The sequence below is a fragment of the Cenococcum geophilum genome (assembly GCF_001692895.1).
Source record: "Cenococcum geophilum 1.58 unplaced genomic scaffold K441scaffold_1, whole genome shotgun sequence".
NCBI classification, from domain to species: domain Eukaryota; kingdom Fungi; phylum Ascomycota; class Dothideomycetes; order Gloniales; family Gloniaceae; genus Cenococcum; species Cenococcum geophilum.
This window is the reverse complement of record NW_027137559.1, coordinates 1772310-1916488: the sequence shown is the minus strand read 5'-3', so window position 1 is coordinate 1916488 and position 144179 is coordinate 1772310. Positions and strand designations below refer to the sequence as shown.

The window sequence follows — 144179 nt, the reverse complement described above, 5'->3', positions numbered from 1 at the left end:
TGGTTATAGCTTTACCCTTATAAGTAGTGCTTACTAGACATAAGGCTAAAACTAGGTAAAGATTAGGGACGGTAACCAGAAGATTAATATAGTAAACGGCTGCTAGTATTAGCCGTTTGTAAATTGTTTTAGGACGTAGGTAAGGGGACGAGATAGTATTTTAAGATATGGTCCTTACTTCCGCACTTAAAGCAGAGGCCTAGCTTAATGCGTCTTTCTTATTTAGGGGACCCTAGTAGGGCGTATTTTAGGGTTTTAGTGTTAATATCTATAACGTTGGGGTGCTTAGGCTAAGATAATAATTTAATAGACGTTTATAGGGTTGCCGTATTATATTAGGAGGCGGGCTTTAGTATTAGGCGTAGTATATTATTATACCATTTATTAATAACGTTTACGCAGGTATTAAGGGCTCCTAGTAGGTCTATACCTATTAAGGAGATTTTTAGTTTAGGGCTTAGGGATTTAATAAGGCTATTAACTAGTGCAGAGTTGTTCTAGCCAGTCTCCTTTGCATAATAATTAAATTCGGAGAAATATACTAGGAAACTTTTTGTTCCTTAAGCTATATAGTTTATCTTTCTTTAAGTGGTGGCCTGGCGGTTTGGGTTACCGTATATAGCTTTAAGAAGTATAACTAGGCTTTATACTAAGTTTGGTTAAAGGGGTTTAATAAGGTTAGCTGCCTCTCCTTCTAGTTAATTCAGGGCGTAACACAGTCGGTTAGCTTTAGTTAGGTAATAGTTAGCGTTACTAGTTAGCTTATTCTTAAGCTGGCTTAGAAATAATTAGAGCTCTTAACGTTTACTAGTAAACACTAAAGGGTTAGGTAGCCGTTTAGATCATTACGGTATAATAGTTAGTTTAGGGTAGACAGCTGCTATAAGTTCGGGGCTTGCGTTCCGCGTGTTTATCTCTAAAGATAGTGTCCGGTCTTAAGGCCCTAATATAGGCATCTTAAGTATACGGATTTCTTCTTAGAGGTCCATAAATAATCGCTAATGTTATACTTCTTATTTAGTTTATTATTAATTTAAAGTGGCTTAGTTTTATATAAGGGCGTTTATAAAAGACTTCTATATCTCTACTAGTTATTCTTAGAGTGCGGATATAATACTAGCGGCCGTTACGGGGGCTTTAGGGTTGTTCTGTATTTTGGAGGTAGTATATAAGGTTAACGTAACGTAGTGTTACGGAGTAAGTATAAACGGCGATAATATATAGCAAGGTAGATATTATTAAGCTATATATATAAACTGTATAAGAAGTTAAGACGTTATATAAGGAGAGAAGGCAGGAAAACGGGAAGAAAGGGTATATATTGTTAGCTTAGTTGCTTAATCAACACGTACACGGAGTAGAATAGGATTTAGGTAGTAGTCCTGGCAGAACTTAGTAGGATTTAGTGGAACTTGGCGGAATATAGTAGAATATAGCAGATTGCTGTCAGATTGCCGCAAATTGTCGTCTCGTGGTCAGTCTTTAGTTGCTAAGTTGGTGGAAATAGGTGGATGTGTATAAGGTGTTACGGGGGTGTCCCGTGACACTAACTATTTAATTATATAATTCTCTTGTTATTCCCTTCTCTTCTTTACGTAATGTCTTGTTCTTAGCGAGAGCTATATACTCTTAGATTTAGATAGAATTTATATTATTCCTTCAAATCTTCCCTAAAGTCTCTTCGCGCCCTTATAAGAAGAAAAAACTACTAAAAAAAGGACTTGTTAGGCTTTTACTAGCAGAAAAGCCCTAAAGGCAATCCTCCTCCTCTTTAGAGAAAATCTAACTAAAAGAGATATAGAAAAGTACCTACACCCCCTATTTTATTAGGCATTTACTTTCTATAGAAGAAAACCCTAGGAAAAGTCTATGTTTAATAGTTTTAGTATTCCTACCCCTGCCTCGCTTATAAGCTAGGACCACCCTTAAAAGAATTTTCTCTTCGGATAAAAGGGGTAAAAAGGCAAATAAATCCACCTCTAACTTAGTAAGTAGTAGGAATTGGGTCTTAAGAGTTAGAAAATCAATTGTTTTTAACAGTAAGATGGGTATGCGTAAGTTTGGAAGTGCGGCGCTACCTTTTAGTAAGGTTGTATGTGTGGTAAAAGGTTTACATATATATATAAAGGCTTTATATAGAGCTTTATATAGAGCTTTGTCTAAAGCCTTATATAGAGCTTTATATAGAGCTTTATCTAAAGCCTTATATAGAGCCTTATCTAGAGCTTTATATAGAGCTTTATATAGAGCTTTATATAGAGCTCCGTATAGAGCCTTGTATAAAGCTCTGTATAAAGCCTTATACAAAGCTCCGTATAGAGCCTCGTGTAAAGCTTTATATAGAGCTTTATACAAAGCTTTATGTAGAGCCTTATATAGAGCATTTATATATAGAGCTTTGTATAGAGCCTTATATAAAGCCTTGTGCAAAGCTTTATATAAAGCCTTATATAGAGCCTTTATACGCAAAGCTTTATACAGAGCTTTTATAGTATTTTTATTGCGGCCGAAAATTAGGGTTTAGTAATTTGCGGCGATTTGCACAAGTAGCCTATATATTTATAGTAATTTGTTATAAATAGCCGCAAGTTACTAAAATAATAACTTAAGCGAGTTAAGCAGACCCTAAATTTCGGCTATAACAACGTGCTAAAAAAATCCTAATATAGCTCCTATATTAATTAGAACTTAAGTATTAGCCTATTAATTATTCTGCTAAAGGCGGCAATTAATAGTTATACTATGGTCCTAAAAGTTAGAGTTTATAATATCTAAAGCATTTAATAAGATCCTAAGGCAGAGCTATTTTAGAGAGCGACTTAACTCTAGGTCCTTTCTTTTAGAGGTAACTAGGGCGGGCTTTTTATAGCATATTAGTTATAGCTTTGTCCTTATTAGTAGTGGTTACTAAATAGTAAGTTAGAGCTAGATAATAATTAGGGTTAGTAGATAGGGCTTATTTAAGGCGACTAGTTACTTATATTAATTATCCGTTTATATATTTAGAATAGTGGTATACTACTTATACCAGTTATTTATATATATATTTAGGGTAGTGAGATAGAGTAGTAGCTTAAGATATAAGCGTCGCTTCCGCACTTACAATAGAGGCTATAGTTAACGCGTTATTTATATTTAGTAAATCCTTTTAAGGTGTAAGAGAGAGTCCTAGTATTAATATCTATAGCGTCTAGGTCCTTATGGGTTTTAGGCGGTTAAGGGGTAGAGTATTAAGGTGTATATTTTAGGGCGAGGCGTAGTATATCGTTATATAAGCCATTAATAATATTAGCGTAAGTAGTAATAGTATTTAGCAGTTTAACTCCTATAAGAGATACTTTTAATTTAGGGTTTAAGGATTCTACTAGGCGGTTAATTAAAGCAGATTTATTCTATTTAGTCTCTTTAGCGTAGTAGTAGAACTTAGTAAAGTATAATGAGAAGTTTTTAAAGCCTTATATTATCCTATTTAGTTTCCTTTATATAGTAGCAATTTAGTTAGAGTTGCTATAAGAGGCTTTAAGTATAGCAACTAGCTCTTTTATAGTGTTCGGCTAAAACGGGTATATAGTTTCTGCGGCGTCTTTTATTAGGCGGCTTATAGTGTAATATAGCTAACCGTCGGGAGTAGGGTAGCGATTAATATTACTATTTAGCTTGTTTTTAAGTTAGTTAAGAAAGGAGCGTAGTTTACTCCTTTTGGCTAAATAAGCGGGAGGATTAGAAAGATATTTAGTTAGCTTCTTTATAAAGGAACTAATTAGCGAATTTGGGGTTAAGGAGCCAGTTTTAGACACGCTCTTTCTACCTAATATTTATAGGTTAATACCGGTAGGGATAAGTAGGGGTGGTAGTATAGCAGATGGTAGGTTTCGGCAGATCTCTTTAATTTCTTTTTTTAGAGATTTAATTAACTTATAATATTAGGCTTCTTAACGGGCAAGTGTTTTTATAAAGGCCTATTATAGGCTCTTTATTTATTTAGTAAATATAGTTTATAGGTCTTTTATAGATATAGGGGCTTTTAGGTTATTCTATATGCTAGGCGCGGCGGTATAGGGTATAAGTTTAACGTAATATAGTGTTATGGAGTAAGTATAAGCGGCAATAATATATAGTAAAGTAGATATTATTAAGCTATGTATATAAACTATATAATAAAGTTAAGACGTTATATAAGGAAAGAAGGTAGAAAAACGGGAAGAAAGGGTATATATTATTAGCTTGGTTACTTAGTTAATATATATACGAAGTAGAATAGGATTTAGGAAGTAGTCCTAGCAGAACTTAGTAGAATTTAGTAGAACTTAGCGGAATATAGCAGAATGTAATAGATTACCGTTAGATTGCCGTCTTTAGTTACTAAGTTAGTAGAAACAGGTGGACGTATATAAGGTATTACGGGAGTGTCCCGTAACATCTAGTATATTATCTATAGCCTTATTAAATTTGTCCTTATAAGGGTTATATAGTAAACCGCTAATATAAGACGTCCGTATATTAAAATTAGTAATGCTACCTTATAAGAGCCGCTCTAATCCAAGTTAAAGAATAGTAGATGCCTTAAACCTAACATCTTATATACACTAACGCATAATAGAAGTATATCCGCAATTAAAACAATATATTACTATTACTCTTAGCATTTATTAAGCAACTTATATACTAACTATTATATATATTAGGTATAACGTTAGGACAATAAACTATATAAATATATTTAGTAGCTTCTTCTAATACTATTATATTCTTATTAGTATTACCAAAGCTATATATAAGGGGATTAAATAGCAACCCGGCTGTAGTTAATAGAAAGGCGTTAAATATATTTATACTATCCTTTGCGAGTTTCTTATATCCACGCTATAGAAGCGAAGGAGCCTTAAAATCCACTAAGTGCCACGTATATTATATAATTAAATCGTTCCTAATCTAATTTGCAAGATAGCGGATATCTAGCGCTAGAGACTTAGTCGTATATTCGCTATTTATACGTTCGCTAAATATACGCTTAAAAATATCGCAGAGCGCGCTAGAGTAACTTATTATAAGAATACTCTATTTAAATAGCTCGTCTATACTAAACGTTAAATTTCTATACGTCTAAAGCAACTCTTTAAGTTAAAGATTTAGCAGTTTGTTAAGGCGATCCGTTTTAAAGAAGCTATCTAGCCGCCCTTAGAGGTTAACTAAACTATTAGTAAGCATAGCCCGTTAAAGCACTAGATTATAAGCGCTTATTCTAACTAGCTACTATAGGATTAGTATATTATATGTATAGTTCTTTAATAAGCTTCTAGTAGTGTATAAGCACAGGTAGAGGATTATATACTTTAGTAGTCCAATATCCATATACTGAAAAGCGTATTTTAGAAGCTTATAAGTATTAATAACCTATAGAAACCGGATATAATTTTAAAAAAACTCCCTATTATAGTTATTAGCGGCGGGGCTTAATATACCTATAGAGGATAACGTTGCCGCTAGCTAATATACGTTAGTAGGTAGCTCTAAATAATTAAACGTGCGCTAATTTGTATTACGGTATATATCTCTTAAAAAAGCCGCTGTATAGATATCCTTAATATACTTTAGAAATTGCTATAAAGATAGGTTTTATATATATTACTCAGCCTTACTATCTACCTTAATATTATACTTATTGTAGATATAGAGTAGGAATAATATAATAATATAAGTATTAAAGCTTTAGAGAATTAGCTCTTCTATATAATAAAATAGAGTCTTTTTCCTAGAAATATTGCGCTATCCTAAATAGTTAATATAGGCGTAAAGCGCTAAAAACTGCTGCGCGGCTTCCTTACCCCTATATAATGTACGTATAACTATATATAGGAAGTTTAATCGTATATACTATAGCCCTAGAATAGGCAACACCTACTTTTAGCTATTATATGCACCTTCTACCTTAACTCGCTCCTCTTTATATAATTAGATAAGCTTTATAGTTTTCTAATCTTTATATACTAAGAATAGCCAGTCGTTAAAAACAGTTTTATAATTATACTGTGGTTAGTCTAGAAATATATTCTTTATTATACGATAGTTACTATTAATAGAAGCTTCACTATTAAGAATAGGCCCTATAGTTATATACTCTATCCTTCTATAAGGTAGAATATTAACTACTAATATATACGGATATTTAATATCTGCGTTAGAGTTAAATATACTATTAACCGCAGTAAAATATATATATTAAATGGCGTCCGTAATAAAACTTATAAATATCTGCTTATAAAGGTTATTAAACTTATTTCTAGCTATATTAATAACCTTATTTAGCTTAAGTTAGCAAGTATTGTTTAATATTAACTGCTTAAGGTCCCTTTTAGACATATATACTTTACGGAAGATTTTTCTAGTAGTATATAAATTAATCCCACTAGTCCTACCAATAATCTAATATTAAGTCTTTTAGTAATAATTAAAGTTATTATAAATAGATAAAGACTTAATTAGTTTCTTAAAGGTTATTAGCGCTAGAAGTTATATAACTATTAATTAGACTAAGGCTATGTAAGAAAAATAGTATATAGCGCTTTATACTAAGTACCAAAAGATATAAACTAAGTAAACGGGTAAACCCGTTTATAGAGTTTTAGGTAAACCCTAATAGGAATATAGAGGTAACTATAACTATATATCCGCCGTATAGATCCTAACTATATTCCTCTTTATTTAGTATAGATATCCTCCTAATAAGCTAGAATAGTAGTAGACTATACTACTAAACAAACTTAGCTGCATTCTTAAGGTTAATATCCTTAAACTCTATATCTAGAGTCTATATGTTAAAGGGACTATATTATAACTATAGTCGGCAAAGCTCTTTTTAGATATAGTAGATAGTATAGGTTACTAGTGTCGTATAAGTATTAGGCGTATTAATAAGTTCTTCTTATATTTTCTTATCCTTTAATAAAGTAATAAGTAGATCCCTTACTTTTTTCTTCTTTTTATTACCTTTATGCCTATTCTCGCTTTTTAAGCACTTAAAAACTAGTCTTTAAAAAGACTAACTCCGTTTTTATAGAAGGTCTTTAATAATATTAACTTTTTCTTTCTTTAATATCTTTATCTAACTAGTAGATAGGATATCTGCTACTTATAAAGAGGGCGGGCGGCGTAGGCATAAGCGTTTAGTATTAGTGGTTACTATATGGCCTAGTGGTATAGAGGTGGAATTATAGCCTTTACTATAATAACTTTCTCTTAACGTTGCGTGGATATAAGAAGCTAAGGATCTTATAACTTATAGAGTAGGATTTTCTCTATAATTTAGTATACTTTTAATATTAATAGGTATTATTGTCAGATAATCTATATTCTATGTGGCGTAGGATATATACAAGTCACGTGCAAGTGTACACCTCTCTATTGTAGCTTAGAGCCTAAGGGGCCTAAGGGTCAAGACAACCATCAAGGTCAAGACTAAGATTATTAATTAATTAACCCATTTTATTAATAAAGAGCTCTATATGCACTATCTGATAGTTATAAGCCTGGTCCGCCAACACAAGAAGCTTTTCAGCTATTACTTAATTATTTAAAGAAATTCTACCTCATCGTTAGACCCTAATACCTTATCGTTATAGGACGCAGACTCTGATAGAAATACTACCTTAATTGTCACAGGACGAGATTCCACGAGATTCCACGGGATTTTATAAGACTCCACCTCAATTAATAAGGATGATCTTGATAATAAGGACGATCCTAACAACAAAATACCATCTTAATTCCTCCTTTGCCTATTAGTCAAATGACTCCACCAACAAGTTTATTAACTACGATCATCCTCAATAAACCAGAAGACTGGGAGTAATGGCTATAGCAACTCCAAGCCCTCGTAGATTAGCGAATTTAAGCCCATATTAACCCAGATAATATAGTACCTCAACGAGGTCTACTACAAGAACCACCCCATCTAGAAGTTATAGATTTTAATAAGAACGCAACCTTATACTTAGAGCTGTTAACAAATTAGCAGAAAGCGTACAATAATAGCAGACGATACTACGACTAGGACATAAAGTATTTCCTAAGACAGGAAGATCGTCTTTAACAGATCTGCACCTAGATTACGTCTACAGTATCAATTTAAAAGAAGCTACTACTTAACCCTTCTCTTACAGTTAAGGAATAGCTATCTTAGTTAAAGAAGAATATAGAACCTACCTTATTATTTATTAGGAAAAATGTACAACACTAGTACACGGAAGCTCTTAAGGGGTTTAAACACTTATTAAAATTAAATCAGTGGCTAGATTAATGGGAACATGCAATATTACTAGGAGAGAAGTATAAAATACCCTAAATGTCTAATGAAATCTGGCTTTAAGAATTAGCAGAAGTTATTTAACCGTTTAGCGACGCCTACTATATAAAGTACACTACTAAGTTAAATAACCCTTAGAAGTTAAGGTCTTCCAAATACCGTAGAGTAATAAAGGAGCTGCAAGAAGGACTTAGAACACCCTTAAAGAAAGCTAATACTACTATAAGAGGGAGTACCTTTAATGCAGACTTCGCAGAGCAAGCCATTAAGGATTACTTTAATACTACTAAAGGTTTATAGAGAGGAAAAACCTTAGTATATAATAGACGCTTAAAGAGAGCTAGGATACTAGTGGGTAAAGAGACGTCCTATAAGAAGCTAATACCTAAGTGCTTAGCGTGCGGAATACGAGGACATTCTATTTAGAACTATTAGTATTTATTTAAAGATAAGAGACCTATAGGAGTTATAATTAGAGATACTCGCATTAATAGGGTATTAAAGAATGTAGAAAAGAATAAGGATCTTACTAACTAAGTTATAAAGATTAGACTTAAAGAATAAGAAGATAAGGCTTAATAATAATAGGACGAGAGTTAGGAAGTTAAGATTAAGGGAAAAGCTAATGCGATATTTCTAGAATCGTTTTATACCGGTTAACTCCATCTACTAAAGCTATTAACTATTCTTAACTTAGGAACCACTCTCTATATCTTTAATAACTTACCTTATTTCTATAACTTTAGGAAAGCTCTAAGACACAAATATATTATCGCCGGCAGCTTAGAAGTGCCTATACTAGGCTATAGCGACGTTATTATCTAAGTTATAAAACCAGACAAGAGTAAGGGAACCCTATAACTTAAGGACGTTGCCTTTTATACGGACTTTAATACAAATCTAGTGTTGTTTTATCTACTTTAAAAATAAAGGTATTACTAGGACAATAAAGGAGATAACAACCTTCTAGTTCAGAAGGATAATACAATCCTATATTAAATAGAAGAATATTACGGATAACAGACTATTAAGTACGTCCGACTAAGAAGTCTATTAGTATTTAATATAAGCTAACTGCTACGCCGCTAACGAAAGCGCAGAGTATTATTAAGAGATATTTATCTAGATGCAAAAGGTAATATATAACTATAGTATCTGCGTCTAGGTTATCTAGGACCTATAAGCCTTTATTATTTAGGTATTAACACCCTAGGAGTTAAGCTTTAAGGCGCTATAACGATAGAATGTTAATACTATAGTCTCGCTAAAATTAAGCGTTAGGTCTCATAAAGGTTTTTAAAATAAAAAATTAATAAACCCTATCTTAACCTCTATATTAACTAAACTAACCTTAAAAAAGCGCATACTAGATTTATATAAGTTATACTTATCTATAATACCTACTTAGGAAGATCCTTCTCGTATTTTATAACGACATATAGTAAGGAGAAGGAGACACTATAAGTGCTTAAAGATTTTATCTAGTGGATTTGTCTAAGGTATAACCTTAAAGTTAATACTATTAGATTAGATAATAAGCTAGGGAGAAAAAGAACCTTTAAATAGCTACGGACTTAAGGGATTATATTTAAGCCTTTGGCGCTATATACTTAAGCTTAGAACAGTATCGCTAAACGCTTAGGGGGTGTAATTATTAAGAGAGTACAAGTAATAAAAATTACTGCTAATTTACTATATAATCTATGGAACGAGATAGTTAACTATATAGTCTACCTTCGAGATTAAACGCCACAGGAAAGCAATAGATAGAAATTGCTATATAAGAGGTTCTATACCTTCCTAGCTAATAGGAGATTAAGAAAACCATAACTAGCGCACCTAAAAGCCTACGGCTATAGGGCGTACGCGATAACGTTAGACGCCTAGCTAAAGAAGAAAAGGCTAAGCAAACTAGATCTGTAAGCCCATATTAGCTACCTTATTAGCTATAACTTTACTAATATCTATAGGATCTAGATCCCATATAAAGGTATTATTATCTTTACTAGGGACGTTATTTTCAATAAAAAGACATTCTTTAACGGCAAGTAAATAGACATCTTAGAGGATCTATACGCTGAATTAGATATGCTAATTAAGAAGATTTAACTACCTAATATTAAGACTAAGAATAAGGTCCTTCTAGAAGATAATAAAGAAGTATTTAAACCGTTAATTTAAGAGGAAGACGACGACGCCAATAATAAGCCAGTGCGAACCTTTAATAAGTTAGCTAATCTTAAGCTTATAAGAGCCCTTAAAGACGCGTATTATACGCCACCTCTAATAGAAGAAGACAAAGAATCTTTATATACCTTTTACGTCAAGTATCCTATAAAGTCAGATATATAAGATTAGGACATTATCTAACGAATAGGAGACGGGTTTAATACTTAGGGGGTGTTTAACGACTTAGTTAAAGATTTATTTAAGGAAGCCAGTAATAATAGGTTTAAAGACTTTGTTACTAAAAGGATTACTTTAGCCTATTATAGCGCCTTCTTAGCAGGAAGGAAGTTTAACCTTAATAGTTAACTTAATAACAGCAAGCTAAAGTCAGGTAGAATATATAATATTAGACTATAGAGAAAGAACCTACCTCCTCTACCTAAGTTAATCTAGGACCTTAATACACATCCTCTTTAAGATTACTTCTAAGAGGCTTAACGAGCCTACCTCCAATCTTATTATTAAATGAGGTTATTTTAAGAAATAGATAGGAAGTATGTAAAGGGACAGTAGGTCCTTAGCTTAATGTGGGTGTTTGTCTATAAGATAAATAAGTATAAATTCCTCCAGAAATATAAGGCACGCTTAGTAGTATATAGAAATTAATAGGCCCCAGGAGACCTACCTATAAGAGCTACTATATTAGTAAGTACAACCTTTCAGACCCTAATGGTAATTACTGTAAGATTTGACCTAGAGACGATATAAATAGATATAGTTAACGCGTTTGTCTATTATAATCTTAATAAGGTTATCTATATAAAGCTACTGCTAGGGTTTAGTAAAGGAAAGATAGACAAAGTACTACGTTTAAGAAAAGCCTTTTATAGACTATAACGATCCCCTCTATTACAGCAAAAGAATCTTACAAGCTCGTTAAATAAATTAGGTTTTAAAGAGGTTCCTTAAGAGCCGTACGTTATGCTAAAAGGTAAAATAGTCGTCTTCTTCTATGTTAATGATATTGTCTTCTACTACCAAAAGATAGATAAGAAGAAAGCTTAAGAAGTAATTAAGGAGCTAAGTAAGGAATACTAAATAAGTACCCTTAGCGAGTTAAAATAGTTCCTAGGAATCTATATACTATATAATTATAGCTAAAGGCTCCTATAGCTATCCTAGGAACCCTATATTAAGAAGATAGCTAACTAGTATAAGATAGATCTTAAAGGGTGTCTTTTAGATACTCCTATAGCAGAATTAAAACTCCTCCCTACTAATTACTAATTAATCTATTTAATGCGTCCGTCCCCTAATATAGACCTATTAGTCTATTTTATATCCCTACTAGCTTCTATAATACTATATTAGAGAAAACTAGGTTTAGTCCTCTATATAGCCACTATAACGCGTCTAGATATTGCTTTTGCAGTATTACGGCTAGTAAGGTTTAATTAGAACCTAAGCTAAGAGTACTATTAAGCGGTAAATAGAGTAATCTAGTACCTATATAGCATAAGGAGCAGAGTAATCTACTATAGAGGAAATAAGGAAGGAATAAACGGTAGAAGGAAAGATAAAGGAATACGCGATAAAGGACGAGATAATAGAAGAGACGGTAGAAGTAAAGCGCAATTATTTATCTATACTAGCAACGCATTATTTACGGACAACTCTATTAATAGAAAGAGCTTATAAGGATATATTATAAAGCTATTCGGGGGACCGATCGCCTAGAGAGTAAATAAGCAGGATATAGTAACGACGTTAAGCACAGAAGCTAAGCTATTAGCCCTATTACAGATAGCAAAGGAAGCTATCTTTATTAGTAGGCTACTTAAAGTAATAACGTTAAGGCTAAACGAGCCCTTAATTATTAATTGCAATAATACCTAGACACTCTAATTAATTATAGAAGACACGGTAAAGCTGATCACAAAGCTCTAATACGTCAATATCTATTAACACTAGTTACGTTAAGAATACGCAATAAGACGAGTACTATTTTAATAAAAAGCGACGAAGGAGATAATCGCTAATAGACTTACGAAGGCCCTGCCTAAGTAGAGGTTTAAGAGCTTTATTAATATAATTGGAATGGTGGATATTAAGGAACGGCTAGTTAAGGAGAAGTAACTAGAGGACTTAAGGGAGAATATTAGAGCGAGACGGAAGGATTCAGATAAGATTATAGTTTAATTAACGCATTGACGGACATGAAAAGGTGGTTAGCTTCGCCCTCGACTAGGTTAAAGCAAAAGGGGTATGTTAGATAATCTATATTCTATGTAGTGTAGGACGTGCATAAGTTACGTGTAAGTGTATACCTCTCTATTATAGCTTAGAGCCTAAGGGGCCCAAGGGTCAAGACAACTATTAAGGTTAAGACCAAGATCATCAATTAATTAACCTATTTCATTAATAAAGAGCTCTATATACACTATCTGACAATTATAGGAGGGTAGATTAATTTTGTTAAAGTTAATAAAGTCTTTTTATATAAATAGTGTTTAGGTTTTTTATAAAGCTTGCTAGAGTTTTCTAGACTAAGAAAACGATTGCCGTCCTAAATTAGCTTAGTAGATAGTGCGGATATTTTTATATCCGTAAAATCGATTTCTTAGTTTAAGCCTCTAAGGTAAAAAAAATCCGCACTAATAGAATTATATTTAAGCCTGCTAAGGTAACTATATAGGGGCAATTAGGGTGGATAAACTAGGAAAGAAAATTAAGGAAGGAATCCTATAACGCTAGCTACGCGTATCGCGTAGCGCATAGAATGGGCGTCCTGTAACAGTTAATATTCTCTTTTAATTAGGCATTATTTCTATAAATAGTAGGCTAATATAATTACTTAATAAATCCTATATATTTCTACGAGAATAGTAACTACGTCCTTATTTTCCGGTCCTCTATTAAAAGAGAGTTATCTAAATACTCCCTATCTATAGGAATTTCGCTACCGCTTTATATATTATATTTATTAAAGCTTTTACCTCTTACTAGCCTAAAAGGTACTCTCTAGCTACTACTAGCTATTACTTTCTTAATTTAGCCATTAGTATATAAATAATATCTATTAAGGTTCGTTTTTAAAGGGTATCTATAGCCGTTATAGCTGCGCCTTAACTACCTAGTTATTTAGACTAGGTAGTAGACATCCTAATTACTAGGACAGCTTAATCGCCATAATTAATTAATTATACCATTTATTTAAATACTATACAACTACCATAATAAGCGATTATCTATTAATTAAAAACCAGGTCGCTTGCTTTACTTAAGCAATTTATAATAATAAATATTCCTTAATTGCAGAAGTAACGCGTAAGAATCCTAACCTATACGGTTATATTAAGTAACGCGTTACTAGATAAAAGTTTTAATTAAATCGACCTATAACGAATAGGCTACTTAATAATGCAGAAGAAGGAGGTATTGTCATCGGCAAAATATGGTACCCTTTCAATGGCCTCAATGGTTGGTGGTTAACGCAATTGGCGCGCAGTTGAGGTCATTTGGCAACTCGACCGACAAGCCTATGTCGTGTTTTTTTAACACGTAGCCTACGCGCAGCCTGTGTGTAACCTGCGCGTAACCTACCAGCAATCTACGCATTTAGCAACTATAATTATATTTACCTCTTTTATACTAATAGCATATTTTAAATAAATAAAAGCTACTTTAAAGCTATTTATAAGGCTAGTAAAATAAATATTATTATTTTAGATAATTTAATATAATATAGCGATGGTTCTCTTCTACCTATCTACCTATTAACTTACCTACCTGCCTGCATCGCCTACCTGTCTGCATCGCATCTGCTTACCTGTCTGTATCTACCTACCTGTCTGCATCTACTTGCCTATCTATATCTGCTTACCTATCTATATCTACCTACCTATCTGCATCTACTTGCCTATCTGCATCTGCTTACCTATCTGTATCTGCCTACCTATCTGCATCTACTTACCTGTCTGCATCTGCTTACCTGTCTATATCTGCCTACCTATCTGCATCTGCCTACCCGTCAGCATCTCCCTGTTTGTGCCTACCTGTCTATGCTACCTTGATTCGATCAATCGATCGAATCGTTTATAGTGTTCGCTGGCTAGTCGTTGTCGTCTGGCTCTGGCGACGGTCGTCTGGTTCTAGCGACGGTCGTCTGGCTCTGGCGACAGTCGTCTGGTTCTGGCGACGGTCGTCTGGTTCTAGCGATAGTCATCTAGTTCTGGCAACGGTCCTCTGCTGGCTGCCGTTCTAATGCCTCCCTAGGTAGGGAGGATGTAAGGAAGGAAGGAAGGGTAAAAAATAAGGCGGCTACATAGGCAGAGACACGTGTAGACGCTATTGGGAATATAGCGGGGACCCGATGCAGAGCTTCGTGTAGAGCCTCCGTACGCAGAGCTTCACGCAGAGCTTCGCGCAGAGCCTTGTGCAGAGCCTCTGTACGTAGAGCTTCGTATAGAGCTTCGTGTAGAGCTTCGTGTAGAGCCTCCGTACGCAGAGCTTCGCGCAGAGCCTCGTGCAGGGCCTCTGTACGTAGAGCTTCGTGTAGAGCTTCGTGTAGAGCTTCGTGTAGAGCTTCGTGTAGAGCTTCGTGTAGAGCCTTGTGCAGAGCCTCGTGCAAAGCCTCTAAGTAATAAGACTATGTAAGATTATATAAGATTACGTAATTGGTATATAACTTTACCTTAATTGCATGTTAAGGAATATATAGTTAGCTTTTAAAGTTGTTAAGTAGGTTAACTGCGTATTATTTAACTTTTAAATATATTAAGTTAGTTAATTACGTGTTAATTGCGTGTTAAGTTAGTTAAATTGTGTGTTAAGTTGGTTAATTGCATATTAAGTTAGTTAAATTGCGTATTAAGTTAGTTAATTGCATATTAAGTTAGTCCAATTGCGTGTTAAGTTAGTTAATTGCATGTTAAGTTGGTCTAATTACGTGTTAAGTTAGTTAATTATATGTTAAGTTGGTTAATTGCGTGTTAAGTTAGTTAAATTGCATATTAATTACGCGAAACGCGCCACATAAAGTCTACTTAAATCTTATCCTGCGAATATTTTCCTAATAGTGCTATAGATAACATGGCTAAATAATATTAGGCAACACCCTAGCATTTTTATACTTAAACAATTCGTTAATCGCATTCTTATTAACTGTTATTTAGATCATATAAAACTATTACCTACCTGCGGTACTAAATAAGCTATATACTTCTATAAGCGCTAAAAGGTTATACTTAAAACTAAGGTACCTAAAAAAGCAAAGAGACAGGCTGCTAAAGATCCTATTTTTATAAAAGAGTAATTTAATACGTTAGGGAGGAATATTAAAAAGTACGCGATATAGTATAAAGATATATATAATATAAACGAATTAGGTATACGTATAGGGCAAGGTAAGAAAAAAAAGGTACTTATTATCTATAATAACGCGGCATAATACAAGGCAGGTAAGGCGTTTAGCTATAAAACAATTACAATTATAGAGATAAATTGCGTGGACGGCCATGTTATCCCGCCTCTTATTATCTTTAAAAGTAAGACCTATTAGATATACTGGTACTCAAAAACAACAAGTTTTAATAGCTATACTATTGGTGTTACGGAGTAAGTATAAGTGACGATAATATATAGCAAAGTAGATATTATTAAGCTATATACATAAACTGTATAATAAAATTAAGACGTTGCGTAAGAAAAGAAGGTAGGAAAATGGGAAGAAAGAGTATATATTATGGACTTAGTTACTTAGTTAATATATATACGGAGCAGAATAAAGTTTAGGTAGTAGTTCTGGCAGAACTTAGTAGAACTTAGTGGAATATAGCAGAATATAGTAGATTGCCGTTAGATTACCGCAGATTGCTATTAAATTGCTGTCTTATAGTTAGTCTCTAGTTACTAAGTTACTAAGTTAGTAGAAATAAGTAGATATATATAAGGTGTTATAAGGGTATTCTATAACAGTACCCCCCCTTTAAACTTAGGCTTCTGCGAGGTAGGGTTATAGTAGTTCTAAATAGAGTTTATAAAAGTCTTCTACGGTTTATATAAGTCCTATAAAGTTAATAGGTTCCTATAAGGGCATAGTAAAGCCTCTTTATTTTATAAGATATATATATTAGCGTTTCTGTTTATTATACTTAATATTATTAATTCTTTTAATAAAGTACTTATTCTTACTATCTACTTTAACTAGTAGGGGAGGGTCTTATATTTATTTAGGCAGGGCGTCTAATATAGGAGTAGTAGGGCGAAGGACTAATATATAGAATATAGGGTGGATTTTAACCGTATTAGGGAGCTTTAATTAATAGGCGTAAGAGGAAATAACCTTCTTAACCTTATAAGGGCCAGCGTTCTTTTAATTAAGTTTCTTAGTAGGTTATTTTATATTTAGATTTCTTATATCTAGCTAGATAAAGTTACTAATTTAATAAGCTAGTGCTAGGGTTTATTTCTTATTCGCTGCGGCTTTATAGATAAATTAGGCCTATATTATTTCGTTAGTAAGAAACTATTATAGTTCCTCTATCTTTTTTATAAATTTATTTACTTTTATAATTTATAAGGCGTAATAAGCGGGGCGAGGAATATTACTAAAAGGTTTAAAACCCATTTATAGATATTAGCCATAGTTAGCCAGGAATAGAAAGACCTTTATAATTTCTAAGACGGAATTATTTATAGTAAACTTAATAAATATAAGCTAGTTAATCTAGTTATCTTATAAATATAACGTGTATATCCGGATGTATTATTCTATTATAGCGTTTATATATTTAGTTTAACCGTCTATTTCTAGGTAATATATAATAGATAGCAGTGCTTTAATATAGAGTTAGGTAGTTAGTTCTTTTTAAAATATAGAGATAAACTAGCTGCCTCTATTAGAGATAATTATTTTAGGGAGTTTATAAAATTTCTATACGTAATCTAGAAATAGTTAAGTAATAGTAGGCGTTAATATATCGGGGCAGGCGATTAAGTACCTTATCTTAGATAGTTGGTTTATAACTACTATAATATTTATACAGCCTTTGCTTATAGGGAGATTAATAATAAAGTTAATTAAGATATCATTTTATCTTTGGTCTGGAATAGGTAGTGGCTTTAGGAGGCCGTTATACATCCTATATAAAGCTTTAGCTTATTAGCAGATATAGCAGCTAGAGACGTACCTTCGTATTATATTATATATATTTAGCTAGTAATACTCCCGTTAAAGTACCTTTAGGGTTTTTACTTAGCCCGGGTAGCTGGTAATAGATAGGTTATATACGTGTTTAAGGAGCTTAAGCTAAAGTTTGTCGTAGTTAAGAATAACTAGGCAATTCCGATAATATAAGCGGTTTCTATAAGCTTTATATTTACTTAGAGAAATCCTTTTAAAGCGTCTCTTAGATAAACTTATTATTTAAATATTCGTTAATTATAATCTATTTAATTAATTAATTGGTTATTTTAAGGACGTGTACTATAAGGTCTTTAGTAGGGGGATTAAATAGTTTAGGATAAAGCAGGGTTTAATTTTAGTAAGAGCGCGCTTTTTTTAGTACTAGCGTATCTTGCAAGCGTCGGGTTAAGGTATTAGGCTTCTAACCTTAAACGCCTAAATAGTATATAATTAAGAATTAGAAATAGGATAAGTATTCTAACTAATAGGCCTAGCGGTAGCTTAGCTGTTCTACAGTTATAAAGTACTATAGATTCTTATAGTTGCTAAGGACCTTAATTAGAAATCCGGCGCGTTTTAGTTCGGGTTACTATTATTTAAAATATCTAATAATAGCCAGTAATTCTTTATTATAGATCTTATAGTTATATTTAGCTAGGCTTAGTCGTTTTAAAAAGTATGCTATAGGGTGCAATACTCTATCCTTATTATATTAAGACAGGATACCTTTAGTAATATAGTTAGATAAATTAGCTTTTATAACACTTATTTGGTTTAGGTTAAAGTATTAAAGTATAAGCGCGGTAGTAAATATAACCTTTAGATAAATAAAGACCTTTTTATATTCCTTATTAAAGATAAAGGCTTTATTTTTTTAGGTTAAAGCTATAAGGGGTAAAACTAGGGCGGAGAAGTTATTAATAAACTATTAGTAGAAATTAGCAAATCCTATAAAGGCTCTTACGTCCTTAACATTCTTAGGTTCTTACCAGTTTATAATTACTTTAACTTTCTTTAAGTCTATTTATATACCGTTTATAAAAATAAAAAGCCTAAGGTATGGGACTTCTATTTTATAGAATTTGTATTTATCTCTATCTAATTATAGACTAGCTCCTTATAGGGCTTATAGGATAAAATTAACGTGTTTTTAATATTTGGTTAGGTTATTACTATTTATTAAGATGTTGTTAATATAAGTAGTATAGAAGATATCTAGGTAAAGACGTAGGGTATTATTTATATAATATTAAACCGAGCTCGGAGCGTTTGTGAGGCTGAAGGGTATTATTAAGTATTTAAATAATCTATACCGAGTATGAAATATAATAAGCTATTTATCTCCTTTTATAATATAGAGATAATATTAAGCTTTGTATAGTAGCAAGCCTTATTTAATTAGTTTAGCGTCTCTTATATTAATGGGATTGGATATTAGTTTTTAACGGTAACGGCGTTAAGAGCTTAGTAGTCTATATAGAAGCGTAGGTCGCCGCCAGGTTTCTTAATAAAGATTACTAGTATGGCTATAGGTAACAAGCTTGCTCTAATAAATCCTTTACTTAGGTTCTCGTCTAAATACTTTTATAGCACTTAGAGTTTATTTTAAGACATTTTATATAAGGGTCTAAATCTAGGCTGCTTTCCTTTTTTAAGTATAATCTTATAGTTATACGGTTAGTATTCCGGTAGCTTATTAGCTTCCTTTTATAAAAATATATCTAGGCGGTAATAATACTCTACTAGTACCTTTATAGCAGGGTTAGTATACTTCTTTAGTACTAAGGCCTTCTTAATATTAGCTATTATAATAGTAAAGATTATATATTCGGTTTTCTTAGTAAGTTACGCTAGTGGGGTAGCTTTAATTATACGGATATCTAGGGTGTTAAACTTACTTAGGTCGTCTATAGTTTCTTATATAGATTCTTGTTCGGCTTTAGGTTTAGTATTAAATATAAAGTTGGCGTTAAATTTAGGTTCGGGTTCTTTAAGTATACTCTTTATAGTAGAGTGCCAGTCCTTCTAGTATTTTCGTATAATAAGCTTAAGCTTTTACTTAGCGCGAAGTAGTATAGTGCTTAGGGTCTATTTATAGAGTTTAGTGGAATTTTTAGATCCTTAGTAAATATTGGTAGAATTCTTATATTAGTGGAGTTTGGTGGGTTCCTTAGGCGTAGGGTAGATATTAGTGGAAATCTTAGGCTGGTAGATTTTAGTAGATTTCTTAGATTTTAGTTTAGGGTTAAGGTAGTGCGTTATAAAGTATTCTTACTTATAACGTGGGGCAGTAAATAGAAGCTTAAGGTTATTATAATTAATAACTACCTTATATAGCTTTATCCAGGGCTATTTAAGGATTACTAGATAACCTAATATAGTAATAAAAAGCTTAATCAGTTCTTTATAGTTTAGGTATTAGAGTCTTGGGGCTACCATATAGGTAATACGGCCTAAGACGGTGCGTTTACTATTAAATCTAAATATATTAATATGCTGGTTAAGGAGGATTAGGGTAAAACTATTATCTTATATAAAGATCTTGTTAATAAATCCTATACCGCTAGCTTCTATATTAATTAAAACTTAAGTATTAGCCTATTAACTATTCTGCTAAAAATAATAGTTAACGGTTATACTATAATCCTAAGAGTTAGAGTTTGTAATATTTAAAGTATTTAATAAAATCCTAAAGCAGAGCCGTTCTAGAGAGCGATTTAGCTCTAGGACTTTCCTTTTAGAGGTAATTAGGGCGGAGTTTTTATAGAGTATTGGTTATAGCTTTATCCTTATAAGTAGTGTTTATTAAAAGATAAGTTAGAGCCGGATAACGATTAGGGTTAGTAGATAGGGCTTAATTAAGGTAATTAGTTATTTATACTAGTTGTTTATTTATATATTTAGGATAATAGGATACTGCCTATACTAGTTATTTATATATATATTTAGGGTAACGGAATAGAGTAGTAACTTAAGATATAAGCGTCGCTTTTATATTTAAAATAAAGACCATGTTTAATACGTTATTTATATTTAGCAGATCCTTTTAGTGCGTAAAAGAGGGTTTTAGCGTTAATATCTATAGCGTTTAGGTCTTTGCGATTTCTAGGCGGCTAAGGGATAGAGTATTAAGGTATATATTTTAGAGTAAGGCGTAGTATATAATTATATAAGCCATTAATAACACTAGCGCAGGTAGTAACAGTTTCTAGCAGTATAACTTCTATAAGAAATACTTTTAATTTAGGGTTTAAAGATTCTATTAGGCGGTTAATTAAGGTAAATTCGTTCTATCTAGTTTCTTTAGCATAGTGGTAGAACTTAGTAAAGTATAACAGGAAGCTCTTAGAGCCTTATACTATCCTATTTAGTTTCCTTTATATAGTAGAAGTTTATTTAGCATTAGCAAATTATGCGGTGCCAAGACCCTAAAGCTCCTAGAGCCCTCCTAGAGCCTCCTAACAGTCCTGACAAAAACCTGCCAGGAACCTACCAGGGCCCTATTAGGGCCTAAACGGAACTTCCGTATAACACTTACACTCAGAGTTCCTATTAGGGGCCTAATCGGACGGTTAGTGCTGTCGGGTCCCCGCTAGGGCCCAATAGGACTGACAGGAGGCCACACACTTTTCCTAATGTAGGGTCGCTATAAGAGGCTTTTAGTATAGTAACTAGCTCTTTTACGGTGTTTAGTTAAAACGGGTATATAGTTTCTATAGCGTCTCTAGTTAAGCGGCTTATAGCGTAACGCAACTGGCTATTAGGAGTGGGGTAGCAATTAATATTACTATTTAGCTTATTCTTAAGTTAGTTAAAAAAGGAGCCTAGTTTATTTCTTTTATCTAAATAGGCGGGAGAATTAGGGAGACGTTTAGTTAACTTCTTTATAAGAATACTAGTCGGCGAATTTAGGGTTAAGAAGCTAGTTTTAAACACGTTTTTTCCACCTAGTGTTTATAGGTTAATACCGATAGGGGTAAGTAGGGGTAATAGTATAGCAGATGGTGGGTTTTAGCGGATCTCTTTAATTTCTTTTTTTAGAGATTTAATTAACTTATAATATCGGGCTTTTTAACGGGTAAAAGTATCCGCAAAAGCCTATGGCAGAGCCTCTATTTATTCAGTAAATATAGTATATAGGTCTTTTATAGATATAGGGGCTTTCGGGTTATTCTATATACTAATTAAGGCGGTATAAGGTATAGGTTTAATGTAATAAAGTATTATAGAGTAAGTATAAGCGACAATAATATATAGCAAAGTAGATATTATTAAGCTATATATATAAACTATATAATAAGATTAAGATATTATATAAGGAAAGAAGGTAGGAAAATAGGAAGAAAGGGTATATATTATGGACTTAGTTGCTTAGTTAATATATATATAAAGCAGAATAGAGTTTAAGTGGTAGTCCTGGCAGAACTTAGTATGATTAGTAGAACTTAGTAGAACTTAGTAGAATATAGTAGAATGCGGTAGATTGCCGTTAGATTGCTGCAGATTACTATTAAATTACCGTCTTGTAGTCAGTCTCTAGTTGTTAAGTTGGTAGAAATAGGTGGATATATATAAGGTATTACGGGAGTATCCTATAACAATTGGTATTAGTAATACGGCGTATATAAATAATAAGATTGCGCTTAAATAGATTAAATACTTTAATCTTTATATGTAAAACCGGACTAAGGGTATATATAGACTGCTTATTTTTAATGGCCTTAGCTCTTATAAAACGCTAAAATTTATATAATACTATATTAATTATAAGATCTTACTAGTCTACTTTCCCTTATATCTAATGTATAAAATATAGCCGCTTAATATAGTTATATTTTAGCCCTTTAAGTACTAATATAGTAAGGCTGTAAACTAGGCTTACTATACTAGCGAATTTAAAATTAATATGATGGATTTTTTTTACCTTATTTTTAACGTATAGAAACATATATTTAAAAAGGGAATAATTAAAGCAGTATTTATAGAGACTGGCCTTTACCTATTTAACCTAAAGAAGGTATTTAATAAGCTGCCTCTACTATATAAGGCTACATTAGAGAAGGACCTAATATTAACTATTAATATTGCTACACTAAGGACGATTAGGTAGGTAGGTAACCTAGCTTAGTATATTAGGTAAAACTAGTAGGAGTAGGAAAATAAGGACCTAAATAAGGCTATATAGAAATATATATACGGCGTAAAGATTTAGCTTTAGGCATTTAAATCTCTTAAATAGCAGCTAAAAAAGACTAAGGCTAAAAATAAGCAACGCTAAAAGTAGAAAGCTAATACTAGAAAGGCTATATACAAGTTTAGGGTAATTATAGTAGCTAAAGGCCGCTTACTAGCTAAAAAGAGGAAGATAGATAATAAAAAGAGGCTCGTAAATAAATATAAAAAGAAGGTTAAAATATTAACGCTAGAGCTTAAGACTCCTAATAACTTTAAGGATAAATATAATAAATGGGATAAGGCGCGTAAGCAGTAAAAAAACTTGTAATTATTAATATAGTGGTGCTATATAATTAATTCTTTTAAACACTGGCGATTAAGCCGTCTTAGTAATTAGGATGTCTACTACCTAGTCTAAACAACTGGGTGGTTAAGGCACAGCTATAACAGCCATAGATAGCTATCTAAATTAGATATAACGCTTCCCCTTCTCGCTTAGGTAAATATTTCTAGTACTTAGGATATTCCCCTATATATTACTTAACTATTTTATAGAGTTTAGGCCACTAATTGTAAGGGATATTATTGCGGACACCTTAGGTTGCCCTTAGGATAACCCACGGATGCCCCTTAGATAGTCGCCGGTTATATACCAAAGGTATATACCCGTAGTATATAGTCTCTACAATCCTAAAGGCCTTGCCTCCTTAAGGATTTGTCTCTCTTACTAATTTATCCTATTCTACAATTATATCCTTACAGCCCCCTATCTATAAGATCCCCTTACATTTAAATCCTTCCTACTTCTTTTTAGAAGGGTAGTCGGCTTTAAGGACCAGATTATTTATTTATATCTTTTATTTATAACTACTATTGTGGTGGTGTAGGCTGGACGTCGCCTACTATCTTGGCATTTTCCTATATTTATAGAGCCTTCGTCTTCCTTTCTTCTTCCCTCTATTATATATATATTACGACCCTACCAGTTACCGGAAATACTCTCTTTTCTTTCTTTCTTACTAACTGTTCTACTAACTAATTACGACTAACTAACCGACCGACCGACCGACCGACTGACTGACTGACTGACTGACGGCACTGTAACTTTCCTATCTTAGAGAGGTCCTACCCTCCCACACTATTTTCCCTTAAAATCTCGCGATAACCTAAATAGAAACTCCATGGATACCTTATAAAAAGCCGTCGCGTAAAGGTAAGAAGGTCCCTCTAATAGTAAAAGATTACAATAATATAACCCTCTAGGTAAGACGGCCGAACGAGCCCTAATACCTAAATGCTCTAGAAGCTTAAAGACTTTTATATACCTACGGTCACTAGTAACGCTAAAGAAAATATAGATACCCTTTATAACGGTTATAATACTACTAGAAAGTAGGTAGAACCCCTCTAGCCCTACCTAAGCTAATTAGAAGATTAAGCGCTAGAGGTAACTCTAAGATCTTCCCTTAAGCTAGAAATGCTAGAGGAATACACTAATATATTTAACTAGGGAACTAACTAGAACCCTCCCAAAAGACCACCGGCCTATAATTAGCATAGTAGTAGTATATAGACTGCTTATAAGCTAAGTAGGCCTACCTCTTTAAGTAATCTAAACTAACTACTAACTTAAGACTTAAGCCTTATAGGGAAATTTATACTAGCTACTAGTACTAATACTACCTCTATAGCCGGAGCTTCCCTAAGGCTAAGGTTAGAAAGTTAAAAGCCCTAAACCAATATTCTCTAAAATAGATATTAGGAAGCTACTGTAAGGCTCTTAAAAGCTATTTAGGAAGGAGCCACTAATAAATATATTAGAAACCTCTAGGGGTAGGTCTAGATCTAGTAGAGCTTAATCTAAGCTGGATAAAATCTTTTATAACTTAGCTAAGGCTAAGGGCTTTTTAGGAGCTACCTAGTACCTACCTAAGAAGGTATGAAAGACTTAGAGAGTTATCTACACTATAAATGGAAAAAGGATATAAACTAACTAGCTAAGGCCTCTAATAGTCTAGAACTCCGCCATAGACCTAACGCCTAGTAGTTAGACGATTAGGTTCGTAAGGTAGATAACTTCTTTAAGATACTAAGAATATAAGATAATACTAAAGAGCGTATACGCTAGATTATTAGCAAGATTAAACCCCAATTACTAAACTAGATTATACTTAATTAGCTTAATAAAGAGCAAATTACTATATAGCTATAGCTGTAAACCTTCCTAAAGAAATAGACTTAAGATCTATATATTATATAATATAATAATATAGAGCTATTCTAAAATAGAATATAGCTTAACCGCTATAACTTCCGCTAGTTTATAAACTTTATAAAAACTTATACTTAATAGATAGATCTAGAACCCTTTAAAAATTAAAACGGTAGCATTTATAAAAAGAAAAAAATTGGGTTTATCTAGGCTAGAATTAAGCTAGTAATTTATAATAAAATAAAGTACGTGGGAGCCCTCTTGCGGATTACTATATATACGGATTTTAAATAAGTAGTTCTAAACGCTAAAGATATAGTAAAGAACTAGACCTCTTTTAGTAGAAAGCTAAAGGGTTACTAGAAGTATAGGCACTCTAGTAGAAATATAGGGCAGTCCTAACCTTTAAAAAAGCCGTTTTTAAAGAAAACTTTAAAAGGGTTAAAGTTAGAATCTTTAAATAATGGGAAAAACTCCTAGGGCTAACCTAATACCTATCTGGCACCTTTATGGGAATACTTTAAGAAGTTAAGAGAAAACTCTAGAGGTAGATTTTATTAGAAAAATAAGTAGAGTAATAACCGTACTGATAATCTAAAAAAAAAAGCCTTAGTTATAGACCTTTTCTAGCTGCAACTAGGGTAAGATATAGAAGAAAAGACTTTTTATATTACTATTAAGCTAGAAATAATACTTCCTATAGGTAAAGTACGTTAGTTCTAAGCACTATATAATAGCGGCGCCGAAATTAATCTTATACGATATAATTTAGTAAAAGAGTATAAACTTATCCTATTATAAGCTTCTTAGATAAGTATTAAATTAAACTATATAGTGCTTATAAGCTTATAGTGTTAGTAGCTAATATATATAACCGCACTAAGGTAGTTAGCCCGCAACCCTTCTAGGCGGCTAACTTTATAGGTTATAACCTTATCTTTAAATACCCTTAGCTTATAGAAGTAGATCTTAAGATACGCTTTAAGATAGGAGCCTTTAAATAGTAAAATAATAAAGATTTAGAAGGGTGTATATTACTAATAAGCCTAAAGGATATCCTAGAGAATATAGCCCTAGGCAAAATAGTGTACGCTTTATATCTAAAGAAGTATTAGATCTAACCCCTATTTAATAGCAAAATAAGTATAGAGCCTAGTATAGGTAATAACCCCTTTATAACGGAGACCTTATAGGGAACTACTAAATAGATTACAGAGATATTATAGGGAGGCGGCGATCTTAAAGATCTTATAAAATACTTTAACCGCTATAGGTTACTCTGGCTTAAGTAATACGTAGAGAGTATACTTTAATACCTTAAACGTTACGTTAAAGAATTCTCTACCCTCTACTAGCTACTATATGCAACGGTTTAATATACGGTGGCAACTATATATAAGCAACTACTATCGTGCACGACGCTGCCCATAAGTATTTTAAGGGAGCTTTGGAACCTACCTAATAATAATATAAAGAATAAACGCGACCCTAATTTATTAAATATTCTAGTAGGCCTAAGGGACTTACTAAGGGTATTTTGGGGTAGGAGAGCTAAAGTCCTACTATAGAACTCGGAGTATAATTATATAATTAATTTAGAAAAAGGTAAACAACCGCCAAACGCGCATCCAATCTCGCCTGACTGCCACCAACCGTACATAGTAATTGTAGCGAACGGCTGTGGCTACACGCAAGGACCTTTTTGGTTGCCATGGAGAATCGCCTTGGTTGGCCAGGAGAACCAAATTGAAGACGTACGCTTCTTCCTCTCCCCCTTAACTACCCCTCCCGTTGTGGCCGCCAAAACGTGAGTACAACGCTGTCTCTGCAGAGAGGTCGATGGAATTTGGCAATATCGTACGGGTGGAAACCTCACGATATTTGACAAAGATCACGACACTGCGGAGAAAGGCCGATCGCTGTCCGCAGGTTCTTGTAGCCAAGCATACAGCCTCGCTACAATTACTATGTACAGTTGTGGCGATTTCGCGGGCCCGCGTACCGTAGCGAAATATTTTTTTTTCAAGGGGGGGGTGAAGCTGGTCGTGCACATCACTGTAGCTCTAACGACGGTCGTCTAGCTCTGGCGACGGTCATCTAGCTCCGGCTCCGGCCGTCTAGCTCTGGCTCCGGCCGTCTGGCTTTAGCAACGGTCGTCTAGCTCTAATGATGGTCGTCTGGTAATGGCGACGGTTATCTACTAGCTGTTGTTCTGGAGTCTCCTTAGGTAGGGATAATATAAGGAAGAAAGGGTAAAAAATGAGGTGGCTACCTAGGTATATATAGGGGGTATACTTAGCAGAGGCATATGTAGAGGCTATCGGGAATATAGCGGGGACCTAATAGTAATGTGTCGCGCGCATACATAAAGGCTTTGTGTAGAGCTTTGTATAGAGCCTCTATATATAGAGCTTCGCGCAGAGCCTTATGTAGAGCTTCGCGTAGAGCCTTGTGCAAAGCCTCTATACGTAGAGCTTCGTATAGAGCTTCGTAGAGCTTTATGCAGAGCTTTGTGTAGAACTTTATATAGAGCTTTGTGTAGAGCTTCGTGTAGAGCTTTGTGCAGAGCTTCATATAGAGCCTCGTGCAGAGCCTCTGTACGCAAAGCTTTGTGTAGAGCCTTATGTAGAGCCTCGTGCAAAGCTTTATATAGAGCTTCGTGTAGAGCTTCGTGTAGAGCTTTGTGTAGAGCTTTATGTAGAGCTTCGTGCAGAGCTTCGTGTAGAGCCTTATGTAGAGCCTTTATACGTAGAGCTTCATGTAGAGCATAGCTTTATATAGAGCTTTTGTGGTATTTTTATTGCAGCCGAAAATTAGAGTTTAGCAATCTGCGGCGATTTGCACGAGTAGCCTATATGTTTGTAGTAAATCGCTGCAAATCGCCGCAAATTGCCAAAATTGCGACAACGTGGCCTAAAAAAAATTTCCTAATATACCTAACAATTACTAGTTAAGCCCATATAACGTCTTAGCCACCCAGACGAGACAGCCACCCACCCGAGACAATGCACGGGCCTCCTACCAAAATCAAAATCAAAACATCAAAATACTCCTCTACTACCCCTTAATTGCTGTCGCTTAATCAAGAAGATCGAATGCAAATTGTCCTTTAATTATTGGAAGCCAATCCTAATTAATCTGGCCGTTTGCTTGCCCGAATATACGGTCTATTGCCTTCTTTTATTCACTATTATTGCAACAGCCGCCAATTGAGCAAGGAGTATCACTAAAAGCTCTAAAAGCTCTTAGTTATTAAGGAGGACTCCCTAGTTAAATAGATTAATATAATGGGAGCCTAGGGTTAGCTACCTTAAATTTAATACCTTAAATCTATAGCCAAAAGTATCCTTACTATAAAGAAGCGTCCTTTAGAGCTTAAAGTTTAATTCGCCTAAGGCCTTAATTAAAAGCGAAAGGATACTAAAGATCCAGAGATTATTAAAGAGTGGTTTAATCTCTACGAAGCTACTATTACTAAGTATATAATTCCTCTAGGCGATTAATATAATATGGATAAGAAAGGAATTATAATAGGATTAGGCGATAAGGTTAAGGTGCTTATTCCTTAATTAGAGGCTTAAGCCTTTATTATAGAGCTAGGTAATTATAATTAGGTGTCTATTATTAAGTATATATTAGGAAGTTAATATTAATTACCTCCCTACCTTATCTTTTAGGGGAAGTAAATATAACGATCTTAGATATTACCTAAACTTAACCGCAAGACAGTAATTTAAGTAAGCGATTTAGGGTGGACAAATTCGGATATTATAGTTAATTGGTTAAAATACTTTAACTAATATATAAAGCTACGCCTTTAAGGAATCTATTACTTATTAATTCTTAACGGATATAAGAGCCACGTATTAATGCCATTTGTTAAGTATTGCGAGGCTTATAAGATTATCCCTCTTTATCTACTACCTTATTTAACACACCTACTTTAACCCCTAGATATTAGTATATTTAGCCCCTTATTAAAGCCTATTAAAAGCACCTCAATAACTTCGCCTTCTATAGAGCTGTTAATATTACTAAGCCTAAGTTTCTTAAGTATTACTAAGCTGCGCGATATAAAGCTATATTATTAACTAATATAGTAAGTATATAGCGGGCAACTAGCCTTCTACCATTTAATCCTTCAGTTATTTTAGAAAAGATTCGGCTAACAACTCCTTCCTATATAAGCTTTATAGATAAAAATAGCCATAAATTTAATATACCCGTGTCTCCTTCCGTAGAGGAGAGACTTACTAAGGTATTTAGGCAGCTTTTGTAAGGTGCATTACCCCTACGTTTTTAAGTTATGTATAATATTTGGCAGTTTATATTAAGTATAGTAGCTAATAATACAATTCTTAAGCAAACAAATTAGGAGCTTCTTAAAAGATAGAAGAAGGAGCGGTATAATAAAACAAAAGCTGCCTATAGGAAGGCACGAGTTTTATTAGTAGTAGAGGTATAAAAAAAGAATAATGAAAAGCTTTAAAAGGAGCAGGAAGAAAAGAAGGTAAAGGAAAGAAAGCTGCGTTATAGGGGGTTATTACCTTTATAAAGAAGGTTTGGAAGGAACTACCAATGGAGTATAGTGTATTTGTATAATAGGGTAGATTTAGGTTGATTTTGAGGTTGATTTTAGGGTTGATTTTGATTTTAGTAGGAGGTCCGTACATTATCTCGGGTGGGTGGCTGTCTCGTCTAGGTGGCTAAGACGTTAATTAGTTATAGGATCCTACTAGGAAGTTTAAGGATATCTACTAAAGAGTATAAGGATACCTTTAGGAATAGGAGGAGTAATAAAAGTATACAAAGTAGAGCCTATAGGATGCCTAAGAGTAATAGAGACTTTAATATAACCGTAAGTACTAGAATAAGTAAGAGTAGGTAATAAGGTTCTATTACGTTTAACAAATATTAAGACCCGTTAATTATTAAAAAAAAGCTTAATATAAGATACCTAGGTCCATTCTAAATTAAGGAACGAATTAGTAAATTAGCCTACTATCTCTAGCTACCCCCATTTATAGCCTATATATATTTAGTGTTTTATATAAACCTACTAAAGCTATAGCATAGACTACTACTAAAAAAGAACTTCCGTTTAGGCCCAATTAAACACCTTATATAACGGAACCTTGTAGCAAGAACTACGATGGGCTCGTTATTGGGCTAGGTGTGTAGGAAATGCAAGTATAAAAGTCAACAACGTAATAACAACTGGTGGAGTGGTTGCCCAATAGATTAACTCCAATTATATTCTAAAAATCACTATAAGGAAGGAACTATCTAGGTAGGGACTAAGGGTCCTTAAATATACAACCGTACTCCTATGAAATCCTTTTTATATATAATGTACGTCTTATACATAAGGAACGTGAGTTCCTCTCGTTTCTTTTGTTTAATATGTAGCATATTATGTGACCTTAGTTACCATTCCTTATTACATAGTTCTATCGGCTCTATCCTAGACCGTACCTAAATTAACTAACTAGCTTCTTCCGTCTCTTCTCCAAGTAGTCGTAATATTATACTTAAAGCGTCCGTAACACCATCTCCCTCCTCTTTATCTTTGTCCTTAAAGATTTAAAATATCTCTAAGTCGTTTACTAGAGGTATAATATCTATCTAATTAATTTGGTTAATATTATTGCTTATTATACCTAAAGCAATTTCTTCTTTACACGCCCAACGTTGTGCTCGCACTGTTGCTACAATATTGTCTCTTAGTGAGATTATACTATCTCCGTATTCTCGCTGTTTGAAAAAGGGGTTAGTTTATATTACGTTGGCGAATCCATCTTTACGACAACCGTCCTTTTACTTAAAGTGTACTAAAGCGAATGTTCGTTTATCCTATAACGTTCGCTCTACTTTAGATGCTAAATATACGCGACCTATTACTCTTAATAGTCGTCTAGTTCCCTAATTAATTTATCTTAGGGTCTTGTGTTTAATCTGCTGCTACGTAACTAGATAGTGAACTGTCGCAAGCCCTTACTAAGTTAGAACGTTCCCGTGACGCGGAATAAAAGGCCCTAGATACTTAAATTACGGCGTTTGCTCGTCTACTTCGTCTTAAGAAGGTTCGTAAGAAGGTTCGTTTTAAGAAGTAAAAACTTATAGAATAAGGTTTATAGGAACTAGGTGATAAAAGAACGGATTCTCTTCTAACAGAGAAGGAAATAGATCTAAGTAGTTTGGCAACTGCTCTTCTTAAGTCCCCCTTAGGTAACTCGTTCTTTGGCGATTTTTCTTTATTAATACTACCTAACCTAATCTTTTCTGATACTCCTATACCTTTCCTATAGCGTTCTTTAGATTTTCTAGTGGCTCCTAGGTAGTCTTAGTATAGCCTATCTACTTAACCTTGTACCATGTTTCGTTATTAGTGTCCTTATAATTAACGATCTTTAAAACTTACTATTTGTCTTCTTCCTATCCTCTATACGTGTCTACTTTATAAACCAGTAGCTTAATATTCCCATATACTGGCTCTAGTATTATAATGTGCTATATAGGGTAGATCTTTATTTTAGCTAGTAGGTCTAACTTAAATATAACCAATAAAATCCTTTATGTAATTTTAAAAGGTCCTAGTCTAACGTGGTCCAATTTCTTACTTAGTTGTTAACTCTTAAAATTTTTGTGTAGTAGCCATACTTTATCTCCCTCCTTAAGATCTGGTCCCTTAGATCTCTTAGTATTATAGTACCTTTTTATTCTCTTTTGTACTTTCTTTATTAATTCTATAAGGTCTGCATAAAGATTTATTAACGTCTTTATTCTTTCTTTAGCTATACTACTCATTTTCTTTACTTGCCGTAGTAATAACGATATTCTTAGCTTATATCCATAATTTGCCTTAAATGGTAATATGCCTATCCCTTCTTAAGGTGTTGCATTGTATGCAAACTATATAACTAGTAATAGTAATACCCAATTATTCTGTGCATAATTAATATAATACCTTAGATACTATTCTAGTGTCTAATTTAATCTTTCTATTTAACCGTCTGTTTGTAGATAATATATAGTAGAAGTTGCTGCTTAAACTCCTTACTCCGCTAAGAACACTTCCCAAAATACTACTATAAATCTTAGATCTCTATCTAATATAATCTTACTTAGTGCTCCATATCTTGCGAATACTTCTTTAATATAGATTCTAGCGACATCTTCCGCTAAGATTTCTTCTATATATGCTATAAAGTATTCCTACTTTATAAGCTTATCTACTATTACTAAGATCGCGTTATAATCTTGTCCGGTAATAGAATCCTTTAATTTTAGCAACTTAATAATAAAGTCCCATAATATAACCTCCCATGGTTTCTCTGGTATTTTAATAGGTTGTAGCCCTCCATATAGCCTATGCCTTGTTAATTTATTCCTTTAGCAATCTAGATATTCCTTTATAATTTTTCTAGCTATCCTTTAGATTCCGTTAATAATATATTCCTCCTAGAGTCTTAATACTAAGCTTATAGCTCCNNTATATCCTTAAGTTAGTCCCTTATAGAAGTCTTCTATAAACTATTCTGCTATACTTCTTAGGATATACTTTACTTCTTAATTTTCGTATATATCCGTCTATAGGTCTTCTAGCTATGCTTTTAGAATTCTTTATACCTAAAAGCTTTCCGGTGTCTCGTAGACTTTCTCTAGTTTATTATCTTCTTAAGTTACTATAATTTTCGGATAATTGTACCTAATTAATCCGTCTATATCTTTTCGTAATAAAGCCCCTAATGGCTTTTCCTTATTTTATAGTTTAGCTTTACGGCTTAGAGTATCTACCCGCGTATTATCTATACCTTTGGTATACTAAATCTTAAAATAGTATTCTATAAGCATCTCTACCCATCTAACCTATCTTTAGTTAAGTTCCTTTGTTATTAGGAATCCTATTAGGTTTTTATAATCCGTCTTAACTATAAATAGTTTTTCTATACCTTATAAGAATACTCTCTATTCCTTTAATGCTGTAACTATACCTAATAACTCCTTATTATAGATATTATAGTTTAACTTTAGTGGTGTTATCTTTCAACTATAGTATGCCACTAGGTGCCATCTATCTTAATGTCTTTATATAAAGTACGCCCCTAGTATATAGTCTAATGCATCTATCTCTATAACCGTCTCTAGTCCTAGTTAATAGATCTTAAGAACTAGCTCCTAGGTAAATAACTCTTTAACTTTCTTAAAGAGTTCTTTTTGCTCCTTTCCCTATGCCCATAGTTCTTCTTTCTTTATTAACCGCGTAAATGGCTTAATATTCTTTAACCACTGCGCTATAAACCTTCTACAGTAATTATAAAACCCTAGAAATAATCTTAACTATATAACGTTCTTTAGTTCCTACTAATTTACTATAGCCTCGATCTTCTTTAGATCTATACTAAGTTAGCCTAGTTTAATAATAAATTTAATAAAATTGGTCTTCCTAATAAAGAACTCGTATTTTTTAATTGCTACTAGCATCTGTTCTTCTTATAGTCTCTTTAAAACCCATTTAACGTATTCCTTGTATTCTTTCTCTATTATTAAGTAGATAATAATGTCGTTAAAATATACCATAATAAATTCATCTAAGTATTCTCCTAACACATTATTAATACGCTTTTGGAACGTTGCTAGTGCATTTATAAGCCCAAATTATATAACTAATAGTTTATATAGTCCTTCCTTTAACCTAAAGGCTGCCTTTTATTTGTTGCCTTCCTTAATCCTAATCTAATAGTACGCCTATCTTAGATCTATCTTTATAAAGATTTACGCATTGCCTATCCTATCTTAGATTTCGCTAATTAAGGGTAAAGGATACCTATCCTTTCTAGTAATGCTGTTTAACTGCCTATAGTTAATACATAGCCTTAGTTTACCATTTTTTTTTAGTATAAATAGTACTGGATAACCTACTGATAACTGCGATGGTCTAATATATCCCTTTTATAGATTTTCCTAAATAAACTCTTTTAACGCTCTACCTTCTTCTTCGGTAAGCTTATAGATTGGAAAGAACTTTAGACTTATTTTTAGTTCCAACTCTATCTTATAGTCCTATGCTGCATACTTTAACAGCTTTTTACTTTCTAGTAACTATAGTTTTTTACTATACTTATAGTATCTCTTTAGTATATAACTTAGTCCTTTTTCTGTTTCTTTATAGGTTGCTCCTACTTAGTACTATACTAACTTGGCTTATTATCGTATCTTATAGCGTTAAGTATCTCTAATATTAACCTAACCTGTAATCTAATTAATCCTTAGATTATATTCCTATAACTAAGGCATACCTAATACTGCCTCGTCCTGTCCTAACGGTAGGATATTAAAAGATATCTCGATTTGTCTCCCTTTAATAGTTATCTAAATAGGTCCTATTTTAAGATTAATAATCCTTCCTCTATAGGTTATTAGATCTCCTAAAATTATAACTAATAGGTAAAGTTGCTTCTTTTATCTATAAGGTAGTCCCATTCTCTTAACTGCTACTAGTAAGATATAGTTTCGCGTTACTCTACTATCTATTAGCGCTTTAAACTGCTAATCTTACCATTTAATTCATAAATTCAGGTGTTGTCCTTAAATTCCTTTAAGGGTCTAAGGCTCTACTACTAGCTCCCTCTAGTCCTATAGGCCTCTACTTTTTCTAACTATTAGCTGCTTAATCCTAGTGCACTTAGCTCACTTTTTGGCTAATGCCTAGTTTGCTTTTTATCTTCAATATACTATAGATACGTGTTTTCTAGGCATTCCCACCACTGTCGTCCGTCTAAGCATTCTTCTATAAGGAATCTTCCTAGTTAAAGTACTAAACTTCCTTTCTTTTGGACCTCTGCTGGATGCCATCTATATATATATTTGGTATTCCTATACTACTACTTATCTGTTATCTAGTACATCCTTATAGGGTATTTCCGATTCTTTTCCTTTAGATTCTTATATATGTTATATATATCGTCTATATACGTAATCCATGATAACGTATAATATGCTAGGTGCTTTAGGTTAACTCTTGGCTTATCTTTATCCCTAAATTTAAACCTTTATTATGCTAATCTAAACATTACAACTTTATTCGCAGGTACTAAGATACGTTTCTCGCTTCTCCAGTCCTCTAAATATTCCTCTAGATCCTTTAACATCATAATTAAGGCTCCTTTAATATGCGTTATGGCCTTTTCTATAATTAGGTAGTCCTAGATAACTTTTTCATCCAACTATATATAGAAATCTTCCCACTTATCATTATGCCTCTACCTATACTACTTTTAGTATAGCTACTAGAGTATATACGGCTTATCCGTAAGGAAGTATCTTCTTATTACTACATTATAACAACCCTTTATGTGTTATTCCTTAAACCTAGTTAGAATCCCTAAATCCTCTTTATTTTCTAGTTTAGTAAGCTACTTAGCTCTTAGTATACCTACTCTCAGCCTATTAGTAATTCTTTGTACTAGTGCTTTGTCCTTTATACGTCCTAATATACTAGATCTCTTATTTAGTTTCTGTTCTTACTATATAATAATTCTTTGCCTAAACTCTTTTATAGTTTCTTTTAGTTTGCGCCTTGCGCTCTAATCCTTAAAGTTATCTTACTTCTTAATCCTAGTATCGAACTTTTAATCTTTAGGCTAAACACTACATTCCCCTAGTAAGTCTTCTGGGTCTATATATCTATCTCCTAGTCTAACTACTATTTATATTGCAGATTCTCTAATCTATAAAGAAGCTCCTTGCTTCTTACCTATAGGTGTCCTTATTTATACTCTAAAATCTTAGTTCTTTAGATTCTTTAATCCTAAGCTTGCTTCTAACTTAAGCTTAGCTCCCGCCTTAGTCTAACTAGGCGTCNNTAGTNTTCTTATCTTNTCTTAANAGTCTTAAATCTNACTTATCTCGTCTTNAGAATCTTATNCTNNNNGNAANNNNTATCCCAAGCTTATTTATATATTTCTAAACTAAGCTACTACCCTACTCTATTAGTTTTCGTCCGTTATAGGTCCTTAGGTATACCTTATCTCGTCTTAAGAATCTTAGTTATCTCTTATCTCGTCTTAAGAATCTTAAGCCTTTAGCTTTTTACCTTTATTAAGTGCCGAAGTGGTTCGCTGTCCTACTTCTTTTACGTTTCATAAAGCGATAGACATCGTGTCTAGTAGGGTTTCAATCCCTACTAATGTTTCTTACTCTATAGTAGAATTATCCTCTACCTCTAGTATAACATCTTTAAGGTCTGCTCGCTCCTAGTAAGCGGCCCTTATTACCTTATCGTTATGGAATATTTCGCCTACGTCAAATTTATCGTCCTTAATGTCCAATCTGCGAACTGGTTTATTAGTTCCTCTGCATTCTATAAGTGCTAGCTCCTATAGCTAATAGCTTACGCCATACTTAGCGTCCTTATAAATTTAGTATACGTTATTATAATAAAACGCAAAACTTCTAATTAAGCACTTTTTTATTCCTTGCAGCATATTATCGTCCCTTTATATATATATATCGTCTGCTAATCTTGTGCCTTTTACTATATAGTAACTCTACCCACTTTTATAGTCTCTAATATAATAACCCTATTTTCCGCAATTTATATAAGCTCCTTCTTTAAACCATTTCTCTTGCTATAGAGTCCGCCTAAATATCTTCTGCTATTAAGATCCCTAATTTAGCCTCTACTCCTTAGACCTTTAATTACTTAATCCTTGTCCTTTGGGTTTCCATAGTTTACTCCCTCTCTTATAGGCTTCTTTGGTACCACTTAGGTCTATTAGCTTAGCGCCATACCATAGTTTCTAACTTAGCTTTTATCGTTATATACTCTACGCCTTATATAACTATAGAACTCTGTTCTAGCCTCTCTTAGCCTATTCCCTTTAGTAGATCCAATTATTAATCTTAATTACCTAATCTATTAGTTCCCTTAGGGTGTCCATATCTTCTATTAGGATAATCGCGTCCTAGACTTTAGCCTTAAGTCCCTATTTATACTGTGCCATAAGCGCCCTATTATTCTACTTTACTTATATTACTAGTGTCTAGAACTATATTATATACTTAATTGCTAAAGTTTATTATATAAGGTTCTAGAGTTTTCTTTCCGCTATAGTTTTCTCTTCCAGGTCTCCAAATATCTGCGTAAGTTATTCTGCGAATCCTTCCTAACTTAAGAATATAAATCGCACGTCTTAGTTAGTGGTCGTCATTTCATTTGCCTGTATCTCTATAAGGTAAGGTTTAAACTACTTAAGTGCTTTTCCTAATAAGAATAGTCCTATATAGGCTATCCGATCTACAGGTATAGGTAACTTTACTCCCTCCTATAAGACCTTAAAATATATCTGCGTAAGGAATCCTTTAAGCTTTAACCTCTCTCCTATAAATCTCTCAATTAATAGTAGCTTAATCTTTACTACTTCTATCCCGTTAAGTCTTTCTTTTAACACTATATTATTAGCTATTAGCTAGTTAACTATTTCCTATAGTTGTCCGACCGTTACAGGTTGCTATAAGTTAGTATCCGCTATACTAGTATTACCTCCTGTCCTTAAAGTAGTTGCTGCCATTAATGGCGTTGTAGTGGCTGCTTTTAATAGCATATTGTTCGACTTCTTATATTGATACCATAACTAGGTAGTAATTGTATAACGGAACCTTATAGCAAGAACTACAATAGGCTTGTTATTGGGCTAGGTGTGTAGGAAATGCAAGTATAAAAGTTAACAATGTAATAATAACTAGTGGAGTGGTTGCCCAATAGATTAACTCCAATTATATTCTAAGAATTACTATAAGGAAGGAACTATCTAGGTAGGGACTAAGGGTCCTTAAATATACAACCGTACTCCTATAAAATCCTTTTTGTACGTAATATACGTCTTATACATAAGGAACGTAAGTTCCTCTTATTCCTTTCGTTTAATACGTAGCACATTATGTGACCTTGGTTACCATTCCTCGTCACATAGTTCTATCGGCTCTATTTTAGACCGTGCCTAAATTAACCAACTAGCTTCTTCCGTCTCTTCTCCAAGTAGTCGTAACATCGTACTTAAAGCGTCCGTAACACCCTAAGGTAGTAGGTAAGCGGTATAAGGTTAAAGCTATACTATACTATAAGTCTATTAAGAACAAGCTTTAATTTAAAGTTAAATAGCTAGGCTAGCCCGCTAAGGACTCTATATAGGAACTAGAGGATTACCTTAATTATTATAAAGATATTCTAAAAGAATATTAGGACTAAGGTCTATAATCTATAAATTATAAAAAGCGCTCTAATACTATAGTGTTATCGCGACCTATAAAGAAAGCTAGCGAAAAGAGTAAATAGGTTAAATTAGATATGGAATAAATAGGTTCCGGAAACTATAGGGATAGGGCTACAGCCTAAGGTAGGATTGGTCCTTAGCCTTTTTACATATATAGTATAGAGTTAATAGGGCATTTTACTAGAATTGCATTCCTATTTATTTATGTATATTAGGAACATTATTTCTAGGGCTCCCAGGCCCTTCCTAAAAGCCTTTTAAGGCCTTTCTAAGCACCTAATTAAGGTCCTTAATTACTACTATATATAAGAATAAATCCTAAATACCTAATCTAAAAAGCCTCTATACCTTACCCTTAGGAGTAGAATTAGTATCTATTAGGCTACTAAGTAATAGCTAACAAGAATAGAATTTAGACCCCTTAGTAGGCGTATAAGTAGGCATAAAAATAGGGGTAGGACGATAAGGCGTAGTTAGAGCAGAGATTCTTAAACGCTTAACACTAATATTAGGTCTAAACTAATACTAATAAAGCTCTTACGGCGTAAGCTTATAGTTAATAAAGATACGCTTAAACCTAGAATAAATAGATATATTAGCTGGCTAGTATAGTCCAGAACTACTAAGACCTTACTATAGTAACTATTAGTTACCTATCCGCTAGGTACCTAAAGGGTAACCTACTTAATAACGTATTATATTATACTCTTTTAAAACTTAATGCGTATATATAAACTCCTTTCTATAGTAGATAGCAACCTTTTTCTTATTACCCCTATTTCTTACCCTATCCTTAATATACTAACCTTACTCTTGCATTAGGCGTTACTAGTATTATAGCACTAACAGAAAGCGGCAGAACTTTAGCAGAACTTTGCGGTTATGTAACTAGAGGACTATATAAAAGAACCCTACTTCGACCGGCGCTGCTCTTCTTCTCCTTTCCTTTCTCTAGCTTTAGATTCTCGTTTATAGGCAATCCAATTATATAGGCTTACGCGTCCCTCTTGCCGTGCTCGTGCCTTAATTAACTAAGTCGCTAACATTATCTAAAGCTCAACTACCCTTTCTTCCTAAAAAGGAACTTAAATATATCTACGGACCACAAACTAAAATAAAACATAGAATTAGACCTTGTCACGGGACACCCCCGTGACACCTTACACACGTCTACCTGTTTCTACCGACTTAGCAATTAAAGACTAACCGCGAAATGGCAATCTAACGGCAATCTAATGGCAATCTAACGGCAATCTACGGCATTCTGCTATATTTTGCTAAGTTCTACTAAATTCTGCTAAGTTCTGCTAGGACNACGACCTGAACCCTATTCTGCCTATATACGTATTAACTAAGCAACTAAGTTAATAATATATGCCCTTTCTTCCCGTTTTTTTACCTTCTTTCCTTACGCAATGTTTTGACTTTATTACGCAGTTTATGTATATAGCTTAATAATACCTACTTCGCTATATATTATCACCGCTTGTGCTCACTCCGTAATACTACGTTGCGTTAAAAACTTATACTACCCTCCGAAAATGCAGAATAACCCTAAAGCCCCCGTAACGGCCGACGCTATTATAGCTGTACTTTAAGAACAATTAGTAGGTATATAGAAGTCCTTTACGGACGCCCTTGTATAGCACTAAGCCACTTTAACTTGATAGCAAGCCGAATAAGAAGCACGATAATAATAATTAATTAAAGCACTTTAAGAAGAAGTCTGCATCCTTAAGATGCCTATATTAAGGCCCTAAGACTGAACGCTATCTTTAGAGATAAACACGCGGAATATAAGCCCCGAATTAGTAGTAGTTACTTACCCTATAGAACTGACTACTGCACTAAAATGATCCGAGAAACTACTAGACCCCCTAGTATTTACTAGTAAACGACGAGAGCTTTAGTTATTCTTAAGCCGGCTTAAGAATAAGCTAACTGGTAATGCTAACTGCTACCTAACTGAAGCCAACCGACTCTATTACGCCCTAAGTTAACTAGGAGGAGACGTAGCTGACCTTATTAAACCTCTTTAACCAAACTTAGTACAAAGCCTAGTTACACTTCTTGAAGCCATATATGGTGACCTAAACCGCTAAGCCACCGCTTAAAGAAAGATAAACTAAATAACTTAAGAAAAGAAAAGTTTCCTAGTATACTTCTCCGAATTTAACTGCTATATAAAGGAAATAGGCTGGAATAACTCCGCACTAATTAATAGCCTCGTTAAGTCCTTAAGCCCTAAACTAAAAACCTCTCTAATAGGCGTAGACCTCCTAGAAACTCTTAACGCCTGCGTAAATATTATTAATAAACGGTATAATAATATACTACGCCTTATACTAAAGCCCGTTTATTAGTATAATATAATAACCCCGCGAACGTCTACTAAGTTATTGTCTTAACCCAAGCACCCTAACGCTATAGATATTAACACTAGGACCCTAGAATACGCCCTATTAGGGTCCTCTAAATAAGAATAATGTATTAAGCTAGGCCTCTGCTTTAAATATAGAAGTGGCTCCCACCTCTTAAACTACTACTCTGTCCCTATACCCCGAAACGATTTACGAACGGCTAGCACTAGTAGCCGTTCACTATATTAATCTTCTAGTTACCGTCCCCGATCTTTATCTAGTTCTACCCCTACGTCTAGTAAGCACTATTTATAAGGATAAAGCTATAGCTAACGTCCTATAAGAACCCTACCCCAATTGCCTTTAAAAGGAAGGTCCTGGAGCTAAGTCGCTCTTTAGGACGGCTCTGCCACAGGATCTTATTAAATGTATTTAACGTTATAAACTCTGACTCTTAGGACCGTAGTATAACTATTAACTGTTATCTTTGGTAGAATAGTTAATAGGCTAATGTTTGAATCCTAATTAATATAGGAGCTAGCGGTATAGGATTTATTAATAAGATCTTTATATAAGATAATGGTTTTACCCTAACCCCCCTTAACCGGTATATTAACGTATTTGGATTTAATGGTAAACGCACCGTCTTAGGCCGTATTACCTATATAGTAACCCTAAGACTCTAATACCTAAACTACAAAGAACTGATTAAGCTTTTCGTTACCACCCTAAGTCACTTAGTGATTCTTAGATAACCCTAGATGAAGCTATATAAGGTAACTATTAATTAGGACAACCTTAAGCTTCTATTTACCGCCTCCCGTTATAAGCAGAAGTGCTTTATAACTTGCTGCTTAGACCCAGAACTGAAATCTAAAGAATCCACTAGATTCTACTAACGTAAGATTTCCACCGAATTCTACTAACATAAGAATTCCACTGACACCCACTAAGGATCCGAAAATTCTACTAAGCTCTATAAGTTATTACTAAGCACTATACCGCCCTAAACTAAATAGAAACTTAAGCTTAGCACATAAAACTACTAGAAGGACTAGTATCCTATAATAAAAAGAATACTTAAAGAACCCAAACCTAAATCTAATACTAACTCTGTACCTAATACTAAACTTAAACCTAAATAAGAAACTACAGACGAGCCAAACGAGCTCGGTACCCTAGATATTCGTATAATTAGAGCTACTCCATTAGCGTAACTTGCTAAGAAACCTAAATATACGATCTTTGCTGTTACTATAGCTAATATTAAGAAGGCCTTAGTACCGAAGAAGTATATTAACCCTGCTACAAAGGTACCAGTAGAGTACTATAACCGCCTAGAGGTATTCTTATAAAAGGAAGCCGATAAGCTACCGGAACACCAATTATATAACTATAAGATTATACTTAAAGAAGGAAAGTAGCCTAGATTTAGACCCTTATACGGGATATCCTAAAACAAACTCTAAGTACTATAAAAGTATTTAGATAAGAACCTAAGTAAAGGATTTATTAGAGCAAGCTTATTGCCTATAGCCGTACTAGTAATCTTTGTTAAGAAACCCGGCGGCGGTCTGCGCTTTTATATAGACTACTAAGCTCTTAACGCCGTTACTATTAAGAACCGATATCCGATCCTGTTAATATAGGAGATACTGAACCAACTAAGTAAGGCTTATTACTATATAAAGCTTGATATTATCTCTGTATTTAACTGTCTCTATATTATAAAAGGGGACAAATAGCTTACTATATTTCGTACCCAATATGGACTATTTAAGTACTTAGTAATACCCTTCGGCCTCATAAACACCCTAAGCTCGTTTCAATATTATATAAACAATACCCTACACCCCTACATCAGGATTTTTTTTTTTTTGGGCACGTTGTCGCAAGCGAAAATCGGGGTCTGCAAAACCTGCGTAAGTCGCGATTTTAGCGATTTGCGGCAACTTGCGGCGATTTGCTACAAATACATAGGCTACCCATGTAAATTGCCGCAAATTGCGACTTAAGTAGACCCTAATTTTCGGCTGCAATAAAAACGCAATAAAAATACTATAAAGCTCTACACGAAGCTCTGCGCGAAGCTCTGCACGAAGCTCTGCACGAGGCTCTACACGAAGCTCTACACGAAGCTTTGCACAAGGCTCTGCATGAGGCTCTACACGAAGCTCTGCACGAAGCTCTACACAAGGCTCTACACGAAGCTCTACGTACAGAGGCTCTGCACGAGGCTTTGCGCGAAGCTCTACATACGGAGGCTCTACACGAAGCTCTGCACGAAGCTCTACACGAAGCTCTACGTACAGAGGCTCTGCACGAGGCTTTGCGCGACATACGGAGGCTCTACACGAAGCTCTGCATCGGGTCCCCGCTATATTCCCCGATAGCCTCTACACGTGCCTCTGCCAAGTGTACCCCCTTATCTATATACCCTAGGTAGCCCACCTTATTTTTTACCCTTCCTTCCTTACATCCTCCCTACCCTAGGGAGGCACCAGAACGGCAGCCACAGTCTGAGGACCGGTCGCCAGAGCTAGACGACCACCGTTCGAATATACAGCCAGCAAACGGGCACGTAGAGAACGATTCGAATTAATATACGATTAATCAATCAATCAAAATCAGGCGGAGCCTTTGGATCGGGCCGACCTTTCCCCCCAAATTACAGACAGGTAGGCCATAAGACAGTAGCACAGATTAGGAGGCACAGACGGTAGGCACAGACGGTATGGTATAGACAGGTTAGGCCATAGACAGGTATGCATAGATAGGTAGGTACAGACAGGTAGGCACAGACAGTAGGCACAGACAGGTAGGCACAGATAGTTAGGCATAGACAGTAGGCATAGGGCAGGTAGGCATAGGCAGGGTACAGACAGACAGATAGACAGGTAGGCAGGCAGGCAGGCAGGCACTAGGCCTAGTTAGGAAATCGGTACACAGCCAGCAGATCGTTAGGAATACCGCCAATTAATAATTTGGAGCCTTTGTAAAGGGTATCCCCCTTATCTTAATTGCTTAATAAATAGCTCTACATTTTATATAGTTATATAGGAATATAAAATATACAAAATATAAAATGTATAAAATATGCAAAATGTGCAAAATATATAAAATATATAAAATATACAAAACGTGTAAAATACACAGGCTCTACGCGTTTGCTGCGAGTTGCTATAAAATGCGTAGGCTCTATGCAGTTTGCTGTAAGTTGCTGTAAAATACGTAGGCTCTATGCAGTTTGCCGCAAAATGCGCAAACCGTACAAGACCATATACGACTGCCGCGACCGTATAGTTTGCCGCAAATTGCCGCAAACTGCAATAACGAGCCCGAAAAAAAATTTCCTGATGTACCTAGACATCTTCTATACTACTTATATTAACGACATCCTAATATATAGTAATAACCTGACCAAATATTAGAAATACGTTAACCTTATCCTATAAGCCCTATACGGAGCTAGTCTATAATTAGATATAGATAAATACGAGTTCTATAAAACGGAAGTTCTATACCTTAGACTTCTTATTTTTATAAATGGTATATAAATAGACCTAAAGAAAGTTAAAGTAATTATAAACTGGCAAGAACCTAAGAACGTTAAGGACGTAAGAGCCTTTATAGGATTTGCTAATTTCTACCAACGGTTTATTAATAACTTTTCCGCCCTAGTTTCACCCCTTATAGCTCTAACCTAAAAGGATAAAGTCTTTATCTTTAATAAGGAATATAAGAAGGCCTTTACCTATTTAAAGGTTATATTTACTACTACGCCCGTGCTCTAATACTTTAACCTAAACTAAATAAGTGTTATAGAAGCCGACTTATCTAACTATGTCACCAGAGGCATCCTATCTTAGTATAACGAGGATGGAGTATTATACCCTATAGTATACTTCTTAAAATAACTAAGCCCAGCTAAATATAACTACGAGATCTACGATAAGGAATTATTGGCTATTATTAGGTGTTTTAAATAATAGCAACCCAAACTAGAAGGCGCTAGATTTCTAATTAAGGTCCTCAGCGACTATAAAAACCTATAGTACTTCACGACTACGAAACAGCTAAGTTATCGTTAGGCCCGCTAGTTAGAATATCTATCTCGTTTCCGATTCTTAATTATGTACCACTTAGGCATCCAAGGTTAGAAGCCTAATGCCCTAACCCAATACTTATAAGACGCGCCAGCCCTAGAAGAAGCGCGCTCTTACCGAAATCAGACCCTGCTTCACCCTAAACTATTTAACCCTCCCACTAAAGATCTTATGGTACACGTCCTTAAAATAACTAATTAATTAATTGAATAGATTATAGTTAACAAATACCTGAATAACGAGTTTATCTAAGAGACGCTTAAGCTAATATAAGATAGTATTAGACGCTCTAAAAAGATTTCTCTAAGTAAATACGAAGCCTGTGGAAATTGCTTATATTACTAGAACTGTCTAGTTATCCCTAATTACGATAAGCTTAAGCTTAAACTCCTTAAATATGTACACAATCTACCTATCGCCAGCCACCTAGGTTAAGGAAAGACCCTAAAACTACTCCAATGGAAGTATTATTAGCTGAATATATACAATATAATATAAAGGTATATCTTTAGCTGCTATACCTACCAATAAGCTAAAGCCTTGCATAAGACGTATAACGGTTTTTTAAAGCCGCTACCCGTTCTGGACCGAAGATAGAAGGATATCTTAATCGACTTTATTATTAACCTTCCTAAGAGTAGAGGCTGCACGAACATTATAGTAGTTATAGACCGACTATCTAAAATAAGACACTTAATCGCCTGCCTTAATATGTTAACGCCTACTATTACCTAACTATTCCTAGATTATATATAGAAACTCCACAGACTCCCTAAAATAATTATCTCCAATAGAGGTAGCCAGTTTATCTTAGCATTTTGGAAAGAACTAACTACTTAACTCTATATTAAAGTACTGTTATCTACTATATATTACCTAGAAATGGATAGCTAAACGGAACGCGTAAATACTATAATAGAATAGTATATTTGAATATACACGTTGTATTTATAGGATGACTGGATTAACTGGCTCGTATTTGCCGAGTTTACTATAAATAACTCCGTCTCAGAAACTACGAAAGTCTCCCTATTCCTAGCTAATTACGGCTAGCACCCACGAATGGGTTTTAAACCCTTTAGTAATGTTCCTTACCCCGCTTATTACGCCTTATAAGTTGCAGAAGCAAATAAATTCATAGAGAAGATAGAGGAACTACAACAGTTCCTTACCGATGAGATAATATAGGCTTAATCTGTCTATAAAGCCGCAGCGAATAAGAAACAAACCCTAGCACCAGCCTACTAAATTAATAATTTTGTCTGGCTAGATATAAGAAATCTAAACATAAAACGACCTACTAAGAAACTTAATTAGAAGAACGCTGGCCCTTATAAGGTTAAAAAGGTTATCTCTCCTTATGCCTACTGATTAAAGCTCCCTAATATAGTTAAAATCCACCCCATATTCTATACGTTAGTCCTCCGCCTTACTGCCCCTATATTAGACACCCTACCTAGACAGATACAAGACCCTCCCCTACTAGTTAAAGTGGATAGTAAGAACGAGTACTTTATTAAAAGAATTAATGATATTAAGTATAATAAATGGAAACGCTAATATATATATCTTATAAAATGGAGAGGCTTTACTGAGTCCTTATAGGAACCTATTAACTCTATAGGACTTACACAAGCCGTAGAAGACTTTTATAAACTTTACCTAGAACTACTACAGCCCCATCTTACAGAAGCTCGAGTTTAAAGGGGGGGTACTATTATAGGACACCCCTGTAATACCTTGCATACGTCTACCTGTTTCTATTAACTTAGCAATTAGAGACTAACCGCGAAATGGTAATCTAACGGCAATCTAATGGTAATCTAACGGCAATCTAATGGTAATCTAACGGCAATCTATGGCATTCTGCTATATTCTGCCAAGTTCTACTAAATTCTGTTAAGTTCTGCTAGGACTACGACCTGAACCCTATTCTGCCTATATATGTGTTAACTAAGCAACTAAGTTAACAATATATGCCCTTTCTTCCCGTCTTCCTACCTTCTTTCCTTACGCAACGTCTTAACTTTATTACGCAGTTTATATACATAGCTTAATAATACCTACTTCGCTATATATTATTACCGCTTATGCTTACTCTGTAATAGACCTAAAGAATATTACCAGAACTAGAAGAATAGAAAAGAATAACAAGATCTATAGAATATGTATAGACTAGAACCCCTGCAGAATCCTATTAAGGTTACCCTAATAACTATACCATAATGCTAAGAAATATAGCAGCTGGCAAAGCAGCTGTAGGACCCTTAAATACCTCTAATAGTAAAATAGCAACTAACTTAAACTCCTAGGTGGAGCTTATAGCAGCTAATGCTGAAATTAAATAACTTTAAGAGCTGCTTAAAGCTAGAAAACCCCCTACGCCTAATAAGGAATTATCGGACACCTAGAGACTTACTACGGTCTTTAAGGCTCTAGTTATAACGGAACCTTATAGCAAGAACTACGATAGGCTCGTTAATAGGCTAGGTGTGTAGGTGATATAAACTAAAGCTAACAACGTAATAATAACTAGTGGAGTGGTTGCCTAATAGACTAACTCTAATTATATTCTGAGAATTACTATAAGGAAAGAACTATCTAGAGTAGGGACTATAGTCCTTTAAATATATAACTATACTCCTAGAAAACCCTCCTTATATATAAGGTACGTATACTCTATCTACTTTATTGCGGATTATATAGATTATATAGATTATATAGATTACATTATATGGCTTAGTTACTATTCCTCGTTATATAGTTTTACCGGATCCATCCTAGACCGTACCTATATTAACTAACTAGCTTCTTTTAACTCTTCTTTAAGTAGTTGTAATATTATACTTAAAGCGTCCGTAACACTATCTCCCTCCTCTTTATCTTCGTCCTTAAAGATTCTAAATATCTCTAAGTTGTTTACTAGAGGTATAATACCTGTCTGATTGATTTAGTTAATATTATTACTTATTATACCTAAAGTAACTTCTCTTTCTTCTATAGCGCGTTGCGCTCGTACTGTCGCTATGGTGCTGTTGTTAGGTAAAATAATGCTATCTCCGTGTTCTCGTTGTGCGAAAGAGGGGTTAGTTTGTATTACGCTAGCGAGTCCTTTATCCCGGCAACCTTTCTCTTACTTAAAGTATACTAAAGCGAATATTTATTCGTCCTACGACGTTCGCTCTATTTCTAACGCTAAGTATACGCGTCCTATAACTCTTAATAGTCTACGAGTTTCCTAAGTAATTTTGTAACGGAACCTTGTAGCAAGAACTACGATGGGCTCGTTATTGGGCTAGGTGTGTAGGAAATGCAAGTACAAAAGTCAACAACGTAATAACAACTGGTGGAGTGGTTGCCCAATAGATTAACTCTAATTATATTCTAAGAATTACTATAAGGAAGGAACTATCTAGGTAGGGACTAAGGGTCCTTAAATACACAACCATACTCCTATAAAATCCTTCTTGTATATAATATACGTATGCTCTACCTGCTCTATTATAGATTATATAGATTATACAGATTATATAGATTATATTATATAACCTTGGTTACTATTCCTCGTTACATAGTTCTATCGGCTTTATTTTAGACTATGCCTAAATTAACTAACTAGCTTTTTCCATCTCTTCTCTAAGTAGTCGTAATATTATACTTAAAGCGTCCGTAATACTATCTCCCTCCTCTTTATCTTTGTCCTTAAAGATTTAAAATATCTTTAAGTCGTTTACTAGAGGTATAATATCCATCTAATTAATTTAGTTAATATTATTACTTATTATACCTAAAGCAATTTCTTCTTCCTTAACTGCTTGTTATGCTCGCACTATTACTGCAATATTATCTCTTAGTAAGATTATACCGTCTCTATGTTCTTACTATTTAAAAGAGGGGTTAGTTTATATTACGTTAGCGAACCCATCTTCGCAATAACCGTCCTCTTGCTTAGAGTGCACTAAAGCGAATATTCATTTATCTTGTGACATTTACTCTACTTCTAATGCTAAATATACGCGACCTATTACTCTTAATAATCGTCTAGTTCCCTAATTAATTTGTTTTAGGGTTTTATATTTAATCTACTGCTATACGGCTAGATAATAAACTGTTTATTACTTTTACTAAATTACGCCGATCTTAGGACGCTAAATAGGAGGCTGCTAATACTTAACAACGGGCTCTTAAGTCTCGTTTAGTAGCGTCTACTTAGCTAATCCGTCTTAAGAAGGTACGTAAGAAGGTTTATTTTAAGGAGTGGAAACTTATAGAATAAGGTCTATAGGAACTAGGTAATAAAAGAACGGATTCTCTTCTAATAGAGAAGAAAATAGATCTAAGTAGTTTAGCAACTGCTCTTCTTAGGTCCCCCTTAGGTAACTCATTCTTTAGCAATCCTTCTTTATTAATACTATCTAACCTAATCTCTTCTAATACTCCTATACCTTTCCTATAGCATTTTTTAGATTCTCTAGTAGCTCCTAGGTAGTCTTAGTGTAGCCTATCTACTTAACCTTATACTATATTTCGTCGTCAGTGTCCTTATAATTAACGACCTCCAAAACTTACTATTTATCTTCTTCCTATCCTTTATACGTGTCTGCTTTATAAACTAGTGGCTTAACATTCCTATATACTAACTCTAGCATTGCGATATGCTGTATAGGGTAGATCTTTATTTTAGCTAGTAGGTTTAACTTAAATATAACCGGTAAAATCCTCTATATAATTTTAAAAGGTCCTAGTCTAACATAGTCTAACTTCTTACTTAGTCGTTAACTCTTAAAATTTTTATATAATAGCTATACTTTATCTCCCTCCTTAAGATCTGGTCCCTTAGATCTCTTAGCATTATAGTACTTTTTTATTCTTTCTTATACTTTCTTTACTAATTCTATAAGGTCTACATAAAGATTTATTAAATCCTTTATTCTCTCTTTGGCTCTACTACTTATTTTCTTTACTTATTATAGTAATAATAATGTTCTTAGCTTATATCCGTAATTTATCTTAAATGGTAATATACCTATTCCTTCTTAAGGTATTACATTGTATATAAATTGTATAACTAGTAATAGTAATACCTAATTATTCTGTGCATAATTGATATAATGCCTTAAGTACTGCTCTATCGTCTAATTTAATCTTTCCGTTTAGCTATCTGTCTATAAATAATATATAGTAGAAGTTACTACTTAAACTCCTTACTCTACTAAAAACACTTCCTAGAATACTACTATAAATCTTAAATCTCTATCCAATATAATCTTGCTTAGTGCTCCGTATCTTATAAACACTTCTTTTACATAAATTCTAGCAACATCTTCTGCTAAGATTTCTTCTATATATACTATAAAGTATCCCTACTTTATAAGCTTATCTANTATTACTANNATNNCNTTATAATCTTNTCNNNTAATAGGNTNTNTTAANTTNNGNAACTTAATAATAAAGTCCTATAATATAACCTCCTATAGTCTCTCTAGTATTTTAATAGGTTATAGCCCTCTATATAGCTTATACCTTATTAGTTTGTTCCTTTAGCAATCTAAACATTCCTTTATAACTTTTCTAGCTATCCTCTAGATTCTATTAATAATATACTCCTCCTAGAGTCTTAATACTAAGCTCATAGCTCTATTATGTCCTTAAGTTAGTCCCTTGTAGAAGTCTTCTATAAACTATTCTGCTATACTTCTTAGGATATACTTTACTTCCCAATTTTTGTATATATCCGCCTGTAAATCTTCTAGCTATACTTCTAGAATTCTTTACGCCTAAAAGCTTTTTAGTATCTTATAGACTTTCTTTAGTTTATTATTTTCCCAAGTTACTATAATTTTTAGATAATTGTATCTAATTAATCCGTCTATATCTTTTCGCAATAAAGCCCCTAATGGCTTTTCCTTATTTTATAGTTTAGCTTTACAGCTTAGAGTATCTACCCGCGTATTGTCTGTACCTTTAGTATATTAAATCTTAAAATAGTATTCCGCAAGTATCTCTGCCTATCTAACCTATCTTTAGTTAAGTTTCTTTATTATTAGAAATCCTGTTAGGTTTTTATAATCTATCTTAACTATAAATAGTTTCTTTATACCTTATAAGAATGCTTTCTATTTTTTTAATACTGTAACTATACCTAATAACTCCTTGTTATAAATGTTATAGTTTAACTCTAGTAGTGTTATCTTCTAACTATAGTATACCACTAGGTGCTATCTATCTTAATGCCTTTATATAAAGCACGCCCCTAGTATATAGTCTAATACGTTTATCTTTATAACCGTCTCTAGTCCTAGTTAATAGATCTTAAGAACTAGCTCCTAGGTAAATAACTCTTTAACTTTCTTAAAAAGTTTTTTTTACTCCTCTCCCTATGCCTATGGTTCTTCTTTCTTTGTTAACTACGTAAATGGCTTAATATTCTTTAACCACTGCGCTATAAACCTTCTATAGTAATTGCAAAACCTTAGGAATAATCTTAACTATATAACGTTCTTTAGTTCCTACCAATTTACTATAGCCTTAATCTTTTTTAGATCTATGCTAAGTTAGCCTAGTTTAATAATAAATCTAACAAAATTGGTCTTCCTAGTAAAGAACTCGTATTTCTTAATTACTACTAGCATCTATTCCTCTTATAGTCTTTTTAAGACCTATTTAACGTATTCTCCATGTTCTTTCTCTATTATTAAGTAGATAATAATATTATTAAGATATACCATAATAAATTCATCTAAGTGTTCTCCTAATATATTGTTAATACGCTTCTAAAATATTACTAGTGCGTTTATAAGCCTAAATTGCATAACTAATAGTTTATATAGTCCTTCCTTTAACCTAAAGGCTGCCTTCCACTTATCGCCTTCCTTGATCCTAATCTAGTAGTACGCCTATCTTAGATCTATCTTTATAAAGATTTACGTATTGCCTATCCTATTTTAGATTTCACTAATTAAGGGTAAAGGATACCTATCCTTTTTAGTAATGCTGTTTAACTGCCTATAGTTAATACACAGCCTTAGTTTGCTATTTTTCTTTAGTATAAATAGTACTGGATAACCTGTTAATAACTATAATAGTTTAATATATCCCTTTTATAAATTCTCCTAGATAAACTCTTTTAACGCTCTACCTTCTTCTTTAGTAAGCTTATAAATTGGAAAGAACTTTAGACTTATTCCTAGTTCTAACTCTATCTTATAGTCCTATGCTATATATTCTAACAGCTTTTTACTTTCTAGTAACTATAGTTTTCTGCCGTACTTATAGTACTTCTTTAGTATATAACTTAGTCCTTTTTCTATTTCTTTATAGGTTGCTCTTACTTAGTATTATACTAACTTGGCTTATTTTTATATCTTGCGGTATTAAGTATTTCTTATATTGACTTGACCTGTAATCTAATTAATCCTTAGATTATATTTCTATAACTAAGGTATACCTAGTACTGCCTTATCCTGTCCTAATAGTAGGATATTAAAAGACATCTTAATTTATCTTCCTTTAATAGTTATTTAAATAGGTCCTATTTTAAGATTAATAATCCCTCCTCTATAGGTTATTAGATCTCCTAAAATNNTAANTAATANGTAANNTTNCTCCTTTTATNTATNNNGTANTNCNATTCTNTTAACTNNTNCTAGTAANATATAGTTTCGCGTTACTCTACTATCTATTAGCGCTTTAAACTGCTAATCTTACCACTTAATTTATAAATTTAGGTGTCGTCCTTAAATTCCTTTAAGGGTCTAAGGCTTTATTACTAGCTCCCCCTAGTCCCGTAGGCCTCTACTTTTCCTAACTATTAGCTACTTAATCCTAGTGCACTTGGCTTACTCTTTAGCCAATACCTAGTTCGCTTTTTATCTTTAATATACTATAAACACGTGTTTTCTAGGCATTCCTACTACTGTCGTCCATCTAAGCATTCTTCTATAAGGAATCTTCCTAGTTAAAGTACTAAACTTCCTTCCTCTTGGTCCTCTGCTGGATGCCATCTATATATATACTTAGCATTTCTATACTATTATTTATCTATTATCTAGTATATCCTTATAGGGTATTTCCAATTCTTTTCCTTTGGATTCTTATATATTTTGTATATATTGTCCACGTATGCAATCTATAATAGCGTATAGTATACTAGGTGCTTTAGGTCAACTCTTAGCTTATCTTTATCCCTAAGTTTAAACCTCTATCGTGCTAATCTAAATATTATAACTTTATTTGCAGGTACTAAGATACGTCTTTTACTTCTCTAGTCCTCTAAACATTCCTCTAGATCCTTTAATATTATAATTAAGGCTCCTTTAATATATGTTATAGCTTTTTCTATAATTAGGTGGTCCTGGATAACTTTCTTGTCTAGCTATATATAGAAATCTTCCCACTTATTATTGTGCCTTTATCTATACCACTTTCGGTACAGCCGCTAGAGCGCGCATAGTCCGTCCGCAAGGAAGTACCCTCTCACTGCTACACTATAACAGCCCTTTATATATCGTTCTTTAAACCTAGTTAGAATCCCTAGATCCTCTTTATTTTCCAGTTTAGTAAGCTACTTAGCTCTTAGTATGCCTGTTCTCGGCCTATTAGTAATTCTTTATACTAGTACTCTGTCCTTTATACGTCCTANTATNCTANATCTCTTATCTAGTTTCTNTTNTTNCTATNCGATAATTCTTTGNCTNAACTCTTCTATAGTTTCTTTTAGTTTACGCCTTGCGCTTTAATCCTTAAAGTCGTCTTACTTCTTAATTCTAGTATTAAACTTTCGATCTTTAGGCTGAATACTATATTCCCCTAGTAAGTCTTCCGGGTCTATATATCTGTCTCTTAGTCTAACTGCTGTTTATATTGCAGATTCTCTAATCTATAAAGAAGCTCCTTACCTCTTACCTATAGGTGTCCTCATTCGTACTCTAAAATCTTGGTCCCTTAGATTCTTTAATCCTAAGCTTGCTTCTAACTTAAGCTTAGCTCCCGCCTTAGTCTAACTAGGCGTCCGTAGTGTTCTTATCTTGTCTTAAAAGTCTTAAATCTTACTTATCTCGTCTTAAGAATCTTATACTGTGGGAAACTCTTATCCCAAGCTTATTTATATATTTCTAAACTAAGCTACTACCCTGTTCCATCGGTTTTCGTCTATTATAGGTCCTTAGGTATGCCTTATTTCGTCTTAAGAATCTTAAGTCTTTGGCCTTTTACCTTTATTAAGTGCCAAAGTAGTTCGCTATCCTACTTCTCTTGCGTCTTACAAAGCAATAGACATTATGTCTAGTAGGGTCTCGATCCCTACTAATGTTCCCTATTCTATAGTGGAATTATCCTCTACCTCTAGTATAACATCTTTAAGGTCTACTTGCTTCTAGTAAGCGGCCCTTATTACCTTATTATTATAAAATATTTCGCCTACGTTAAATTCATTATCTTTAATATCCGATCTGCGAACTGGTTCGTTAGTTCCTTTATATCCTATAAGTGCTAGCTCCTATAGCTAATAGCTTACGCCATACTTAGCGTCCTTATAAATTTGGTATATATTATTATAACAAAACGCAAAACTTCTAATTGAATATTCTTTTGTTCCTCGCAGTATATTATTATCCCTTTATACATATATATCGTCTACTAGTCTCATACCTTTTACTATATAGTAACTCTGCCCACTTCTATAGTCTTTAACGTAATAACCCTATTTTCCGCAATTTATATAAGCTCCCTCTTTAAACTATTTTTCTTACTATAGAGTCCGCCTGAATATCTTCTACTATTAAGATCCCTAATTCGGCCTCTACTTTTTAGACCTTTAATTACTTAATCCTTATCCTCTAGGTTTTTATAGTTTGCTCCATTTCTTATAGGCTTCTTTAGTACTACTTAGGTCTATTAGCTCTGCGCTATACTATATTTTCTAACTTAGCTTTAGTTGTTGCGTACTCTACGCCTTATATAACTATAGAACTCTATCCTAGCCCCTCTTAGCCTGTTCCCTTTAAAAGATCCTATTATTAATCTTAATCGCTTAATCTATTAATTCCCTTAGGGTATCCATATCTTCTATTAGGATAATTACGTCCTAGACTTTAGCCTTAAGTCCTTGTTTATACTATGCCATAAGCGCCCTATTATTTCACTCTACTTATATTGCTAGTGTCTAGAACTATATTATATACTTAATTACTAAAGTTCGTTATATAAGGTTCTGGAGTTTTCTTTCTACTATAGTTGTTTCTTCCGGATCTCTAAACATCTGCGTAAGTCGTTCTACGAATCCTTCCTAACTTAAGAATATAAATCGCACGTCTTAGTTAGTAGTTGTTATTCTATTTGCCTATATCTCTATAAGGTAAGGTTTAAACCACTTAAGTGCTTTTCCTAATAAGAATAGTCCTATATAGGCTATCCGATCCACGGGTATAGGTAACTTTACTCCTTTTTATAAGACCTTAAAGTGTATCTATATAAGGAATCCTTTAAGCTTTAACCTTTTTCCTATAAATCTCTTAATTAATAGTAGCTTAATCTTTACTGCTCCTATCCTATTAAGTCTTTCTTCTAATACCGTATAGTTATTTATTAGCTAGTTAACTATTACCTATAGTTATCTAACCGTTACAGGTTGCTGTAAGTCAGTATCTATTATACTGGTATCACCTCCTGTCCCTAAAGTAGTTACTGCCGTTAATGGTATTATAATGGCTGCTTTTGGTGGCATATTATTCAACTTCTTATATTAATACTATAACTAGGTAGTAATTATATAACGGAACCTTGTAGCAAGAACTACAATGGGCTTATTATTAGGCTAGGTGTATAGGAAATGCAAGTATAAAAGTCAACAACGTAATAACAACTAGTGGAGTAGTTGCCCAACAGATTAACTCCAATTATATTCTAAGAATCACTATAAGAAAGAAACTATCTAGGTAGGGACTAAGGGTCCTTAAATACACAACCGTACTTCTATAAAATCCTTCTTATATATAATATACGTATGCTCTACCTACTTTATTACAGATTATACAGATTATATAGATTATATAGATCACATCATGTGACCTTGGTTACTATTTCTCGTTATATGGTTTTATCGGCTCTATCCTAGACCGTGCCTAAATTAACCAACTAGCTTCTTCCGTCTCTTCTTTAAGTAGTCGTAATATTGTACTTAAAGCGTCCGTAATAAATTTGTTATAGGGTTTTATATTTAATCTACTACTATAAAGCTTAATAGTGAGCTCTCGAGCGCTTTTAATAAATTGCGTTAATCGCGAGAGGCGGAACAAGAGGCTATAGCTGCTTAATAGCGTGCTCTTAAAACTCGTCTTTTAGCCTTTACTTGTCTTTTACGTCTTAAACGGGTTTATAAGAAGGTTTACTCTAAAGAGTAGAAGCTTATAGAATAAGGTTTATAGGAACTTAGTAATAAGAGAACTAACTCTCTTCCTATAAAGGAAATAATTCTAAGTAATTTAGTAGTCGCTCTTTTTAGGTCCCCCTTAGGTAACTTATTCTTTAGCGATCCTTCCTTATTAATATTACCTAACCTATTTTCTTTTAATACTTCTATATCTTTTCTATAGCGTTCTTTAAATTCTCTAGTAGTTCCTAGGTAGTTTTATTATAGCCTATCTACTTAACCTTATACTATATTTTATTATTAACGTCCTTATAACTAATAATCTTTAAAACTTACTATTTGTCTTCTTCTCGTCCTTTATACGTGTCTGCTTTATAGACTAATGGCTTAATATTCCTATATACTAGCTCTAGCATTGCGATGTGCTATATAGGGTAGATCTTTATTTTAGCTAGTAGGTTTAACTTAAATATAACCAGTAAAATCCTTTATGTAATTTTAAAAGGTCCTAGTCTAATATAGTCCAACTTCTTACTTAGTTGTTAACTCTTGAAATTTTTATATAGTAGCTATACTTTATCTCCTTCCTTAAGATCTGGTCCCTTAGATCTCTTAGCATTATAATATTTCTTTATTCTCTGCTATACTACTTTAGCTATTTCCGTAAGGTTCTTATAAAGATTTATTAATATCTCTATCTTTTACTTAGCTGTGCTACTTATCTTTTTTACTTAATGTGGCAATAATAATGTTCTTAGCTTATATCTATAATTCGCCTTAAATAGTAACGTACCCATTTCTTCCTGTAGTGTTATATTGTATATAAACTATATAGGCCGTTAAAAACGGACTCTGCACCTATACGTGGTGACGGCTACGAACCTAGGTCTTTAAAGTTTAGACTTAGAGCCAACGTAAAGACGTTATACAGCGTGCGATAAAACCTAGTAGTCGTGGTTATAAGCGTTATAGGCGGTGGTGAAAATTTTTCAGATGGTGAGATCTCGAAAACCACTACTATAGCCCTCTACAATTCAGCTACGCTATTCTCCTATTAAGGCACCTATATAATCCAACGTGGATATATGGCATTCGATAGCATCCCCTGACCCCCAATAGAAAGCATCAACGACCTCTTATATTGATAAATGAGCGATCGCGAATGAATAAGTAGACGAATGAGCAAATATACGGCCCCTCCTAACCCCTAGGGCGATCGCCCGCGGAGCATACGGTCACTTGCCGTTTTTTCTACTAAATACTACCTAGCAGCCTGGATTGCGACCCACGGTTTTCCCTGTCTTCTTTTAATAGAGTAGTAACCCTTAAAAAGGGCCTAGCTGGGGCCTAGGCATAAAAGATACCTAAATACAACACAATATCCCACTCGCTTATTAGTATTACGGTAGTTAGAACGGATAAATCCCCCTTACGCCTTTAATAGGCCCTAGGGGGGGGAAGGCATGGCGTATATAGTAATAGTTAGACAAGAAATAGCATATAGGGGATGGCTAAGATATAGGAAATAGCAGTACGGCAATTAATAGGCAAGGCCTAGCTGGGACGTAGTGAACCCTAGCTAGGGTAAGCTAGAGAAGGAAGCAGTGGTTCCTAAGGAGTTTGAACATCCAAGGAGGACAGGACGTAGCCGTAGACCTGCAGGGCCGCCGCTACGGACGGACATGGCAAATCGGGGTTTTTCATCCTACTAAGGTGGCTCATTGGGTTTTTCCTCCCCCCTAGCAGCAAGGGTTTTTTCCCGTTAATATTACTTTTCCCTTATATACGGAGTAGTCTGCGTGGGGCTAGATAGCATCCGTATTAGACGTTAATTAAAGAATTATTATTATATAAACTATATAACTAGTAATAACAATACCTAATTATTTTGTGTGTAATTAATATAGTGTTTTAGATACTGCTTTAGTATCTAGTTTAATCTTTCCGTTTAACTGTCTATCTGCGGATAATATATAGTAGAAGTTGCTGCTTAAACTCCTTGCTCCGCTAAGAATACCTTTTAGAATGCTGTTATAAATCTTAGATCTCTGTCTAATATAATCTTACTTAGTGCTCTATATCTTATAAATACTTCTTTTATATAGATTCTAGCGATATCTTTTACTAATATCTCTTCTATATACGCTATAAAGTATCCCCACTTTATAAGCTTATCTACTATTACTAAAATTGTATTATAATCTTATCCGGTAATAGGGTCTCTTAATTTTAGCAATTTAATAATAAAGTCCTATAATATAACCTCCTATAGTCTCTCTAGTATTTTAACAGGTTATAGCCCTCTATATGGCTTATACCTTATTAGTTTATTCCTTTAGCAATCTAGATATTCTCTTATAACCTTTTATACTAGGTTCTAGATTCCATTAATAATATACTCCTCCTAGAGTCTCGACACTAAGCCCGTAGCTCTATTATGCCCTTAAGTTAGTCCTTTATAGAATTCTTCTACGAATTACTTTGCTATGCTTTTTGGGATATACCTTACTTCTTAATTTTCGTATATATCCATCTATAGATCTTCTAGCTATACTTCTAGAATTCTTTATACCTAAAAGCTTTTTAATAATTTATAAACCCTCTCTAGTTCTTCCTAAGTTACTATAATTTTTAAATAATTATATCTAATTAATCTATCTATATCTTTTCGCAATAAAGCCCCTAATGGCTTCTCGTCGTTTTACAGTTCTGCTTTTTAACTTAGAGCATCTACTCTCGTGTTATCTATACCCTTAGTATGCTGAATCTTAAAATGGTACTCTATAAGCATCTCTGCCCATCTAACCTATCTTTAGTTAAGTTCCTTTATTATTAGGAATCCCGTTAGGTTCTTATAATCCGTTTTAACTATAAATAGTTTCTCTATGCCTTATAAGAATGCTCTCTATTCCTTTAGTGCTATAACTATACCTAATAACTCCTTATTGTAGATATTATAGTTTAACTCTAGTGGTATTATCTTTTAACTATAGTATGCTACTAGGTGCCATCTATCTGGATGCTTTTATATAAAGTATACCCCTAGTGCAAAGTCTAATATATCTGTTTCTATAACCGTTTCTAGACCTAGCTAATAGATCTTAAGAACTGGCTTCTAGGTAAATAACCTCTTAACTTCCTTAAATAGTTCCTATTACTTCTTTCCCCATACCTATAGTTCTTCTTTTTTCATTAACCGCGTAAATAGCTTAATATCTTTTAACTATTACGCTATAAACCTTCTATAGTAATTACAAAACCCTAAGAATAATCTTAACTGTATAACGTTCTCTAGTTCCTACCAATTTACTATAGCCTCGATCTTCTTTAGATCTATACTAAGTTAGCCTAGTTTAATAATAAATCCTACGAAATTAGTCTTCCTAGTAAAGAACTCGCATTTTTTAATTACTACTAGCATCTATTCCTCTTATAGTCTCTTTAAGACCTATTTAATGTATTCTCTATGTTCTTTTTTAGTTATTAAGTAGATAATAATATCGTTAAGATATACTATAACAAATTTATCTAAGTGTTCTCCTAATACATTATTAATACGCTTCTAGAACGTTGCTAGTGCGTTTATAAGCCCGAATTGTATAACTAATAGTTTATATAGTCCTTCCTTTAACCTAAAGGCTGCCTTCTATTCGTCGCCTTCCTTAATTCTAATCTAATAGTATGCCCATCTCAGATCTATCTTCGTAAAAATTTGTACGTTGCCTATCCTATCTTAGATCTCGCTAATTAAGGGTAAAGGATACCTATCCTTCCTAGTAATGCTGTTTAACTGTCTATAGTCGATACACAGCCTTAGTTTACTATTTTTCTTTAGTATAAATAGTACTAAATATTCTGCTAATAATTGCGATGGTCTAATATATCCCTTTTATAAGTTTTCTTGGATAAACTCTTTTAATGCTCTACCTTCTTTTTTAGTAAGCTTATAGATTGGAAAGAACCTTAGACTTATTCCTGGTTCTAATTCTATTTTATAGTCCCATGCTATATACTCTAATAGCTTTTCGCTTTCTAGCGACTACAGTTTCTTGCTATACTTGTGGTATCTTTTTAGTATATAGCTTAACCCTTTTTTGGTTTCCTTATATATCGCTCCAACTTAGTACTATACTAGCTTAGCTTATTATTGCGTCTTGCGGCGTTAAGTATCTCTAATATTGACCTGACCTATAATTTAATTAATTCTTAGATTGTATTTCTATAACTAAGGTATTTCTAATACTGCTTTATTATTTCCTAATGGTAATATATTAAAAGACATCTCGATTTATCTCCCTTTAATGGTTATCTAAATAGGTCCTATTTTAAGATTAATAATGCCTCCTCTATAGGCTATTAGATCTCCTAAAATTATTACTAATAGGTAAGGATATTCCTTTTTTCTGTGTAGTAACCCTATTCTTTTAACTGCTACTAGCGAGATATAGTTCCTTATTGCTCCACTATCTATTAATGCCTTGAACTGTTGATCTTGCTACTTAACTTATAAATTTAGGTATCGTCCTTAAATTCCTTTAAGGGTCTAAGGCTTTACCACTAGTTCCCTCTGGTCCTATAGGCCTCTACTTTTCCTAACTACTAGCTGCTTAATCCTGTTTATACTTAGTCCAACTTAAGCTAATACTTAGTTCACTTTTTATCTTTAATATACCATGAATAGGTATTCTTTGGATATTCCCACTACTATTGTCCATCTAGGCATTCTTCCGTAAGGAATCTTCCTGGCTAAAGTGTTAAGTCCCCTTATTCTTAAACTTCTACTAGGTACCAACTATGCATATACTTAGCATTTTAATATTTCGCCTTATTCGTCATCCAATACATTCTTATTAGATACTTTTAATTTTTAATTTTTAGTGCTCTATGCATATTGCACGTATTATCCACGCATGCTATCTATAATAGTATATAATGTGCTTAATGTCTTAGGTTAACTCTTAGCTCGTCTTTATCCTTAAGTTTAAACCTTTCTTATGTTAATCTAAGCGTTGCGACTTTATTCGTAGGTACTAAGATTTATCTTTCGCTTCTCTAGTCCTCTAATTACTCCTCTAAATCTTTTGACGTTATAATTAAAGCTTCTTTAATGTAAGTTATGGCCTTTTTTATAATTAGGTGGTCTTAGATAACTTTCTCATCTAACCATATATAGAAATCTTCCCACTTATCATTATATTGTTATCTATACTACCTTTAATACAATCCTTTAAGTATATACGGCTCGTCCGTAAGGAAGTATCTTCTTATTACTGCGTCGTAATAGCCCTTTATATATTGTTCTTCGAACCTAGTTAAAATCCCTAGATCCTCTTCTTATTCCAGTTTAGTAAGCCACTTAGCTCTTAGTGTGCCTACTTTCGGCCTATTAGTGACCTTTTGTACGGGTACTCTGTCCCTTATACGTCCTAGTATACTAGATCTCTTATTTAGTTTCTGTTCTTGCTATAAGGTAATTCTCGCTCTAAATTCCTTTATAGTTTTTTTTCTTTTACGTCTTGCGAGTGGATCCTTGAAGTTATTATACTTCTTAATCTTAGTATTAATTTTTTGATCTTTAGGCTGAATACTGTGTTCCCCTAGTAAGTCTTCTAGGTCTATATGTCTGTCTCTTAGTCTAACTACTATTTATATTGCAGATTCTCTAATCTATAAAGAAGCCTCTTGCCTTTTACCTATGGGTGTCCTTATTCGTACTCTAAATTCTTAGTCCCTTAGATTTTTTAATCCTAAGCTTGCTTCTAACTTAAGCTTAGCTCCCGCCTTAGTCTAACTAGGCGTCTATAGTATTCTTATCTTGTCTTAAGAGTTTTAAATCTTATTTATCTCGTCTTAAGAATCTGATACCGTTGGGAATTCTTGTCCTGAGCTTATTTATATATTTCTAAACTAAGCTGCTGCTCTACTTTATCGGTTTTCGTCTATTATAGGTCCTTAAGCTATCCTTATCCTGTCTGCGGAATCTTAGATCTCTTTTATCTTATCTTAAAAATCTTAAGCCTTTAGCCTTTTGCCTTTATTAAGGGGTAAGCTAGTACTAGTAGTTATCTACTTACTTAATCTTCTTTAGATATTACTCCTTTCTTCTTATAAAGCGATGGATGCCGTATCTAACAGTGTTATAATGCCTGTTACTAAACCTTACTCTATGGCGGTTTTAGTCTCTACTTTTATTATAACTTCTCTAAGGTTTATACGCTCCTAGTAAGCTGCCTTTATTGCCCCGTTATCTATAAATGTTTTACCTGTGTTAAACTCGTCGTCTTTAATATCTGGTCTACGCGATAGTTTATTAGTCCCTCTATACTTTATAGATTTTGGCTCCTATAGCTAATAGCTTGCGCTATACTTGGCGTCTTTATAAATTTGGTATATGTTGTTATAACAAAACGTGAAACTTCTAATTAAACACTCTTCCGTTCCTCGTAGTACACTATCGTCCCTCTATACGTATGTGTCTTCTACTAGTCGGGTTCCCTTTATTATATAGTAACTCTAACTATCTTTATAATCCCTCGCGAAATGACCCTATTTCCCGCAATTTATATAAGCTCTGTCTCTAAACTACTGACTTTGCTATAGAGTCCGCCTAAACGTCTTCTGCTGCTAAGATCCCTGGTTTAGCCTCTGCTTCTTAGTCCTGTAATTACTAGATCCTTAACCTCTGGGTTTCTATAGTTTCTTACTCTATCTTTTATAGGCTTCTTTAGTACCGCTTAGGTCTATTAGCTCTGCGCCATACTATAGTTTTTAACTTAGCTTTAGTTGTTGCGTACTCTACGTCTTATATAACTGTAGAACTCTGTTCTAATCTCTCTTAGCCTATTTTCTTTAGTAGATCCTATTGTTAATCTTAATTGCTTAATCTATTAGTTCCCTTAGGGTGTCCGCATCTTCTATTAGAATAATTACGTCCTAGACTTTAGCCTTAAGTCCCTGTTTATACTATGCCATAAGCGCCCTATTATTCCACTTAACTTATATTACTAGCGTTTGGAACTGCGTTATATACTTAATTGCTAAGGTTTATTGCGTAATGTTTTAAAGCTTTCTTTCCGCCATAGTCGTTAACTCCAGGTCTCTAAACATCTGTGTTAGTCGCTCTATAAACCCCTCCTAACTTAAGAATATATATCGCACGTCCTAATTAGTCGTCATTCTATTGGCCTATATCTCCGTAAGGTAAGATTTAAACTATTTAAGTGCCCTTCCTAATAGAAATAGCCCTGTATATACTATTCGATCTACAGATGTCGCCAGCTTTACTCCTTCTTGTGTAACCTTAAAATGCATTTATATAAGGAATCCTTTAAGCTTTAATCTCTCTCCTAAGAATCTCTTAATTAATAGTAACTTAACCTTTGCTACGCCTATTCCGTTAATCCTTTATTTAAGTATTATATTGTTTTCTATTAACTGGTTAACTATCTCTTATAGTTGTCTAACCGTCATAGGTTGCTATAAGTCAGTATCTGCCATACTGGTGTCACCTACTGACCTTAAAGTAGTTGCCGCCGTTAATAGCGTCGTGGTGGCTGCTTTTAGTGGCATATTGTTCGGCTTTCTGTGTTTAATACTGTAACTAGGTAGTAATTGTATAACGGAACCTTGTAGTAAGAACTACAATGGGCTCGTTAATAGGCTAGGTGTGTAGGTGATATAAACTAAAGCTAATAACGTAATAATAACTGGTGGAGTGGTTGCCCAATAGATTAACTCTAATTGTATTCTAAGAATTACTATAAGGAAAGAACTATCTAGAGTAGGGACTGTAGTCCTTTAAATACACAACCGTACTCCTAGGAAACCCTCCTTGTACGTGAGGTACGTGTGCTTTATCTACTCTGTCGCGGATTACATAGATTATATAGATTATACAGATCACATTACGTGGCTCGGTTACCATTCCTCGTCATATAGTTCTACTGGATCCATTCTAGACCGTACCTGTATTAACCAACTAGCTTCTTCCAACTCTTCTCCAAGTAGTCATAACATTGTATTTAAAGCGTCCGTAACACTAGCCTAACGTATAGTATTAACATTGTTACGGTTTATAAAGGTTATAAACCCCCTATTGCTTACAGACGGAACCAACCCTATATTTAATAATTAGAAGCTTTAATTATAGGACAAGCTTGAAGTTAATACGGACTACTTCCCTACTACTTAGGCTAAAATGGCCTACGTCTTTAGCTGTACCGGTAGGGATATATAGACACACCTATGTCCGCGGTACGTATAGGACTTAGTAAAGCTCTTCCTCTCTAAAGAAGAGATAATTATCTACCTATCTTCTATTTATAAGGACCCCTTTAAAGTATAGAATACCCAACTTAATTATAAAAGCCTAAATATAAAAATGATAAAAACCTTCTTAGCCTTTTAGACCCGCTTTCTGCACCTAGCCAGCCAGGTTTAAATTCCCTAGGAAGATCTAATACTAGACCTATTTAATAAGCTTACCCTAGACCTACAGCGAGCCATACTACTAGTTTTTACTACTATATAGACGCTAAAGGAACTTACAGATTAGTGCTTAGCTATTAACCAAGGCCTCCACCAAATTAAGGTATACGCCAAATAGTATAAAGCTAGAAACCCTTTAAATTAGACTATAAGTAATACAAAAACGGCCCGTAATGTCCTGGCATAATCGGCAACCCCTATAGCACTACCTATATAGCCCACCGCCAATCTAGCAGCTAGCCATACGGCCAGCCCTGCCATAGGTCCGGCGAATGCTCGGCCTATATATAGCAACCCCTATATACAAGCCCTTAGTAATTAAGGAGCTTACTTTTCTTATGGATAGAAAGGTTACTATATAAAGAATTACCCGATAAACGCGAAAGCGGATAAGGTTCTATTAATTTAGAAGGACAGCGCGGAGTTAAAAAAAGAGGAACCCTAAAGGAAGACTCCTCTCTAGGGTTAAAAGGGATTAATATATTAGATACTAATCTAGGTCGGCTAGTTAATAGAAGAAGCTATATTATCCCTTATACTTTATTCCGCAATAAATACTAAGTTTTAACCTCTGCTTTAGCTGACTCTAAAGTAAATACCTTTACTTTAATAGACACTTAGTATGCCGTAAAGCTGGCTGACTTTCTAAATACACCTATTAAAGAACTACCTAAACTAATTCCTATCCGCGGGTACAATAGGCGGATAGGACTACCTATTACGACTATCTTGCGGATTTACCTCCGTATTAATAGACGAAGGCAATATAACGCCCCCTTTCTTATTATAGACCTAGGTAGCCATAATATAATCTTAGGGTGAGAATAGCTAGCCTATTTAGGCTTACAGCTTAATATACAGAGTAAACGGCTTATCTAGCCCAAAACCCTACCCCTAACCCCTTCCTTTATAAAAGAAATTAGTATTATAATAGAAAACCTTATACGGCCCTAGATTAATACTATTTACTAGGCCAATGCTATGCGTAGGGACTAGGCCTTTAAGAAAGATATACAGCTTAATTCGCAACAGATCCGTATACTATATCGCCCCTAGACTACCTATATTACGCCACCCGCATTAAAAACCTAGGAAGTTAGTAGTAACCTAAAAAAAGCCCCCTATAGAGAGCTTAGGCCCTATATAGCTACAAAGAATAGTAAGGGATATTAGATATTATACTAAACTAATAGATTAGAGGGATAACCTATAGAAGATAAAACAGGAGCTAAAAAAGATTATAAACCCTAAACTACAAAATACGGTCCGGAAAACGGCTATAAGGAAACCAGCGGACCTCCTACTAGTTAATGTCTGCTATATTAGTGCCGTAGGATTCTACCAAAACTTAGTTCAGCCTAATACCGTTACCTTTATAATAAGCTTATACGAAATTAATTAAATAATTAAGAAAAAGGGAAGTAAGCTTAGCGGATAAGAAAGCGAGCTTATAGATAAGGAACTAGTAGAACAAAAGCTGCCCTATTAACACCAGAAATTTAAGGATATATTCTTTAAAGCAGCGTCTAATATACTTCCACCTTACTAACCATATAACTATAAGATTAAGATTAAGCAGGGTAAAGAAAACACCCTTAGCTTTAGCCCCCTCTATAAGCAGTCTATTACCAAATTATAGGCTATAAAGCAGTATCTTATTAATAACCTAAATAAGGGCTTTATTAAGCCTAGCTAAGCCCCTTTTACCTTACCTATTCTCTTTATTAAAAAGCTAAATAGAGGACTCTGCTTTTATATTAACTACTATAAGCTAAATAATATAACCCGCAAGGACCGCTATCCGCTACCCTTACTTAATAAAACTCTAGCCCAAATAAGTAGAGCTAAGGTCTTTATAAAGCTTAATATCCGCTAAGCCTTTTACCAAATTAGGATAGACCCTAGGTCTAAAAATCTTACTATATTTTAGATCTGTTATAGAATATATAAATATAAAGTGCTCCCTTTTAAACTAACTAACGGACTAGCTATATACTAGCGGTATATAAATAATGTACTCTTTAACTACCTTAACAATTTCTATACGGCCTATTTAGATAATATTATAATCTACTCTAAGAACGAGCTAGAATATAAGAAGCACGTCTATAAAGTTCTATAATAGCTCTGCGAGGCTAGCCTCCAGGTTAATATTAAGAAGTTAGAGTTTAGTATTAAGCGTATAAAGTACTTAGGTTTTATTATCAGTATAAATAAAATTAAAACTAACCTAAAGAAGACGGCCGTAATTAACTAATAGGCACCCCCATGGACCATAAAGGGGGTACAATTATTTTTAGGGTTTTATAACTTCTACTAACGCTTTATTAAGAACTACAGCAGGATCGCCNNGCCTNTTAACCGTCTTACTAGAAAAGACCAGCCCTTCTACTTTAACGCTATATATAGGCAGGCCTTTAATAAGCTTAAGAAACGGCTGGTATTAGCTCCTCTACTTGCCCATTTTAACCCGGAACGGCCCTTAATGCTAAAAACTAATGCCTTAGATAGCGCGATAGCTAGTATTTTTTCCTAGAAGCAACCGGATAAAGAGTAGCACCTTATTATATACTATTTAAAGACTATAATAGATGCCGAGCTAAATTACCATATCCATAATAAAGAAATGCTGGCTATTATCTCTAGCTTTTAGCACTAGCGTATATAGCTAGAGGGGACCCCTAAGCCAATTAAGGTAGTTTTAAATTATAAGGCCTTAGAATACTTTATAACAACTAAGGCCTTTACAGCCCGGCAGGTACGCTAGGCGGATACCCTATCTTAATTTAACTTCTTAATTATATATAGACCAGGCGCTATAAACCGTGCGGATGCTTTTACTAGGCGTAAACAAAACCTAGGTAACTAAATAGCAGCGAAGATCTTATTACGGACCTAAACACTACTACAACTAGAGCACCTTAACCCCTAGATATAGGCAGAACTAAGTATAGACTTCTTAGGCGCCGAGATATATCCTATTAACCCTTTAGGACTTAACTTTATTAACAAATTGCTGTAGATAAACCGTACAGCCCCATCTCTATAAGAGTACCGTAAAAAGATAAAGGATATTACTAGCCCATAGTCCCTCGAAAATAAACTACTTAAGCACCACGAACGGCTAGTGGTAGCAGAGGAACAGAACTTACGGACTTAGCTTATTACCGAGGCACATGCCCAGGTATCTACGGCCTACCCTAGAAAAAACAAGACCCGTAGAATTATTAGCGACCGCTATTACTAGCCCGGAATAATTATGGATATTAACTGCTTTATACGGAACTGTAATAACTATTATAGGTCTACAATTCCACAAGACAAGACCCTAGGACTATTAAAGCCACTCCTAATACCAGAACGCCCCTAGCAGTATATCTTTATAAATTTCTATAAGCTGCCCCTAGACCGCGACGGATACAATATAGTTATAATTCTAGTTAACCGCTTTAGTAAGCGCCCGTTTTTAATTCCCTATTACAAGAATATTGATGCTAAAGAGGCGGCCTAACTGTATATTTACTACGTCTATAGAATCTACAGACTACCAGATACTATTATATCCGATTATAGGCCGCAGTTTATATCGGCCTTCTGAAATAAGTTTACCCGGATCTTAGGTATTAGGCTAAAGCTTTCTACGGCATACTACCCCTAAACAGATAGTTAGACGGAGATTATAAATTAATACTTAGACCAGAGACTCCGGCCCTTTATTAACTACTTTTAAAACAACTAGGGCGAACTGTTACCCCTAATAGACTACACCCAGACGACCCTACCCTATGACTCTATGGGATTCGCACCTATTTAGTTAGAAATGGGTTATTTACCCCACATAAGCTTTAATTAGGAAAGACCAGAAGGACCCTAGACCGTACGTAAAAAACTATCTTATGAGGAAGCCCAGCAGTACGCCAAACGCTTAGAAGAAGCCTAGAAAGTAGCCTATACAAACCTAAAAAAGGCCCAAAAATCAATAAAACAATAGGCAAATAAGCACAGACGCGAGCCGGACTTTACCGTAGGCGATATAGTCTGGGTTATGACAAAGAACTGGAAGACAGAACGGCCTAGCCGTAAGCTGGACTATAAGATGGCAGGACTATATAAGATTCTTAACAAAGTAGGCAACTCGTACAAGGTTAAACTTCTGGATTTAATTAAGGTCTACCCTGTCTTTTTGCCAGATAAACTACGAAAGGCTATAAACAACCCATTACCCAGACAAAAGAACGAACCGCCCCTGCCGATTAAAGTTAATAGCGATAACGAATAGGAAATTAAAGAAATACTAGCCTGTAAACTAGTAAGGAAAACGCTAAAGTACTGTGTTAGTTGGAAAGGTTACGACCCAAATCCTACCTAGTACCCTGTATGGAACTTTATTAGCAGCCCCCATAAGCTTTAAGAATTCTATAACTGTTACCCTAATAAACTAGGACCCCCAAAGTACCTAGACGAGTGGATGGAGTGCTGGCATAGCGAAGATGATAAGCTACCGGAAGAATATAAGGATAAGAACGCCCTATAGGTGTAATACGGACACACAAAGCCTGAGGGCAGGCTTTACTGAGGGGGGGGGTAATGTTACGGCACTGGCAGAAAACGGCAGAACTTTAGCAGAACTTTGCGGTTACGTGACTAGAGGACCACATAAAAGAACCCTACTTCAACTGGCGCTGCTCTTCTTCTCCTTTCCTTTCTCTAGCTTTAGATTCTCGTTTATAGACAATCCAATCGTACAGGCTTACGCGTCCCTCTTGCCGTGCTCGTGCCTTGATTGACTAAGTCGCTAACAACTAGCTAGCTTACTAAGAATTATAAGCGATATAGATGGCTATAGTATAGTCTTAAATTTAACTAAGATATTTAGCATTGGCACTAGAATAAAATAAAGCCTAGGTGATGTAGTAGTTAAGGACATTAAAGGATCGTCGCTACTTAGGCCTAGGCTATTAAAGCTTAAAGTTAGCAATAGAAAAGCTTACCTTAACGTAACTACCGCTCTTAGTACGCATGCATTAATTATAAGGACTAAAGGTATTAGATTTAACGCAGTACGTCTTATTATAAGCCTTTAGAATCCTATTATTAGATTTCTAGTCTTTTAAAGATATATAGGCAAAATTATTTAGGTAGGACTAGTACTAGTTACGAGTTAGCAGAGGTTAGGGTTTTATATATAAAGGTAGGGCTAGGATACGCTGTGGAATCTACTTAAAAAAGCAGTTAGTAGGAGAATAAAAAGGCATATTAAATTAATAATAAAAAAGAAGAAAATCTTAATAATATATCAAAGATACGTCTAAAATTAGACGATAGTTAATAGTAGGAAGTAAGGTATTTAAGAAAAGGAGCAGCTTAATAAGTAAGGTGTCTTTATACTTTACCTTCTAATACCCTTTTAGTAAATAGCCGTAACCTTGCCGATATAACTCCGTTATAATAGCGTTATTTAAAAAAAAAAGGAAACACGAGTATATATTATCTAACTATTACTTCCTTATAAAAACTAAGTACGTGGCCGGAGGAAGGTAATTAAGACGTTAATTAAAGACGTATATAGGTTAAATTATACCTAAAACGATACTATAGTATTAAAGAACAACGTTATAAACGTTTTTAATAATCGTATAATAGCTACAGGTGCTATTATAAAGTGTCCCTCCTATTTACTAGGCAATAGAGCTACGCTAAATATACGGCATAGGACTATTAAATTTAAAAGTATATACACCAAATCTTAGGAGATAAGTCTCCTTAATTAACTAATTAATACCTTAACTGCATCTAATAGCCTAAGGGTAGATATAGGAATAATATATTAGTGACGTAGAGGATTATATAAAACGATTATAGATTATATTCTAGTTAAAGATGACGGCAAGCTAAGGCCCTATATATTAAATTCTATACTAAAAGGTTCTACGGAACTATACTAGAACACTAAATTACTTATAATACTTGTAATTAATTGCAAACCGGTATAAAGCCTTAGAAGTAGAGTTATATAAAAATCCCTACGTTAGCCTAGGCAGTTACTAGTATACTTTTAGTAAGCTTCTAATAGGTCTCCTAGTAATCCTTACGTCTTTTCTTTAGTTATATTTTTTCCTTATTAAGGTTTTTTAGGAGTTTAAAGTAGGGGTTAGATAGATAGATAATATATAGTAGTATACCAATATCTCTCTAAACCCCTTCTAGGACGAGCCCTTATAATCTCCCTACTATAAGGTAATAGCGATTAGGGGCTAACTGTAAGAAGGGGGGGGTAATATAAGGGATATTATTGCGGACACCTTAGGTTGCCCTTAGGATAACCCCCAGACGCCCCTTAAATAGTCGCCAGTTACGTACTAAAGGCACGTGCCCGTAGTATATAGTCTCCATAATCCCAAAGGCCTTACCTCCTTAAGGATTCGTCTCTCTTACCAATCTATCCTATTCCACAATCGTGTCCTTATAGCCCCCTATCTACAAGATCCCCTTATACTAATATTGTATTAATACCTTTATATACGTTCCTTTCTTTCTAAGGTATTCGTTTTTATTATATATCTATTATACTATTTCCTTTTAATATTTCTCACTATCTACTACTCTTTGTAATAGTATATTCTTACTTATTCTTTTAAATAGAAATCGGTCCTTAATCTTAAATTTAACTACCTTACGTATAAAGCTGTAAACTTTTTTATAGTTATTTCTTAAGGTCTTTAAAGCGTTAATAGCTACTATATAATCTTTTGGTATTCTTTAGAGTACGAATTATTAAGTAGGCCATCGCTTGGATCCTTATTTCGTAGTACTATTAAGTTTATCGCGTATATAATATACCTAAGCTCTAAATCTATAAAGTCTTCTAAACCCCCCCTTAAGTTTATCTTTTAACTTTTCTTGCAAAAGCTGCTAAAATAAGCCATCTACTACGCCATTCTTCCCTCTGGGTATATACTGTATATTAAAATCCTATAACTAAATCTAAGCTAACTAATAGGTTATTAATAAGCTAGGGAGATCGGTTGCTAATCTATTAAGCTAGGCTACTAGGGTATTAGCATCTATTTTAACTATAAATCGCGCTCTGTATAGCTAGACTTAAACCCTTTTTAAGCGTATAAAGTAGAGCTTTATACTTAAGCTTTCTAGAGTTATACTTCCGTTTTCCCTTTAACTATATTCCGCTCTTAAACCTATATAGGTAGCGTCTATCTTATTTATTAAGTTAGTTTAGCGTTACTCCCTATCTAATGCCACTTAAGTCTACTATTAATATGATTTCTCCTACCTTAAGCAAATAGTTAATTTGGATTAGTGCTAGCGCTATAGTACTTACTATCTTTAAAGTTATTATTACTTGTAATTACTTTAGTCTCTAGTGAAATTCTATACCTTCCTTAAGCGACTAAAATAGAAGCTCCGCTATAATAGAAAAGTTAATAACCTATATTTTATAGTACGTGTATACCTCTAAGAATGCTCTAACTAACTGGATGTCTTTATATTCTTTTTATAGAATAATCTTCGCGCCTAGTTTACTAAAGATTTAGTGTATTTATATTAGCAAATTTAATAACTAGGTCAGTAGTTATTAAAAGCCTTTTACCTATATATTAGGACTAAGACTACTAACTTCTATTACCTTAACTCTTACTTCTAGCATAGTATACTGTATTTAGTGTAAGGATCGCTAGGTAATAGGTTAAAGATATTAAAAGGGCCCCTAAGGCGCTAGTTGTAACGGCGCTATCGTACGTTACCTGCCAAATTCTGCCATATTCTGCCGACCTGCGATTGGCCCGCCTAAAGCTAGCGCCTTGGCGGCTCACCCTATATATTTGTTTACATCGGTCTTAGCGACCCCTTTTCCTCTCTTTAGCTTAGTATTTTCGTAATACAGCATTCTACAAGCTTTGGTTTAGAGGCATTTGTACAAGCCGTGACATTATACTAAGCTCTCCCTACCTTGCCTGGGAAGGCCTTAATAATATCCTACCCTAAAGAAACTTCGTCTATAATGACGTATTAACGCGCTATACTTAGACACTAAAATAACTCTATATTACCTAGGAAGGCCTAGATAATATCCTACCTTATAAGCTAGATAGGACTAGACCTATACCCCCGGAATTAAAACTAAAGCGTATAATATTAATAAACCTTAGGAAGCTAACGATGGCACCTAAAGCAAGCTTATCTAAGAGAGCTGCCTCTACCCGAGAGGAACCTAAGATCTAATTAGGATCAGAAATCGAAGATAATAATAATATCGTAGACATACGCGAGCAGATTCGCGCCCTTACAGCCAGCTAGGAAGCCGATCGTCTTAAAGCAAGAAATATATAAGAGACCCTACAAAAGATCCTAGAAAGCCTTACGGCCCTATAAAATAGCCTAGCTTCCCCTTCTTAAAGCCCTAGCCGACCTATTTACTCTACTAAATGCGATATACTAGGGAGTATAAATATAATAATAAAGTAATTAAAGTCCGTTAAGCTCCCTAACCCCCCACTACTATTTAATGGGATAGACCCTACCTTTAAGAATTAGAGGATTTAAGTATAAGGAAAGCTCCGCGTTAACTATAACCATTTCCTTTCTAAAGAAGCTAAAATACTCTACCTCTTTAGTTAAACTACTGGGGACGCCTAACGGCACCTTTAAGCCAAGTTTAAGGACAACTCCCCTATTTAATTTATATCTGTTAATAAAATAATATAGCACCTAGCGGCTATCTATATTAACCCAAATAAAGTACAGGATGCCTATTATAACTATAATTACCTAATAATAAAACTGAACTAACTCTTTGCTAAATTTTAGACTTAATTTTTATACCTTATAGGAGAAGGCTAAGTTCCCCTTAAGAACTACTAATTAGACCTATATAATAAGCTAACAATCCAGCTATAAGAAAAGATCGCTATAACCTTAAATAACCTACTAACCTACAAAAGACTCGCAGCTTATTGCCTATTATTAGACTTAAAACTAAAGCAGATTAACGCCTGCCCTAATCAGCAGAAGCAACTCTATAATAATTAAAACTCGCTAGCTATACCTATAAAAGCTAGAGTAGGAAGACAAGTTATAACTACTCTTATACTAAAGGCGGTTATAACTACGCACTGGCAAGCCTCGCCTAACTAGCTACGTACTACACCATTAACTAGTATTCGCTGTAATACTCTAATCAACCCTGCCTTAACTACGTACTTTAACTGCGATAAGTAAGGTTATTTTGCCTTATCCTGCCTAGAGCTAAAGGATATAGGCGATATTAAGGAGATGGAGGAAGAAGAAATGTCTAACGAGTTAGGAAAAGAAGAACCCTAGGGAAAGACTCCCCCCTAGGGTACCCTATCGATCTTAAAGAGATTAATCTTAGTTAGTTAATAGGTGGAAAGTATTTTATGGTTCTATATATAGTATCTTAAAATAGATATAGAGTTAATATAACCGCCCTTATTAACACTAGAGTAAATAGCTTCGCCTTTATAAATACTGCCTATATAAATAATGTTGCTAAATTTCTAAATATAGAAGCCATTTAACTAGAGAAGCCTATTTAGGTAAAGGGCTACAACAGCCAAGCCGGTTGGCCTATTACCCACGTCTTAAAGTTATATATCGCTCTTAACGGACGACGCTAATATAGTATCCCCTTTTATATCCTAGACCTAGGGTCCTATAATATAATCCTTAGACAAAAATAGATGTCCTATTTTAATATTTAGTTAAATGTATAAAAAAAATAGTTTGTCTGGCCGGAGGATAGACCAAGGTTGCCCTCCTTTGTTAGGGAGATCCGAACCAACCATAAGACACTAGCTGTAAGGGCTAACCCTACCTACTAATAGAATGTCCGGGCCCGTAACCTAGCCTTTACCTAAGAGGACACCCGCCACGAAGCTGGAAAGAACTCCGTACCGATAAAGATACTCTTCTAAAGCGCTATGTTTAAAGAGGACTTTACGTATAGAAGCGGGATAGATAATAACATAGATAATATCTAAATCGCATAGATCTAACCGTTATAAAAAAGAACGTATTAATAGGATATAAGGGACGACCTCTAAAAAATATAATAGGAGCTAAAAGGAGTAATAATAACGCCAGTACCCTAGAAGTCCCTAAAGTCATATACGCCCCTATTATTAGTTAACCCCCCTACCGTAGATATCGCCGTAATTAGCGCTATAGTATTTTACTTTAATATATACCGGAAGGATAATAAGGTCTTTATAATAAGCCTATATAAGATTAACCAAATTATTAATAATAAAGAGGAAAGGCTAAATAAGGAAACTAATAAGGAACTAGTTAAACGCCTCCTTTTTACCATTTATATAGGCTATAAAGATATATTCTTAAAGGCGGCTTTAAATAAGTTACCCCCCTACCAGACATATAATTATAAGATTTAATTAGAGGCCAATAACTTGCTAGGCTATAGCCCCCTCTACTATTAATTAATAGATAAGCTAAAAGCAATAAAGTAGTACTTAATTAACAACCTAGATAAAGGGTTTATTAAGCTAAGTTAAGCCCCTTTTGCTTTTCTTATCCTATTTATAAAAAAGCCTAATAAAGGCCTTCGTTTTTGTATTAACTATTAAAAGCTAAACACTATTACTTAAAAAAACCGGTATCTTATTCCTTTAATTAATGAGACCCTTATACGTCTAAGCTAGGTAAAGATTTTTACTAAACTTAATATCCGCTAAGCTTTCCACTAAATTAAAATAAACCCTGTATCTAAAGATTTAATAACGTTCTATACCCGCTATAGTTCCTATAAATATAAAGTTCTTCTTTTTAGACTAATAAACGGACCGGCTATATACCAAAGGTATATAAATGACGTTCTTTTTAATTACCTTAACGAATTCTATACAGCATACCTAGACGACATTCTTATATACTTAAACGACGAACTTAAGCATTAAGTTTATGTTAAGAAGGTCCTAGAGAGACTATAGAACGCGGGCTTATAAGTCAATATTAAGAAATGCGAGTTTGGGGTAAAACGTATAAAATACCTTAGGTTTATCGTAACTATAGAAGGAATTAAGGTTAACCCTAAGAAGGTAGAGGCAATCTATAACTAAAAGCCCCCTTATATAGTAAAAGGAATCTAGTCCTTCCTTAGTTTTTATAATTTCTACCACTAGTTTATCCGTAACTACGGAATTATAGTAAAACCTCTCGTATAACTAACTAAAAAGGATACGCCTTTTGTCTTTAATAATAGCTATATAGAGGCCTTTAAAGAGGTAAAGGATTAACTTATCTCTTCCCTAATCCTTTATTACTATAACCTAGACCTTAAATTAATACTAGAAACAGATACCTCTAATAGGGTTATAGCGGGAATCCTATTACAGTTATATCTAGACGGTAAATAGTACCCTATGGCTTTCTTCTTAAAAATAATGGACCCGGCTAAGTATAACTACGAAGTATACGATAAAAAAATACTAGCTATTATTTAATTACTCTTCTAATAGCGTATAGAGCTTAAAGGTATAAACTTTTAGATTAAGATATATATAGATTATAAAGCCTTAGAGTACTTTATAACTATAAAGCAGCTTATAAAGTAATAAGCCTAGTAGGCTAAAATACTCTCCTAATTCTTCTTTATAATTATATATTGTTCTAGCAAGTAAAACTCTAAGGCTAATACCCTAACCCGAAGAGAATAAGACGTAGGACCTTAGGATAAGCTAAAGACCTAATATTAGACGCGTGCCCTTCTCTATCTAAAACAGCTTAACCCGCAGATCCTTAAGGAGCTAGACTCCTAGTAAAACGAGCTAGCACTAATAAAGGAGTCCTTAAATAAGCTAATAGGGCTAATTAACCGCCTCCTAACTNTAAACCGNANNGNTAANNCCCTAAGGGCCCTTCGCGAATAAGCTGTAAAAGGAGACCCCAATTTTAAGATAGAGGAAGGATTGCTCCTATACTAGGAGCGGCTTATAGTCCCTAACGTTAATAATCTACAGACCGAACTAATCCGCGAAGCTTATTACTAAGTCTTTATAGCATACCCTAGTAAAAATAAGACCCGTAAAATTATTAACTATTACTACTACTGGCCAAGAATGGTTGTGGATATTAATTAATATATACGGAACTGCGAAGACTGCTAAAGAGCTATAATCCCACGGGATAAGACCCCAGGACTACTTAAGCCACTCCTAATACTAGAGCGCCCTTAGTAGTATATCTTTATAGACTTTTATAAACTATCTAAGGACCATAACGGATATAATATAGTTATAGTTATAGTTAACCGCTTTAGTAAACGCCTATTTTTAATTCCATATCATAAGAACATTAATACTAAAGAGGCAGCCCGGCTATATGTCTATTACGTCTACCAAATCTACGGACTACTAGATACTATTATGTCCGATTATAGGCTACAGTTTATATTAGCCTTCTGGAATAAGTTTACCTAAATCTTAGGCATTAAGCTAAAGCTTTTTATAGCTTATTACCCCTAGATAGACGGTTAAATAGAGATTATAAATTAGTACCTAGACCAGAGGCTTAAGCCTTTTATTAACTATTTCTAAGACAACTAGTCTAAACTACTACCCTTAATAGACTACGCGCAAGCAACCCTACCCTATAACTCTACAGGGTTTGCCCTAATTTAGCTAGAAATAGGATACTTACCCCGCATAAGCTTTAACTAAAAAAGGCTAGAAGAACCCTAAACTATATAAGAGAAGCTATTTTATACTAAGGCCCAATAGTACGCCAAACGATTGGAGGAGGCCTAGACGGTAGCCCGCAAGAACCTAGAAAAAGCTTAGAGGTTAATAGAATAGCAGGCGAATAAACACCGTTAAGAGCCCGATTTTGCCCCTGGCGATATAGTCTAGGTTATAATAAGGAATTAGAGGACCGAATGACTTAGCTGTAAGCTAGACTACTAGATGGCAGGACTATATAAGGTTCTTAAGAAGATAGGTAACTTGTATAAGATAAAGCTCCTAGACTTAATTAGGGTTTACCCTATTTTTTCGCTAGATAAGTTACAGAAAGCTATAAACGACCTATTACCTAGATAAAAGAACGAGCCTCCCCTACTAGTTTAAGTAAACGGTAATAACGAATAGGAGGTTAATAAAATACTAGCCTATAAGATAGTACGGGGAGCGCTAAAATACCGTGTTTAATAGAAGGGCTATAATTCTAACCTAACTTAGTACCCTATATGGAACTTTATAGGCTACCCCTAGAAGCTTAAAGAATTTTATAACTAATACCCTAATACGCCTGGACCCCCAAAGTACCTAGATAAATGGATGGAATGCTAGTATAGTAAAGATAATAAGTTACTGGAAGAATATAGGGATAAAAACGCCCTAAAGCCCTAATACAGCTGTCTGCCAAATTCTGCCATATTCTACCATTTTCTGCTAGTACCGTAAAATTTCAGATATTTAGGAACTTTAACCGCCGGTCGAAGTTGTTTAATTAGTTAGATCCGTGCTAAGACTTTTAGCGGCTACTTTTTCTGGCCTAGTGCTTCCACTTAGCCCACAATCGCCCTTTGTACTTAGTTAGGATGGACTTATATCCCCTTTATCTCCTTATCTTATATTTTTATAATCCTACATTTATAAGCCTAGTACTACCCTATTTTTTCTAACTAAGCCTAAGGGCAGGCTTTCTTTTAAAGAGGGGGGTGATGTAACGGCGCTATCGCACGTTACCTGCTAAATTTTGCTATATTCTACCAACCTGCGATTAGCCCGCCTAAAGCTAGCGCCTTGGCGGCTTACCCTATATATTTATTTACATCGGTCCTAGCGACCCCTTTTCCTTCTCTTTAGCTTAGTATCTTTGTAATACAGTATTCTATAAGCTTTGGTTCAGAGGCATTTGTACGAGCCGTAACACTAGTAGTAAGCGAGTTAATAGCGATTTTTTATACTAGGCATAGAAAATCCTAATTAGTTAGCTTATAAGTTAGGGTTTATAGAATATAGCAAAATATAATATAATATGGTAATATAGCAGGATATAGTAGAATGCAGTAATGTGGTAGAATATAATAGAATACGGCAATATAGTAAAATATAGCAAAATGCGGTAATATCTTATTAGGAATAAAAGCTTTACTTAAAGATATCTAGTCGCCTTAGGGTAAATCCTTAGTAGATTTAAGTGCTAGGTACTAGCAAAACCGCTAAAAAATAGCTCTAGAGTAACCTTATAGCCCTACGCCTCCTAATTATACTGTGAAAATTAAATACCCCCTTACGCAACTACGATAGATAGAAAGATATTATTATTTCTAATAATCCCTATTAAGAAGAACGCGCTTATTTTCCATTTAGTTTGTTAGCGGCACTAGGGCGGGCGTGTTGTTTAACGCTAATACTTCCTTATAGACTTGATCGTGTTACGGACCTTATATCGGCAGTAGCACGGCTACTTAGGGAGGATGTAAACGGACTAGTAGCGATAGCGGGGAGACGGTCGAACTATAGGACAAGAGATAAGCGAGTAATCCCTTTTTATAACACTAAGAAGGCGAAGTTTAAGCAACTTTATACTAGGAGGGAGAGGCTTACTAAGGTTATTAGTTATAGTAGCTATTATAGTAGCTTATAAGGCCAAATCGGCTAAGCCTAACTATAATTAAGCTATTTAAGCCTAGTGGTATTTATACTAGCGGCTTTATACTCTTTTTTATACTTCTAAATCTCCCTTTTATCTTAGGCTTATTCCCTTTACTCTCTAGCAATTTTATACTCTTCTGCGGTAATAGCGCGTATATTAGCTTTAGACGGCATTATAGGACTAACAGAGGAGGGTATAACGGTTATAGACGATAGTATAGTTAAGGTAGGTTGTCTAGATAGGTTTACTTATTAGGATTATACACGCGTACGGATATCCTAGTTAGTTATAAGCGGTAATAGCGTTATAAAATAATTCTTAAACAAATAAATAATAAATATTAATAAGTTTAATAATATTAAAAAGCGAATTAGCCACGTAGTAACTGCGTTCGATATTCGCGAATATTGTAGGAGGTCTTAGCATTATGCATTGCTAAGATGGACACTGCCAAGCAATAGTATCTACTTCTATTGATAATAATGTTCCGTAGTGATGAAAATATTGACAAGTATAAGTAGTAGCGCTCCCATAAGTTGCTTTACACCATTACGTAAAGTGCAGTAGAGCATTAGCATCTCTACCAAATATAGTGGGTAAAAGCTGATAGACACTGTCTCATTTCCTGTCATTGCTAAAGCTTGCTCGTAGTCTAAAATTTACTTAGCTCGGCATGGTCGAGCGGTAGGTATTGCCCGATTCGATTCGCAGTACGAATTTTCGTTGCAGCTATCTCGCCGACGGCCCACATCTGCTGCGGTGGTCTTGATGATCGTGCACACCGCCAGTTAGACATGCCAACCGCCTGTGCCCACGCGTTTTTTTGTGGATGTCTGTAAGAGCATTTTCTTCCAGATAGAATGCACCGAAAACAGCCTCTTGCATCGTCTCTCATGAATCGGTGCCGCAGTTCTTAGCATGTACAACGCCCCCATGGCTATAGTCCTATGAAAGTGGCGTTTGTAGATGTGAAGGTTTCTTAAGGGTGTGACCCCACTACTGTAATTTCTGCCCTTTTTCCCGACTTGTGCAATTTCCAGACCGCCTCTTCCGCGTGGGTGGTCCAATGTGTAAGGGCATTAGTGATATATTAAGGACCGAAAAGATCGCTGGACTCACGATAAGTACTAATAGTTCCATGTGAGCGTAAGCAGGATAATTTTAGGTGCAGACGTAAAAAACTTGGTAGACATTATCTGATGTAGCATTGTGTTTCTAACAGAGTAGAAATTCAGGGGGTATCTCGTAAAATACAGCGCGAGCATCAGTAAAGCTGCCTCACGCTGCAGCCTTTCCCTGACAAATGAACAATTTTAGCAATAACGAGAAAGGGAAGATGAATGCCGACCCATCTAGTAAATAAAGTGCGTTGAGATCACACCCAATATTATACTCCCTACTGCGCCGTAAATACGCAACCTCTCAGCCTGTAAGGGGCCCCTAAACGCCAATCTCAAACCTAGCCTAGGTACTTCTAGTGACAAATGAAATAATATGCCGCCAAACGACGGTGATTCAAAATGTTTCTCCGAGAATATCAGTCATGCGAGATGGTCGTGAGGGCGTCTCGCCCATCTCTGAGCCCGCTATTGATTGATCCTGATCATGCTCTTGCTGCTGAAGCTGCTGTGGCCCCTCCAGCTCAACCCCGCTATCCCTGTCTGTGCGCTCCGATCCGAGAGAAGCACGGTCTTCGTAGTCAATGGTCCGGTCTGGAAGCGTCCAAGCGCTTAGTAGCGTGCCTCCTTGCCTGTGCTCCGTTCCATGGTCGACGTGTAATTCCTCTTCGGACTCCAGAACACGCCCGCCGAGTTTGACATCGCTTACGCGGACCTGATACTCAAGAGCCTTCTTCCCCTCTTTAATAAGTTCCTCTGTCCAGCCGAGGCATCGTTTGAGACTTTGGTTCATTTTCTGACTGTCTACAAGTAGTTCACGATGCTTTGACAAATCCAGTTGGAGGCGCTTCTCATCCTTAATACGATAATTTGCATCCCTATCAGCGAGAGCACCAGGACTTAGAGTTTCTTCATCGATAGAGGATTCGCTGGTGTAGTCGTCTCGCTCATCTTCTCCGCCGGGATCCTCAGCTTCCTCGAGCATGTCTGATAAATCACCGAGTTCGCTGTCACTAATAGTAGAGAGATCTCCAACAGAGGAACGCAATGTGCTGGATGAGAATCGTCCCGCCCGACTTAACCTGCGAAATCGTCGAAGTTCGGCTTTCTGCTTGCGGACTTCCCGCTCCAGCTGTCGATTTATGGCGAGTAATGAGGAATTGCTGATTTCTAGATCTAGGACCTTCCGTTCTCTTCTGGCATTTGCGGCTAGCTCGTTCATCTTTTGAAGCGCACTCTGACCAGCTGACTTTGTAGGGCTCTGCGGCACAGATAATGGTAGGCCTAATAAATCTTCCTTTGGTGGTGTAGGAGCAGACGCAATGCTTTCCGGTATTGATCCATTGCTAATAACTCTATTCTCATTATGAAGCGGGCTCGGTGTTACCAAAGACAAGGTCTCAGCATGGCTATGAACCCCTTTTTTGGTAGAGGTAACTGAGTCAATAGAAGAGAGACTCGCACTTTTCACATGATTGATACGGGTGGAGGATGTTCCTGCGCTAGATCTTCGCCGTGATGATCGTTCGTGATCAGAGTCTCGAGAATGCGGTTGTGCTATGTTCGAATACGGATGCCCAGGTAGTGTAGATATAGCGGATGGCCTGTTGCGGGTGCTTGGACGGATGACCTGCGAAGCGCCTTTTCGATATGATAGATGTATATTATCTTTCGATGGCGACGGCGGGCGGAGCGCGGGTGGCTTTAGGGATAGATTTGAAAATGATGCTGGTTCAGGCGACGCCGTGACGAGCGGATGTGTGGGAAGTGGCGGTCGATTCTTTACTTCGGGGGTTGAATCAGCGTGGAAGAACTGGGTTTGTGGGCGAGTCCTCTCGATTGAGGAAAGCGGTGGCGAAGGTATTCCTGCTGAACGTGCCGGGCTTTCGTCTTCCTCTCCGTTAGCATAGAAGAATGCTGGTGTCTTTCTCTGAATTGGACTTGGGTCCTGAGATTTTGGATCAAGAGCGTGGAAGAACATTTGAGAGTTCTCCCTGGGTCCTCCGACATCTAATCCGGACATTCCATGGACATTCGGCATTGGCGACCTATTCACGGGCACATTTTGGAACACAGCGCCTCCATTGACTATATTCTTTGGCCTACCCGAAGAGGAAACACCATAAAATCCGTTTATACCCAGCCCGCTGAAGCTATTCCCCTCCTTTGTACTAGCCGTATCGATAGTGGACCCGGGCCGTGAGCCGGTCGGCGTACCACTAGGTGTTCCATTAGGAGTTGACTGAGCGCTGCCGGTGCCGACGCGGGACTTTCTTGATGACGAGCGGGGAGTAACATTACTGCTAAGAAAGGTTTTGACTGGCGTTGTTAAGTCCTCTCTTGTAACCGAGTCCCCTTTCGGAGTGTTCCCTGTATCGCTCCTCTCTGGCTGACGGGGTAGAGAAGTGTTTGTAGAGGTTGCTGACGCTGCCAGTCGGGGTGTAATGGGAGTTTTCGCAGTTCTGTTCGTAGCAAGAGTGGGCATCAAAGGCCGGCTACTATTGACATTGTACCTATCTGTAGGCATCTTAAATGTGGCCGGAGTGTATTTAGAGAGTCGTAGAATATTGGTTGGGGATCGAGATCATCTTCTTGGTCGGCAATGGGTGCAAATAGGCGTTGAGGGCGGGTGTTGACGTTATTAACAGTTCTTGAATCAAAACAGACTGAAACTCGTGATTCCGCCCCACTAGAACCGCTGCAGGTTCCCCAATGATAGTTGGTATGTGGACCGAGTGGTGATCACCATGGTCGAGGTGAATTGTATTCAAAGGACCCGCCGCGATGCTTTTCGCACTTCCGAAGTCCTTGTTCGTCTTGTTTTGTGGTGTGACGGTCAGGCGCATGCAAGCGCGAAGCCCTTGGCGTCTCGGCTGAGAAGAGGCCAGTTACAATACTCGCGAAGCGGTCAAGGATGCGCGTCAAATGACTGCATCATCGCGTTCGAGGAATGCTTGCTCCCCACCAACGCCAATTCTCCGTGCGATAGCAGCCTCATATATCAGTATGAGCACTGATGAGGCCCATGGACAAATTTCCAACGCGTTAGTAGAGCCGCCAGACTCTCTGAACGCACCACCACACCTTTCCGCTCCACGAGAGTTGCCTGCAGAGACCCCAGCGGAAGCAGGGGAGCATGACACGCTCAAATATCACCTTCTTGGACCTTCTTTGACCAAGGCCGGCCAAGATGCCGTGGATCAGCAGAAAGTAAACCCGCGTCCACCTTCATTTTCTCTCTCTGCGGATACTAACGTACCGTAGGTATCTGAAATAATCTACAATGCCTCTAAGGGCTCTAAGTTCTTCAACAACGAGGAGGTAAAAGACCGAAACCTGACCGAGAAGATCAATCGTATATTGGCTCTCAAACGCCAACTTGAACGAACCGATCTCACCTCCGATCTCCGCCGCGCCGAGGACTATATTTTAGAGTTAGAATTGACCAGGGATCTGACACAAACTATCGTGCATATCGATTGTGATGCCTTCTACGCCGCTGTCGAAGAGTTGGACAGACCAGAGTTACGAGATGTGCCTATGGCAGTCGGTAAAGGCGTCCTCACAACTTGCAACTACCATGCGCGCAAATTCGGATGTAGGAGCGGGATGGCAGGATTTGTGGCCATGAAACTATGTCCACAACTGATCTGTTTACCTCTAAATTTTGACAAGTACAATGCGAAAGCAAAAGAAGTACGAACCATACTCGCAACATATGACCCACGCTTTGAGAGTGCCAGCATAGACGAGGCATATCTCAACATTACCGAATACTGCAATGAACACCACATGGACCCGGAAGAGGTCGTCTCCCAATTACGCGCAGAAGTTCATGAGAAGACCAAGATTACAGTGTCTGCCGGCATAGCTGCGAACGCTAAGCTGGCGAAAATCGCATCGAATCGGAATAAGCCTAACGGACAATATCGAATCGCAAGTGACCGGAGTACAATCATGGAATTCACGCGTAACCTACCAACTAGAAAAGTTAATGGTGTTGGACGAGTCTTTGAACGCGAACTTGACGCTATCGGAATTAAGACTTGCGGAAACATCTATACGCACCGCGCCTACCTTTCAAAATTATTTGGAGAAAAGGCTTTCCAATTTCTTATGCAATGCTATCTCGGTCTAGGTCGTACAAAAATTCAGCCTGCAGAAGAGTACGAACGTAAGAGTGTTGGGACGGAGTCTACATTTCCGGAACTGAGTGGCAAGACTGAACTGCGCGAGAAGTTGCGGCACATTGCTGAAGAGTTAGAAAAGGACCTCGAACGCACGCAACATAAAGGACGCACTCTGGTCTTAAAAGTCAAGTTGCATACATTTGAGGTACTGACACGGCAGAGTTCGCCTCCCAAAGCCGTTCATCTTTCAGAAGACTTATATAGGTACGCCTTGCCAATGCTCACAAAGCTAGAGAAGGAGATTCCGAACATGAAGCTCCGTCTAATGGGTCTTCGCGTCACTCATATTGTGAGTATAAAGAAGGGCGGAATTGACTTCTTTGGTCTGAAGAGCCGCGCTGCTTCATCTCGAGGCGGAACTCCAGTGCCCAAATCCGAGAGCGGAGCAAATGCTGATGACGGAGAATGGGAGGTTTGGCCAGAGGCTGAGTTTGAGGAAGCTGCACGCCAAGAAAGAGAAGACGAAATGAACGAACTAGAAGCCCTTAGCCAAGAGCATCAGCAGCTGCAAGAGCAAGAAGAGAATGGAGCCTCCTTAGAGGCCCCTCTCGACCGGCAAGTTCGAAAGCCACCATCGCCGAAAATTGAGGAAAACCTGAACGAAAAAGAAGAATTATGGGACTGTCCTATCTGCTCATTGCCTCAACCCGCCGACAATAAAATCTTCAATTCTCACATCGATTTCTGCCTCTCTCGCCAGACCATTAAGGACGTAGTCAAGTCCACATCGTCTCCAACGCCGACCATGCGGTTAATTCCTCGACCGCAGTCGTCATCCAACTCCATGCCTGCGAAACGCAAGCGAGGCCGTCCTCGAAACGATGGCGTTGCCCTGGAGCCCCAAGCTGCGAAGCGCAAACCGTTTTTCTCATGATAAACAAGCCTGGGTATAGTCAGCGGCTTCGCCATAGCCTCCACTATTGGCGTATCAAATATATGCACGGTCTTGCGAAGGCTGTTTCTAGACCAAGGTCTCTGGAAACTGTAGCACGGGCTGACAGATACACATTTTACGTAATGTCTCTACCATCGTGAATGTAGGTATATTGGTGTATGAAGAGTAGATATTTCTCATCGCTGCACTCTTTTTCAGCATTAAGTGAGTTCGTTCGTTGGTCGAAATAGACTAGGACCGGAAGTGTGAAGCAGCACGTCAGCAATACCAAGACACATCTGATGGGACTTGGGAGCGTTAAGAAAATACCCCAAATAGATGCTCAAGTTAAGCCGCACCTTTCTGACCCCCCTGCATTCAAGTACCAATGCTCTACTTTATCCTCCTCTCTCTTGTTCTCGGCACTTATTTCGCGTACTATTATCTCTACCGTCACCGAGCTCAACAAACTTGTCGAGTCGCGTGCGACTGCGAAGCCATCAACCTCAAAAATAACGTCCAACCTACGCCTATTTCAGGAAAGATGCACCGTTGTCTAAGCCTGTGGTTTCTAAAGATGTGGGAGTGCAATCAAGGCCTAAGGATTGGTGGAGAAGTGAATTGATGAGGACGGAAGGTGAGGATTTAGTCTATTGCGGATTTGGTGCTGCTTTAGGGTAATTGAAAGAATATGGGGAAGGGTCCCTGGTGTTGATCGTGCAATTCAAAGATTCATTTCCGGCTTCAGTCCTTTCTGGAGTAAAACCATTAACAGCGAAAACAGATTTCGAGATGGCTGAATATGAGAAGTGTGTTGAAAGAGCCGCACTTCAATAATCCACATTACAATCCTGTGATATTCTACATGAATGCTACACGAGTAACGAGGTAAAAATGCCTTTAGATTTGGTTGATAGCGGAGGGGACTTTGGAATCATTAGATGCGCATTAGCTGCTCCCTACCAATGCCTCAAGAAGCGTGACTTATTAAGCTACTCCAGCCGCCAAATGGCACGCTTAACCAAGAGGCCCGCTTAGCTTCGCCTAACAAGGCTGACTCCAACCTCAACCTTTCACTCCCCGAAGCCCAGATTTGTGGTTTTCTCGCATAGGCAAAAGCCTTTCTCTATGAAACCCCCCAAGGAACTGAACAAACATCGACCTTGAAGTAGTCATTCTTTGATGGATGGATTGTCAGTTGTTGCCAACATCCTTACCGTTGCGAGCCAGCATGTCTGACACGCCTTCAAATCTACATATAGTGCTGGCAAAACTGTTCGAGACTCGACATGATTTGAGTTCGCGTCGGCGTCCGGGATCCCCACTTTTCGTTCGTGAAGAAGTAGTTCTGCGATCCCAACAGCCCCTGAGCGAGATACAACAAAAGCATCTAACCTATCCTTAGTCCAGCCTTCGACTTTATGTTCATCAAATGCGGTCAAGGCTCTTCCATCAGACTCATGGCATCCATATACAGCGAAAGCATCCTCCGCAGTCTTGAGATCCTTACCAGTCGTGATACGGTGGATGCGAGGATGCCAATTTTCACTCTCCTGTACAGGCGGTAGAGGATACGTTTCCACCACGACGTCATTCCATGGCTTCATGCTTGAAACCAGCACTGGCATCCCGTCGTGCTCTTCAATCCTTGAATCATCAACTGCTCGCCGCATTTTCAACATCTTACCACCAGTCAGAGCGCAAGCGACGACTCTAGCATATTGCTCGAGAGTGTAGGATCCTATAGGTACCAAAATATACAAACGCAGCACTGTATGCGAATTTCCCGTATTTTGCTTGTGTGGCTTTACGTGGATAGTGGCATGATTGCCCACTCGATAGTAAGAATGTATGCCCACTATTCCTTACGACGATATGTCTCGGATGTGGGAGCGGCTTGGCCACCCGCTGCTCTGCAAACGGATGCGGCTCCTCTTTCGCACTCCAAAATGGATGGTTCTCCGGCATGACAGGCGGTGCAAAAGCCAGCATACACCAGTAGGGTGAACCAGGTGAGTTGTAGTTCTCCGCAAGATACGTGTTTGGGTAGGAATATCCGATGCTGAGCATCCCGTTCGACTGGAAAATGTCATGTTGCGTAGTCGACCACCTTAGATTTCTCAACCAGATCCCTTTTACCACTCCCCAAGAGAGGTGTGGGTAATTCGACATCAGCGAACACTGCAGACCCCCAGAATGCCACCATAGCCCAGCGGTACGTCAGGCTTCGTCCAAAAGTGATAGCCATACCTTCCGGATCAAAGTAATGCACGAAGTCCGAAGCATACATGCGAGCGCGATTGTGGTACTCCTCGGCTTGAACTGGGTCGGTATCTGCAGCTAGGCGAGAGTAGAGAAGTTGCGGATACTGGATGGCGAAAGAACCAGAATAGTAGTCTATTTGGCAATATCCTTCAGGCCCGTCATTAGACCAGCCACCGCCACGGTAGAAAGTGTTGAGCTGCTTTTATGTCGACGTCCAGGCTGGCTTGGGAGAGTGCCGCACCGTTTTTTGCAAGGCCAAGGTTGGCGAAGACACGAAACCACAGCCTGTCGTAGTGATTTCATAGTTAGAAGTTGTACTGGATTAGGAGGGCGTGTGCTGCATACTAGTTCGTGTTAGGCATATCTTTATCATTCATGCTACCCAGCTAGGTCTCAACAATTTTCTTCTGCTTCTCTGTCAATGGTTCCCAGAAGTATTTGTCCGAGATGGCAAGCGTGTACCCGATGGGGCATGCTTCTACCATCCTCTGACCCATATCTTCCATCAGGCCCCAACACCCTGGACTCTCTGGGTCTGTCCCAGCTATCAGGCCATTCACAAACCTTTCAGTTCCTGCATACTTGCTTCCACCAGCGAGTAGTGGTGCAAGCCCTAACAATGGCCTTGCATAGCCTTCGACCTAGGCAGCTGTTTCATCGAAACGAGTTCCTGTGCTGCCAACTTTGACTAATCTGTGCAGAGGAGAGCTGCCTCTAGCAAGAGGATCTAGGAGGATGCCACAGCATTGGCCACATCTTGTCTGCTACGCAGTGGGTTTTTGGAGAAAGGGTGGAGGCGTTGGCCGCGGAAGCTGACATTGCTGAGATTCTGGTGCTCAGGCGTGCAAGTCCCAAGAAGCAATGTAAGTACGTGACTCGCGGATAAATAGCTACCCCTGTTCGAACATTTATCCTTTTGCCTAGGGGAGCTGACGCTCGCAGATTTCGGGCGAAAAAAAGAAGGGAAATTTTTTTTAGGTTCTGACGCCTGTTTTAGTACATCGGCTCCGGCAAGCCACATACAAGCCGCAATTGCAGTAATCGGTAGCAACCGTTTAAATCATGAGAGCTAGCTCTCCTCCACGTCTTACCCCAGATTTTCCTATGCTCCGTTTACTGAATCGGGATTGTTCCGCCCTTCATGGATGTTGCACAACTTGTGTTCTGTTAAGATGCTTACTACACAAGCCACATGCGACAAATGGAGACGTCAAACTGAGGTATATTTTCGAATATGAAGACCTTGCGGAGTGATATGATCTTCGATTGGCGGTTCTGATTTAGCCAGTTACCCCCCGGCACCTAAGATTATCCATATCCAGGATAGATCAACTCGACGCACCCTTGCCCTGACTCAAGCCTGAATGTCGTATTACAACACTGCAGAAAGATGCTAAGGCGCGATATCACCTTCCATTTGGCCCATCCCGGCAGCAATTAGCATTCTACCAGAGTTCGGTTTTCCCACAAATTGAGCCGGGCAGATCTGGACCCCTAAAAACGTGTCTAGCTGGGGGAATGGAAACACACCATCTTAAGTTGGGGCGAATTCAAGATTGGCCGGGCGTTGCGGGCAGGTGAGAATTTGTCTTGGTACCTTGCTTGTAATCCACCCAGGACAGAGGCATGCCCGGGGTTATGGTGGGCTACTTATCCCTTAACCGTTAGAATTGGTCGTACGGTTATCGATAAGGGCTAGCCAATTAGATCAATTAGATCAAGGCCCGGCGCGTTGTTTTGATTCTGATGTTCGTGCACGGACCTTCCTTAATGGTCCTGACGGGTTAAGGGATACATATCGAAGGACCAGCCCTGTACAAGACCTGGGACTCGTGGTCGTATAAGAGTCTTTTAACTTTATATGTACGGAGGTCCCTAACAAAAGTTCTTGCACCTTCCTAATTAGGAAGTTTGGCTCACCGCCCACCGACCGCCGACGGCAGAATAACTTCTGCAGCCTCATCACCTCCATCACGCCGATACTAATGCCCTAGGTCCCCTTAATACGTTCTAAAATTGCTTAATAACTCCTCTAGCTCGAATATTGCTTTACTAACTATGGGCTTTTATTAGCTCGCGACTAGGGCTTAGGCCCTAGCTATAAAGGCTATAAAAGCGACCCTTTAGCATATCGAACGCATTACCGAAATTAAGCGCTAAGTACTATAATATCTCTTTAAAAAGGCCCGCAGTTGTGGCTAGGACCCTTCCTCTTATCCTCTTATTCTTAACGGCTATATTATTGATGCTCCTTATACTGGATTAAAGGTTAAAATTACCCGCGAGTTCGAACAGCGAATTCTTAAGAAAGTCACCACCGATTAATTTGGTAGAGAGAAGTCCTACGCCTATATTACCGCTAAGTGCGGCTACTCTACTTAGACTGTTTAGTGGGTCCTTTAACGCCATAGATATTAAAAGACGAAGCCTATAAGAAAGCCTTGCCTCTTATAAAAGATAAAGAAAGCTCGCCTATAGTTCGCCTTGCGATATAAGCATTAGACAATTAATAATTAGAAGGCTGTTATCTAGAGCAATAAAACCGGCGTTGTTTTAGGCTATAGAAGAGGTAGATATATGTCAGACGCCAAGTGTGGCTTAGTTATGAGTCATACGGGGAGGGGGGTCCCCCCCCTACCTGTGACTCATACCTCATGTATATATAGTCTCTTTTTCTTCATAGATCAATCTTGACACGAGTCTTCCTGACCTGAACTTTCAGTTCGACAGTTATGAGCCCGGGGTTGTTTCCCACGCACTGATTACCTCTTTTGATCAGCTGTTCCCACGGCTCGTGTCCGGGTATACATAGTATACTCGTTATCAACAAGAAGGCACCTTGCTNCCTANAGCCGTCGTGGCGAGCGACGCGCACAACAAGACGCTGGCACCTTGCTGCCACAATACAAGAGGAGCCGTCGTGACGAGCGATGCGCCCTCACAAGAAGACGTTGGCACCTTGCTGCCACAATACTAAAGGAGCCATCGTGACGAGCGATGCGCCCTCACAAGAAGCTGGCACCCTGCTGCCATAAAAGACAACGACATCAACGCCGTCGTAATGAGCGACGCGTCACGATCAACGAGACGCTTGCACCGTACTGCTACGACAATCGATTCGTCCCTCAATCAATCCTCCATCCATAATGACAACCACAACCTAGATACACAACCATTCGATATAGTCGACCTACTCCACCACAGCGTAACGACCCCACGTGGCGTCCAAGTAGAGCCCAGCCAGAGCAAGACGCCAGAGCGGAAGCTAGCTTGGATATACTGATGGTGAGAGACGCGGGTTCTTGGAACGAGACGAGGGTAACACGGGGTTGGGTTATTGAGCTTTGGAACAAGACTTTGAAATTCTACGCCCAGACTGGTGATACAGCTTCAATCTCAGAGAGCTTAAAGCTGGGAGGGTGTGTCAGACGCCAAGTGTGGCTTAGTTATGAGTCATACGGGGAGGGGGGTCCCCCCCCTACCTGTGACTCATACCTCATGTATATATAGTCTCTTTTTCTTCATAGATCAATCTTGACACGAGTCTTCCTGACCTGAACTTTCAGTTCGACAATATAAGCTCTAGCGTTTGGCTAAAGAGAAGGTAAATAAGAAGGTAATTTAACCTCGATTTCCTAAAGCTACTAAGTTTATATTTTAGGGCGCGTTCTTATACAATCGGAAGGCTCCCTGCTATATATAGAGGCCTAAAACTATATAAGAGAAGAAGGCTTTAAAGATTAAGCTTTAAAAGATTAACGAAGCGATTAAGCCAGAGCTTTACGTGGCTTGGCAGCTTACTACTAGTATATAACAACTTAGGCTTCGCAATAAGCTAGGTAAAAAGCCTTAATTCTATATAATTAAGGAGAATAGCGCCTTCTAAAGAAACGGAAAGAAAGGGGGTATTAATTAGTATCGCTACCTTACTACTATCCTCCTTCCTATCCTTATTCCTTTTGGTATTAAGTGCCAGATTAATTGCCCAGATACTATTATTTAAGAGGATAAAGCTCCGTCTTATATATCGCATTACTAGCAGATCTACTTTAACGTAGTAGGCCTCTAGCGCCTTCTTTAGCCCGGCAATTCACCCGATTTAAATATAATTAAACTAGCTTAGGCCTATCTTAAACGAGTTACTATATAGAAGGGAGCGCTAAAAACTAGAGTAGAAGCTGAGCGAGTATAGCGGAAGGCTTAGGAGGAGCTTAAGTAGTGGCAAATTTAAGCTTGGATTAAACGAATTCCACGTTATATTAAAGAGGTTATTCGCTATTAAGGAGGCAACAACTATTGCAAAGGCGCTGCTGACTGTTGACGCGATTGGAAGGCGCTTAAACGTATGGATTAATATTAGCGCTAGGTTATTACTTATATGCGACAGCAGGTGCTTTTAGGCCTTAATTAAGTCAATTTAATGGAGCCTTTATTAAGCAAGCCTAAGCTACTAGAGCTTTTGGAGCGTATAAAAATAGGACCTTAGCTACCGCACGACCTTATAGATCTAGAGCCTCTGTATGGCGACTATGATCCAAAGCAGCGTCGCCGACGTTGAGCCAAATGGGCTCTTCTTCAGCCGCCTACTTAATCGAAATTTTCCTCCGATAAGCCTCCCCTTAAGCCTCTGCCACCTATTAAGCCTCCTCCTCCTCCTTAGCCGCTTAAGCTTTAGAACCAACTGAATACAAAGGGTAGAAATACAAAGAAGGCAACGTTTAAAGTTAGCTTTGTAGAGCAATAATGGCAAGAACAACGGGCTCTAAATGGGTAGGAGGATTAATACTAAGCAGCGGATATTAGGTGGCGTACGGTCAATTAAACTACAAGGAAGTGGGTAAGGAAGAAGGACCCTATTACTACCTCTGGGGAGGCCGTAGGTAACGGCACAGCCTCCGCTAGCAGCTTAATTAACGTAGACGTTAGAGGAAGGTCCTTAGAGCCGCCCGCAGGTTGTCCTCTAGAGCCTCTAAAATACCAAACGTCTATACAAACGATTAACAAGAAAATAGGAAGAAGGCAGCAATAAGAGGTTGCTGCTTAACTAGAGGACCTTATAGAGTCGGTGGAGGAGCTAGTACAGGGCAGGAACCTATGGTCGCGCAGAGCCCGCAACCTCAAAAATATATAGCTTATTAATGAATCAATTAATTGCCTATATATTGCCTTTTATTTGAAGCTTTAAGAACGAATTTGATGCGTCTAGCGTTGAAATTCATATTCTGCCGATGGGCGGTGAGCCAAACTTCCTAATTAGGAAGGTGCAAGAACTTTTGTTAGGGACCTCCGTACTAGTTGTGAATGTCCTGGTTTCTCTAATTTGAATTCTCTGCGCTATTCAATGAAATCTCTCTAATTTCTTGTATGTCTTATGAATATATCATTCGCCATTCCTCCCACTCTCGAAGCTGCTCTTTTATTCTTGTCTTGGCCAACTGACAGCTTATATAGAAATCGTTGAGCCAACAATGCTAAGAGCTTCCAAATGACCGTCTAAACCTCAGTCATACCAATCGCCTATCAATGCGCAAGAACTGTACCTTAAAATGAGCCACAATAAAAAACAATCTATTATCCTTAAGCTTCCAGTATCGCAACAATAGGCCCTGGCGCCAGATTCCTATACCGTATCGTGAAAAATGAGGCGATGAAAGCCGAGCCGCCAGAGGTCTACGGCTGGCGCGTCTTCATGTTAGCCTGCTCCACCTGCTTCGGCGGTATGCTGTTAGGCATGGACATTGGAGCCATCGGCGGTGTGCTGACGCTGCCCGCATTCATCGCGTACGACCAATCCTTCCTCGCATACTCCGTGGTTAGCCCCGCAAGCTGAGACTACGTGAAATTGAACGACAAGCTGACTCGGTGGGAACATCAGGAAATACCACCTCGCGGCCGCTGGCCCTGCATCGCAGGCGAATCTGTCTGCAAACATAGCGTCGACGCTGCAAGCCGGCTGCTTTCTTGGCTGCTTCATTGCGTCTTGGGTTGCTGATAAGAGCGGCCGTCGCACAGCACTCATTGAAAGTAGCGCCGTGGCTTGTATTAAGTGCATCTTCCAAGCGGCAAGTATTGGGAATCCTGCTGTAATGTATATCGGACGGTAGATTTCTTCTCAGTCATGCATCAGAGGGGAGTGCAGCTTATAACTTTATTCGTGTAGATTCATAGCAGGAGTTGGTGTCGGCGGCGCTTCGATGGTGACGCCGCTGTATATTCTGAGAACGCACCACGAGCTATTCGGGGCAGCTTGACCGGGATCTACCAACTCTTCGTAAGTTGAGTGTTTCCACAGCAAAGCAATGGAAAGGAAAACTTCTGACAACCTCCAAAAACTCTAGATCGCAGCCGGGACCATGTTCGCGTTTTGGATCAACTACGGCTTTATCCTACATCTTCACGGCCAAACGACATACAGTGCGTCTTTTCCTTCTCTTTCCAATCTCTTCTCTATACGCTCATTGACTAACACTCACAACAGTCGCCCCCCTGACAGTACAAGCCCTTCCAGCCCTCCTGCTCTGCATCTGCATGTTCCTCTGCAACGAATCCCCCCGCTGGCTCGCAAATGCAGACCTCTGAGAGCATGCCACCGCCGTCCTCTCACGCGTGCGCGACCTACCGCCCACACAGCCCTACATCCAAGGCGAGCTCTCCGCCATCGCCGAGTAACTCGAGCACGAGCGCCTGCTCATCGGCGGCTCAGCCCTCCAAGACCTGCCGCGCGAGATGTGGACGATGCCCGGCAACCGCAAGCGGGTGCTGATCTCCACCGGGCTCATAATCTGCCAGCAGATGACGGGCACCAACGCCATCAACCCGTACGCGCCGCAGATCCTCGAGAGCCCGAGCATCAAGGGGACAGCCACGAACCCGTTCGCGACGAGCATCTGCGGCATCGTCAAGACGACCACCTGCGCCGCGTTCCTGCTCTTCGCCGCCGACTCGCTCGGCCGCCGCCGCTCGCTGCCGTGGACCTCGATCGCCCAGGACACCGCCACGTTCTACATCAGCCTGTACGTGCGCGTCGACCCGCCCGCCACAGGCCACGCGGTCCCGCCCGCCGGGTATGCGGCGCTGGTGTGCGTGTTCCCGCTCGCGGGCTGCTTCCAGTTCGGCTGGGCCCCGTGTGCTGGATCTATGTCAGCGAGATCCCGATCGCGCGGCTGCGCGGCTTGAACGTCGCGATTGCGGCCGCGACGCAGTGGCTGTTTCATTTCGTGGTGGCGCGCGCGACGCCGAATATGCTTGCCACGGTTGGCAAGGGCGGCTATGGGTATATGATTATTTCCCCCCTTTTTGCTTCTGTTTTTGATGGGTGAGGTTGTTGGCGGTTGCGATAGGTGCTTCTTGGTCTATGGGTCTTTCTGCTATTGCATGTTTATCTTCACCTGGTTCTTGATACCCGAAACTAAGGTCTTTCTCTCGAGCGCATGGATGATCTGTTTGGAGTCACCGAATTGGTCAAGAATATTGAAGAGGAAGGGAGAGGGGAACACGCTCATGCACCTCCTACCGGAATTGGCTTTGATGGGAAAGAAACGAGTAAAGCAACGCATAAGGCGAATGCCAATGAGCTTGGAAACAAGAAGAGTAAAGAGGAGACTAAGGAGGAAAAGCAATGGAAGGAGATGTGATAGTGAAGGAAATAAAGTAGGACATCAATATTTAGGAGTCGAAGTGGTGACAATTTGGGATTTGAGGACTACCAGAATTTGAGGAATTTAAAGTCGGATATTTCGTATTTGAAATCCACTGGTGGTGCTCTGGATAAGAGCACTCGGTGCAGTTATTATTTGCTAGTATTCTTGATTTCCGATGCGCTGGTTTGGAGAAGTTATGCTGAATTTGGGCATGGAAGTTGAGTGGACCAGAGAGGCACTTCGTGAAAGTGGATAACCCGGCCAAGTTGCAGCGAACAGAGCTGAAAGGGATTGGCTAGAATCTTGAGAGTCAACATAGTCAGGGGTCGGAGCTAACATTCTCAAAAGTATCCCAAGTGTGGATTGTGAATTACTCGTGCTTATGATATTACACGCCCAGCAGGCCAATCTCCCAATGTAACAGTCCAGTATGCGCCGCAAGGGAATGACCCATAACGCATTCGCCCAAATGCCATCATGCCACCCCAGTGTCTTCATTCGCAGTTTGCGCCTCAATTTATGCCATCCTATTCTTTTCCTCATTCAATCGTTCATGCGTCTTTGACAGGAATTTCATCTTCTAGAGAAGAGATCAGCACATCACACAACATTTAGGTGGGTCATGGTCGTCAAAGTCCACTGGTGGTGAGGGAGAACCGCACGCGGGGGTTTGGTTTCCGTGACATGTACGAGAGATGAAATGGTGGGAGTACCTTCCAAAATGCCCTTCTTGACTAGCTCTTCCGGATTGGGTCTGCTCTGCAAACCCTTCTCGAGACTGTCGGCGCGCATATGACGCTCGAGTTCGCGCTGGTGGCCCTGTAGTGCGGGAGCCGCGATGGAGTCGGGAAGGATGTTGCCTGTGGATTGCCACCCTCTGAGTTAGCTTGTGCCTTATACGGAGGCGCTGGAGGACTGTTGCAAGTGCTTGTGATGAACTCCGCAGTGAGTAGAGAGTAGTCCAACGTACGTTCCACCAGCGTCTCCCTATCCGGACGATGTGCAAGCCCCTTCTTCAAATTATCCGTCGCACGCTGTCTCTCCAGTTCAAGCGCCTTCGATTGCAATGCCCTATATATTGACCTCTCAGTCAGCCAAGCTGTTGTTTGTTTCCTACTAGCTCACTCGAAGTAGGGTACTCACGGTGCAGCATTTGTGTCCAGCAGGATATTTCTGTTCTTCAGATCTTGAGCGTCAGGCCGATGCGTCAGATGCTTCTCGAGCGAGTTGCGGCGCTGGATGCCCTCGCGGACGGGTGAGATGGGTGTTTCGTCAATGGCGGGGGCGACTTGGGTTTCGGCCATGGTGCACACTTCCGAAGCTGGGTATACGTGGATTGGTGGAAGAGGTATATATGTTTCTTGTAGTTTGAGTGTAGATGGACAGCTATGTAGATGTAGCTTTGAGGAGATGGAGTGAGATCAGCTGGTGCGGCGAGCACTGCTCGTCACCTTTTGCTAGCACAAGGAGGGACTTGTAAGAGGGGCAACAAAACAAGCTGCGCCCCACTTCTCGGTGGGCGGGGACAGACTTTTGACGGGAACTCCTTATCGCGAAACACCGAAAGTCACTCCAACGTCCATCTCCATGACCTTCTGTAATATATCTTGCTGCTGGCACCGATGAACACGTGTTTGGTGGTACTTGTCTATTAGGGTCCTGCCGGCTCGACACTTAGGCATCGGAATGCTAATGAAACCGTCACGAGAGATGGCATTGCTCCTACCTGATCTGAAATCTGTCGTGATCACATCCCCGAGATGCAATCATAAGATGTAATTAACTCGACCATTCAAATGATGGGAGTCGCTAAAGAACGCAGGTCTCGTACGGCACGATAGACGTATTCTCAAAGAGCTTGGCAGTTGCCCCGTCAACAGGAATAAGAGGTTTCATTTTGTAGCCTCAGGACTTTTTCCTACCTGGAACTCAAACTCCATACCCACTGATAAGCAAGCAGTATAACCAACAAGTTTTAAGTAGCCGTTGAGTGCCACTGAAGAATTCGATCCTCATTACACTCGAAACGTTCTGCGCCGTAGCGTAAGACATCCGCCCAGAAAAGAACCGCGTCCCATACCAAGTGTCACACTCGAAATAAAACCGAGGAAAAATAAGACAAACAGCTAGGTGCTCGTTGCGCAAGCCATGACAATTTCCGTCTTCCATCCTTTCTTTTCAGCAGTGGATGTGCAGGGCACCAAGACTGGGCCAGGCCCCATTTCCATCCTTCCTAGTGCGCAACCTCCACAATCTATGTGCGAAGTCATGGTTGTGGTGCCTTTCCACTCGGCGCAGTGATCAGCTACATTGGCCAGAACCGGCGCAATGAGATGGGTGCAGGTGGAAGGGGTGGGAGTTGGAGTGGTGGTTATAACTGGGGTTGTAGGGACAGGATATAGCTGGGTGTACTCTCGCTTGTACCCACGACTGGAGCAAGAAGTAGCCGTAACTTGGGTAATACCCCCGATGGTAGTGGAGGTCTGGCAAGCCTATAATTGTGGGATGTGGTGTTAGTTCCGAGATATCAAGAGGATGGATTAATATAAAAGGTCTCGGTAAGAAGAAAAGGGGAAGGAATACGAGTCCAACACCATAGTATTTGGTCCCCAGAGCACAGCCTCCGCAGTCGGTGTATTCAGTCAGAGTTTTCGTGTTGGCATAAAAGGTGCAGTCGGTATCAACGGAGGGCAACTTCATCACAGTGTGGATGCAGGTAGGTTCTGCATCTGGAAGGGGGGAAGCGAAGCTAGGGAAATCAGCGTATGGAATCAACGCTCAACCTGAGATGAGCTGGCAAGATTCCGATGGGGTTGCACTCACACAATGACGAACAGTGCCTCAAAGGCGAAAAGAGAAGCTGGGAACTTCATCGTTACAAGCGGGTTATGTCAGATGTTCTCGGAAACTAACAATTAATCAAGGAAGGTGCAAGCCTAATTATTTGAGTGGTTTTTGTGTTTGAATGATGTGGGAGGTCTCAGTTGATGGGGAAGAAAGAGGCGGAAGGAGAGGAAATGTGGCCTTTTTTGTGAGCACTACTAACGTAAAAGAGTGAAAGGAAGAACTGGAGGCCTATGGAAAATACTTTTCCAAGATCATTCCGTTCCGGTGAAGATTAAATATTATGTTCCCTTTAATTTATCCTACTAATATCGACCCCTTGGCCGACGCTCTTTCACCGCAGCCAGTCGAGACCCGAGCTTACACCTATCCAATAACCGGGGAAGCAGGTCAACACCACTAGAGCATTCTACATACGGGCATGAGCTAGAACCGTCCTAATCGCTCTTTCCCGTCATCGGTGGAAATTGTTGAATTGATGGCCCGCATTGGTAGGGGTTCTGGACACACAACAGAGCGCAAGGTCAATGCGAAAGCTTAGAAGAGTCAAGGCAATGTACAAGCTTTCTAATCGATCGGCACAGACTCCGCTTGTACCCGGGGAGTGACCTCGGTATGCTATTACGATAGTGTGACCGAGCTTTAATGATGCTGGGCCTGGCGGCTAGGACGGGAAGAAGCAGGCCTCAGTTTGGAAATAAACTGTGGATAAATTTTCGCTGGGGCCGGAATATCGTTAAACTTTATTGTCGCACATAGTCGGAGGTCCTTGATCCTCGTACAAGAAGAATGTAAGGCACAGATTTAATGGGACTTGTGAGACTGCTTTTTCATGCCAAGGATTGAGCGAGGAAATGTCTACAAAGAGATGGGGCTGTAATCGATTTGCGGGTTTAATCCTTGAAAGCATATAGTTGGCGGAAATTTGGAGATTGTACGAAGGTGCTCGGTTTTATTGACGCATAAGTGACATCAAAACAATCAACCCAACTACCTATACACCACTAATATAAACCACAAACCCCCTTAAACGCCTGCTAAAACGCACCAAAGGAAGTATAACTATAAGGGTTATAAGTCGCGGAAGCTAAAAACTAAAGTAATATAAGTTAAGCCTTATAAATTGAGCGTTTATTATAGACGCGTATCTCCTTAATAATACTTCTTAAAATACGACTATAAAGCTCTTTAATACTATTGGTAAAAGGGTAGCACTGGCGCGAGTAGGATCTGGCAATACATACGCCCCTCGCGTCCAACAGGTCTAGACCACCGTGTCCGGCAAGTAGCTGTATGTCCTCTAAACATCTCGCTGTATAGCGGGAGGAAAAGTTAGCGGCAGATTGCGTAGGCTGGTGAATTTTCTTCCATTTAGTGAGAGCGCGTCATGTCAGAGGCCAATGGGGCCGTTGGTATGATGAATGGGGCGGTTTGGAGCAGCTTGAGTGTTTCTTCCGTCTAACTCTTGTAACGCACATTTAGTTAACCAGATCTTTAATAAGTTATCTCAAATACTGCCGGTGGTTTAGATCCGCTAGGATGGCTAACTTTCTGCTTTTTAAACACAGGTTGCGATGTTTCGTTCGGTTAAAGTAGACTCTGCTCTGGGCGTTGACGCTTGCGTTGATTGAAGAGTTGTGGTTCGGGCATGACAATCATTGACCATACAATCGCAAGATTGTCCAAGGTATGAAGATGGAGGTGGGAAGCGGCGCGTATTTTGCGCAATGGATAAAGCTGGATTGCGCTCTTAGGTCTTGGCGGCGGTAAATGACACGAGACTGTTGACAATGGGGTCTGATTATGGGAAGGTTAGCGCGAACTGGTCTCTACTGCAATTTCAGGAGCGCGATGCTGGTCCGGAATAACTTCGGCATTCCCCGTTGTTGCCGAACACGCCAAGAACGTTGCTAAGCTATTGGCCTCTGCACTTGTAACGTCTGACAAGGCAGACAATACTGAGGCTGGAGGAGCGAGGATTCTCCTCGATAAACGCATTGGGGACGCGAGACTACTGTCTGTTGGTTTAAAATTCACATCCCTCAGCTTCATCCCTATCAGATTATCATGAATGGATCGGCTGGCGGACACTTGGACGGGGTGATTCCTCCAGCCGGGTTGACAGTCCTCTTCGATCCCCATAAGCCGTTTCTTGAGTGAGTTTTCTTCCTAGGTCCGATATATGTTCCGCTGAACAACAAGTATCATATTCATTCACGGATTCACCGGTCATCCCGAAAGGACATGGACTCACAAGAGAGGAGATGTGAGGCGCCGAAATGAAGACAACGATGGCGAATTGGTCGAACCGCCTTCCAAAGTTCGAAGACTCAATCCGTTTTCGAGGTCGCATCATGAAGGCAGCTCCAATATTGCTGTCTATTGGCCGCGAGATCTAGTTCCAGTAACCATACCGTACGCGCGGGTTCTGACATACGGTTACGACACGCATGTGAGACACTGTTTTGGTCCTCCTGTGAGCAGAAATACCGTTTATGATATCGCGTGGGGTTTTCTGGTCGCTCTAGAGGCTGAACGTCGGCTAGAGCCTTCGAGACCGGTATTATTCATTGCACATAGCCTGGGAGGAATTATCGTCAAGGAAATGCTTCGACGGTCGAGTGGCTGTCACGGGGGCCAAACTCATCTCCGCGGCGTTTTCGACTCTACAACCGGAATCATTTTTTTTGGCACACCGCATGGCGGGGCCGATCCCCGTGGCTTTCTTCAACACATTGCAGAGGCAGTTATCAAAGCTGCCGGGATTCGCGTTAACGAACAGATCGTCAACACGCTCTTACCATCGGCAGAACGTCTAAGGGAACTGAGAGATGAGTTTAGTCCGATGGCTCATCAACAAGATTGGGTGATACATTCGTTCCAAGAGGAGCTCGGTATCATGGGTCTCAACGGTCACAAGGTACGTTCGCTCCCATGTACTTCTTCTCCTGCTCATAAAGTGTTCAATAGGTTGTCGAGGATGCATCATCCTATCTGAACTTTCCGTCTATCGAAATTACCGAGCACATTGGACAGAATCACATGGACATGTGTCGCTTCACGGGACTTGATGATGTCGAATACAAGAAGGTCGCCGCCGCACTCCATAGAATGACAAGGATGGTCTTCAGGCAGGAGAGGAGAGGAGAGATCCCCACTCTCAATGAAGAACAGAGACGGACGCTAATTGACTCAATGGGATTCGACCAGATAGATGCTCGTCAGATGACCATCAAGAGAGCGCACGCCAAGACATGCAAATGGCTACTGAAAAAGTCCGAATACCTAGACTGGCTTGATGCCGTTAAGCTACACGAACATCACGGCTTTTTGTGGATTAAAGGGAAGCCTGGAACTGGAAAGTCGACTATGATGAAATTCGCTCTTGGTAATTCCAGGAAGATGATGAACGACAGAATCATCATCTCCTTTTTCTTCAACGCGCGAGGAGCGGACCTGGAGAAGTCCACGACCGGGATGTATCGATCGCTGTTGCTGCAACTCCTCGAGCGACTTCCAGAGCTCCAATGTGTCTTTGACTCTCTCGGATTTGCGACGTGGAATAGTAGTGGGCATCACCAATGGAGCGTCGAATTACTAAAAGATCTCTTCGAACAAGCTATACAAATGCTGCGGCAGTCCTCCGTGATGTGTTTCATTGACGCCTTGGATGAATGCGACGAATGTCAGATTCGGGACATGGTGACGTTTTTTCAACATCTAGGGGAACTCACCGTCTCAGCCGGGATTCGATTTCAAGTCTGCTTTTCAAGCAGACACTACCCACATGTCACAATCAGGAGAGGCCTCAGTCTGGTCTTAGAAGGACAAGAGGGACATATTCACGATATTACTAGCTATATCGATAGCGAGTTGAAAATCGGGCGTGGCAGGCTTGCTGAGCAGGTCAGAGTTGAACTTCAAGAGAAGGCATCTGGGGTGTTTATGTGGGTTGTCCTCGTGGTGGACATATTGAATAAGGAGCATGATGGTGGCCGCATACACGCGCTTCGGAAAAGACTCCGAGATATCCCTAGCGATTTGCACGAGCTCTTCCGCGATATTCTGACACGAGACTACCACAACAGAAACGAACTACTACTGTGTATTCAATGGCTGCTCTTCGCAAGACAACCGTTAAAGCCGGAGGAATTGTACCTTGCTATTCTCTCCGTCGACCCTCAGGACCTACCAAGATGGGATTCCGATGAGATTGGGATAGACACCATTAAGAAATTCATTCTTAATTCTTCGAAAGGCCTCGCCGAAATCACAAAGTCGAAGACTCAAAGCGTTCAATTCATCCACGAGTCAGTGAGGGACTTTCTCCTTAAAGAAAACGGGCTAAGGGCAGTTTGGTCTAGCCTCGGAAGCAACTTCCAAGGACAAAGCCACGAGCGACTAAAGCAGTGCTGTCTCAACTACATGAGCATCGAAATCGCTACCCATCTGAACATCGACACTCCACTTCCGAAAGCATCATCGCAAGAAGCCGCAGCCCTCCGGCTGTCGGCAGCTAAAATGTTTCCGTTCCTACAGTACGCTGTACAGAACGTTTTGTACCACGCCGATGCAGCAGAAGGGGGGGGGGTCAATCAGAAGGATTTTGTTCAGAGCTTCCAGCTTGCCGATTGGATTAACCTGGATAACCTCTTCGAAAGACACGAAATACGCCGACACACTCCAGATGCGAGTCTTTTATATATATTGGCGGAGAGCAACATGTCAAACCTCATAAGAGTTCACCCATCCAACCTATCCTGCTTCGAAGTAGAAAATGAGCGTTATGGGCCACCAATTTTTGCGGCGCTAGCTACCGGGAGTGATGAAGCTGTCCGGACATTTTTAGAAACCCAGGTGGAAATCCAGCCCCAAACGTCTCCGCTTTATGGCCTATGCAAACAGTACTACCAGGATAGAAACAAACGGACCAATTTTGGACGCGACTTCACATTCTCACCGCAAAGGAGTGTTCTCTCTTATGTGGCAGAGCATGGCGACGAGATACTCCTTACTTTTCTCTTATCTCAAGGAGAATGTATGCTAGACAGCAAGGACAAGAGCGGTCGGACGTTGCTATCATGGGCCGCAGAGAAGGGGAACGAGCCGATGGTCAAGCTTCTGCTGGCCAAGGACGGCATCGACCTGAACTCCAAGGACAACACTAAATACGAACGGACGCCGCTGATGTGGGCCGCGATCAAAGGGCACGAGCCAGTGGTCAGGCTGCTACTGACGAAGGACGGCGTCAACCCGAACTCCAAAGACAGTAAATACGGACGGACGCCGCTGTCGTGGGCCGCAGAGAAGGGGCACGAGCCGGTGGTTAAGCTGCTGCTGGCCAAGGATGGCGTCGACCCGGACTCCAAGGACATTGAATACAGACGGACGCCGCTATTGTGGGCCGCGGAGAAAGGGCACGAGCCGGTGGTCAAGCTGCTGCTGGCCAAGGACGGCGTCGACCCGGACTCCAAGGACAGTGAATACGGACGGACGCCGCTGTCGTGGGCCGCGGAGAGGGGGTACGAGCCGGTGGTCAAGCTGCTGCTGGCGAAGGGCGGCATTGACCTGAACTCCAAGGATGATGGATACGGACGGACACCGCTGTTGTGGGCCGCAAAGAACGGGTGCGAGCCGGTGGTTAAGCTGCTGCTGGCGGAGGATGGCGTTGACCCGGACTCCCAAGACAAATACGGACGGACGCCGCTGTCGCAAGCCGCAGAGAGGGGACGCGAGCCGGTGGTCAGGCTGCTGCTGGACAAGGACAGCGTTGACCCGGACTCCAAGGACACTGAATACGGACAGACGCCGCTATCGTGGGCCGCGGAGAAGGGGCACGAGCCGGTGGTAAAGCTGCTACTGGCCAAGGACGGCGTCGACCTGGACTCCAAGACCTTTAGATCCGAACGGACGCCGCTAACGTGGGCCGCGGAGAACGGGCACGAGCCGGTGGTGAAGCTACTGCTGGCTAAGGACGGCGTCGACCCGGACTCCAAGAGCAAGAGCGAACGGACGCCGCTGTCATGGGCCGCGGAGAAGGGGCACGAGCCGGTGGTTAAGCTGCTGTTGGCCAAGGACGGCGTCGACCCGGACTCCAAGGACACTCAATACGGACAGACGCCGCCGTCGTGGGCCGCGGAGAAGGGGCACGAGCCGGTGGTGAAGCTGCTGCTAGCTAAGGATGGCGTCGACCCGGACTCCAAGAGCAAGAGCGGACGGACGCCGCTGTCATGGACCGCGGAGAACGGGCACGAGCCGGTGGTCAAGCTGCTGCTGGCCAAGGACGGCGTCGACCCGGACTCTAAGGATAGTGAATACGGACGGACGCCGCTGTCGTGGGCCGCGGAGAGGGGGTACGAGCCGGTAGTCAAGCTGCTGCTGGCCAAGGACGGCGTCGACCTAGACTCCCAAGACAAATACGGACGGACGCCGCTGTCGCGGGCCGCAGAGAAGGGGCACAAGTCGGTAGTGAAGCTACTACAGTCGCGTGACGGTCTGTTTTAATAACCTACATTTCTACTTAACCACCTCCCCGCCCACCTGCTGCTGACCATTTCCTTGTATACTACTTTGAGGTGGCAAATAGAAGCCTTTAGAAAGCGGAGAACATTGCTTAGTCGACGGTGATGTGAGTGACGTGTTTGGAGGTATTAACAACGGTTTAAGGCGGGGCGCGAAGCGCGACGCTGTACCACTCGTGTATCTAAAATTAGGCCCATGGAGAGGTCCACTGATACCCAACTAGTATGCAAGGCGATCTGGCTTCAGGAAAGTATTCGTTCTTCCTCTGATAAAGAACGTCGTTAGGAATAAATTTCTATCTAAAGAGCGTCCTATCTGCTTCTCATCTACTTCATCACGGCGAATGGTAACCGCCCTTAGGTCCTTCTCATGAGAAGCCGCCTCTCAGCTGGCATAGTCCGATCCGGCTCCATTGGGGATAGCTCATATGGCGCAGAATCGATACTGGCTGGCCCTGACAGTAGGGTCCTGAAGTGGCAATAGATGATGCAGGAAGACTGGTCCAGTGGAGACACGGATTGACCAAAGAGATTCACATCGCTCCAATCCGGACCTGAAGACGTTACAAAGGCATGCACGCATGAATCCGCACTACGCAACCAGCGAGGATCACCGTCGTTTGACGCACAACTCGAGAGCTGAGCGGAAATCGGCACCTATGAGGTCATAGGTATCGATTTCCTTATACAATTGCTATATACACTTAATCTTTAAAGTTGAGCTGCTTAATATAAGGAAGCTAATACTCATCTTTCTACAGAATGATTATATATCGATTGAATCTATGTAGGTAACACGCATACTTTTGATTCTGGTGTTTTGGTGTACTGCGCACGGTACAATTATCGTAGGACACTAGAGCTGTGCCCCTACACTTAAAGGTCCGTTCAAGGGAACAGCCAGTAAACCAACAGTAGCGTCCTGCCATCAAGTGATCCGTGCACTAGCAAAATAACAATTGGGCATCCCAACTTAATCCAATTGGTTCTATTGGGCTGGATCTTATCGATAACCGTAGGACAAACTGTACTGTTACAAGGGATACTTTGGGCGTCTAGGAGGTCTATGTCAGGGGGCCTGGAATTTAGGAATACGAAGGATGAAATTTAAATCAACCGTCCTCGCCATAAAACTGTTCGGGTCAGCATCCCAGACTGACAGAAGCCCTGGTCTACCCATCGAGGTACAAGCTCACCTCTTCCTGTATATGTTTAGCCGCATCTACTGTTAGTAAGTACGAGTTTTGACCCAGACACTAATAGGCGGTGATAGGAGGAGTAGGTGCCTGATTATCTTACATTCTTGCTAGGCTTGAGTTAGACAGAGTAATTAATACGATCATAAGTCACGCATTAAGAATAATTGGCCGTAGCTGCTGTGACTGTAGTTTTGCTTCGTGATATTTTTTAATGTTGCCACCAGGCTTAATATGCAGACTATAGCTAATTGGACAAACATATAACGCTCCTGGCGTCAGCATAGAAAGGAACAGGAAACGGCCCGCAACGCCTCCGAAAAAAATGCATATTGATTCTTGTTAGCAATTACCAGAAACCCCCTTAGACTTTTCGTGCCGCATTCAACTCAATCTGTGCCACTTGAACTTTTATCATGCTAACTACTACTGTTCGTAATCGAAGCAGCTTACGCGTCATCGTCACCAAGGCGGAGAGTGCCCTCGCGGCTAACACCGTTAGACCAGAATCCGCCTAGATCCAAGCTAGTCTCAGGCATTTTTGCGTGGGTGAGCAGGAGCCAGAGACCGAAGACTACTATAGCAAGGATATCCAAAACGGCATAGGCGATGATCTCACAGTCAACCGACATCTTCCGAGCACCACTCGCGATTCCCCAAACGCTAGTATTATGAGCATTAACTTCTCTAAAGCAAAAGGGATTACTCACATGGGATACACCGTCCAGACGATGATGGTAAATGCTGTGATAGCGACGAAAAATTGGCCGACCTTCGAGCCCTTGGCCTTTGCTTGCGCGCGTCCATTGATAGCCAGGTGCCAGACGACGACAAGGTATGAAATGCAGCCAATTGCATACCATCCCCACTTCTGCGGCGTGCCTTCAGAGCCGAAAGCTGCAAACATACCCGCCAAGGTCATAATGACATCGGCAATGATGGCTATCAACAAGTGTGCACCACTCAGTCCGGCCAGCAAGCCCAAATCAATAATAATAAGAGGTGTTGTCAAGCTCCAGCCAACATATCTTGCCCAGAAGACTTGGCGGTATACATCATGGAAAGTATCTGGGACGTGGTTGTGGGAATGTCGGACGCGGACATGGTTGTATGAAACTCCGTGGCCAGTAGCCATGGCAAAGTATGAGAGAGAAGCGAAGATGGTGATCAAGGTTGTGATGACATAGTAGAGGCGTTTAGACTTCAGGATGTCAGCCTTATGTTCCAGAGCTTGGCCATACCAACAATAAGATATTTGAAGGGGATCAAGAACAGGGCTTGAGGAAGTGATTGTAGCCAATGTGTTGAAGGGTGTTGAGGAAAGTGAGTAAGCCTTCTTTGATCGACGGCTAGAGGTTGATATGGAGCCGTAGGTAGATGAAAATGCTACTTACCACAGGGACTCTCCAGGACATACCCACAAACGTTATAGACGAAATGATCATGATCACAAAGACAACCCATAGTGCTGTCTTTCCGCTATGGCCAGCATGTTGGTATTCCGGAAGATCAGGAACCACAGTGGGAATTGGAGCAGCGCTTGAGGGGGTCGAGGTCGGTACCATTATATGACTGGTCTTTACCAGAGCCTGAACGAGGTCGACAACCATGGTGGTATTCTTCAATGAAACGATTAAGTTGTGGACAAGAGTAGTTTTGATGATTTCGATGCTCAAAGAAAGTTGGAGAGGGTGAGAAGGTTAATAAGGATTGGAAAATGAGGAGAAGCTCCAGGTAGCACGTAAAGATGATGCAGCTAGCAGCTGGTTACGTTACTGAAAGCTCTCAAAAAGCCTTGGAAAATACAGCAGGGTTCTCCTTGCAATATCTCGTACGTCATTCTCATGACTTTGTGTATCACTGTATACAGCTCGTGCTGTTTTCATTGGCTCCCGCCTGAAGCTAAAAATCGAAGCATGATCCATCGCAGCTTTGCCTTAATTCGTGAATCACAAGGCACGTCAACGGGAATTGCTGTAGTCCTATGTACTCACCGACGACGTGTTTACACACCATCTCCAGGCATCCGCCCTTCCTTTTTAAAGAGATCGGATGCCTGGTGTTCATATAGGAGGTGATGTAAAAGCAACCTGATTCCATTCTCAAAATCCCATGGAATTTTGACGATGACGAGGGCGATGTGCCTGACGATTCCCCGCATTCTCTGACCAATCGACTCCTGCGGCCAACGTCGGCTCTCCTGCACAGACCAAAAAATCCTGTCGCATTTCAACCCCGAAAAGAAACCGCACATTAACATAGAAGACCCGACACGGCGTCTTGTAGACAGCTGAAACGGTGTATGATTTCAAAACAGGAAAAAAAAAGAAACCGCTTCATGGGACTCGCCGTGACCTTCACTTGGCTGCAGAGCGTGTCAAGGTGGCACCGTGCATTCTAGCAGATCGAGCCTGCACGCTCACCAAAAACGTAGCGCATACCCACTCTTTCCGATTTCTCTCTCCCTTGCGTGCTCTAGATCAGTAATAGCGATACGGATTTCCGGAGATACGGTCCCTTCATTCTCTGTTCAGACACAATGGTCAGACGGACTATTGAGAAAAGCTTGGACAAACCAAGACACTCTTCTCCTTTTCGAATCTTAGAAACACCACTCACTACCTCTGGGCACTCCACCACTCGCTGCGCCTAGGAGAGGGCTAAATCATGAAACATAATGCCCCTCGAAAGGGTTAGGGGGATGAAGTGGCCGGCGCGGACAAAATAGATTTTACACTGGATCCTTCTGCAATTTAACAGCTCTTCAGCTCCCCATTACCCTTCCAGACGCGGCGATAGAGCCACAGGAAGCCACCCGAGTCGTCGCGCTACCTAGTCTTGAGAGCACAGATGTCGCCCTGGATGTGTCGAGGCTGTCTACAAGGCTTCTTTCGGAAGGCAGTGGTAGGAGGCGCTGTCTATGAGGCTGTTTCGCAATCGCATTACTGGGGGAAAAAAAAAGGAAGACTGCCGCAGCTTCGAGTCGCATTCGCGGAGACCGTCTTGTGCCATTTAATGCAGGGTAACAGGGGTGCCTATCTCTGGGCTAGCTGACAAAAATGGATCAAGGAAAAGCATCGTTAGACCACAAAACCGCGAAGAGAAGCCTCACGGCTTGTCTTTTGCTGGGTGTCTTATTTTGCGACAATAAGTTATGTCAAAGCAAGCTGCAAGCAAAGTTTTAAGCAACGAAAAAACTCTTTAAAGCGTATGATGGGTGGGAATGTCAGTCTGCCTGGCTACGCTTAACTTGATGGCTTGAGGGCTGGCCATCAAGGTACTCAACACCAAAATTCCCACCCACCCACCGGGCTCCCCGTTATCACCCTCCTCCACCATGCGATCTCTCACATCTGCTTACTGACAGGGCTTAAGACTCCAATCCAGCAAGGTACCCACATTTTTACACAACTACCACCTCATCCCCAGCTTTCCTCCTTCCTTCCTCCTTCCTTCCTCACCCCCCTCAGCTTAGTCTCTGCCACCGACGAAGTCCCTTGGAGCCGCCCACCCAAACCCAGTCTCTATTGCAGCGCCGGGTTGCTGTTTGACCACCGTGCGACCTTAACAATATAAATATTGTCCGTTTCGTAGCATTACGCCGATATTTGGCCCAAGATATATGCCCGCTTCCTACCCATTGCATTGGCCGTCGCTGAATCGCAAAAGCTATGGCTGGTGCAGTAGAGATTGCATACCTGGTCGCGCGCCAGGCGGCAGCCACAAATGAAAATTCCACCAACGATCTTACCGGAACACCCGGTCACTGCGACTCCAGCAATGCGTATGACGGGAAGTTGGGCCTTCGAATCTCTGCAATTTTCGTGATCTTGATCGGGTCTACTTGTGGTGAGTACGCTCTCAGAAACTTCTTACACCGCAACTAAATGCTTTTAAATAAAGGTGCTACTTTCCCCGTCTTTGCGCGACGGCACAAGGGCCTTGGGATCCCCGACTGGACTTTCTTCGTAGCAAAGTACTTCGGGTCAGGAGTCATTATTGCAACCGCATTTATACATGTAAGCAGCTATATATCTCGTGCATTCTCAGGGTTCGACTTGCTTATAGATATTAGTTACTCGCTCCCGCCAACGATGCACTTACAGACCCTTGTCTAACAGGACCCATCACAGAGTATGCTTGGGCCGAGGGCATTGCTCTTATTACAGTGATGGTTATGTTCTTTCTGGAGCTAATGACAATGCGATATGGGAACTTTGGCGACCACGACCACGACCCAACAGTCACTGACCACCATAATGACAGTAATCATGATGAATTGGATGTTGAAAATCGGAAGCAGTACGGCACAGTAGAACGCGCTCCTTCCACTCATCATACTCCAGGAGATGATCATCTCGGCCATGCGAGAGAGCATATAGACAATGCTGACGTCGATCCTCACTGGACAGAAAGAGGAATACTCCCTGAAACCTACTCTGCCCAACTGACGGCAATCTTCATCCTCGAATTCGGCGTTATCTTTCATTCGATCTTCATCGGCCTGACCTTGGCAGTTTCCGGTGCAGAGTTCAAAACATTGTATGTCGTGCTCGTATTCCATCAGACTTTTGAAGGACTTGGTCTTGGATCGCGACTGAGCAGCGTTCCATGGCCAAAATCCAAAAGATGGACACCATACCTCCTTGCTATCGGTTATGGGATCTCTACGCCTATAGCCATTGCTATCGGTCTCGGGGTGCGCGACAGTTATCCACCGGGATCGCAGACCACTCTCATTGTCAACGGAATATTTGATTCGATAAGCGCTGGAATCCTTATCTACACTGGCTTGGTTGAATTGATGGCCCACGAATTCATGTTTAGTCCGTACATGCTGAAAGCGCCCATTAAGGTCGTTTTGAGTGCATTTGGGTTGATGTGTCTTGGAGCAGGTAAGCTTATTCGTAACACTACAATTCTTGAAGCTGACAAAATCATAGGATTGATGGCCTTACTTGGAAAATGGGCTTAGGCTAGTATCCACCTTCTTTTGTTTGGAATCAGCCTGATTGTAAGCTCGGACACCTTGTACCCCCTAAACTTGGCCCCGTAACCCAATCGGTCACCGCCACTTTGGAAGCTATCTACACCCAATTAAATTAAATTGATCATTCACCCCTATGTGTTATTTAATATATCGACCTTGGCCTTTCTACCTAGCGCCTTTTAAGGTTTTAATTTTAGCTCCTTTACCCTTATTTTAGCCTCGTCCTTCTCTACCTCCTTTATATCTTTCTTAATTAAATTAATATTTATAAACTTTATATTTAAGTCTATAGCTACTTACCGATAAATCTTTAGGCCTTTAAAGTTCTTAAGCTATAACTATAAGCTATAGATTTAAGTATTTTTATATATAGCTTTTATAATAGGTTATTTGTAACGTGGCCCGCCTCCACGTCGCCATACGGCCAAAAAGACTGAGAGTGCTTGCGAACTTGTCGCAAGCGCGGCGGGACCTAATATATATACTCTTACATTATTTAAGTTATTAACTTACTTTTTATAAAAGTAATTAGGTTTTTTTAATTAGGTATATACTTATTATAAAGGCTTTAAATTATCTAATATATACTATAAAGCCCTTTTTAAATAGCTATAATATTGTAAGAGTACATATATTAGATCCCGCAACTGTCGCGATAGATTCGCGAGTACTGTCCGTCTGTCTTTTTAGCCTTATAGCGACGTGGAGCAGGATACGTTACAAATATTAAGCTAATGACTTCTAGTTTACTTAAAGCTTAAAACCTTATTTAGAGTTTTATTTTTAATCTATAAAGATTTAAAGCCTTATATAGATTTTATGGATAAATATTAAAAGTATACTACCTGGATTTAATTATCCTTACTATCCATGCAACGTTGGTGTCTTACTGCAGGTGGTCCGTGCGGAACACCAGAATCAGAGCTGCGCGGAATTCCGTTCTGTAGGAAGGGCGATTGATAGAACGCCTATCCCAAACGAATCTCTACCAAGGATTGAGTGTAGATATTAAAACATACACATGTTGAGCTTTATATTCCTTATCACGGCTCTAAGATCCTAACGATCTAATGCTGGAGCTTATCGATAAGAATAGGACACGAATCAACGTTGCAAGGGATAGGAGTTAATTGCTGGTGTTAGTGTATAATTCATCGTGGCTTCTTGTAACGTGGGTGATAGGGTTATGACGGCGATATAGTTATGACGGTCGGCTACTACCGCCTTCCTGATGTAGATGGAACACCAAAATACTGCCGAAATACTACCTTGGGTCGTGCACGACCCAACAGGGCATTTTGGTAGTATTTCGGCAGTATTTTGGTGTTCCATCTACATCAGGAAGGCGGTAGTAGCCGACCGTCATAACTATATCGCCGTCATAACCCTATCACCTACGTTATTTAATTAATCGCCAAAAGTTAACGAAGGGACGTCGGACGCGCGCGCAGCTTCTGAATCGAATTCGAATTTGCCAGCTTTAAAATCAGCAAGAGCCCTTTATAAGTTCTGCTCCTTTTGATCCCTATTGAACAGTTGGTTGCGTAGAAAGTGGGGGGACAAATCGGTGGTTTGATTTTGGTTTGGTGGCCGGGTTCAGGGGAGCCGAGTTCTAGGGGTCCGAGGTACAGTACCTTAGAGGATAGATTGTCATTCCTAAGTACGTACGAATTACTACGGTATCAAGGTTATATTTTATGGGTGGGTCGCAAGCAGCCAGGGCCCCACAATTCATTACACCTCTCTATGTAATTAATATACGTTTATTCATACATCTTCAGCTAAATCTCTTTAATATTTACCAACAATCATTAATTGCAAAGCCACCTTTAACCCCTGTATGCACCTATGTACCCGCCTCACCCACAAATTATAACCCTGATACCGTAGTAGTTGTCGCCGTACAAATTATAGGATAGGTATATGCACTAATCTCGCTGAAAATTTTTACAGCTGAAAGCCTCGTGTTTGATACTCTATGACTCCTTCCCAGAAGGATTCTCGGGCTTGGCTGCATAACCCACAAATTGAGTCATCCGTGCACCGTTGGACGATCTGTGGGCTGACTTTAAAGCTTAAGAGCGGAAAACCTGAAAGTGCCACCGTTCTTTTACTGAAAAAGCTGAACCGCCAACTCTGTAATGTCCCTCTTGACGTTGTGGCCAATCTTGACAGCTGCTTCCGGCCTCTTTTTTACGCTCTTCGCATCCGGACCAGCCCTCGCACACCTCACCCAAATCTCTCTCCACGGATACAAGCAACTCGATAAAGATCAACTTTATGTAGACAAAGATGGGACTGCGACTGCAGAAAGCCAACGGACCTTCCCTTCCAGTAGACTTCAAACAACCGTACTATCGATTTCATCACTTGCCGGAGCTTCGTTGGCTCTTAGCTCTGCTATTTGTGAAGATTCAAGTCGCTCAAACAAATATGATTGTATCGAAGCATTAGAATGGCTCAACTTTGCGGCTTTAGTGAGTATTTACTTCTTCGTACTCAAATGAGCCTCAACACCTACCTCTTATCCCAACTGCAACACATTTCGACTAACACCCGTTCAAACATTCCAATATCCTGTTGTTTTCCCGTTTCCTTGGGTTTGTAATGAACAGTGGCTGTCATGAATATGGAAATTTGCAACCCAATTGTGCCGTATAGCGGTCAAGCAGTCACCACTTGACACAAAAGCGATCTTCATTAATTGCAGCATGCTAACTTGTGTACAGATCTTTGTATTCATACAGTCATCCACCATCACACTGACAAAAGATCCCCTGCGCCGGTTTGAACTCACAATTAATAGTGCCGCAACACAAGCTGTCTTACTCGCCGTAATGTGCCTTCAGCAAAACGTTTGGGAACTAAGCCGTCCACATCAAGACTTCGTGATTGGAGAGATAATTCTATTACTAATCGGATTTTCGGTATGCTTAACATTTCCCCGAAGACCAGAAGTGTATCATGCTGGGAAGGTTGTAGATGGTCAGTGGACCGTCTCAGCAATCACCCATCTCTCGTGTTCGTGGTGTACACCTCTACTAGCACTTGCCGTATCCAAAGGACACCTCAGTTTGGAAGATCTGCCTACAATGAATCATATAGCCAGGTCAAGAGAACTCCATGATTCTTTCAACAAAAGAGGGCGAAAGGGTAAACTTGCTAAACTCGTCATCATCTCGCATGCACCAGCCATAATATTGCAACACGTAATTACCTTAATAGATGCCGTCATGGCATTTATGCCTCAATATTGTTTCTTTAAGCTCTTGAGGGCTCTCGAGAATCAGTCGTCCGATGTTTCGGTAAGTATAACTGCGACAACCTGGGCAGCTGGATTAGGCCTATCTATGCTGCTTCTGAACTTTGCTGGTACGTTGAAAGTATTGCTTAACTATGATATCATCTGTTGATCAATTCTGACCATTTACAGGGACTTACATGTGGTAAGGCCAGCGTCATATTTTCTTCTCTCTCGCATTCCGCATTCTTGGTTTACCATAAAAATATAGGTTCACGAGCCGCAATCTTATTCATGTACCTCTCCGTGTGCAACTCTCCGCTCTGATTTTTGCGAAATCACTGCGCCGAAAGGATGTCAAAGGTGTCCAAAGGCGCCAATCTGTAGCAGCTAATATCGACGGAGAATCCCCTATGGTTACCGTCGATGGTGGCGGTGAGGTTGAAGGGCATAATGAGCCGGAGGAAGACTTACGCAAGACTCGCCAAGGAACTATCAATCTCGTTGGTTTTGATGTAGCTAGAGTCGCGGATTTTACAATATTCCAGAATTTCTTTCTTCTGGTCATCGGCAAGATGGCAACATCGTTCACTTTCCTAGGCCTCATTATCGGGTAAAGCATTTCAAAGCCATCAGAACTACAGTACTGTAAATAGACTAATTCGAAATAGGTGGCAGGCACTACTTGCAGGTATTACAGTGCAGCTCATAACATTTCCCCTTAATGCTCATTATGCCAAAAAGTATACTGGTGCTCAGGTGCGTTTGGTCTGCTTGGGAGATTCCTTAGAATCTTTTTCATTGATACATTACTCCCGAGCGACGTTTCATTTCCTATACTTTGCTGAAAGAATCCCGTCTTGCTCTCAAACATCACCTTACATTAATTTCCTTCCTGTTAGCATATGCTACTACCTAGGACTTGAACTGGACTAATTTGCCTTATACTTCTTAGACCGATCTCATGAATGCTCGCGATAGGAAACTCGCGGTTTTAAATGAAGCTCTTTCCGGAATACGCCAAATTAAACTTTCGGCACTAGAAAACCGATGGCAGGAGAGGATTCTGGAAACCCGCGAGCAGGAACTTAATAAAATATGGGCAGGGTATCGTGCTGATTGTGCCCTTATATTTTCGTGGGTCTTAGGGCCCGTCCTACTCTCTGCCGTCTGCATTTCAGTATATGCAATGATACATGGAAGTATCTCGGCATCGATTGCGTTTACAACAATCAGCATTCTAGGGCAAATTCAATCAGACATGGCCTGGGTTCCGGAATTAATCATGCATGCCATAGAAGCTTGGATCAGCTTGGAAAGAATCGAGGCATATTTGAATGCTCCTGAAAAGATTAATCGCACTGTTCCTGGAGAGGCGATTTTATTTAAGAATGCGAAAATTGCGTGGCCCTCAGATGATGACGTTAATGAAGGGACCTTTGTCCTAAGGGATTTGAACCTTGCAATTCCTAATAATGAGCTGAGCGTTATTTCTGGACAGACTGGTTCAGGCAAGAGCCTTTTACTGGCCGCAATACTGGGCGAGGTTGATCTTCTAGGTGGGTCGATAACAGTTCCGAGAGCTCCTTCTCCCCACGAGAGGTATGATATGAAGGCAAACTCATCAAACTGGATAATCCCATCAGTTCTGGCTTTTGTGAGTCAGCAACCCTGGATAGAGAATTGTACCTTCAGAGATAACGTCCTATTCGGGTTGCCCTACCATGAAGAGCGATATAGAAAGGTGCTTTCTGCTTGTGCCCTGGATCAGGACCTTCATCTCTTAACCGATGGAGATATGACAGAGATTGGCGCCAACGGGATTAACTTGAGCGGTGGACAGAGATGGCGCATTACCCTCGCTCGAGCACTGTACTCAAGAGCTGGGATACTGGTCATGGATGACATTTTTAGTGCCGTCGATGCCCATGTTGGCCGTCATCTTTTGGAGAATGCCATAGCGGGTGAACTTGGCCAAAACCGCACAAGGATCGTAGTAACTCATCATGTCAGCTTATGCCTCCCTAAGACGAAATATGCCATCCACCTGGGAGACGGCACGGTGGACCATGCAGGGCTGGTGGATGAGCTTCAAAAGAGAGGCGAGCTCCAAGAACTCCTCAAGGATGAAGAACAGGCAATCTCCGAGGAGGAAGACTGCATTCCGCTCTCGGCACAAGAAATGGTCAAGAAAAGAACATTTTCTGTCAGTTCTAATCATGGTCCACGGCGAACTTCTGCAAGCAGCAAAGAGCGTATCCGTAGGAGTAGTAGACTCTCTCAACGTCGGATGTCTACTTTCAGCTCAAGATCTCATCAGTTCGATGATGGTGAACTCTTAGTTAGCTCGAAAGCTCCTCCTAAGAAGTTTGTTGAGGAAGAGACAAAAAAAACCGGACGTGTATCTTTCTCAGTCTACTATCAGTATATGGTAGCGGCTGGTGGTGCATGGTTCTGGTGTGGGATCTTCGCTATATTTGCATTCTATGAAGTGGCTTATCTCGGACAAGTAAGCTAGTTTCACGTATTAGGAAGCTATACCGGCTATATCCTAGCTTTTCGAGTTCGAGCATACGTATGCTAACCTTCAATAGTTCTTCTGGGTTGCAGTATGGACTCGAAGCTATAAGGCTAAAGAAACACTGATGCGAATGGTATCAAATCCTTACCCTTTTCAGGCGTTCACTGTTCCCTCCTTTCACCTGGATAGCATGGATCCCGAGCTTCAGTATTACCTTTCTATATACTTCGGGATTGCATTGTTCCTCTGTGTGGAGGGTGCTTTGCGATACTTCATTGTATACTGGAGTTCTATTAACGCGAGCCGGAAGCTCTTTCACGACTTCACGTATGCTGTTCTTCGAGCTCCATTGAGATGGCTTGATACAGTACCTCTGGGCCGGATTTTGAACAGATTCACTAGCGATTTCAAAGTGGTCGACTCTGAACTGAGCATAGCTGTGTCGATGGTGCTCAATTTCTCTATGAGAATCGTTGGCATCACGGTAGCAGGGTAAGCATATATATTTTTACTTGTTAAATTTGCGAGATAGGGATTACAGTCAAAACTTCAGATCATCTGAAGTTCGATTTCAGCACTCGAAGCATTTGCAAACTCACCGTGCTGACCTATCGTAACAGACTCATGGTCTCGCCCTACGTGATTGTCTTCGCACTCATCCTATTTGCGGTAAACGGTCGCTTCGCATTTTATTTCATGCAGGGCGCTCGTGAGGCTAAAAGGCTGGAGAGTGTAACAAAAAGCCCGGTATTTGAGCTTTTCGGGACTGCGCTGACAGGCTTGAGCACCATTCGCGCCTTTTCAAAAACGGACGTTTACATAAATAATATGTTTGAGAAAATCGATGCTCACGGCCGGTCGGTCTGGTACATGTGGCTATTCAACCAATGGCTTGTCTTTCGGCTTGGAGTGCTTGGAGCCATCTTTACTGCGGCGATGGCCTTCCTCGTCGTGTCAGTGCAAAATATTGGTGCTCCGCTTGCTGGATTTGCTTTGACTTTCACACTTCAATACTCCGAGTCTGTTATGTGGGTACTTAGACAGTTCGCAACCGTCGAACTGGGCATGAACGCCACGGAGAGGATTCTAGAGTACTCTGAGCTCCCGATCGAAGATCCCAGCGGCGCTGACCCACCTGCTGCATGGCCTACAGAGGGACGACTTGAAGTGACGGACTTGGTGATTGGCTATGCTCCTGACTTACCTCCGGTACTTAAAGGCCTCACCTTCAGCATCAAGCCAAACGAGCGAATTGGTGTGGTTGGACGAACTGGAGCCGGCAAATCCTCACTCACACTCGCGCTCTTCCGTTTCCTCGAGGCGCGCGAAGGCAGTATCATCATTGACGGGGTAGACATCTCCAAAATCAAGCTGAAGGATCTGCGAAGCCGGTTAGCCATTATTCCGCAAGACCCGGTCCTCTTCTCCGGCACTGTCCGCTCGAATCTTGACCCGTTCGACGAGCACTCAGACAGCGAACTACGGGAAGCATTGCAGCGTGTCCACCTGACTCCATCTTCATCAAGTCCCTCAGCGACCGCTTCTTCGTCCTCGTCTACTGTCGGTGTCACTGAACCTGGACGGGCCTCTCAATCAAATATCAACCCCTTCGCCTCTCTCTCCACTGCCATTGCCGAGAGCGGGCAGAACCTCTCCCAAGGCCAGCGACAGCTGCTCTGTCTCGCGCGCGCGATTCTCTCACGGCCTAAGCTGCTGGTTCTTGACGAAGCGACTTCGGCCGTTGATAAGGCGACCGACGAGCTCATCCAGCGCAGCATCCGCGACGAGTTCAAGAATAGCACCCTTATTGTGATTGCGCATCGGCTCAGCACCATTGCGGATTTCGATCGTATCCTGGTTATGGGTGAGGGCAGGGTCATCGAGTATGGTACGCTGAGAGAGCTGTTGGAGATGAGAGGAGCATTCGGAGAGTTGGTGGGTAGGAGTGGGGAGGAGGAGCTGCTGAGGGAGGTGATTTTTAATAATGGTGGAAGGTGAGAGGCAACGATTGAGAGGCTAAAAACTGCGGCGTAATTTGTTAAATTGTATGGAGCTCGGAGTCAATACTTGAACTGTTTCTTTCTCTCATCTTGCCTTCTTGAGCACACGTCTGAAAGGAGTGAATGGCCGCTGTCTGCTATGGCGCCCGGCTCTGGAAAGGTTTACCCGACAAAAGGGTTAGCGTGGGCGGACTTTAACTTTGACCTCAACGATCTTGGCCGGACATATAAACGTCATTACCTCCGGCCGGACGAGAAAGGCAAAACTCTCTTCCAAGGCATCGTCATGAGTGTGAGATATTGTTAGTAAGTTGTGAGAGCATTTTCACAAAGAATTCCTATCATAATGACTAAGGTATACAAACGTTGCAGGTCATAAACCACAAAGAAGAGACAGTTTTTCAAACCTCCAGCCAGGACACCACGCCTACAATTGGTATATGACTGCTTAAGGCCGAATCCTAATGATCTATACTAACCACAGCCCAACACTGTAGGCCAAGATATTAATCCCTTTTTTTCCTTAACTAAATCTCCACGTCGAAGCTCCATTAAAAGTTATCCAAAATCCCCGGCTGGATCCTGTCCAACTTCTCAGACAAGTCCTTCCACACACACACCTGCATCTCCTTCCCAAGCGGGCTCCTCACCAGCTTCGCCGGTGGGCAGACCTCGCAGTCACTCAAATACTCGCCGTGGCTCTCGTGACCCATGCTAGCGGCGCTCACCAGTGTGCGACTGCCGACCTCGGTCGAGCGAGCGTGCATTAAGAACTTCAACACGCGGCCCGGCAGCCCCATCTCGCGCATCAGCTCCGAGTGGCAGAAGCCCGGGTTGAGGAAGTTGATGGTGACGGGGTAGCCCTTTGGCGCGCGTGTCGCGACGATCTCGCGGCACACCAGCACCTCCAGCATCTTGCTGACATTGTAGCGGTCGTTCATGCGGGCCTTCTTGGGGTCTGACAGCGTCTTGAAGACGGATTCGCCGGGCGGCGTCATGCCGTACTCCGGGAAGTTGGTGATGAAGTGCACCTCGGAGCTCACGATGACAAGGTTCGGGCGCGTGTTGAAGCGCTTCGCCGTCTCCTTGAGCTTCGGCAGGACCAGCAGCGCGAGCAGGAACGTGCAGACGACGTTGGTCGTGATGATCGTCTCGTCCTCTTCCGCCATTCTGAACTGCCGCGTGCTGACCCCGGCGTTCTCCACTATCGCGTCGATCCGCTGCAGCCCGTTACAGCGCTCCGCGAACGCTTTCACCGACTCGTACGAGCACAGGTCCAGCGGCCAGGCTTCGACGATGTCGGACCCGCATTTGGTCGTTTGCTCGATCGATTTTTTGGCTGTTTCGGCTTTCTGCGCGTTGCGTGATGCGATGATTACTTTGGCGGCGCCGAGCCGTGCGAAATGGCGTGCGGCTTCGAGGCCTAGACCTACGTTTGCGCCGGTCACGATGACGGTTTTGCCGGCCCACGATTCGGTGGGGTAGGGTGGGGTGATGAACCATTGCGAGTAGAAGAAGGAGAGGAACCAGTGGGTCATTTTGGCGTGGGTTTAAGGAAATTTGGGTGGCTATGTAGATACAATGGAATAAAAATGATGGTAGATAAGTTGGTTTTGAGTTTTAGGAATGGACTGGTTGAAAGTTGGAAGTAGAAGTAGATAATAGACTGGATGGAATAGTGCTGGGATTAGAACAAATGCGGGATTATATATTTCTAGGGAATGCTGCAAGGACTTAAATGAACGATACTGGAACGGAGATGGATTTATTAACTATCATTATCTCCGCCCGTGCGGCCGGTCTTGTGGTGAGCTTTCTCGCCGGTCCTATCCTTGTATGGCCCGGCATGTTTAGTGTAACACTGCTTCTGAGGATTTTTTGCTTCCTGTGGGCGTGAACTAATGGGCTTGAACCACAATAACTGGATAAAATAATCATCCTAAACGGACTGTATCTTGTTTGTCCCCAATGAAGCCATCATTTAAGATACAATTCCTAAAGTTAAAATTTATAACGCAGCGCTTTTATCAATATTTAATACTTATGGATAAGGATTTAGTATTTTTCAATAGCACCATAATAACGTATTATTGAATTAATTATAAATTAAAAAGCGTTTGGATATCTATATTATTGTTTTAATAATATAATTTTTTCTAGATATTAAAAAATACTAAATCCTTATCGATAAGTATTGAATATTAATAGGCCACACCCCTAAATGATACGCGTACACCCCCCAATTGATACGCATACACCCCTTACCCAAAAAAGCTTATTGAAGTGGAAGGATCTGAGCTTGTTTGGGTAGGGGGTATATGCGTATCAATTGGGGGGTGTACGTATCATTTAGGGGTGTATGGTGAGCAGTGGCCTATTAATAAGAGCACTCTAATCCTTTTATGGGCCTTTATCCCTTGCAACGTTGATTCGTTGGTCCTTCTGGAGCTGTATTGATGAACATGCCCTTTAGATAGAGGGTCGCCGCATCTCGATCCTTCGAGACCTCAATGGAGAAAAGCCCATTAGAATGGCAAGGGTCTTTATTAAATGGGGGACCCTTGCGATCAGTTCTCGCTCTCCCTGTTCGGCAGGATACAACAGCTGTGCCAAGCCGACTAGTCAAGTTCAGGTAACGTTTGCGTCGCATTGTGGGCTAACTTCCAAGCCTCAAACTATAAGTTTTGAAAAAACACCATTCATTCATTGAAATCGCTACCACCCTGTCCGCTTGGCTTGCAGCGAAATGCGGCTCCTCGACGCTCGGACTATTACTCTTAGATCGTTCGTCTCCAAAAACGAAGTTCCTCAATATGCCATCTTGTCGCACACGTGGGGCCTAGAAGAAGTGACCTTTGACGATCTTAACGGAAGCGATCCCGGCCAATTACATGGATATAAGAAGATTATCGAGGCGTGTCGGCAAACCTATCAAGATGGCATACACTACCTGTGGATGGACACCTGTTGCATAGACAAGCGGAGTAGCTCCGAGCTCAGTGAGGCGATCAATTCTATGTTCAAGTGGTATCAAGCGGCGGCAGTATGCTATGCGTATCTGCAAGATGTGGAAGTTTCGGATATTGAGAGTTTCAAAAATCTGTCGTCTAACTTGAACTTGACATCTGAACAAGAAGCCCTCATCCAGGAAACACAATTTGCGAAGAGCAGATGGTGGACGCGAGGGTGGACGCTCCAAGAGTTAATCGCACCAAGTGAGCTCATCTTCTGCGACAAATTCTTCAGACGAATTGGATCAAAAAAAGAGCTTGTCCGGGTAATCAGCGTTATTTCAGGCATTGATGAAGCGGTTCTATTGCATAAGCTCAGTCTCAAAGATGTCTGTGTCGCGACAAGGATGTCCTGGGCTGCAAAAAGGAAGACAACCAGAATTGAAGACATAGCGTATTCCTTAATCAATATCTTCGGCATCGACATGGCTATGCTCTATGGTGAAGGAAATAGGGCTTTTATTCGACTGCAAGAGGAAATAATCAAGTCGACAAATGACCAATCTATCTTTGCTTGGAATGGATACAACGACGAGAACGGCTCCTGTTCGCTCCTCGGCCATCATGCTTCAGGAGCACGGACCGGATTGTTTCGCTGCAGCATTGGAAAAATACGTCAGAGTTCAGTTTAACAAATACTGGTTTGGACATCGCGCTACCACTTCTAAAGTCTAACGCAAACTCTCAAAAAGACAGAGATGGAGCACTCTGTCATCATCGCTGTTGGGTAGCTCCACTCACCTGTCGATACGAGATGGACTTCTCTGGCCGCATCGCCCTTGAACTGGAGGAAACGGAAGAAAAAGGGACTCTGGTACTACATCCCAGAATGCAGAGGCTGTTTGTCATTAAAGTAAATGCCGAAACAACACCCCGCCGCACGAAACCCGTTCCCGTTATAATTCGGCGAGAGAATCCCTTTACTCAAACCAGGACCAGAGCAAATCTTAGATATCAAGGTCTAAGCCCGGAGTTTGTGTTCAATAAGAAGTGTATTATTCAATGGCCTGGATATCAAGGTTTTCTTCAGGGTCGCCAATGTTATCCACCTGATTCATGGAACGAAAGACGGGATGTGCTATGGGTAAAACGGGGTGCCATTGTCATGGGTGCATTGCACCTTCTCACGCTAAATGGATCGGACACCGTTTTGAGAGTAGGGTATGAAAGGGAGGAGAAATATGGCGCGGTGAGCTGGAGCAAAGAGTGGATTGTGCTAGAAAACATTAAGACTGGAGCGGCGTTCCATGAATATTGTGTGAGCTGCCGGGAGGGGAATTCTCATCCCAAAAAGGTCCGCAAAGAATGGAAAATAAGACCCGTCGGGACTACAAGTTGTCTTGAGGCCAAAATTAGCAGATGCAATATTCTGGAAGAGGACGTTTTTCTTGTAGAAATCTCCGTTAAGTAGTATGCGACGATAGAACTCCTTGAACCATTCATTGCCGCATCAGTAAAAGTCGATCCTTCCTGAGATGAGCCGCTGGGTTCAACTTCCGGATATGGTTAGACACTCGTAAGGGAGTCCTATTTAAGGAGGCGCAGTGCATTTTTGCGTGTGCAGGAAGGGGAAGGCCGGCTTTGCAATGCACTATACACCCTCTTTAGCCTAGCCAAGAATGACGCATACTTTCTCTGGTGAGCGTTCAAGCACTTCGAAATGGTCTATAATCTTTGTCCTAACTTTATAATCACAAGAACCCAATACCTGTTTCTCCCAAAGATGAAGCTTGATATTTGATAGAGTAAGAAGCTCGTATATATACATTAATAATCAGGTGGCTGGTGACAGCCACCCTATATTAGGCCCAGCCACCCGATTTTCAACACCAGTTAACATCGCCCTTAATTTTCTACAGCAGTACCTACCACTCGACGTGCCTGAAAACTCAGAATGTTGGAGAGCTTGGGACGCTCACTTTTGTTCCATTCCATGAGAAAATCTGGAATCGTGGCTGGGACAACGGCATCCACATTTCCATCATGGAGCCAGAGCCTGGCCGTTGTGTTCCGCGGCTGTGCAAACCGCGTTGCATGGCTGCACTAAAGAACGCCCAAATGCTTATTTCACGCCACTGCGGAGAGAATATCACTTTCAATCTGGGGAATTACAACGGAATGTTCAATACGACATTGCTAGAAAGAGGTCCGATGCTCTAGTATAATTAAAGAACCGGAACCAACATACTTGCAGGAAGGAAAATGAGCGAAGGGGATACTGCATGGTGGAGATGTACGAGCGTCGGTACATCCTCGGCAGTGTCAACGCCTATTCGTTTGAAAGAATCGATTCGTACGAACAAAGTACCAACGAAAGACGGAAGCAGCTCGCGCATTGGCAGCAAGGCGTCCGAGGGTCCTCTGCGGATGGCGGGTGGTTGGAGCGCTATAAGCACTAGGTTCCAGAGCGGACTACTGGGCGTGGTGTAAATGACACAACATGTCAACTTGTGGATGGTGCACGTTGACCTAGTTCGAGCGCAAATTCACCTCGTGGGCGGAAGGCCAAACAATTGACCCAGACGCATCAGTTACCGCCGCAACTCAGACGTGATTCCATAACCGTTCGTGGTGCACCACCGGAATCACGTCTAAGGGCGTTTTTTAATATTTATTAAGCACGTCGGCCTATTTTATAAATTTCCCTATATTCACAGTTAAATTACTTAACTATACAGTTAAAACCCTTTATAACGATATGACTTATTTAGCCGACCGTATCGTAATACTAAGTGTATCGTTGTATTCCGTATTTATATGTAAAATGCACCCAAAATTTATCTCATGAATCTGACGCTCCGCAGAAGATTTGTTCCGTGACATGGGATAACGCATAGACCCTCTTCTGGACCAATTAGAACAGCGCACTAATTTTAGCCCCCTGCGCACCCCTGTCACCTAACAAAATCCTCTGCAGAGCGTCTGAGAGCTTATAGGCGTCGCTTTGGTAAGTGTCGGTATCACCCGGGGGGGTACTGCAATTGCAATATAAGGTAACTAGTTCTTGGTTTATTCGTGTTCTCTCTCGTCGTCCACTAAAAGAGAAAGAAAGGGGTAGTAAAGGTCGGGCTATCTATCGGGCCGTGGGCAGTCAGGTGACCTACGCTATACATACAGCCCCTGCCGCATACTGTAACGGAACCTTGTAGCAAGAACTACGATGGGCTCGTTATTGGGCTAGGTGTGTAGGAAATGCAAGTATAAAAGTCAACAACGTAATAACAACTGGTGAAGTGGTTGCCTAACAGATTAACTCTAATTGTATTCTAAGAATCACTATAAGGAAGGAACTATCTAGGTAGGGACTAAGGGTCCTTAAATACACAACCGTACTCCTATAAAATCCTTCTTATACGTAATATACGTATACTCTATTTACTCTGTTATAGATTATATAGATTACACAGATTATATAAATCACATTATATAACCTTAGTTACTATTCCTTATTACATAGTTTTATCGGCTCCATCCTAGACCGTGCCTAAATTAACCAACTAGCTTCTTCCGTCTCTTCTCTAAGTAGTTATAATATTATACTTAAAGCGTCCGTAACACTATCTCCCTTCTTTTTATTTTCGTCCTTAAAGATTTAAAATATCTCCAAGTTGTTTACTAGAGGTATAATATCCGTTTAATTAATTTAGTTAATATTATTGCTTATTATACCTAAAGCAATTTCTTCTTCCTCAACTGCTTGTCGTGCTCGTACTATTGCTATAATATTATCTCTTAGTAAGATTATACCGTCTCCGTATTCTCGCTATTTAAAAGAGGGGTTAGTTTATATTGCGTTAGCAAACCTATCTTTATAATAACCGTCCTTTTGCTTAGAGTGCACTAAAGCAAATATTTATTTATTTTATAACGTTTGCTTTACTTCTAATACTAAATATACGCGACCTATTACCCTTAATAGTCGTCTAGTTCCCTAATTAATTTATCTTAGGGTTTCGTATTTAATCTGCTGCTACGCGGCTAGATAATAAACTATCTATTACTCTTGCTAAATTGCGCTAATTTTAGGACGCTAAATAGGAGGCTGCCAATACTTAGTAACAGGCTTTTAAGTTTCATTTAGCGGCGTCCACTCGGCTAATCCGTCTTAAGAAGGTATATAAAAAGGTTTATTTTAAGGAGTAGAAACTTATAGAATAAGGTCTATAGGAACTAGGTAATAAAAAAACAGATTCTCCTCTAATAGAGAAGGAAATAGATCTAAGTAGTTTGGCAACTGCTCTTCTTAGGTCCCCCTTAGGTAACTTATTTTTTAGCGATTCTTTTTTTCTTTTTTATTAATACTGCCTAACCTAATCTCTTCCGATACTCCTATACCTTTCCTATAGCATTCTTTAGATTCTCTAGTGGCTCCTAGGTAGTCTTAGTGTAGCCTATCTACTTAACCTTATACTATATTTCGTCGTCGGTGTCCTTATAATTAATAACCTCCAAAACTTACTATTTATCTTCTTCCTATCCTCTATACGTGTCTGCTTTATAGACTAGTGGCTTAACATTCCTATATACTAGCTCTAGCATTGCGATGTGCTGTATAGGGTAGATCTTTATTTTAGCTAGTAGGTTTAACTTAAATATAACCGGTAAAATCCTCTATATAATTTTAAAAGGTCCTAGTCTAACATAGTCTAACTTCTTACTTAGTCGTTAACTCTTAAAATTTTTGTATAATAGCTATACTTTATCTCCCTCCTTAAGATCTAGTCCCTTAGATCTCTTAGCATTATAGTACTTTTTTATTCTTTCTTATACTTTCTTTACTAATTCTATAAGGTCTGCATAAAGATTTATTAAATCCTTTATTCTCTCTTTGGCTCTACTACTTGTTTTTTTCACTTATTATAGTAATAACAATGTTCTTAGCTTATATCCGTAATTTATCTTAAATGGTAATATACCTATTCCTTCTTAAGGTATTGCATTATATGTAAATTGTATAACTAGTAATAGTAATACCTAATTATTCTATGCATAATTGATATAATGCCTTAAGTACTGCTCTATCGTCTAATTTAATCTTTCCGTTTAGCTATCTGTCTATAGATAATATACGGTAAAAGTTACTACTTAAACTCCTTACTCCACTAAAAACACTTCCTAAAATACTACTATGAATCTTAAATCTCTATCCAATATAATCTTGCTTAGTGCTCCGTATCTTATAAACACTTCTTTTATATAGATTCTAGCAACATCTTCTGCTAAGATTTCTTCTGTATATACTATAAAGTATCCCTACTTTGTAAGCTTATCTACTATTACTAGGATTACGTTATAATCTTATCCGGTAATAGGATCTTTTAATTTTAGCAACTTAATAATAAAGTCCTATAATATAACCTCCTATAGTCTCTCTAGTATTTTAATAGGTTATAGCCCTCTATATAGCTTATACCTCGTTAGTTTATTCCTTTAGCAATTTAAATATTCCTTTATAACTTTTCTAGCTATCCTCTAGATTCCATTAATAATATACTCCTCCTAGAGTCTTAATACTAAGCTTGTAGCTCTATTATGTCCTTAAGTTAGTCCCTTATAGAAGTCTTCTATAAACTATTCTGCTATACTTCTTAGGATATACTTTACTTCCCAATTTTCGTATATATCCGCCTGTGGATCTTCTAGCTATACTTCTAGAATTCTTTACGCCTAAAAGCTTTCTGGTGTCTTGTAGACTTTCTCTAGTTTATCGTTTTCCCAAGTTACTGCGATTTTTAAATAATTGTATTTAATTAATCTGTCTATATCTTTTCGCAATAAAGCCCCTAATGGCTTTTCCTTATTTTGTAGTTTAGCTTTGCGGCTTAAAGTATCTGCCCGCGTATTATCTGTACCTTTAGTATACTAAATTTTAAAATGGTATTCCATAAGTATTTCTACCCATCTAACCTATCTTTAGTTAAGTTCCTTTATTATTAGGAATCCTATTAGGTTCTTATAATCCGTTTTAACTATAAATAGTTTTTCTATGCCTTATAAAAATACTCTCTATTCCTTTAATACTGTAACTATACCTAACAACTCCTTATTATAGATGTTATAGTTTAACTCTAGTAGTATTATCTTCCAACTATAGTATACTACTAGGTGCCATCTATCTTAATGCCTTTATATAAAGTACGCCCCTAGTATATAGTCTAATATGTTTATCTCTATAACCGTCTCTAGTTTTAGTTAATAGATCTTAAGAACTAGCTCTTAGGTAAATAACTCTTTAACTTTCTTAAAGAGTTCTTTTTACTCCTCTCCCTATACCTATAGTTCTTCTTTCTTTATTAACCGCGTAAATAGCTTAATATTCTTTAACTACTGCGCTATAAACCTTCTATAGTAATTGCAAAACCCTAGGAATAATCTTAACTATATAACGTTCTCTAGTTCCTACTAATTTACTATAGCCTTGATCTTTTTTAGATCTATACTAAATTAGCCTAGTTTGATAATAAATCTAATAAAATCGGTCTTCCTAGTAAAGAACTCGCATTTCTTAATTACTACTAGCATCTATTCCTTTTATAGTCTCTTTAAAACCCATTTAACGTGTTCTCTATATTCTTCCTCTATTATTAAGTAAATAATAATATCGTTAAGATATACTATAACAAATTTATCTAAGTATTCTCCTAACACATTATTAATACGCTTCTAGAACATTACTAGTGTATTTATAAGCCCGAATTGTATAACTAATAGTTTATACAGTCCTTCCTTTAACCTAAAGGCTGCCTTCCATTTATCGCCTTCCTTAATCCTAATCTAATAGTACGCCCATCTTAGATTTATCTTCGTAAAGATTTACGCATTACCTATCCTGTTTTAGATTTCGCTAATTAAGGGTAAAGAATACCTATCCTTTCTAGTAATGCTGTTTAACTACCTATAGTTGATATATAGCCTTAGTTTACTATTTTTCTTTAGTATAAATAGTACTAGATAACCTACTAATAACTACGATAGTCTAATATATCCTTTTTATAGATTCTCCTAGATAAACTCTTTTAACGCTCTACCTTCTTCTTTAGTAAGCTTATAGATTAGAAAGAACTTTAGACTTATTCCTAGTTTTAACTCTATCTTATAGTCCTATGCTACATATTCTAACAGCTTTTTACTTTCCGGTAACCATAGTTTTCTGCTATACTTATAGTACTTCTTTGGTATATAACTTAGTCTTTTTTCTGTTTCTTTATAGGTTGCTCCTACTTAGTACTATACTAACTTGGCTTATTTTTATATTTTATGGCGTTAAGTATCTCCTATATCGACCTAGCCTGTAATCTAATTAATCTTTAGATTGTATTCCTGTAACTAAGGTATACCTAGTACTACCTCGTTCTGTCCTAATAGTAGGATATTAAAAGACATCTTAATTTATCTTCCTTTAATAGTTATCTAAATAGGTCCTGTTTTGAGATTAATGATCCCTCCTCTATAGGTTATTGGATCTCCTAAAATCGTAACTAATAGGTAAGGTTACTCCTTTTATCTATAAGGTAATCCCATTCTCTTAACTACTACTGGTGAGATATAGTTTCGCGTTGCTCTACTATCTATTAGCGCTTTAAACTGCTAATCTTACTACTTAATTTATAAATTTAGGTGTTATTCTTAAATTCCTTTAAGGGTCTAAGGCTTTACTACTGGCTTCCCCTAGTTCTATAGGCCTCTACTTTTCCTAACTATTAGCTGCTTAATCCTAGTACACTTAGCTTACTCTTTAGCCAATGCCTAGTTCGCTTTTTATCTTCGATATACTATAGACACGTATTTTTTAGGCATTCCCACCACTGTCGTCTATTTAAGTATTCTTCTATAAGGAATCTTCCTAGTTAAAGTACTAAACTTCCTTCCTTTTAGGCCTCTACTGGATGCCATTTATATATATACTTAGCATTCCTATACTATTGCTTATCCGTTATCTAGTATATCCTTATAGGGTATTTCCAATTCTTTTCCTTTGGATTCTTATGCATTTCGTATATATTATCCACGCATATAATCCATAATAGCGTATAGTGTGCTAGGTGCTTTAGGTTAACTCTTAGCTTATCTTTATTCCTAAGTTTAAACCTCTATTATATTAATCTGAACGTTATAACTTTATTTATAGGTACTAAGATACGTCTTTTACTTCTCTAGTCCTCTAAACGTTCCTTTAGATCCTTTAACGTTATAATTAAGGCTCCTTTAATATGCGTTATAGCTTTTTCTATAATCGGGTGGTCCTAGATAACTTTTTTATCTAGCTATATATAGAAATCTTCCCACTTATTATTATGCCTTTGCCTATACTACTTTTAGTATAGCTGCTAGAGTATATACGGTTTGTCCGTAAGGAAGTATCTTCTTATTACTATATTGTAATAGCCCTTTATATATTATTCTTTAAACCTAGTTAGAATCCCTAGATCCTCTTTATTTTCCAGTTCGGTAAGCTACCTAGCTCTTAGTATACCTACTCTCGGCCTATTGGTAATTCTTTATACTAGTGCTTTGTCCTTCGTATATCCTAATATGCTAGATCTCTTATCTAGTTTCTGTTCTTGCTATGCGATAATTCTTTACCTAAACTCTTCTATAGTTTCTTTTAGTTTACGCCTTGCGCTTTAATCCTTAAAGTTATCTTACTTCTCAATCCTAGTATTAAACTTTTAATCTTTAGGTTAAATACTGCGTTCCCCTAGTAAGTCTTCCGGGTCTATATATCTGTCTCCTAGTTTAACTACTATTTATATTACAGATTCTTTAATCTATAAAGAAGCTCCTTGCCTCTTACCTATAGGTGTCCTTATTCGTACTCCAAAATCTTAGTCCCTTAGATTCTTTAATCCTAAGCTTACTTCTAACTTAAGCTTAGCTCCCGCCTTAGTTTAACTAGGCGTCCGTAGTGTTCTCATCTCGTCTTAAAAGTCTTAAATCTCACTTATCTTGTCTTAAGAATCTTATGCCGTGGGAAACTCTTATCCCAAGCTTATTTATATGTTTCTGAACTAAGCTACTGCCCTATTCCATTGGTTTTCGTCTATTATAGGTCCTTAGGTATGCCTTATCTCGTCTTAAAAATCTTAAGTTTTTGGCCTTTTGCCTTTATCAAGTGCTAAAGTAGTTTACTATCCTACTTCTCTTACGTCTTATAAAGCGATAGACATTATATCTAGTGGGGTTCCGATCCCTACTAATATTCCCTATTCTATAGTAAAATTATCCTCTGCCTCTAGTATAACATCTCTAAGGTCTACTCGCTCCTAGTAAGCGGCCCTTATTACCTTATTATTACGAAATATTTTACCTACATCAAATTTATCGTCCTTAATGTCCAATCTGCGAACTAGTTCGTTGGTTCCTTTATATCCTATAGGTGTTAGCTCCTATAGCTAATAGCTTGCGCCGTACTTAGCGTCCTTATAAATTTAGTATACGTTATTATAACAAAACGCAAAACTTCTAATTAAACATTCTTTTGTTCCTCGCAGTATATTGTCGTCCCTTTATATATATATATCGTCTACTAATCTTATACCTTTTACTACGTAGTAACTCTGCCTACTTTTACAGTCTCTAACGTAATAACCCTATTTTCTGTAATTTATGCAAGCTCCCTCTTTAAACTATTTTTCTTGCTATAAAGTCCGCCTAAATATCTTCTACTATTAAGATCCCTAATTCAGCCTCTGCTCCTTAGACCTTTAATTACTTAATCCTTATCCTTTAGGTTTTTATAGTTTGCTCTATTTCTTATAGGCTTCTTTAATACCACTTAGGTCTATTAGCTTTGCGCTATACTATATTTTTTAACTTAACTTTAGTTATTGCGTATTCTGCGCCTTATACAACTATAAAACTCTATCTTAGCCTCTCTTAGCCTATTCCCTTTAGAAGATCCTATTATTAATCTTAATTACTTAATCTATTAATTCCCTTAGGGTATCCGCATCTTTTATTAGAATAATTACGTCCTAGACTTTAGCCTTAAGTCCTTATTTATACTGTGCTATAAGCGCCCTATTATTCCACTCTACTTATATTGCTAGTATCTGGAACTATATTATATACTTAATTGCTAAAGTTTATTATACGAGGTTCTGGAGTTTTCTTTTTATTGTAGTTGTTTCTTCCAGGTCTCTAAACATCTGCGTAAGTCATTTTGCGAATCCTTCCTAACTTAAGAATATAAATCGCACGTCTTGGTTAGTGGTCGTTATTCCATTTACCTATATCTCTATAAGGTAAAATTTAAACTACTTAAGTGCTTTTTCTAATAAGAATAGTCCTGTATAGGCTATCCGATCCATAGGTATAGGTAACTTTATTCCTTCTTATAAGACCTTAAAGTATATCTGCGTAAGGAATCCTTTAAGCTTTAACCTCTCTCCTATAAATCTCTCAATTAATAATAGCTTAATCTTTACTGCTCCTATCCCGTTAAGTCTTTCTTTTAATACCATACAGTTATCTATTAGCTAGTCAACTATCGCCTATAATTATCCGACCGTCATAGGTTGCTATAAGTTAGTATCTACCATACTAGTATCACCTCCTATTCCTAAAGTAGTTGCTGCCATTAATAGCATTATAGTGGCTGCTTTTAGTGGCATGTTATTCGACTTCTTATATTAATACTGTAACTAGGTAGTAATTATGTAACGGAACCTTATAGCAAGAACTACGATAGGCTCGTTATTGGGCTAGGTATATAGGAAATACAAGTATAAAAGTTAACAACGTAATAATAACTGGTGGAGTGGTTGCCTAACAGATTAACTTTAATTATATTCTAAGAATTACTATAAGGAAGGAACTATCTAGGTAGGGACTAAGGGTCCTTAAATACACAACCGTACTCCTATGAAATCCTTCTTATATATAATATATATATACTCTATCTGCTCTATTATAGATCATATAGATTACACAGATTATACAGATCACATTATGTGACCTTGGTTACCATTCCTCGTTATATAGTTCTATCGGCTCCATCCTGGACCGTGCCTGAATTAACCAACTAGCTTCTTCCGTCTCTTCTCCAAGTAGTTATAACATTGTACTTAAAGCGTCCGTAATACATACGCTCCACGCCATTCATCTAGTAACGATATTTATAACCTCTACTTATATAAACAGTAAGATTTAAATATTTTAAAAATTAAATTTTATATATTTCTATAAGCGACGTCCTTACTATAAGAGTTATTATATATTTTATTAATGTAATAGATTCTTTAGGTAATCATATCTATATATTTATAAATTATAACCCCCTACTAAGAATACTAAGGGGCGAGATACATCGTTGCAGAACGTAAGCTAATTTTTAATTTAAATGTTTTATAGATTTTAACTAAAACCGACTAACTACCTATATCTAACTTCTTATAAAATAGAGCTATAATATTACTATAATATAGAGGCAATAGAGAAGATAAAGAGCTTTTAGCTTATAGTATTTTAGAAATAATTAAACCTAGAGAAGTATATAAGTTTTAGTAGTAAGGCAAAATTATAACAAAACTAGACTAAAACTGATTAACTACCTATATCTAACTTCTTATAAATAGAGCTATAATATTACTATAATATAGAGGTAATAGAGAAGAAAAAGAGCTTTTAGCTCTTATTATTTTAGAGATAATTAGATATAGAGAAGTATATAAGGCATAGCAGTGAGGCAAGATTACGACGAGAAAATGCAACCGACAGGGAAGTGCGACTGATAAAAAAATGCGACTAATAAAATGCAACTAACGCAACCGACTATATAATATAGCTACAACGTTATTATTTAATGCAATAGATAAAGAAATTAAAGAGCTCCTACCTTATAGTATTTTTTATAATAACTAGACGTTATAAAAGGGTTAAGATACGCGTTATAGTAAAAGAGTTATCGCCTAATAAGAAACATTGAGTTCTTATATAAAGGGCGCCCATAAGCTCTCAGACCCTTAGGGAGAAATTCCTCTTAGTGTAATTTGATTGGTCTAGGAGTCCATAGGACTAGGGTAAGGTCTATAAGCGTAGCGCTAGTCCTTCTACGTTGTAGCGTAATTTCTCCCCAGGGGTCTAATTTATAAGATAACCTAAAATCAAAATTAGGTAATGATACTATATATTAACACCCGTGAAGTCGCAATTAGGTAATTGGCTACAATAAAATAGGTCGTAATTGATTGCTATTTAGTGTTCTAACCCCGTCGATTTTGGAGTTGTTACTTATATCTTAATAGAGTCGTAATTATATCTTTATTATAATCTTCTTATTATTCCTTATAAAGATAAAGCTTTTATAAGGTGTTAAGTGCCTTATTAAGCTTGATTTGAGGTTATTTAATAACTTCCTTATTTATCTATATTATATAACTAGTGTTTATATAGCTACCTTACTACGTGTAAGGGCGCGGAAAGACTTTAGGGAAGATTTGAAGGAATAATATAAATTCTATCTAAATCTAAGGGTATATAGCTCTCGCTAAGAACAAGACATTGCGTAAAGAAGAGAAGGGAATAATAAGAGAATTATATAATTAAATAGTTAGGGGCTTAGTAGTTAATGCGTGCATATATATGCACGCGGTCTTTAACGGACTTTAGTAAAATTTAATTAATCTAGCAGAATTTAGTTAAAGCGTTAGAATTTATCTGTTGAGTATTTTACCGAGATATTCCTACTATAACTAAGCTAGTCCCGTTATAGTACCCCCCCCTTTTAGCCAAAGGTCTAAATAATTTAATTTTATTTAAGATTTATAACTTATTGCGTATTATATTTTCGCGTTAGGTAGCGGTATAGGGTTTTACCAATTCTATTATTAAATAGGCTAATTAGGATTTTCTATCCCCGGGATAAAAAATTACTATTAGCTTAATTAAGGCGGTAAGTAGAACTAATATCTTTATAGTAGGTCTTGGTAAGGCAGATCTAACTAATTAGATAACTTTAACCGGTGGTTAAAGTTCCTTAATATCTTATATATTACGTAATTATATTATAAACGTTATAATATATTTTAAGTTCTTTTTAATTTTAAGCTTCCTGCTATTATATTTCGTATATTTATATTAGGTGGCAGTTATTTACCTTTATATTATATCTATTTAGCTAAAGTAGGCCACGAAGGATAGTCCTTATAGAATTCTTTTACTAAAAAAGGCGCGTCGGCCTTAATCTAGTTATAGGTTTCCTAGGTTTATATTTTATATCATTCCTATTTAATAAGAAGTTTAAATTATTTAAATCGTGTTTTCTATTATATATTATTAATTAAGTTAATAAAGTAAGAACTATTACCGTTATTAATAATTATAGGAGATAGTAGCGGCACTTTATAAATTATAGGTTTACCTTTTAAGGGTTATAGCAAGTTTATATAAAACGTTAGATATATTTTTATTTTAGTTAGTAGTTTAAGCTTATAAGCGTACGGGCTTAGTTTCTTCTTAATTTAGTATAGGCCCGCAAATTTCTAGTCTAGTTTGTTTAAGGGTCTTTAAGTCTTTAGGTTTTGTATATTTAGGTAAACTATATTACCTTCCTTAAAGTCCTATATAGGAGCTCGTCCTTTATTTATATGCTATTCTTATACCGTTTAAGCATACACTAATTTACTTTATAATAGTTCCATTAACTACTTTATTTAATTAGCAAAGTTATATACGTTAATTAGTTAAATCCTCTTAATTATAGGTCCTATTATATTAATTTTAGGTTATAGTTTAAATCTAAGTTAAGGGTTTTGTCCGTGGTATTACTATTAGGGTCTTTAATACGAGTACTTTAGCGTTATAGAGTTCTTTATGTATTACTTTAATTAATTGCTAATACTAAGCTTTTAATATAGTTTGTGTTACGGAACGAGGGCAGTAGCTACAGAGCGTATATATTCAAGGAGTCTACAAAACGTTGCGCAATCGATCGTAAGGGTCGAGGGCGTAAGGAGGTGATATACCTACGCGTAGCTGACATAAGCTGTACGCGAGGTATACGCGAGAGCACAGGGCTCTCCTATGGAGGCCCCTATAGTAGGGTTCCATAACACTACCTCCCCTCCTATAGAGGCGGAGCTCCGGTAACGCTGTGGTTACTATATATATATAGAAGAGACACTTAAGGTATAGAAAAGAAAAGGGGGGTATCGCTAAAGGTTTAAAACAACGTTATGTAATAAGGCTTGGCATCTAGGAATCCGACTAATTAGATAACTTTAACCGCCAGTTAAAGTTCCTGGATATCTTAACGATATTCCGGTTACGTAATCGCACTTTGCCGTAATCTAACGGCAATTTGCCCTTACGTGGCAATGTACAACGGTTTAACTCTATAAGGGCTCCTATAGAGGATTAGGTATAAAATCTCTACTTAGGCCCAGTTTCTGTAGGTTCGCGTGGTAAAAGTCGCTGATTAAATCCTTTACATTTTTAAAGTCTTCCTATAGTTGCCATTCTGGCTAATTTATATTAAATCCTATGTATATAGCTCTATAGTAGAGCCATTGTCCTCTGCCTTTACCAAAGTATTTAGAGTTAATAATTCGTTTAATGGTCTACTCCTTATGGTTTTTGTCTTTATTCTTATCTTAAATTAGTACTAGTGGGGGTTTAGGCTATATCTGCCCTAGTAAGGGGTTAGGCTAATAGAGGTGTAGTAGCTATAGGTGAAATATAGGCCATATCCCGCGGGTGGCTAGGGTAGGCAGGAGTTCTAGCTTATATACGGCTCCTCTATTAATAACTTGTTTAATTAGATAGGGGCCAAGGTTCTTATAATTAAGTAACTTTATAGGCCTCTATATAGAGATATTGCGTATATCTAGCTATACTTAGTCGCCAACACGCATCTCCGGTGGTGGCGTTCTATAGTAGTTGGCAAAGTAAGCCTACTTTACTTAAGCCTAGGCCATTTCTCCCTTGCAGTAGTCGAGTAGATTTTTTATATAGTCTACATGCTAGTCGGTAAGTAGCATCTTAAGGCGTTTTCTATATAGCAGTTTCTTATTAATAGGTTCTGGTGGCTTTATGCCAAATTAGGGGTAATAACCCTTATTCGCAAAGAATAGGGTAAGTCCTATAGTGGTTAAGACGTAGTTATTCGCTGCGAATTTACCTAGTGGGAGGTAATCTACCTAGTTATCTTAACTATAGGCGACTACCTATCGTAGGTACGCTTTTATACTGGTATTAGCGTTTTCCGGTTGCCTAGCAGTTTTATAGTAGAAGGATATAGATATCTTGACGGAGATGCTAAGGCGTTGGCAGATTCGTCTCTATATATTAGAGTTAAATTATATGCCTTAGTCGGACGTAATTAAGTTAGGTAGCCTATGTAGTTAATAGACTTCGCAGAGGAAGGCGTTAGTAACGTCGCTAACGGCTACGCCTTCGGTTAGGACGTAGTGGCGCTCTTTTATAAGTCGGTATATTATTATAAGGATGTTCTTATAGGTATAGCCGTATCGTTTATAGGGTGGTAGGTTAATAACAAAATCTATGGCGATATCTGCCTATCATTATATAGGTACTGGTAGAGGGTATAGTAGTCCTTAGTACTTTATATTAAAGGCCTTAGCGCGCTTATAACCGTAATAGGTGCCTATAAAGCGTTTAACTAAGTCTATTATTTTTAGCCAGAAGTAGTATTGGCTAAGAAGCTTATAGGTTCCTCTTTTACCTAGGTGGCCGCTTAATCAGAGGTCGTAGGCCATTTAGATTAGTTGCCGTTATAGATTTTCTAAGTTAGGGATAAATAGGCGACCTCTATAATAGAGCCTGTTTTCTTTTACTTCTAAGGCTGCTATATTAATCTAGCCTAAGCTTTAGAGGTTAGTAGGCAGCGTACGGGCGCTAGCGGTCTTTACGGCAATAAGTTAATACAGTAATAGGTTAACAGAGGTGTTATATGCTGTAGTGATAAGCTTATTAATTTTGGGAGGTGACTTTAGTTCTATAGTATAAAGCTAAGGTATAGTTAGCTCTATTATAGGTAGTATACCTAGGGCCAAATTTCGTGCTTTTAGGATCGTTTGTTATTGGAACTAATTATAAGAGTTATCTTTAGACTAAGGAAGGTCTTATAAGCGGCGTGTTAGGCTATTAGGTTTAGTACCTTATACTCCTGGTTTATATATAATTTTAAAGTTAAAACTAGAGAGGAACTCGTTCTAATGTACTTAGCGTTAGTTTAGCTACTTTATAGTTATAAAGTACTTAAGGTTGCGATGGTCCGTAAGAACTTTAGTTAGCTAGTCAGGCTTTACTAAGAAAAGTTCTGGTTAGAATTCTTTAAACGCTTGTATAATTATAAGGAGTTTTTTATTATAGATCCTATAGTTACACTCTTATAGTGTAAGCTTAGATGAGTAGAATGTGACTAGGTAAAGGAAACCGTTATTACCTATTTAGGAGAGGACGCCTATATTAACGTGGTCTAAGGAGTCGGTTTTAAGATAGAGTTATTGTCCTAGTGTAAAGTAGGCTAGGATAGGTGCTTTAGTAAAGGCATTTTTAAGGTCTTAGAACGCCTTCTTATATTTAGGCGTCTAGGTAAAGCGTAGGTATGTTTTTCTTCCTTTTATAGAAAGGCCCTTTATTTACATTATTGCTGTAAGTAGTGCTACTACGCCTAAGAAGTTATATATAAACTTCTAATAGAAGTTAGCGAAACTAAGGAAGGCTTATACATCCTTAATGCAGTTAGGGGCTTGCTATTTAGTAATTATGTATACCTTCTTAGGGTCTATACGGACACCCTTAGTAGTAATAATTAGTCCAAGGTATTTTACTTCTGTAACTAAGAATTTGCATTTCTTTAAGTTAATATAAAGTCCTGCGTCCCTAAGGCGCTATAGGACCTTTTAAACGTGTTCGGTATGCTTAGAAGGGTTATTACTATAAATAAGTATATCGTCTAGGTATGCGGAGCAGAAGTCATTAAGGTAGTCCTATAAGGCGTTATTAATATGGCTTTAAAAGGTGCCTGGGCCGTTGTATACGCTAAAGGGTATAATAGTATATTTAAATTGGCCGAAGCGTAATACGAATGCGGTTTTCCATTTATTACCTTCCCGTATTTAGAGATAGTTAAAGGCGGCGATAATATTAAGCTTAGTATAGATTTTGGCTTGGCTAAGCTGCTTAAGGGTCTCCCGTATAAGCGGTACTGGGTATTAGTTTTTAATTGTAATAGCGTTAAGTCCTTTATAGTTAACGTAGAATTAGATACCTCCTCCTAGCTTCTTAGCGAGAAGGATAGGGGCGGCTGCTAGTAATATGCTGGGATGAATAAACCCTTTATTAAGGTGCTTGTTAATATACTTTCTTATAACTAGAAGTTCGTCTTTTAATATTAGGTAGGGTCTCTTATAAGGTGGCGTTTTTTCTTATTTAATGTTAATAGTATAGTTATTAGGTCGATGTAGGGGGAGTATATCTACGCCCTTTTGTAAGCATATATCAATAAAGTTATAATACCTCTTAGGGAGGAGCTTACGGAGTTCTTTATTAGTAAGTCCTTTTTTAAGTTTTATAAACTTCTTAAAGTCTAAAGGTAAAAGTTTATAGAGTTCCGCAGGGGCGTTGTCTTCTAGAAGGTTAACTATGTCTATCCTGTTACTATAGAGAACGTAGTCCTATTCTTTATTAAGCTTATATAGTTATAATTGGGAAGCTACAGCAACGGTCTAGCCTTTCCTATATGCTATACGGTAGAAGGCCGCGGCACTTATATAGTGGTAGTTAGTTGTAGGTGGGGTAATAAGGGGTTTCTTAGGTTAATATCCTAGTAAGTAAATAGAGGCGGCTAGGCCATATCCTAGGCAAGTCTCTCTATAGTATTTAGAGTTAAAGGTTGCTTCTCTCTTTTCCTAGTTAATGGCGGGGTTATATTATTTAAGCCAGCTTATTTTAAGGATAATAGAGTAGTTAGTAAGTAGTGTAATATAGGCTTAGAGCTCTTCCTAGTGCCCGTTTATATCTAAGTAGAGTTATACTACGTGGGTAATCTTCTATACGGTATAACTACTATTAGCGAGTTATAGGGCGCGGGCTTTAGTAAGGGGTAAGGTAAGTAGGTTATAAGTGCGCACGAGTTAGGTATCTATAAATTGGTTAATAGCTCCGCAGTTAATTATAAAACGGCTTTTATATTGTTTTATAGCAGTAGTTCCTATTATAGGTAAAACTATTTATTTCTGTCCGTTTATCTTTACTAAGTTATCTATTAAGTAGGCCGATATATAGATCCCTTTATTATTAGGGCGTCCTAACCCGCGACTTAGGGCTAGGACTTAGCGTTTTCCGTTTCCGTATCCAATTCTACTACTATTGCTGCGTCTTTATCTTATACGGTAGTAGCGTATAGCGACGTATTTGGTGTTTAGGGCATTAGGTTAGGTATTAGGCGGCGGGTACTAAACCTAGCTATTAGGCAGTTTAGGTTATCGTAATAACAGCCTTCTTAACGGCATCTATAGTAGCGTCCTAATTTCTAGAGTAGCTCGCGCTCTCCATCTAGGAGTTTTTGCGGAAAGGTTGGTATAGAGAGGTTAATGTTGGCTCTAGTGGCACCTAAGGTAGTGGGCGTTGGTGGCTTAGTATACATAGGTTTAGTAGGCCTAGAGGGCTTCTATAAAGAGGTCTTTAAGTAAAGGTTAATAGTAGCAATCTAATTTAGTTGTTGTTTAATCTTCTATAGGGCTGCTACTATCTTATAAACATCGTTATAGTTATAGCTGGCGGCTGCATAACTAAGGTAATAAGTAACTTTTTTAAGGAGATCCTCCTAGTCTTTAGTATCGTCTTAGGTAAGGGCTCCGGTATATTCCTAGAATTTAACATAGAACTTGTTAAATAATTCGGTAGGGCTCATCTTTAGGACACGTAGTTTAGCTTAGTTGGTGGCTAGTAGGTCGTGGTCGCGGTATATTAGGTTAAAATCGTTAAGGACTTTTTAGTAAAACTGCCACTTTTAGGGGCCACTAGTCTCCTATTAGGCGAAGAGTCTATTAAATAGTGTACCCTTTATTCGCCCAATAATATAGCCAATCTTAGTATCTTCTGTAGGAAAAAGGCAGGCGCTCTAAGTTAGTTTCTTACGGATTTGCATCTTCTAGTGGCTGTATTCCTTGCGATTTCCTTAGAAGACTAGGGGATTAGGGTAGCGTATATTAGATCCTACGGTAGTAGTTTAGGTCTAATTATTATGGCTTTTATTGTCGCTGCTTTAGTAGGGGTTCCTATTAGGTGAAGCTGCTTAGCGCTAACCCTCCGTTAAGCGTTAAGTAGGTGAAGTTACCGGGGGCGTAGAGACTTAGGTGGCGTTATATATAGTAAAAAGGTGTCTAGTGTTATTACAAATGTGCTCGTTAAGCTAAGATTGTAGGTATTTAATTATGCCTTCTTTTTTAGTAACTGTAGCAATTAGTATAATCTTATTCTTTAATTGTTAGACGTCGCGTTTAGATATACGGAGGTCATCTTTAGTTTCTTAATATATGTTATTAGCGAGCGCCTTACAAGCTTATAGGTCTTGGATAATATTGCGATCTTAGGCAGTACGCATCTTAGCTTGTATAAGCTTTAGGTAGTAGTTCTATAGAAGGCGGTAGTATTTATTAGGGTTTTGTACTACTATTTTTGCAAACGTCTTGGCGTCTTATATTTTAATTTCAATAGGTAGTAGCCCTTCTATTTACTTATCCGTAGTTATATAGTTAATAAAAAATAAGATATTATTAGTATTTATCTCCTTAGGGGTTAGGGCTAATAAATCGAATTCTCCTGGGATTAATTGGCGTTATAGGTTGAGTATAGGCATTAGATTGTTCTTTAGGTTTAATATAGTAGCTAGTAAGAAATATCGTCTTACTATTATAGGTTCCTTGGAAGTATAAGGTAAGGTAATTTATAGATACGCTGCTTTTGGCAGCGCCTGCAGTATTATAAAGACGTAGAATTGGTCATAGGCTAAGCGTTAGTGGTAAAAAGGCGCAACGTAATGTTATGGAACGAGGGCAGTGGCTACAGAGCGTATGTATTCGAGGAGTCTACAAGACGTTGCGCGATTGATCGTAAGGGTCGAGGGCGTAAGGAGGTGATATACCTACGCGTAGCTGACATAAGCTGTACGCGAGGTGTACGCGAGAGCACGGGGCTCTCCTATGGAGGCCCCTGCGGTGGGGTTCCGTGACAGTTTGTTACTAGGCCAAGGCATCTATAAAGGACTATTATATTATAGTTATTTGTTCCCTAACTAGGGCTATAATAGTTAACGTGGCGGATTTAAGTTTATTTACTATTTTAAGGGTATTAGTATTAACGTAATATAATATAAGGGCGCGGAGAGACTTCGGGGAAGATTTAAAGGAATAATATAAATTCTATCTAAATCTAAAGGTATATAGCTCTTGCTAAAAATAAGACGTTGCGTAAAGAAGAGAAGGGAATAATAAGAGAATTATATAATTAAATAGTCAGGGGCTTAGTGGTCGATGCGTGCATATATATACACGCGGTTTTTAATAGACTTTAGTAGAATTTAATTAATCTAGCAGAATTTGGTTAAAGCATCGGAATTTATCTATTAAGTGTTTCACCAAAACATTCCTACTGTAACTAAGCTAGTCCCGTTACACTACACAAGGTAGTAATTCTTACTATTATAACGTTAAGTTGCCTTATTAATTTCTACTACTTTATATACGGTCCTACCTTTTATATACTCTTTCTTCTACCTTAATAGCTATTAATATAATTTTTTATATATTATTATTTGTTCTATTTATTGCTCGATTTAGTCTCTTTTTTAGGTCTATATAGATTTCTACCTTCTATTTATAGGAAAAATCCATAGTAGGGAAAAGCCTTAATATAACCTTCCAGCTAGTCTTACGCGCTCTACCTTTGCCTGGCCTATTTACCTTTATAATATATCTACCTTTTATATTATACTTTTAAGGTATCTTAGAAAGTTTAGAGGGTAGTAAGAGGGTCTAGTAATTTACCTATATACCCCCTTTAGCTTAGCGGGGGTATCTAGTCCCTAAGGGTCTAAAAGGGGGCGTATCCTTCTATATCCTTCTATTAGATCTTATATACTATTTAAAACTACTAGAGGACTCCTTAACCTATAAGCTATTATATTACTATATATAGGCCCCTACTTATAAAAAGTATTTAGGTAATATTATTTATACCCACTTTAGTAAAGAGCTAGTCTTTTACCGTATAGTAGTTATAGAAGAGTATTATATAGCGTACTAATTATATAGGCTATCCGTAGATATAGTATGGTATAGTATTTAGGAAATAGATATTTACTAACTATATATTTAGTCCTAAAACCTCTATCTATAGTAGGAAGGCGGTTATAGATTCTACCTTTATTTATCCTTTATATAGAGGGAGAGTTAGTATTAACTATAGGATGTTCTATATAATTACTCTCCGCGCTTTTACTACCTTTTTCTAACGTTATTTCTACTTAATATTTGCCTACCTGTAAGAGTATAAAGAGGCTTTAGAGCAGATTTAAAGGAATAATATATATTCTATCTAAATCTAGGGGTATAGCTCTTATAGAGAACAAGATATTGCGTAAAGAAGAGAAAGGAATAATGTAAGAGTCTTATAATTAAATAGTTAGGGGTCTTAGCGATCAATGCGTATATATATACGCATGCAGTCTTTAACGGACTTTAGTAGAATTTGATTAATCTGGCAGAACTTAATAGGAGTTAATAATAAAGCTAGCAGAATTCGGCAGAATTTAGTTAAAGCGTTAGAATTTATCCATTAAGTGTTTTATTAAGATATTCCTACTATAACTAGGCTAGTCCTATTACACTACCTTACAATATATATAGTAGATCTCTACTTATACTAGTAGCCCCCTATCCTTTATTACTATAATAGTACTTTACTAGCGCGGCGCTGGGTCTTTACTTAGTATTATAATAGCTTTTATATTTCCTATTCTCTCTCTACCGCTTATAGGTAGAGAGCTTTTTAGCTTATAGGCTTAGGCGCGGTACCTCTTTAGGGGGGCCTCGCTCCTTAAATATATTCTAGTATTTAGTATATCTCCTTCTCTACTAGGTGGCCTTATATTATAGATGCTCTTTATATAGCAGTTACTTTTATATATACTTCTAGTAATAGTACTACTACTTTATATTCTATTATAGTACGTAGTGTTCTTTTATAGGCCCCTATAATTCTCTATAGGCATTAATTTTATATCTTCTCTAGCGGCGCTAGAGAGCTTTTTACTAATAGTTTACTGTTTAGTTCTATACCCTAGTAGGAAGCTATATTACCTAATAGTTAATAGTAAGGTTTGCATACCTACTTATTTAGGCTTTTACCCTAGTTTATACTTATAGTAATATAGCTCTTAGGGTAGACCAGATCCTTACGCTTAGGTAACTCCTATTTACTTCTTAAGTATATTTTATTAGTATACTGCCCT

General features: G+C 38.4%; 16 protein-coding genes across 16 annotated transcripts; 10 read left to right on the top strand and 6 right to left on the bottom strand.

Annotated features, from left to right (window-relative positions):
- Positions 1–42434: 42434 nt before the first annotated feature.
- K441DRAFT_710141 (uncharacterized protein) lies at positions 42435–42693 on the top strand (the record flags this gene model as incomplete). The annotated part of the gene is made up of 1 exon (XM_067653880.1): positions 42435–42693. A coding segment is annotated over one exon (259 nt), but the record flags the coding sequence as incomplete, so codon positions are not given.
- A 38113-nt stretch (positions 42694–80806) lies between these two features.
- K441DRAFT_530791 (uncharacterized protein) lies at positions 80807–82936 on the bottom strand (the record flags this gene model as incomplete). Its single annotated transcript, XM_067642184.1, has 1 exon — positions 80807–82936. The coding sequence occupies one exon, from the start codon at positions 82934–82936 to the stop codon at positions 80807–80809; it is 2130 nt and encodes a 709-aa protein (XP_067510267.1).
- Positions 82937–83415: 479 nt separating this feature from the next.
- Positions 83416–85473, top strand: K441DRAFT_530790 (ImpB/MucB/SamB family protein; the record flags this gene model as incomplete). Its single annotated transcript, XM_067642183.1, has 2 exons — positions 83416–83619; positions 83674–85473. 2 exons carry the CDS (start codon positions 83416–83418, stop codon positions 85471–85473), a joined length of 2004 nt encoding a protein of 667 aa, XP_067510266.1.
- Positions 85474–86538: 1065 nt separating this feature from the next.
- On the bottom strand, positions 86539–88759 carry K441DRAFT_683329 (uncharacterized protein; the record flags this gene model as incomplete). The annotated part of the gene is made up of 7 exons (XM_067651680.1): positions 86539–86619; positions 86691–87197; positions 87235–87583; positions 87654–87937; positions 88137–88379; positions 88422–88502; positions 88556–88759. 7 exons carry the CDS (start codon positions 88757–88759, stop codon positions 86539–86541), a joined length of 1749 nt encoding a protein of 582 aa, XP_067510265.1.
- Positions 88760–90439: 1680 nt separating this feature from the next.
- On the top strand, positions 90440–91272 carry K441DRAFT_650224 (uncharacterized protein). Its single transcript, XM_067647001.1, has one exon. The coding sequence runs from the start codon at positions 90800–90802 to the stop codon at positions 91019–91021; it is 222 nt and encodes a 73-aa protein (XP_067510264.1). The 5' UTR covers positions 90440–90799; the 3' UTR covers positions 91022–91272.
- A 2113-nt stretch (positions 91273–93385) lies between these two features.
- Positions 93386–95372, top strand: K441DRAFT_683328 (uncharacterized protein; the record flags this gene model as incomplete). The annotated part of the gene is made up of 8 exons (XM_067651679.1): positions 93386–93519; positions 93614–93838; positions 93899–93935; positions 94077–94152; positions 94217–94230; positions 94414–94847; positions 94883–95011; positions 95225–95372. 8 exons carry the CDS (start codon positions 93386–93388, stop codon positions 95370–95372), a joined length of 1197 nt encoding a protein of 398 aa, XP_067510263.1.
- Positions 95231–96195, bottom strand: K441DRAFT_2672 (uncharacterized protein). Its single transcript, XM_067640854.1, has 3 exons — positions 96092–96195; positions 95716–95955; positions 95231–95659 (listed from the first exon to the last, which is right to left on the bottom strand). The coding sequence occupies exons 2-3, from the start codon at positions 95919–95921 to the stop codon at positions 95404–95406; spliced, it is 462 nt and encodes a 153-aa protein (XP_067510262.1). The 5' UTR covers positions 95922–95955; positions 96092–96195; the 3' UTR covers positions 95231–95403.
- On the bottom strand, positions 95718–97089 carry K441DRAFT_650220 (uncharacterized protein). Its single transcript, XM_067647000.1, has 4 exons — positions 96522–97089; positions 96349–96449; positions 96092–96238; positions 95718–95958 (listed from the first exon to the last, which is right to left on the bottom strand). Exons 1-4 carry the CDS (start codon positions 96680–96682, stop codon positions 95930–95932), a joined length of 438 nt encoding a protein of 145 aa, XP_067510261.1. The 5' UTR covers positions 96683–97089; the 3' UTR covers positions 95718–95929.
- Positions 97090–100147: 3058 nt separating this feature from the next.
- Positions 100148–104238, top strand: K441DRAFT_2614 (uncharacterized protein). Its single transcript, XM_067640821.1, has 4 exons — positions 100148–100378; positions 100425–101142; positions 101193–103600; positions 103911–104238. The coding sequence occupies exons 1-4, from the start codon at positions 100290–100292 to the stop codon at positions 104071–104073; spliced, it is 3378 nt and encodes a 1125-aa protein (XP_067510260.1). The 5' UTR covers positions 100148–100289; the 3' UTR covers positions 104074–104238.
- On the top strand, positions 104211–104726 carry K441DRAFT_531740 (ankyrin; the record flags this gene model as incomplete). Its single annotated transcript, XM_067642216.1, has 1 exon — positions 104211–104726. A coding segment is annotated over one exon (516 nt), but the record flags the coding sequence as incomplete, so codon positions are not given.
- A 1517-nt stretch (positions 104727–106243) lies between these two features.
- Positions 106244–107760, bottom strand: K441DRAFT_650218 (family A G protein-coupled receptor-like protein). The gene is made up of 3 exons (XM_067646999.1): positions 107334–107760; positions 106650–107140; positions 106244–106602 (listed from the first exon to the last, which is right to left on the bottom strand). The coding sequence occupies exons 1-3, from the start codon at positions 107547–107549 to the stop codon at positions 106389–106391; spliced, it is 921 nt and encodes a 306-aa protein (XP_067510258.1). The 5' UTR covers positions 107550–107760; the 3' UTR covers positions 106244–106388.
- Positions 107761–109610: 1850 nt separating this feature from the next.
- Positions 109611–110914, top strand: K441DRAFT_531779 (ZIP zinc/iron transport family; the record flags this gene model as incomplete). Its single annotated transcript, XM_067642219.1, has 4 exons — positions 109611–109788; positions 109843–109958; positions 110015–110834; positions 110883–110914. 4 exons carry the CDS (start codon positions 109611–109613, stop codon positions 110912–110914), a joined length of 1146 nt encoding a protein of 381 aa, XP_067510257.1.
- A 2156-nt stretch (positions 110915–113070) lies between these two features.
- On the top strand, positions 113071–118689 carry K441DRAFT_672389 (ATP-dependent bile acid permease; the record flags this gene model as incomplete). The annotated part of the gene is made up of 9 exons (XM_067650546.1): positions 113071–113406; positions 113659–113914; positions 114035–114301; positions 114363–114375; positions 114442–114783; positions 114842–114929; positions 115126–116679; positions 116765–117183; positions 117312–118689. 9 exons carry the CDS (start codon positions 113071–113073, stop codon positions 118687–118689), a joined length of 4653 nt encoding a protein of 1550 aa, XP_067510256.1.
- Positions 118690–119207: 518 nt separating this feature from the next.
- Positions 119208–120439, bottom strand: K441DRAFT_650216 (NAD(P)-binding protein). Its single transcript, XM_067646998.1, has one exon. It carries the CDS (start codon positions 120227–120229, stop codon positions 119243–119245), a length of 987 nt encoding a protein of 328 aa, XP_067510255.1. The 5' UTR covers positions 120230–120439; the 3' UTR covers positions 119208–119242.
- A 998-nt stretch (positions 120440–121437) lies between these two features.
- K441DRAFT_532401 (HET-domain-containing protein) lies at positions 121438–122334 on the top strand (the record flags this gene model as incomplete). Its single annotated transcript, XM_067642233.1, has 2 exons — positions 121438–121764; positions 121840–122334. 2 exons carry the CDS (start codon positions 121438–121440, stop codon positions 122332–122334), a joined length of 822 nt encoding a protein of 273 aa, XP_067510254.1.
- A 122-nt stretch (positions 122335–122456) lies between these two features.
- K441DRAFT_672387 (uncharacterized protein) lies at positions 122457–123113 on the top strand (the record flags this gene model as incomplete). Its single annotated transcript, XM_067650545.1, has 1 exon — positions 122457–123113. One exon carries the CDS (start codon positions 122457–122459, stop codon positions 123111–123113), a length of 657 nt encoding a protein of 218 aa, XP_067510253.1.
- Between the last annotated feature and the right edge of the window lie 21066 nt (positions 123114–144179).

What these genes read in the sequence shown, in the direction of transcription:
- K441DRAFT_650224 (XM_067647001.1), top strand. Translation starts at nt 90,800, where the DNA reads ATGAGCGACGCGTCACGATCAACGAGACGCTTGCACCGTACTGCTACG.
- K441DRAFT_2672 (XM_067640854.1), bottom strand. Translation starts at nt 95,921, where the DNA reads ATGAGGAAAAGAATAGGATGGCATAAATTGAGGCGCAAACTGCGAATG. An exon ending in CTTGGGATACTTTTGAGAAT is followed by an intron (nt 95,660 to 95,715) that starts GTTAGCTCCGAC and finishes AATCCCTTTCAG; the next exon opens with CTCTGTTCGCTGCAACTTGG.
- K441DRAFT_650220 (XM_067647000.1), bottom strand. Translation starts at nt 96,682, where the DNA reads ATGGCCGAAACCCAAGTCGCCCCCGCCATTGACGAAACACCCATCTCA. An exon ending in CTGGACACAAATGCTGCACC is followed by an intron (nt 96,450 to 96,521) that starts GTGAGTACCCTA and finishes GTCAATATATAG; the next exon opens with GGCATTGCAATCGAAGGCGC. An exon ending in TAGGGAGACGCTGGTGGAAC is followed by an intron (nt 96,239 to 96,348) that starts GTACGTTGGACT and finishes GGCAATCCACAG; the next exon opens with GCAACATCCTTCCCGACTCC.
- K441DRAFT_2614 (XM_067640821.1), top strand. Translation starts at nt 100,290, where the DNA reads ATGAATGGATCGGCTGGCGGACACTTGGACGGGGTGATTCCTCCAGCC. An exon ending in CCCCATAAGCCGTTTCTTGA is followed by an intron (nt 100,379 to 100,424) that starts GTGAGTTTTCTT and finishes CTGAACAACAAG; the next exon opens with TATCATATTCATTCACGGAT. An exon ending in TGGGTCTCAACGGTCACAAG is followed by an intron (nt 101,143 to 101,192) that starts GTACGTTCGCTC and finishes AGTGTTCAATAG; the next exon opens with GTTGTCGAGGATGCATCATC.
- K441DRAFT_650218 (XM_067646999.1), bottom strand. Translation starts at nt 107,549, where the DNA reads ATGGTTGTCGACCTCGTTCAGGCTCTGGTAAAGACCAGTCATATAATG. An exon ending in TGTCCTGGAGAGTCCCTGTG is followed by an intron (nt 107,141 to 107,333) that starts GTAAGTAGCATT and finishes GACATCCTGAAG; the next exon opens with TCTAAACGCCTCTACTATGT. An exon ending in GTCTGGACGGTGTATCCCAT is followed by an intron (nt 106,603 to 106,649) that starts GTGAGTAATCCC and finishes TCATAATACTAG; the next exon opens with CGTTTGGGGAATCGCGAGTG.
- K441DRAFT_650216 (XM_067646998.1), bottom strand. Translation starts at nt 120,229, where the DNA reads ATGACCCACTGGTTCCTCTCCTTCTTCTACTCGCAATGGTTCATCACC.